This window comes from Anguilla anguilla, chromosome 11 (assembly GCF_013347855.1).
Source record: "Anguilla anguilla isolate fAngAng1 chromosome 11, fAngAng1.pri, whole genome shotgun sequence".
Lineage (NCBI taxonomy): Eukaryota > Metazoa > Chordata > Actinopteri > Anguilliformes > Anguillidae > Anguilla > Anguilla anguilla.
The window spans coordinates 26,302,679-26,445,564 of record NC_049211.1 but is presented as its reverse complement, the minus strand read 5'-3'; the positions used below and the strand labels follow the sequence as shown (position 1 = coordinate 26,445,564).

At 45.8% G+C, this 142,886-nt stretch overlaps 4 protein-coding genes across 16 annotated transcripts in view; 3 read left to right on the top strand and 1 right to left on the bottom strand.

The window, feature by feature from the left end:
* LOC118207489 (disco-interacting protein 2 homolog B-A) overlaps window positions 1–15,970 on the top strand; it is a 66,268-nt gene extending 50,298 nt beyond the window's left edge. For 2 of the 4 annotated variants that reach the window (XM_035381123.1, XM_035381122.1), the window contains 17 exons: window positions 343–544; window positions 1,717–1,829; window positions 2,075–2,098; window positions 3,020–3,100; window positions 3,391–3,514; window positions 3,729–3,850; window positions 4,545–4,656; window positions 5,712–5,821; window positions 6,288–6,418; window positions 6,651–6,819; window positions 7,401–7,571; window positions 7,948–8,009; window positions 8,118–8,175; window positions 8,378–8,452; window positions 8,600–8,774; window positions 8,952–9,075; window positions 9,314–15,970. In XM_035381123.1, coding sequence (XP_035237014.1) covers window positions 343–544; window positions 1,717–1,829; window positions 2,075–2,098; window positions 3,020–3,100; window positions 3,391–3,514; window positions 3,729–3,850; window positions 4,545–4,656; window positions 5,712–5,821; window positions 6,288–6,418; window positions 6,651–6,819; window positions 7,401–7,571; window positions 7,948–8,009; window positions 8,118–8,175; window positions 8,378–8,452; window positions 8,600–8,774; window positions 8,952–9,075; window positions 9,314–9,566 — 2,106 coding nt within the window. In that variant the 3' untranslated portion in view covers window positions 9,567–15,970. The remainder of the gene's footprint in view (window positions 1–342; window positions 545–1,716; window positions 1,830–2,074; window positions 2,099–3,019; window positions 3,101–3,390; window positions 3,515–3,728; window positions 3,851–4,544; window positions 4,657–5,711; window positions 5,822–6,287; window positions 6,419–6,650; window positions 6,820–7,400; window positions 7,572–7,947; window positions 8,010–8,117; window positions 8,176–8,377; window positions 8,453–8,599; window positions 8,775–8,951; window positions 9,076–9,313) is intronic. The other 2 variants (XM_035381125.1, XM_035381124.1) reach the window with 1 other exon arrangement.
* Window positions 15,971–18,459: 2,489 nt separating this feature from the next.
* Window positions 18,460–26,825, top strand: atf1 (activating transcription factor 1). Of its 3 annotated transcripts, none has more exons than XM_035383539.1 (8): window positions 18,460–18,659; window positions 20,971–21,074; window positions 22,378–22,497; window positions 22,580–22,674; window positions 23,706–23,839; window positions 24,063–24,236; window positions 24,753–24,912; window positions 26,158–26,825. In XM_035383539.1, the coding sequence occupies exons 2-8, from the start codon at window positions 20,976–20,978 to the stop codon at window positions 26,300–26,302; spliced, it is 927 nt and encodes a 308-aa protein (XP_035239430.1). In that variant the 5' UTR covers window positions 18,460–18,659; window positions 20,971–20,975; the 3' UTR covers window positions 26,303–26,825. The 3 variants fall into 3 exon arrangements, with proteins under 3 accessions (XP_035239430.1, XP_035239431.1, XP_035239432.1); XM_035383540.1 differs by lacking the exon at window positions 18,460–18,659 and adding an exon at window positions 18,832–18,853; XM_035383541.1 differs by lacking the exon at window positions 18,460–18,659 and adding an exon at window positions 19,706–19,727.
* Window positions 26,826–35,380: 8,555 nt separating this feature from the next.
* scn8aa (sodium channel, voltage gated, type VIII, alpha subunit a) lies at window positions 35,381–107,976 on the top strand. 7 transcript variants are annotated; one of them, XM_035381023.1, is made up of 27 exons: window positions 35,381–35,538; window positions 43,903–44,235; window positions 51,814–51,932; window positions 52,928–53,017; window positions 53,255–53,383; window positions 56,995–57,086; window positions 61,606–61,827; window positions 62,237–62,300; window positions 62,687–62,828; window positions 68,124–68,330; window positions 68,627–68,914; window positions 73,036–73,317; window positions 75,990–76,125; window positions 76,297–76,535; window positions 77,837–78,010; window positions 78,381–78,737; window positions 79,206–79,676; window positions 83,811–83,928; window positions 84,723–84,877; window positions 85,235–85,408; window positions 93,967–94,089; window positions 101,122–101,406; window positions 102,186–102,239; window positions 103,751–103,888; window positions 104,159–104,263; window positions 105,095–105,365; window positions 106,554–107,976. In XM_035381023.1, the coding sequence occupies exons 2-27, from the start codon at window positions 43,960–43,962 to the stop codon at window positions 107,705–107,707; spliced, it is 5,865 nt and encodes a 1,954-aa protein (XP_035236914.1). In that variant the 5' UTR covers window positions 35,381–35,538; window positions 43,903–43,959; the 3' UTR covers window positions 107,708–107,976. The 7 variants fall into 7 exon arrangements, with proteins under 7 accessions (XP_035236914.1, XP_035236912.1, XP_035236915.1 ...); XM_035381021.1 differs by having other exon boundaries at window positions 73,036–73,350; XM_035381024.1 differs by lacking the exon at window positions 56,995–57,086 and adding an exon at window positions 56,678–56,769 and having other exon boundaries at window positions 106,554–107,707.
* Window positions 107,977–137,950: 29,974 nt separating this feature from the next.
* The window catches only part of si:dkey-157g16.6 (uncharacterized protein LOC561837 homolog), a 23,255-nt gene continuing 18,319 nt past the window's right edge, over window positions 137,951–142,886 (bottom strand). For both annotated transcript variants that reach the window (XM_035380892.1, XM_035380893.1), the window contains exon 3: window positions 137,951–140,256. In XM_035380892.1, coding sequence (XP_035236783.1) covers window positions 138,200–140,256 — 2,057 coding nt within the window. In that variant the 3' untranslated portion in view covers window positions 137,951–138,199. The remainder of the gene's footprint in view (window positions 140,257–142,886) is intronic.

Here is a 142,886-nt window from a genome sequence, read left to right as displayed (position 1 = left end):
ATGTTCTGAATCGCATATAATTACATTCTTGCATTTTGATTTTTATTCCTTTTTCAAGTGAATTTCTGCACTTTTATTTATTTATTTATTTATTTATTTATTTATTTTTACATTTTATTTCTTTATTTTTCCCTGTTTTATTTGTCATTGCTATTTTATTCTGTCTTATTCTGCATCCTTGTGAAGCACTTTGAATTGCCTTTGTGTATGAAAGGTGCTATTCAAATAAACTTGCCTTGCCTTGTCTGTCTGTCTGACTCTATACGTTTCTTAGCCTGCTACAGGCCCTGATTGTCTGTTTATCTGTGTCCTTACCTGCCTGTGGTTGCTCTTGTCCTGCAGGCCATTGACAGCATCCACCAGGTGGGTCTGTACTGCCTGGCTCTGGTTCCTGCCAACACCCTCCCCAAAACCCCTCTGGGGGGCATCCACGTCGCCGAAACCAAGCAGCACTTCCTGGAGGGCAACCTGCACCCCTGCAACATCCTCATGTGCCCCCACACCTGCGTCACCAACCTGCCCAAACCCCGCCAGAAACAGCCAGGTAACTGCTCCAGAAACAGCCTGATAACTATTCCAGAAACAGCCTGGTAGCTATTGCAGAAATAACCAGATAACAACGCCAGAAACAGCTAGGTAACCCCAATAAAAACAGCCTGGTAACCATGCTAGAGACAGTCAGGTAACTATTCCAGAAACAGCCAGGTAACTATTCCAGAAACAGACAGGCAACCATGCTCAAAACAGCCAATGAATCACTTTTTTTTAATTGCAATTGTTAAAAGATTTCACAAAACCAAAAAAATGGGTCAGTGTTTCTGCTGTCAATCTGTGTAACGTCATAGTGTGTACTCAGTGTGTACTCAGTTTGTACTCATGTCTTTCCCTCTCCCTCCATCCTTCCCTCCCTGTCCCTCTCTCTCCATCCTTCCCTCCCTGTCCCTCTCCCTCCATCCTTCCCTCCCTGTCCCTCTCCCTCCATCCTTCCCTCCCTGTCCCTCTCCCTCCATCCTTCCCTCCCTGTCCCTCTCTCTCCATCCTTCCCTCCCTGTCCCTCTCTCTCCACCCTTCCCTCCCTGTCCCTCTCTCTCCATCCTTCCCTCCCTGTCCCTCTCCCTCCATCCTTCCCTCCCTGTCCCTCTCCCTCCATCCTTCCCTCCCTGTCCCTCTCCCTCCATCCTTCCCTCCCTGTCCCTCTCTCTCCATCCTTCCCTCCCTGTCCCTCTCCCTCCATCCTTCCCTCCCTGTCCCTCTCTCTCCATCCTTCCCTCCCTGTCCCTCTCCCTCCATCCTTCCCTCCCTGTCCCTCTCTCTCCATCCTTCCCTCCCGCTCCCTGTCTCTCCATCCTTCCCTCCCGCTCCCTGTCTCTCCATCCTTCCCTCCCTGTCCCTCTCCCTCCATCCTTCCCTCCCTGTCCCTCTCCCTCCATCCTTCCCTCCCTGTCCCTCTCCCTCCATCCTTCCCTCCCTGTCCCTCTCTCTCCATCCTTCCCTCCCTGTCCCTCTCCCTCCATCCTTCCCTCCCTGTCCCTCTCTCTCCATCCTTCCCTCCCTGTCCCTCTCCCTCCATCCTTCCCTCCCTGTCCCTCTCTCTCCATCCTTCCCTCCCTGTCCCTCTCCCTCCATCCTTCCCTCCCTGTCCCTCTCTCTCCATCCTTCCCTCCCTGTCCCTCTCCCTCCATCCTTCCCTCCCGCTCCCTGTCTCTCCTGCGGCAGTGGGGGTGGGTCCGGCCTCCATCATGGTGGGCAACCTGGTGGCCGGTAAGCGCGTGGCGCAGGCGGCGGGCAGGGACCTGGGGCTGATCGAGGACCAGGACCTGGTCAGGAAGGTGAGGTCCTTCAGCACTGTCTGTCTCAGCATGATGACATCATCACTTAAACAAAAAAAAAAACACTGAATAACCATCGGTGCCAGCCGTGATTATGGGGCCGGCTCTGCCCTCAGTAAGGCCCAGAATGACATAAATCCAGAACACTGGCTGTAATAGTGTGTAATCTGACTGTGCTGATCCTGCTCTTTAAGGCTGTGTTCTGTTCTGTTCTGTCCTTGCTCGCCCGTTGCGTGGGGACTTAGCTCTGTATGTGGCCCACCATGATGGTAAGAACTTCACTCTGACAGCCCCCATACCCTGCCTCCATCAGACGTGCTGCATAGCAACAAGCCCCTCCCCCCTACACCCCTACACCATAGTGTAATGATAAGAAATCCCCATGGCTACAGTATCTGTGCAGTTGTTAATCAGGGTTCCACATAAGCACTGATTGGGTTATTGCTTATGGAGCGTACTATATGTCTTTATTTGGATTAGTACAGTGGGGGGAATTTGGCCCAGAGGGGTTGCCTCTTCTTCAGAGGTACCTCAGAGGTAGCCTAGAAATGTTATCTGACACCAGAGGTGTGTTCCCTGATTGGTGAATGAGGGAGGGAAAATCTGAATGTAAGTATAATTAAATGGGAGTCAGTTGGAGGGCGGGGCTTCACAGGGAGAATCCAAATGGATCAGAGGGGGAAATGGCTGCCATGTCACTACATCCAATCACACTCTGACAGCAGAGCTCACCTGCTTTACTGCCATTTTATTCACTTCCCCAAACCCCTGACTCTAGATTCCTCCCACTCAGGTGGTTCCATTGTTACCTCATTTCTCCCTGTGTTTTTTTTTTCTTTCTCCATCTTTGCTTCAACAGCTTTTGTTAATTGCTAATAATGACTGTGTGGTTTTGGATTTTTTTTGTTTGGCTTGTTGATTTTATTGAGTTTATTGAATGCTAGTTAGTAGTTGGAGGAGCTGTAAGTGGAGGTTGAGGTGAGGTAAACAGTAAATATGGTTGCGGTCTCATTTGTGTGTAGCCTCCTACTAAGGAGGTTAAGTTAGGAAGGTATAAGTATATAGTGGTACAGTGTGATCATGTCTGATTCTGTGTGGACAGCTCTGGTTCTGTGTGGATCAGTTCTGATTCTGTGTGGTCAGTCTGTGGTACAGTGTGATCAGGTTGTCGTCGTCTCCTCTCCCTGCAGCACCAGTATCTGACAGAGGCCCTGCAGTGGAGGGCTCAGACTGACCCAGATCACGTCCTGTTTGTGCTGCTGAATGCTAAGGTATAGAACTCTGTCACACTCACACACAGTCACACTGCGCACACACAAACATACACACACACACACAAACACACACACACATTGTGCGCAAACACACACACAGAAACAAACACTACACACAAACACTTCCTCTCTCTTTCAAATGTGCACAAACACTATTCGCACACAGTCAGAAGTGTGCAGTCACGTAGCCAGTTTTTATATTTTCCATTGTGCTAGTGCTAAAGCATGCAATTTCTCTTTCTCCTCCCTCTCTCTCGCTCTCTCTCTCTATCCCCCCCCCCCTCCAGGGGGTAGCGGTTAGCACAGCATCCTGTGTGCAGCTGCACAGACGTGCAGAGAAGGTGACTGCAGCCCTGGCAGAGAGGGGCGGCATCAACACCGGAGACAACGTGGTCTTGCTCTACCCTCCTGGTACGTCCCGCACACACACCTGCCGTCATGGCAACCAGCTGTCAGTCTGTCCTTATATTCCACTCAGTCTGGAGCTCCCACAAACCCTCTGTCTTTGAAAATCATTAATAAAAAAGTCCTGAAAAGGCCCTGGAGACCGGTAATGTGTGGTTGTTCAGCCTGTTCTTGCTAGCTCATTGCTGGGTGACTTTTAATGTGAATTCTGTCCCTGCAGGGATCGATCTGATCGCCTCGTTCTACGGCTGCCTGTACGCCGGCTGCATTCCTGTGACCGTCCGGCCTCCCCACCCTCAGAACCTGGCAGCCACACTGCCCACCGTGCGCATGATCATCGACGTAAGGCTGCGGGCGCGTGTGTGTGCGTGTGCGTGTGTGTGTCTGCGTGTGTGTGTGTGTGTGTGCGCATGTGTGTGCGTGTGTGTGCGTGTGTGCATGTCTGGCCCCTCACATCTTCTCTGGCCCCTGACTTCCTCTGGCCCCTCACATCCTCTCTCTCACATCCTCTCTGACCCCTGACTTTCTCTCTGGCCCCTCACATCTTCTCTGTCCCCTCACATCCTCTCTGACCCCTGACTTTGTCTCTGGCCCCTCACATCCTCTCTCTCACATCCTCTCTGGCCCCGCACATCCTCTCTGGCCCCTGACTCCCTCTCTGGCCCCTCACATTCTCTCTCTCACATCCTCTCTGGCCCCTCACATCCACTCTCTCACATCCTCTCTGGCCCCACATATCCTCTCTCACATCCTCTCTGGCCCCACACATCCACTCTCTCACATCCTCTCTGGCCCCACATATCCTCTCTCACATCCTCTCTGGCCCCACACATCCTCTCTCTCACATCCTCTCTGGCCCCTCACATCCACTCTCTCACATCCTCTCTGGCCCCTCACATCCTCTCTCTCACATCCTCTCTGGCCCCTCACATCCTCTCTCTCACATCCTCTCTGGCCCCACACATCCTCTCTCTCACATCCTCTCTGGCCCCACACATCCTCTCTGGCCCCTGACGTTCTCTCTCTGACTCTGCAGGTGAGTAAGGCGGTCTGCATCCTCACCACTCAGGCACTCACCAAGATCCTGCGGTCCAAAGAGGCTGCCGCCACGGTCAACATCAAAACCTGGCCCACCATCATCGACACAGGTACCCCTCCCAGCTTAGAGTGGAGCGCACGCTGGTGTGCACACGTCGCATATCCAATATCAGGACACGTCCAGTAACGGCTGCATTTAACGATTGCTGTCTGAACACAAGGAATCAAATATGGAATAATTTGAAAGGTGTCTGGGGATAGTCTGGGTAGGATTCCGCCAGTATTGGCGGGGTGTAAGTGCTCCAGCGTGCACCTTCCCCCATTACCAGCATTTTCCTGACGTATGATGTCTTGTAAGTGTCTGGGATTTTCCTGACACTCCGCCAGGCTGGTTGTCAGGTTTTTATTCGTAGTCTGAATGGCGGGAAACAGATATGCAGTGTGTTAAAAAGCGAGCACGAACACCCCATTGCATATACTGCATGTGCAGAAACACGATTTGCCACCTGTATCGGATATGTCTTTAAACAGAGCCGCCATTATCCTCTCTACGAATGCAACAGCGCATACTCAGGTACCCTACAGAACACAGCATGACCTGCTCCAGGGTCAGACTCCTGTTCCCTCTCCCAGTATGGGACAGAGTAGAGTAGAATAAAATAAAGTGCAGTAGAACACAATTCTGCAAGACAGAGCATAATGTAACAAAATTGACTGTAATAGGACAGAACAGTATGTGTCTTACTAATCATTGAGGGGGAAATGAATGTTGCCACCATCAGCAGCCAAGCATACAGATCCCACACATCATTATCATGTCTGTATGCTGTATAGAAATATGAACTAGGTATACCCCATACACTGTACAATACATGAGTGAAACAGACAAAAATATACAACATAAGTGACATGTATCACTGAACTGTACTCTCATTAAAATACCAGTTAGCTGCTAGTAGGTCTATCACTCAGTAATAAAACTAAATTAATATTGAATTCATTTCTACAGTGAGTGCCAGTAGAATTGGCAGTAAATTTACACGCTGAATCCGTCGTTCGAGTGATTCATTGTGTAAGCGAGCATCCGGGCGGGTAATTTGTGTGGTTGCGTGTCATAGATACGCTCTCCGGCCTTGTATGAGACCCCTTCCCTCCCCCCTCCCAGACGACCTCCCTCGAAGACGGCCCCCCCTCATCTACAAGCCCCCCACGGCCGAGATGCTGGCATACCTGGACTTCAGCGTGTCCACCACAGGCATGCTGACCGGCGTCAAGGTGAGGGGCGGGGCTCTGCCTCACGTCAGTCAGACCATAGGCCAATCGGGTTGAGCCATGCATTGGTTGTGATGTGTAGTTCTGTTGCTGTGGTCGTGAGTGGTGCGCTAGGCTAATGTGTAGCGCTGTTGCTGTGGTCGTGAGTGTTGCACTAGACTAACGCATAGCTCTGTTGCTCTGATTGTGATTGTTGCACTAGGCTAATGCATAGCTCTGTTGCTCTGATTGTAATTGTTGTGCTAGGCTAATGTATAGCTCTGTTGCTCTGATTGTGATTGTTGCGCTAGGCTAACGTGTAGCTGTGGGTCTGACTGTGAGTGTTACGCTAGGCTAATATGTATCTCTGTTGCTGTGATTGTAATTGTTGCGCTAGGCTAATGTGTAGCTCTGTTGCTCTGATTGTAATTGTTGCACTAGGCTAATGTGTAGCTGTGGGTCTGACTGTGACCTGTTCATTGTGCCTCAGATGTCCCACGCGGCGGTGGGCGCTCTGTGCCGCTCCATTAAGCTGCAGTGTGAGCTCTACTCCTCCCGCCAAATCGCCATCTGCCTGGACCCCTACTGCGGCCTGGGCTTTGTACTGTGGTGCCTCTCCAGGTAAGCCAGCTCACACTGTGTGTGTGCAGTGCTGTGATTGTGTCTTCCACAGTATGTGTGTGTAGCACTGTGTCTGTGTTTTTGTGTATTTTTGCAGTGTGTGTATAAACTGAGGTGTGTGTGTGTTTTTGCTATGTGTGTGTATAATCCTGGGTGTGTGTGTTTCTGCTGTCTGTGTGTGTGTGTGTGGGTGTATGTATATAACCCTGGGTGTGTGTGTATGTTTCTGCAGTGTGTATTCGGGACACCAGTCCATCCTGATCCCCCCTGCGGAGCTGGAGGTGTCGCTACCGCTGTGGCTGAGCGCGCTCAGTCAGTACAGGATCAGAGACACCTTCTGCTCCTACTCTGTGATGGAGCTCTGCACCAAGGGCCTGGGCACGCAGACAGAGAGCTTAAAGGTACAGTACCCACAAACTCACTCACAATCAGTATGCACACACACACACACAAACACAAACACACATACGCACACACACGCAAACACACACACACACACACACTCACACACACACTGTGTCAGACATACAGTCACTCTTGTCTTGCAGGTCCAACAGAGGCATGTTAGTGACTCATCCAGTTAGTTACTCTGCTCGTCTCCTCTTCCTGCTGCTGTGGTTTCCTGTTTTGTAACAGCCTCATATCCATGCAAGAACACACACACACACACACACACACACCAGCTGCTTGGGAAAACGGGTCATACTCTATCCACCTCAACAAGCATCTCTTCTTGTTTATTTATTTAATTATTTCATGGTCTGTTTGTCTGACACAGGCATGTAATTGTGGTTAAGTTTATTATCTTGATGTACTTGCTTTAATAGATAATCATTGTACTGTTTTATTGATGAAAAGGCAGGACGAGTGGGGAAAGTGAAGGGAAATGTGGAGCCCTGTTAGGGAGCAGTGTTTGATAGAGGCCCAGTGATCTGTTGGCATGGCGATGGGGTTCTGAACGGGGGTTCTCTTGTGTGCGCAGGCGCGGGGGGTGAACCTGGCCTGCGTGCGCAGCTGCGTGGTCGTGGCCGAAGAGCGCCCCCGTCTGGCGCTCACGCAGTCCTTCTCCAAACTCTTCAAGGACCTGGGCCTGTCGCCCCGGGCCGTCAGCACCGCCTTCGGCTCCAGAGTCAACCTGGCCATCTGCCTGCAGGTGCGTGAGCGCGCTTCCATACTGCGCTTTCGTACTGCGCTGCACACGGACACACTGCGCTACACACTGTGTGAATGTACTCAGGCTGACGCAATGCACTACGCACTGCATGCACACCTGCCCACTGATGTACTGCGCCACATGCTGCGTGAACGCCTACACACTGGCACGCTGCACTGCACACTGTGTGGACACACCTTGCCACCGACACGCTGTACACTGCGTTTATAGTGATGCATCACACCAGTACACGCCAGCGCACGTGTGTGCAGTATGTATTACTTTGTAACAGAAAGGTCAGAGCCTCTACTTGGTGAGTATGGTGTTACGCTCACTCCACGTGTGTCTGTCTGTCTGTCTGTGTGTGTGGATGCAGGGCACCACTGGACCGGACCCCTCCACGGTCTATGTGGACATGAAGTCTCTCAGACACGACAGGTGAGACGGCAGGGTGCTGTATTTGCTCCTTTTGGGACGCACACCAGGGCTGGCCTAGTTGGGTCTGTGACAGGCGCAGCTGACTGACTCTGCGCCTCTGCTTTTCAGGGTTCGGCTGGTGGAGCGGGGCGCCCCTCAGAGCCTGCCACTCATGGAGTCTGGGACTGTAAGTATCCGCCCTGTGCCCGTCACTCATAACAATCATTAATGATCAGATCATATGAATAAATATATGGGTGTGTCTGGAACAGTCACTGGGGGAGGAGTCTGCTGTCTGACCACTATGTGCCCTTCTCTTCTTGAACCTTTAGTTCATTAAAACATTCATGATTTCTGTCTCTGTATCTTGCTCCCGCCGCCCCTTCCAGATTCTTCCAGGTGTGAGGGTGGTCATAGTGAACCCAGAGACGCGAGGACCACTCGGGGATTCTCATCTGGGGGAGGTGAGACTGCGAGAGAACAGGGCATGCTGGGAGCTGTAGTTTTTGGCTTACCCATGTGAACCTTTGGCAGGGGCCAGTGACACGCTTGGCTGTTTTATTTATTCTGTGTATCTCCTTTCTCCTCTCGTTTCTCTCTCTGGGGCTCAGATCTGGGTGAGCAGCCCTCACAGCGCCAGCGGCTACTACACGCTGTACGGGGAGGAGAGCCTGCAGGCCGACCACTTCAACACCAGGCTGAGCTTCGGGGACCCGCAGACCCTCTGGGCCCGAACCGGCTACCTGGGCTTCGTCAAGCGGACCGAGCTGCTGGACGCCAGTGGAGGTGAGCAACCTGGGGCGGGTTCTGTCGGGGTTAGGGTCGAACTCTGGGCTGGTTCTGGGTGGGTTAGGGCCAGGGGCTGGACTCTGTTGCTCTGAAATGGGACAGGCTGCTGCAGGCTGTTGTTTTGCTTGTGTGAGGATTTGTGAGCGCCTCTCATTGCTAACCCAACCTGTGCAGATCGCCATGACGCCCTCTTCGTGGTGGGCTCTCTGGACGAGACTCTGGAGCTGAGGGGCCTGCGCTATCACCCCATAGACATCGAAACGTCCGTGTCCCGAGCGCACCGCAGCATCGCAGAGAGGTGTGTGTGTGTGTGTGTGTGTGTGTGTGTGTGTGTGTGTGTGTGTGTGTGTGTGTGTGTGTGTGTGTGTGTGTGTGTGTGTGTGTGTGTGGGTGTGTGTGGGTGGGTGGGTGGGTGGGTGGGTGTGTGTGTGTCTAAATCCTGTCTGTGAGACTGTAGTGTCAGTGTTCACTGTCTGTGTGAGACTGTAGCATCAGTGTGAACTCTGTATGTGTTAACCCTGTGTCTCATGTCGCAGTGCTGTCTTCACCTGGACCAACCTGCTGGTGGTGGTGTCGGAGCTGTGCGGGTCCGAGCAGGAGGCGCTGGACCTGGTTCCCCTGGTGACAAACGTGGTCCTGGAGGAGCACCACCTGATCGTGGGCGTGGTGGTGATCGTGGACCCCGGGGTCATCCCCATCAACTCCCGCGGGGAGAAGCAGAGGATGCACCTCAGAGACTCCTTCCTGGCCGACCAGCTGGACCCCATCTACGTGGCCTACAACATGTGACCCGCCTCCGCCACGCCTCCCCCGCCCCGCCGAGGCCCCGGGCCACGCCCAGCCCCCGCGGGATGGGGCCCGGAGGCGCGGGCGTCAGCTTGGGATGGCGGTGCGGCCACCGCTCTCCCAGGGCGCGGAAACAGAGCGAGGGTGGGCAGGTTTATCGGAGACCCGTGACCTTTGACTCCTCTGCCCGTGGCGTGACACCCCTTTCGCTCTTGGTTTGTCCTCGCCTGACCCCCCCACCCCCCACCCACCCACCCCCCGACCCAAGCAACGGCTTTAAGGGGGGCGTAGAGAGAGGCAGGAAGGAGAAACTGGGTCTCCGCCTTTCCATCCCACCCTCTCTCTTTCCTTTGACTGAGAGAGCGCCTATCCTGCGATTTCTCATTGGGTCACACCTGCATTGATTGCGCCGGTGTTACATCACCTGACTGTGGGAGCCGGGGGGGTGGGGGAGGGGATTCTCTCACCCCTTTACCTCTACATACGCCCACTGCTGAGGACGGGGGGGGGGGCAGAGTCAGTCAGAACAGTGATTTGGTTGCGGAGTCTACGCCCCACCCAACCCGCTCTGAGTCCTTTACAGTGACAGAAAGGTCATGTGATGCGGTTTCACCGATAATCCATCAAATGCCGCTGAACGGACTTCTGCTTTTAGAACCTGCTTAAAAATTCCATTAGGGAGCTGCAAGAAGGCCCGGGGCCCGGGGCCCGGGGCCCGGGCAGACCTGGCTGTTCTGGTGTATCGGGAGTGGTGGAGGGGGGAGGGGAAGCATACGCCGGGTTCCCCCCTTTCATTTTAGGCACGTTCCCCAGTCATCTTGAAGCACCGCCGCTGCGACATGTCGTCCCACGCCAGCTTTTAAGGAAACCGGCACACCCACGTGTCTCTGGGGGGCACGTAGCGACTGTGTTCGCGGGGGTGGCCCCCGTCGCCGAGTTCAGGTGTGCGTGTTTTAAACTGCGAAAGGAAGCCTGCTGCTCGCCTTACTAAAACCTGTGCATCGTTTCATTCTTTATTTCTTTTCATTTCGTTTGGTTGTTTTTTTTTACATTTTATTTTGTGTTGGACATTTCATTGCTGTTGTTTTGTATATTCTCATTTTGAAAAAGGGATGTGTTTTTGGAGGTGGGGAGTGGGTTGCTCTACGGGGGGGAGGTTCGATGTAACATATTGTACATAGCTCGGATATTTGCGTCTAGTTCATCTGAAATTATCGTGTTTTAACAAAAAAAAGACTATTGAGTTGTGGGAAATGGAAAACTTGACTGATCTCTCATACTTGACACCTATTTCCTGGATCATGGACTCCCTCAGTCACTGAGAGAGTAAATCGATCCCAAAAACAAAAGATTTCACACTGATATACGCTTTTCATTTTAAAAAAATCTGTGGTCAGTGAGCAGTCGTGGCTTGCACTTAACTACGGGTTCTTATTTCCTGGGTTGTTTCTGTGGTCCCCTGTTGACCAAAGCACAGGGGCGGCCATCACATTCACCATGTTCACCTTTACAACAAAGCCTCTGTGGAATTCCCACTCATGTCCTTTAAAAAAATAACGTTAAATAAGATATGAAGCGCTACAGGAAGTGCACATTCTCCTGCAGTGATCTCGTCACGAAACCGTGATGTAAGGGAACTTTGAGCTCTCCTCGTAAGTATTGGCTTCAGTGTTTTTGTTCATAGTGGATCCTTATTTGTACACTCTTGTTATAGCAGCAGTTTCCTTCTAACGAGTGGGTGTTTATGCAAAGCCGCCGAAGGCAGTGCCCGTACCAGTCCATCTTGAGCCGTTTCTCTGCCCGCAAACTAAGAGTCTGTGAACGCGTTGCCTGTCGGCCATCAGTGTTAGCGGTACAGTGACGTAACCGCTCGATTCAGACCGGAAACTGAGAGCCATGCATGGGGCATGTCACCATAGAAAACTGCAACCCCAGTGCCTCCAGATTCTCTCTAATGATGACGTCATCCAGTTGGAAAGCTCAGCCAGCTTTGAAGCCGATTTGGCATCTCTAAGCCAAAAAAACCCAGTTTCTCAGGACATTGCATTCTGGTGATGTGTTGTTCACTCCCCGCGACCGCCACCCAACCTGAAGTGGAGAGATTTCACACATCGGCATGTTCCCTTGCGGGAAGTTGCTGTTTGTTTACCGACGCAGCAGAACAAACCCATAATCCTTGTAAACGTTTGCACTGCTTGTGCTGGGATCAACTCAGACCCTCCAGCATTCAGACAGCCCAGCCTGGGGAAATCAGGCCAGTGCGGTTTGCTGCTTTAAAAAAAAAAAACCAGCCTGCCATTCACTGGTCCAGTAAATTAATTAGCTGTAGTCATTTATGTTAATGGTATCCCACAATCCAATGTGACAGTTTTATATAAAAACGTATGTGGCTGTCTGAGCTGGTAAGGAAAGGGAGAGCAGAGGTAGGAGACACACACTCACACGTATGTTTACACACCCACACACACACACACAGACACACACTCACACGTATGTTTACACACCCACACACACACACAGACACACACTCACACGTATGTTTACACAAGCACACTCGTGCACAGGGGAGCACACACAAACAAACGCTGACTGGCAGAAGTAAGTGGAAGGGCGGTATTTAAATGCAGTTCTGAGCCATTGAGAGACACGGGGCGTCCGCAGCAGACTCCGGTGGAGACTGTACGCCCCAGACGGCAGCGCTCCGGCTTCCTGCCGCTGTCCCTGTAGTCACGCTCGGCGCTGGAGGCGCAGAGTGGCGGGATCCCGCGGCGTGCCCGCGTCAGGGCGTGGGGGAGAGAGTGTCGCTTGGGAACGTGGCTCCCGCCCATCCTCTTCCTTGCCGAGGAGACCACTGCGAAAACTGGAAGACCCTGCCGCCTACTGGCACCAGGCCCAGGAGACATGGGGACCGTGCGCCGGACCCCCGACAGGCCCGTGTCCTGTCCCTGGGCTTTAGAGCCGTACTGTGCCGTGTATGACCCTGCTGGTGTCCGGCTGCAGGTTCGAATTCCAGGCAGGGCTTTTTTTTCTGCACTCCTTGCCACACCGAACCGGAATTGTTTCGGTAATTATCCAAGTGTGTAAATGGACGTGTAAATATGTAAGTTTGCCGTGAATGAGGGCATCAGCCAAGCACATGGGTCGTAAAAAACAGCCGCTGTTTTAACACACATCTTTCTTCTGCAAGCTAATACTGTGTGATTCCCCGCTGTCTTGTTATTGGTTTATTTTAATTGTGATATAAAAGTAACAAAATCAGTGATTTTAGATTTAAAAATTTTTATGGCATCTCTTTGATTGAACTGTCTTTTAGGACAGTTATCCTGATGATATGTAACTAAGAGCATGGTTTTTTTTCCAAAGTCAGCAAACTTACAGTACAAATGAAAGCAAAGTTGCAAACAAAATCGAGCACTGTGAAAGCAAAGCGATATTGAAGCTAAGTATTCTTTTTCCTTTTTTAACATTTAATTTTATCTTTATGTATGCTTCTATGTTACCTTGAGTTTGGCCTTTGTTTGTGATATCAAGGATAAAAATGAGCATTATCATTATAGATTATTATTAGACATTATTTTTTAAAGAGAAGCAGCATGTGCTTTGGTGCTTTGGCAGGAAAACACTGCTTTCAGATCCATAAAGGATTTCAGCATTATGGTGCAGCTCTGCAGTAAACCCACATAGTTGGCCTACATAGTGCATGTTTGACACACACTAGGAAACCACTAACTAGTCTTTTACCCTGTCGCTCACATGGAGAAAATATCTCCTTGATGACAAAGCGTTTGCTGTTGGGTGAGAAAAGGGATTTGAGCGTTAATGATTCAGAGCTTAATTTCTGAATCGGGAAGGATCAACAGGAAAAAAAACAAGAAAAATCTCAAATGGCAAAGAAGAGTCAGGCTGGAGAATGAACCTGAGGTGTGCACCAGAACCAGGACACAGTTACAGCACTACCTGTGCCTCTGCTGTGAGAATAAGCCTTAGCTGTGAGAGTGAGTTTCAGCTCTGATAGTGAGTCTCAGCTGTGAGAGTGAGCCTCAGCTGTGAGAATGAGCCTCGGCTGTGAGAGAGAGCCTCAGCTGTGAGAGAGAGCCTTGGCTGTGAGAATGAGCCTCAGCTGTGAGAGTGAGTCTCAGCTGTGAGAGAGAGCCTCAGCTGTGAGGGAGAGCCTCAGCTGTGAGAGTGAGCCTCAGCTGTGAGAGTGAGCCTCAGCTGTGAGAATGAGCCTCAGCTGTGAGAGAGAGCCTCGGCTATGAGAGAGAGCCTCGGCTGTGAGAATGAGCCTCAGCTGTGAGAGAGAGCCTCGGCTATGAGAATGAGCCTCGGCTGTGAGAGAGAGCCTCAGCTGTGAGAGAGAGCCTTGGCTGTGAGAATGAGCCTCAGCTGTGAGAGTGAGTCTCAGCTGTGAGAGAGAGCCTCAGCTGTGAGGGAGAGCCTCAGCTGTGAGAGTGAGCCTCAGCTGTGAGAGTGAGCCTCAGCTGTGAGAATGAGCCTCAGCTGTGAGAGAGAGCCTCGGCTATGAGAGAGAGCCTTGGCTGTGAGAATGAGCCTCAGCTGTGAGAGAGAGCCTTGGCTGTGAGAATGAGCCTCAGCTGTGATAGTAAGCCTCAGCTGTGAGAGAGAGCCTCAGTTGTGAGGGAGAGCCTCAGCTGTGAGAGCAAGGCTCAGCTGTGAGAGAAAGCATCTGTGGTGTGGCTCTGTATCTTTGAATCATGCTGCCTGTTGCTTGATTGAATGAATGACCTCCTACAAAGGCATTCATTGCCCCTTAGTTTTTCACTGGTTTCTCAAGCGGTTGAAGGTTACAAAAACAAACCTGCAGTTAATAATACATTCCTGGAATTATGATTATTAAACTGTAGGGCAATGAGAGCAAATGCAACAAAGGTTCCATTCCTGTGTTCTCTAGTGTGGATATGTGCGAAATGGATGGACATTCATTAAAGGGTGTTCATGCAGTTTCAAAAACTATTTTGTGTGTTATGCATTGTACTTTAACATGATCTCTATATTGTATGGCCCAGATGAATGATTGGTGCATGTGTATATGCATATATGTATATATACAGAGAGAGGGGTGCTAAAAGGGATGACTGAATTAGAGTGTAAGGATTATTAACGTTGCTTTTTTGGCCTTGGACAGCCTGTACACCCAGGTTTTAGCCTTTTAACACAACACAAAACCTTTCTGAGTCACTGCTGTTGGGTGCTTGGTCTTCTACTTCTGGACCAGGACTGAATAGTTTGAACAGTTTTTTCCCATTCATTTCAAGTTATTAGTGCATTTGAAAAAATCTATATTTCCTGGATATTTATTATTTACGGGCCTTCATTATTGTCTAACACTGGTATGGAATTTACCTCCACCCTCCCGTCCAAAAACGAAAAACATATTCCACTCGGCTGCAGGGCTAAAATGAGCAAAAGTGACCATGTCCACATGCGAAAGATACTCCACTGTGGTCATTTATTAATGTAATGTTCACTCTCCTGGGATCTGTGCAGTTCAACACAGGAGGCCGAAGACATCCAGGCAAAAGGGACATTTGTTGGACTTCCTGATTTCGCCTGCAGGGGGCACAGTCTCAAACAGAGGATGAGACTCCCAGCATTACTGCTGCTGCTGGGTTTCACATGTGAAGGTCCAAGATGACTGCACAATTGAGCACACACAGAACCAAGCACAAAATGGCCACTGACACCTCTCCAGTTGGTAGGCCAGGAAAGTCCTGGATGACTGAGGCAAATCAAAAGAAAGTTATCATTGCAATCCTTGTGTAAACGCATGTCTGTGTCATCAAAAAAAGGACATGTCCGTTGTTTCCGAGTGCAAACACCCTTAACTGAAGGAAAGGGTTGATATTGCATGCTGCAGTCCATTTGCGAGCTACAATGGCAGGGCCTAAAATTTGTCAATATACACTATGCAAACAACTCCTGCAGCTTATCTCAAAAGGCTTGCGCTAAGCAGGAAGTGTGTGTATCTAAAACGTGTATTAATAAGCGGAAAATATAAATGTTCATCCCCAGCTAGGGTGGAATTCTAAATTGCACATCCCGTGTGAGCAAGGAATCACGACGTCTTTAACATGGCTTACGTCCATCAACTTAAGCGTGTATACTTGCTGTGTATATATTATTTGATGATACATGTTCTTATGAAATAATTATTGTAACAACAAGAATAATACATTTTAAGATGAATGCAGTGATGAGGTGGAGATGGACTGACAGTTTTGAACAGCGATGTTGGTGTAATATTTCTTGTTGAAAAGTTCATAAATAATAATTGGTTTACCTGCATTACTACCCTGTCATTGCTCACCCTTTGATTTTGTAAACATGGTGATAATTACTGTTTTATATTTCAATTGCAAAATGAATAAAATGCTTTTATTTTGCAACAATGTCCATTGTTTTGACATAGAAAAACTTGGCCACTGTGAATTCACCTTTTCAGCGAGATCAGATTATGTTTGTGGAATAGTGTGGTCATAGCTAGGGCCACCAATTTGTCTCCCCTTGTTTTTTTGCATTGTACTTCAGTCCTCTGCCAGCTAGAGGTCACAGTAGCCTCTTTGTCAAGCCCCTTCTCAAACTTTTATCCCATTTGCTCCATCTCAGTAATCTAAGTTGATAAAGTCATTGCCTCTAAACACAGATGATGATTGACAGCAAAGTGACAGTCAGGTATTAAATTCAGTTTGATTACTTACTACCATGGACATGCTGCATGATAAATTTTGTTAGAAGCAGTGGCAAATGCCCACATTAAAAATGAGAGCAGTTATATAACATTTAACTTGAATAATAAATTAATTAATTAATGATTCAGCTAATTCGCGGATCAAGACTGTAAGTATGAATCAAGTGGCTTAGTGCTGGGCTAAAATAAAAACCTGCATCCACCCCATCCCTTTTAGGACAAGACTGGACACCAGTCTTATCCAAAAAGATGCATTTTTCTTTTTGCAGCAGTGATACTCAATCCTGGTCCTGGAGATGCAGAGTATGCTGGTTTTTGTTTTTTTCTTAAGATCAGTGACCAATTCAGACCCAAGAAACCAGGTCACCAGAGTTAACTGCAATCAACTACTTTAATCAAACAATTGCTGTGCTACTCAAGTTCTGAGTCAAAGCAAAAGCAAGCAGACCTTGCAGCTCTCTGTAACCAGGAGTAAGAACCACAGGCTCAAAGACATGCTTTTCATAGCTCTTGAACTTCCATCCATGTTCACTTTCCTTCCTGACTCTCCCCATATTAGATCAACTAACTGTTTTTATAAATGTCTCAATTAAAAAGTCAATTGTAATGTATTGGAGGGGGCATGTGGTAGTCTACACCCTCTCCAGACCAACAGAGGTAGCGCATCGACCAGGACTGTGATACACACAGGGAATTGGTTTAACGACTAAATTGGAGAGAAATGGGAGAAAAATGGCAAAAAAAGAAAAGAAAAAAAAGTAAATTGTACTATGATGTTGGAGTGCCTGTGGGGACCCCTGGAGGATAACCATTGATAAACAAGTTTAAATCCCTGCAGGTCACATGATGGAGACAAACTGATGGCCCTGCTTATAACAGTAAGAGGTCTGGATGTGCCACAATTGGGCGTGGCACAAGTGAAGGCTTGGATTGATGGGGCTGGGGTCACACTAAGACAACCAAGTGCTTATGGAATTTACGGGAGCTAACTGGACCGTGCATATATATATATTCTTTTTTTGTAAAAAAAAGAAACGAAACAAAAAAAAACTAATGTCCATTTAAAATGTTTCCTGTCCTCCTGATACGGTATGTGTGAAAAGTTATAGAAAAGAATAAGGGTGCAAAATATAAATACAAGGGAAAGTTATATGAGCAAATATATATATATTTCATGAAAAATAGTTCTTTAAAACTGGGAGAAACCAGGGCTTCAGTGATTATATAATTTGGGGACATCATTAGTTTGATCTATGTTGTAGTGTAGTTCTGAGGAGAGATAGAGGGATAGACTATGGTTATAAAGTGTTTATCATTGTTGTGGGTAATGGTTCACCATAGTATTGAGCAAAATATAGAAGACGAACATGTCGTTCATTCTACAGTAGTTTGTTATGTATAAGCAGGTTGTTATCTGCAAACATCTGGTGCAAATCCCCCAATACTGCTGACATGTCCACTTGTTTAAGTGTGTGCATGTTTCCTTTTCTGTCTCCTCAATCAGGCTATCACGAAGCTCACAATGCTAATTTATGTTTCTACACCTATCTGATGCAAATGATGTTCGTTCCGTTTCTAACACCTTTCATGCACAGTCCATATAAATACATATGTAGCATTAATACTATGTAAACAATTCCTCTTGAAAATAAAGCGGCATTGGCTAAGTAAATAATAATAGCTGCTACACTGTTTGGGAGCATTTGTTTTACACAACTACAAATTAACTGCGAATATAATGTTAATAGATTAAAATGAAAAGTTGTTAATGTTTTGTATTGGTGCTAGGTAAACTTTTGTTAACGTTCCAAATAATATTTCGGGTACAATTTACTAAAATATGAAATGGATGCAGAACAGACATTGGTCTATGTCGAAACTATTAGCTTAGTATTCAAATAACGTATGTACAGTAAGAGCAAAGTCGTAGGCTGAGAATGCCATTTCTGGTTGAATGGGACCATGGTAATTCTACAGCTTTCTCTAACATTAAATATATCGCTAGATCTGAACACGCGACATGGTAGAATCTTTACGTTTATCTGACCTGTATATTTGTCAAATTGTTTAAGCAGACAATCACAGATTATTAAACTTGTTATCCCTTCGGGGTGAAAGAGGCGTGGTGTCTACGTCATGCCGAGAGAGAATAGATCACGTGTCCTAAGAGAGGCGGAGCACACCATAACGTTAGCTTCTGTCCCTTTAAAAAAATCGCTTTTGGTTTTTTTTAATGGTTGCAAGCTATAGATCATAATAAAAAAATAAAAAAATTTCCCTCCTTTTTCCTGTTTGCTTGGTAAACAGAACAGCTATTTTGGATATTAAACACCGCTTATCATTCGACAAGAGGCTGCATCGAGGAACTGTTGGGACGGGATTTTAAGGTAATCTTTTAAAAAATCGTGTTTCTTCGCTGGCTGTTCGCGCAACATTGTGCTCCTCGTAATGGCGGTTCTCCACTCGGTGGCTGTGGAAGAAGGTGTATTAATGGCTCTCCGTATCGCTGACGTCTGTTGACGCGGTGACTTGCGTGCCAGTGACTCGGATACCGCACCGCCACACTGAACAAATACATTCGGTGATGAGACAGAAAAACTTTGTTAGCTGTGCTTCGTGGAGTTAGAGATATGAGCAGCTAGTTAGCTTTCCAAGTAGCCAGTCAGCTAACATTATCTAGCTGGGTTTAGCTAGCCAACCAGCTTAGCAGAACATGGAGTTTGTTCGCTAGCTAACGTTAGCTATACCTCACTTTACAGCGCGCCAGGTGTTCTTTTTAAACAGTGAAATCACAAAGTGCATTGGAAGGCAGCTAGCTAGTTAGCATGTCCGCTAACCGTTGTATTTCCGAAATCTATTGTTGCGTACAGTTAGCTAACTGGTAGTTACGCCCTGATCCAGGGACATCCTCAGGCCAGCCGTACCTCGAACATTACTAGCTGGGTAGCGGCGGTAACATTAGCTATAATAACTGCCGCTAAGTTAGCGAGTAGCACACGATTTCCAGTGAGCTACTAAACACCCATGACACTGAAAATATAACATGGCTGTTAAATTGTTAGCAAAAATTATTTAGCGCGCTACAAGTTAAATATATCTTTCAGACGGTTACCATTGGTAACGGTTGGTAGTCACTTTTGGCTAACGTATGTTTAGTACATTAATCTAAGCTAGCCTTGATTTCTTAGTTAGCGAATGTAGCCAGATTCGCAGCAACGGAAGGGGATTGTTTATTGTGTAGCCTATACTATAATGTCAGTTACCTGAAATAAACCCGTCCCTTGCACTTGCAGTTAGTTATCTTTGTAATATAAAGCTGATTATGTTATCATTAGTTCGTGACACATGGGTATCCATTTTAGCACGCTATTTAAACGCACTGTATTGTAATGTATCACCACCTGCTGTGAAGTTTCTGCTTTTCGAGAATACATGAGTAGCTATAGCCATAGCAGGTATGGCTAATAACATTTGCTTTCCTATGCCCATATAGCTTGTTCGTTAGCCACCCAGCTTTCCTCTATGTTTCTTATTTTATCCTTCACTGGATTGTATTTTTGAAATGGAAATTGGATCGCCAAGTTATCCACGTTATATGTGAGTGCTATAGGGGGTGTGCCCGCCCACGTGGCTGTAAATAATAACAGTCTAAAGCCATTGCCCCCAGCAGCATAATGTTTTTATGTGCGTGTGTTTATTACATGTCTTTGAGGCATATCAGTGTGTTTCAAGGATTTCGAAATGTCCATTATGTAATTTTTTCCCTGTTGCAACATTGCCTTTTTCAATTATGCCTAGTGCGGTACCGTCGAGCGCCATCAATGTCAGAGATCAGAATATCTGTGGCTTTGTTGGTACTTTGCCTGGTTGCAGGCAAGTGAGGCAACCGTGACTCTGCGGTTGAAGTAGGTACGAAGCAAACGGAGACCAGTGAAATGCGAAGGCTAAGCGCCTTTTGCTCCGTCGTGGTTCAAATCGATTTCAAATCCGCTCTCGCCCCGTGCTGCTTCCGCGAAGTGGTTTGCAATTTCGTGACTGGCTTGTCTGTCTAATGTAAAAAACATTCACACCCACCCGCACAGAGAGAAGTCGAGTGACGTCATCTGTCTGCCAAAGAAGCCCAGACTATGACGTTATATGATCGAAATAAAACGCGCATTTACCTGTGCTTTCAACGGGCTTCTTGAAAAGGTTTCTTACTACGTGAGTCACTGAGGTAACACGAAATGTATATTCTGCCAGGAATTCCTTCCGAAATGGCAAATCTACCAGACATTATTCATAGGCACCGTGGTTGACTGTGCATTCACCTTCCCATTCAGCATTTATGGAGCCCTGTACCTCGATTTAACCAATCAGGCACATTTGTTTACTCCCAATTTAAGCTGTATTAGATCAGCTTGACAGAGTGAGGCAACCGAAGGGGCTTGATGCGCATGGATACTGGTGTGTGTGTGAGGGAGAGATTAAGAGAGAGAAAGAGTCTACATGTGTACCTGTATAGGTGTGATCATTACTGTTAGTAACAGTTTGTTTGGGCTGACTGCGGTTGACTGCCATCTGTTTTGCAATTGTTATGTTGATGTCTGGTCTGGTTTTTGATTGGTGTGCTGGCTTGTGTTTGGTATGGTAATGATTTGTCTGCACTGTGATTGGTGTGTTGATGCTGTGTCTATTCTGCGATTGGTGTGTTGACAGTGAGGATGGAGGAGGTGCAGCAGAACAGCAATGGCACTGAAACACAGACTATCACCATCCCAACCACTATCAGCGCCTCCCAGATCTCACAAATAGCCCAGCAGGTAACCGTGCGCTTGTGTATTTGTGTGTGAGAGAGATAAAGATGAGACTGGGTGGAGAAGAGTGTGTGTGTGTGTATGTATGCATGAATGAGTTTGCGTGTGTATTTATGTGAGGCAGAAAGAGTGTCAGTGCCGTCTGTCTGTGTGGTTACGGTCATTGACTGTAGACAAATATGGACAAATCACTGTGACATCATGCATTGAGTCTCCATGGGCTTGGTGAAAAGCATTGAAGCCTGGGGGGTGCAGTTTGTGGGTGCCACCATGTTGTACAAACTGGAGCCAGAGACTGCGCAGTAGGGACATGAAGTCTGGTCGTGAGACACTGTCCCTGATTCGTCCGCAAAATATTACAGTCTTGTCCAAATAACACAATAGCATAAGTCGGCACATGGGAAGACATTAGATGAAGAATGAAGATGAAGATAAACAATTGTTGCGACTACATTTTCTTGTGGAAAAAAGGATTGACCATATTATTACCATTGACTTGCACTGAAACGGGTGAAACGCCTGTACTGGAGCCAACCGTGCTGGCGCTGGTGAGCAACGTCTCGCAACAAGACGAGGAAGTGAGCTTCAAAAACGCAGCCCGGCTTTGGCTGCTTGGCTGCGATGTGCAGACCGCAGAGAGGGCAGCGGTACTGTGCCTCAGTTTGAGGTGAGACTCCTACTGGTGGAACAGTGGTGGTGCAAACACGCCCAGCAGCTCATTCTGCCCTGCTGAGAACTATAAAGGAGCGTGATTTAACGCAGATCTCAGTGTAAACGCCGTGAGGCTAATGCCGTCGTGTTGTTCATTGACGCGTTCACGGCAACCTCTTTTCCTGGGCCGTAGCTGCATGGAGGCGAGCTGGGGTTCGCTAAGAGGTGGAACTGGAGTTCGGACCCGGATCTCCCACAGCGGCCCCAGTGCTGAGGAATGGGCTGGAGGAGAGGGAGTTTTTGGAGGGGCTCTTTAAAATTGCCGTGCCTGCTCGTTGATGTTGTCAGGAATGTGTTGCCTGAGGCAGTCTACCTGTCCGTCACTGGAGAGGGCAGTTCTGCACCCGTACTGGAAATGCCCTGGCCCCTTCCTGTGTGTGCTGGGGGTGGGGTGTAGTCTAGGTTTATGACTTATAATGATGCCATCTGTTCCATTTCCTTCTCTTTGTGTGTGTGTGTGTGTGTGTGTGTGTGAATGTGTACTGTCTGCGTGTGTATGTATTTGTGCTGGTGTGTGTTTGTGCATATGTATTTGTGTTGGTGCGCATTTCTGTGTGTATTTTGATTGTTTATATTTGTGCTGGTGTGTTTCGTGTAGATGTCCTTGGGGGGCTCTCCGGTGACGTTGGTTCAGCTCCCCGGAGGCCAGTTCCAGGTGCAGGGGGTGATCCAGTCCGCCCAGTCTGTCATTCAGTCTCCACAGGTGCAGCATGTGCAGGTAAGACACGCCCCTCTGCGCACGCGCGCCCTGTCCCCGTTACCTTGGCCTGGCTTCTCACCGGACGCCTCTGTGCACGCAGGGCGGGTCCGACACCGACGACTCCCAGGACTCCTCCGACAGTGGAAGCTCCGCCCACAAGTCCCGCGAGATCCTGGCCAGACGCCCATCCTACAGGTACCTCCCACTGAGACCCGCTGCCATGACAACATGATACCCCTGTGACATCATTGCACTGATGCAGCTCTTCTTTTGTGCTTTTTAAAGACAGAATATGGGCTTTACTGTGGTGCTTACTTTTCAGGCTCATGTTAGGCTAAATAGAATAAGGTTCTTCCTCAGCCTGGGTCGAACTTGGACCCAGCCAGGAGTCCCATGGGCTGATACGTAATTGGCTGCAGTATAGCCCAGGGAGGAAGGGTTTTTAGTCGGCAGGATTTCCCATTTGTTTTTTTTTTTGTGTTTTTTTTCCCATTTGTTAAAAATAATGAAAGAGAAACAGGAAGGTCAATTCCATATTGCGTAATTGAAAAGATATGAATGAATTTTTTCCAGATATGTTTTTAGCCTTAATTTTATTGTAAAGTGAGTCAAGGTAGCAAATGTATATACACTACATGGCCAAAAGTATATGGACACCTGACATCCAGTATTAATATGGAGTTTGTTCACCCTTTACGGCCAAAACAACCTCCACTCTTCTGGGAAGGCTTTATTTTGGATGTTGGAGCATTGCTGCATGGATTTGCTTCTGTTCAGCCAAAAGAGCATTAGTGAGGTCGGTCACTGATTGGGCGATTAGGCCTGGCTGGCAGTTGGCTTTCCAATTGATCCCAAAGGTTTTGGATGGGGTTGAGGTAAGGGCTTTGTGCAGGCCAGTCAAGTTCTTCCACATCATTCTCGACAAAACCATTTCTAAATGGACCTCGCTGTGTGTCCAGCGGTATTGTCATGCTGAAACAGGAACGGGCTTTCCCCAAACTGTTGGGAAAGTACAGAATTGTCTAGAATGTGATTGTATGCTGTAGCATTAAGATTTGCTTTCACTGGAACTAAGGGGCCTAGCCCAAACCATGAAAAACAGCCTAATAGTAACCTTAATTACTATTATCAACTGTATTTTTTGTCATTGATTTTATCGTTAGGTCCATGTTGGCAGGCCTGTGTTTAGCTGGTCATATTAACTCGCTGTTATGTCGCCCCTACAGGAAAATTTTGAACGAATTGTCTGCGGAGGAGCTGACTTCTCGAAACGAGGGAGAGGAGGAGAACCCTTCGTCCACGGTGACCACTGCTATGACCGTCCCTACTCCCATCTACCAGACCAGCAGCGGCCAGTACAGTAAGACCTTAACGCCGAACCAATCCTCACCATAAGTTTAATTAGGGTAATTTAATCTCTTAAGCCTGCCCAGGAACTACAGATGGAAGTGAACTAAAATATCTTCTTTACATGTTTTGGTCACACATATATGTTGATGAATTTGCATTCTTTGTCTGCTAAATGCTGTGAATAAACGCATGATCCCGCATGATCTCTCTCTCTCTCTCTTTATTCTCCTTAGTTGCCATCACGCCCAACGGCACAATTCAGTTGGCCAGCCCGGGCACGGAGGGTGTGCAGACCCTCACCATGACCAACTCGGGCACCACGCAGGCCGGCCCCACCATCCTGCAGTACGCCCAGACGCCCGACGGACAGCAGATCCTGGTGCCTAGCAACCAGGTGGTGGTTCAGAGTGAGTGCAGCTCGTTGAGTTTTCTGTTGGTGTCGATCGGCTGCTGAGCCGGCGAGAGAAGGCTCGGTCGTGCAGCAGGCTGAATGAGAGTCACTAGCGTGTGCTAAGCTGAGGTAAGGTGTGCACAAAGCCCGTGCCCTTAAAAGCAGCGGGTGACCCACAGGCCCAATCAGCCTGAGGTGGGCGTGTCTCGTTATATGAGGGACAGGTTTGACGAGCGAAGCCCCTCCCCGCGGTCTCAGGATACCCGGTTAAGATGGCGGTTGTGGGCCGGAAAGGCACGCAGGCCTGATTAATCGAGGCGTGTTTTCCATAGCGTGCTGCTGAATTTCTCTGTGCTCGTTAAGGATTTGTGTGAATTGAGCTGGGGGGCTCTCGGTAATCTTCTCTGGCCCTGTGGGACTCAAGTTTGGCACCTGCCGCCGGTTTCCATAGCAATGGCCAAATCAGGAAGGCTTGGGAAGCCGGCGGTCTCCATGGAGATGCGCTGAGCTGAGCGGTGTGGCTGTCCCGTAGGTGCGGGCGGAGAGATGCAGACGTTCCAGATCCGCACCACGTCCAACGCCAGCTCCCTGCCCCAGACCGTGGTCATGACCTCCCCCGTCAACATCTCCTCCCAGGCCACCAAGTCGGACGACCCGCAGATGAAGAGGGAGATCCGGCTAGCCAAGAACAGGTGAACCCCCCACCCCACTGCACCCTGCTCTGCTGTCTCCCCTGTAAGCCAGACCCACCCGGCCCCAATCACCTCCTCAGTCCCAACCCCCACACCCCCACCCCATTGAACACATTACGCCCTGCCCCATTCCCTCTCCAAAAACTACAGACACATCACTTGTCTGTGAAATCACATCGCCATGGAATCCTGACGAAAAGAGAACCTTCTCCTTCCAGCATGTGTAGAAGACACAGTAAAGCTTAGAGCACTTTCAGATGTGCCTTCAGCAGGCACCCGTGCATCCCTTGCATGCATGCATCTGTATGAGGTGTTTTTGCAGATCCTGGTGATCTGCTGCACGCACACACACCCGCAGACCCGGGCCTACAGCAGTCGCTGTGTGGATGAGCTGGTAAAACTGAGATAGGGTCTGAGAGTCTGGAACAAACTGGGACACTGTCTGGTGGATGAAAAAATGATACATTTTTTGTCACACAATATGAAAATGAACCACATGCATGCTTTGTAAAACATTTTTCCATCTTTGTTTTAGTGCAAAAATGTCACAGTGCGATTACTTGAACAACCAATAGCAATTACAATGTTTAGTCTTTTTTTCCCCTGGACACTTTGTGGCCTCTGACTGCCTCCAGTTTTAAGATTTTTTGTGCTGTTATAAAATGATTGGTTTTTGGGGGCATACAGATGGCAGTCAGCCAATCCGCAACACTTGCTTTTATCAAGCTTCCACTTCTTATAAAAACACAGTTTCTATTTTTAATCTCGCTTTGTTCTCCTGCAACATTATAATTTGTCTTCCTCTTTTCAAAAGGTTTTTTTTGTTGCAACATCTTTTTCGTCAGCTGACTAACGTCAGATAATTTTGGCTATGATTTTCACAGAAATATATTAGCTAACATTAGGTTACCGCTCGATACCGCTGTAGCAGACAAAGCAGACCGCAGACACTTCCAATCAGAGTAGCCTAACGAACAGAAGGATTTGTGGGAGTTGGAGTCTTGTATTCTAAAGCTTTGCTTGTGATTGCTGAACCACGTGAACTTCCATGCATATTTCAGGGATTGTTTTGGCAGTTTGATTTCTGCAGAATAGTGTGTCCAGTTTATTGGTCCCGTTTACCCAACGCTGACATAATATACCCGCATTGGGTGGGTGGTCAGGTGATGGCACCGGCCAATTGTATGACAGTTCTGACACTCTTCTCTCTCCTCCCTCCCTACCTCCCTCCGTCCCCGTGTGAAGGGAGGCCGCGCGCGAGTGCCGCAGGAAGAAGAAGGAGTACGTCAAATGCCTGGAGAACCGGGTGGCCGTGCTGGAGAACCAGAACAAGACGCTGATCGAGGAGCTGAAGACATTAAAAGACCTTTACTGCGTGAAGACAGGGTAACGAGCCGGGAACCAGAACAGGACCGGGCGGCTCGCTATGGACCACTGGGGACTGGGAACAGCGCTCCGTACTTAACCATATTCCTTTCGTTGGTTCCGTTTGGTTTTTTTATCCTTTTGTTTAAACAAGGTTATCCGCAGCAGAATCAAAAAAAAGAAAAGAAAAGAAAACAACGTTTCGGCAATGTTCGCGTGAAAGCGGGTTATTTTCCTCCGTTGAGAAATAACCGACGAATTCACCAAAAACCATTTTTATCTCGTTTTATTTTAGGGACACACAAGCTGGAATTGAGAGCATTAAAAAAAACAAAAAAAAACAAACAAAAAAACAAAAAGAAGAAAACGAGCAATGCTTTTGTAATTTTCAGTTTTTTTTCTGCAAGCCAAGGTTTTTTTTTCCTCCATTTTTATTAACATAGCAGTAGGAACGTGCAGTTTTAACCTCTGTAAGAGCCGCGTTGTCGTGAGTGTACCTATGACTTGTAATCATGTATGTTTTTGTAAGTAAAACACACTTTTCGGTTGTTCCTCTCCTCGTTTTGGAGGCATGGCGCAGGTCCTCTGTTACATGTCCCGGTTTCCTGGAAACTGTCAGCGGAGAAGCTTCTGGAAGTGGGTGTCCTGTTGGGACACTTTGTCAAGGAGCGCAAGTTGTGGTTCAGGCCTGGGGGGGGGGGGGCGGGGGCAGGGGGGGGGGCGAGGCGGGACAGGCTGGAGGGAGGGGAGGGGGGTGTGTGTTTGGTTTGAGCCAGAAAATCAAATGTCACTCATTTGGTAGGTGAATCTAAATAAATATTTTTTTCCAATCTTTATTCTGCTGTAGACATATGTTGTTCCAGGAGGACCGGGAGAGAGAAGGGTGGGACGGTCGTGCTGTTTATAACCGAGCTGAGTCCGCCCACAGGTTCTCTATAGCAACCAGATGGTCAGCTACTGCATTCCTCACGTCCTCTACTTCTGATTGGTCGCAGGAGGTTCCAGCACTTTATCACTGTTGATGAGTAGTCATGCAGACCCGTGGCCAAGGACATCGTCCGTTGCCTTGGATATTGTCCTTATTCAAACTCAGTTGCGAATATTCAGTTACAGATTTTCAGTTTAGATGCATCAGACTTAAAGTTCATCAGACATAATGTTCCAACAGTAGGGAGGCTGTTCTTTCAGTGTTATGAATAGAGAGCCAACCATCTGGTTAATGGATAGAATCTTGTGCCTGTACCGAGTGTGACTCAGTTGAGCAGTCATGGTTTTCCACCCTCGGCAGCTCTATTCAGGGATGTGTGGGGAAGCGTGAGCGAGAAGCACGTGAGCACCTTGCTCTCGCAGAGGCTGGCATTAGCAGAGGGGGATGCGATGGCAATGGACACGCTGCAGCCCAGGGCTGGAGGGGACTGACCTTCTCCATGGTGCGTGGGCAGCTGCGGCCCATCACCGTTACCTGGCCCTGCCGATCTCCTCCTCCTCTTGCGAATTGACCTCTGTTTGGCAGCTATGTCCTCTGCACACAAAGGCCATGCAGCTAGATGCGTGCGTCCAAGTGTTAGCTTCTCTCAGCGAGCGGTGCCGGAAATCCAAGCTTTGGAAGGCGCACCTGTTTTTATATTCAGTTAGACCTGAGGGTCTCTGACAGGAAAGCAGCCGGTGGGGAACACGCAGAGCACGGTGAGGAAAGACCAAAGCTGAACACCAGTACGCCCTCATGACCAGGGCCACCAGTCTGTCTCCACCATGTGACCTGCAGGGATTTGAACTTGCATTTCCATGGTTATCCTCCAGGGGTCCCCACAGCAGCACTGTTGAGCGACTAATTGTACAATTGAGTTTCTAATTGAGGAATTTCTAAAAACAATGAGTTGATTTAATACGGGGAGAGTCAGGACAGAAAGTGAACATGGATGGAAGTTTAAGTGCTGTGAGAAGCAGGCCTTTGAGCCGGGGGGCCTGCTGGTCATGGGGAGCAGCAGGCTCTCTCTGACTCGGAGCTCCAGTAGCACAGCAGTCGATCCGTTTCAGCAGCTGGTTGCGCAGCTAACTCCGGTGATCTGGATTCTTGGGTCTGCAGTCGGTCACTGCTTTTGAGGAAAAAACAAAAAACCAGCAGACTCTGCCTCTCCAGGACCAGGATTGAGTATCACTGCTGTGAAAAGAAAACTGTATCCATATAAAGCAGGGTACGCTGTCCAATCTAATCTGAAAAGGGCTGATGTGGCTGCAGGTTTTTGTTACAGTCCAGGACGAAGACTCCTAGTGCTGATTGAAGATCATGATTCATTCATTAGTTGAATCATCATTTTAAAAATACTTTTTTGTGCTAGTTAACTGTTGTGTAACTGCTCTCATTTTTAATGTGGGCATTTCCCACTGCTTCTAACAAAATGTATTGTGGCCCTGTATAACATTAAAAAAAACACTGCAGCATTGTCCATTGCAGCTAGTAATCAAACTGAATTTAACATGTGTTGCTCATAAACATCGCAGTCAGTCATCATCTGTGCTTAATTAGAGACACTTTATCAGTTTAGATTGTTGAGGTGGTGCAAATGGGATAATCGTTTGAGAAGGGGCTTAACAAAGAGGCTGTCATGACCTCTAGCTGGCGGAGGACTGAAATGCAATGCGAGAAAACCATAGGAAACCAATTGGTTTCCCTTGTTATGAAAGATGCATACAGGTGGTCTGGAGTCTGATACTGCCTCATGCCTGTCACACCCAGTGCTTTAAGGCTGAACCCCTCCCTCAACACTGCCAGCGTGCAAAACGCCTCCAGCCTGTGAATGCAAAATGCCCAGAGAGGACATGGACATATTCTTAGATGTTATATACTCACTGACCACTAGAGGGAGGTCTCGCCTCATTCTCAAAATTATTTGGCCAAGGCCATATGACGTGGAGCAACACAGGCAACAGCAACACTTTAAAACCGAAAAAAAAAAATCCGATTTCACTTCCATGAAAGAATGTATCTTGAAGAAAATATGCAATTGACATAACTAAGTGTAGGTGTCAGTAGATGGATTCTAATCTAATGTAGGTGTACTATGGTGCATCCGTTAATGGATGCTATAAGTATCTCCTGCAGCCTATTTATAGGTGGAAATGAAAAGGATAATGGAACTCCCTGGAAAGGTTAAAGCAAGAACTTTGAGCTGGAGAAAGTCTGCTTTACTCCTTAAGTGGCTTTTAGATTCTCTCTCAGAGCTTTCATTTAGTATGTTTTGTAATACAATATCAGCCTTTTTTGTTTCCGTGTCTTGAAACCTCACCAGAATAGGGCATTAAACTGAATTTTCCTCATCGCTGTGGTACCACATGTTTTGGGGTTTTTTTTTTCTGAAGGGGTAATACCCAAATGCAGTCTTTCTTTTGCTCCTGACATCACCTCTGGATTGTAAATAAATGACACACACTGACGCATTGATTTAGGTAACCTCTCTGTTACATGCCAGGTTATTGGTATTATTCATTGTAGGAAGCCTCGTGTGAATGATATGAGTACCACGGGCACGCAGGCAACGACATGAACGACTGCGGGGTCCCAAAGTTGTATTAGGACCCCAAGAGCATGAAAGCCTTCTCTTTGCACCCCAGGTGTCACGCCTCTTCTTTTAAACTTCATTTTCTCTCCTTCCCTTCCTGCCCCAACTCTGCAAGTTAGCTGGTTCCTATAGACCCCTGTTTAATAAAGTTTTTATATTCCTTCTGGTGTACAAATGAATGTGTTGGCTTTGGTTTTGTTGTGTTTGCTTTGTATGTTTACTGCTTTTTATGAGCTGGGTCGTTACATAATGGGAGCTCCTCCGGGATCTCTTTTGGTAAGCATTACCTTGCTATGCGATCATTCTGATAAGAAATTCTATGGCCCTGTGTGGACGTTAGCATGTTGCTCTTAAGCAAGGGAAGGCAAGGAGGGCCATATCCAAATTGGATTTCATGCCAACTTCTGCTCTTATTAAATTAGCCACATCATTTAGTAACTGATATGTTGGCTGCATCTTTGATAGGTGAATGAATTGCAGCTGAAGATTTCCTGTGTCCCAACACGAAACATCTTATTGTGGTCTAATCTACGGTTAAACCAACATAAGTGCATTCAGCTGATTAGCTAATTTAGCCTGTCTAATTGGTGACAGCAGACTCAGTGTCGCTGTTTATTCTGGTATTCCTGTTTTTAAAGCAACGGCCTTGTGATTCACTCTGCCACATTGATAAGTAATTAGGAATCTCTTAAAACCTTCCACTCAACAGTTCTACCCAGCAGTGTTAATTAATCACACATGCGTGGGTTCCTATGTTCAGGGACCCAGATGATGGTGCTTTTCTGCATTGCATCCTCTAGTTTGAAATTCTCGGCTGTATTGTTAGGCCTGTGCTATCCCGCTGTGATATCTACCATAAACTTGAGAGAGCGCACGTGCAGCATGTGTGCCAACTGGACCATGTGTAGTCTGCCCCATCTTCATGGCACTGCCATTCACCAGCCGACCTGTGCAGTAAGTGCGCCCGGAGGACGGGTGTGGTCAGTGCAGCTGGAGTGTTGTTAATGTGCATGGGGTGGGGAATGCCTTAACATGGGGGACATTGCAGCCGATTGCCCTCTCTGCCTCCCGTGGACCAAAACCAGGTTAAGATTTCAACTTGAGCATTTAATCAATCATCAAGTTTGAGTGGGGAAAGCAATGCCCTCTGTTAGTTGCAACTGTTACTGGCACCCTATGGCCATACAGACATTAACTCCACAACAGTACTGTCTATGAACCACCAGGGGCAGTGCTGGCAATTTAAGAGGACCACCTGGGAGATGCATTCTCTGGTTTATTCAAAGATGGTTGAGAGCATAAAAACATACACAAATGGAAGTAGTATTCTGCAGTAGTATTCAGGACCCAGGGAGATCAAGAGAAGTGTTTCACTAATAAAGTAAACAAGTAGAATAATAAATCAGATACCTAGGTGGCCACAAAAATTTGTGAAAACTTTAGTCAAAAATTGTTTCGTACGACAGCATGACAGTACTGGTGGCCAATATGCTGCTGTCTTTTGGGACTTTTTTATTGGGTAAGTATCTTTGCCATATTGAATAACTTCACAAATTTGTTCATGATGTCATATTTTCTTACACAACCATATAATAGGCTCGGCAGTCAGCTAGCTCGCTTGCTTGTTCTCAAGACCTTTGTTTTGCTTAAATGCCCGCTTTCTGTTTGAATATTTATTTAATAACTATTCCTTTATTAGGATTGTTTGTCTCTTAGCATAACCATTGAGTTCCGCTGACCAATAACATAATGCTGGTTGTAACTTTATAGAACCAATCAGATTGCAGAGAACTAGAACTTTCCAGGAGCATCTGGAGTCAAGACTTGGGAGGTAATGTCTCAACAGCACCAGAGGCAAACTAATTTAACTGAAACCACACAGTACTGTATATCTGGCCACGTTAAATCTCCCGTGGCCAGATATACAGTAGCAAAATGCAATAGTTTTTTAATGGGTTTCAGTGGAAATAATCATTAAAGCCACAAACCAAATTAAGCTGCTGCTATCGGCAGGAAAATCTGAGAGAATAGGATTGCTTTTCAAACTTCAAAGCAGGTGTCAGTGTAAATGCCACAGTTTATGCATCATGTAGCTAAATTCCTGTTTCACTGCCTGTGCGTACTGAATGAGCGGAAGAGGAGATTGGTACCTCCTGAACTTGCCAAAATGTCAGTCCTCAAAAAAATAGTACCTGAAACTGATCCTGGATCAGTGTTTGCGAGCAGAACTACTTCCTGTCCTGTGTGTCACAGGAACCAGGAGAGGAGGTGTTTTTTCCTTGCACTTGTCTGAGAAACAAGGCAAACTCCTCACCTTACTCTTTAGTGGATTGCAAGGGTTGACCTGAGTATATGAACCATCCACTGAAGTCTGGGACTGCCTGAGTTCAGTTTGCCTGTTTCCCTCCATGTAAAAACCCTGGTAAGCAGCAGCAGAAAGGACCTCCTGGTTTCCATGGTGCGTTCCTGTGTCACTGTGAAGTGCGACTGATGGACTGGAAAGGGTGTGGCTCAGGGAATTAACCTCCAGCTGAGTGTCTGACACGCTCACAGAACTGCATATGCACGCACAAACAGGCACACATATGCACATGTACACACACACAGAACCGCATATGCACGCACAAACAGGCACACATATGCACATGTACACACACACAGAACCGCATATGCACGCACAAACAGGCACACATATGCACATGTACACACACACAGAACCGCATATGCACGCACAAACAGGCACACATATGCACATGTACACACACACAGAACTGCATATGCACGCACAAACAGGCACACATATGCACATGTACACACACACAGAACTGCATATGCACGCACAAACAGGCACACATATGCACATGTACACACACACAGAACTGCATATGCACGCACAAACAGGCACACATATGCACATGTACACACACACAGAACTGCATATGCACGCACAAACAGGCACACGTATGCACATGTACACACACACAGAACTGCATATGCACGCACAAACAGGCACACGTATGCACATGTACACACACACAGAACTGCATATGCACGCACAAACAGGCACACATATGCACATGTACACACACACAGAACTGCATATGCACGCACAAACAGGCACACATATGCACATGTACACACACACAGAACTGCATATGCACGCACAAACAGGCACACGTATGCACATGTACACACACACAGAACTGCATATGCACGCACAAACAGGCACACGTATGCATATGTACACACACACAGAACCGCATATGCACGCACAAACAGGCACACATATGCACATGTACACACACACAGAACTGCATATGCACGCACAAACAGGCACACGTATGCATATGTACACACACACAGAACCACATATGCATGCACAAACAGGCACACATATGCACATGTACACACACACAGAACTGCATATGCACGCACAAACAGGCACACGTATGCATATGTACACACACACACATGCACACACACACACACAACTTGAGCTTTAATTTATGAAAAGAAAATATCCCATGTTGTTCTGCAATTAAGTCGCTGACTTATTTGAAAAATCCTCAAAGATTATTATGGGCACCCATGTACATGCAAACACACAGAATTGCATGTACATGCTCACATACACAGTGTAGTATAATGGGTAAGGAACTGGTCTTGTAACCTAAAGGTCACAGGTTAGATTTCCGGGAAGGACAGTGCCATCGTACCCTTGAGCAAGGTACTTAACCTGCATTGATTCAGTATATATCCACCTGTTTAAAATGGATGCAATGTAAATGCGGTATGTAAATGTTATGTAAGTCTCTCTGGATAAGGGGGTCTGCTAAATTCCATGTACTAATATACTTAAACATGCACACAAGGGTTGGGGAAATACCATTTCAAGCAATGAATTGAGAATATCATAATGAACTGAAAAGTGACAATTTTTTAAATTAACTTCAGTTTACTTCTTGAATTGAATGAAATGAAATAGTATTGACCCAAACTGTTGACTGATGCACAGCTGAACATATGTGCATACACATTCACATGCACAAATAATGATCATGATGTTGTTTCTTCTTTTTATTTGGCAGGATATAAAATCTGCTGGGTTTTCAGAGGAATTCTATGGCTGTAAATAATGTCTGCCAGTGCGAAGATCCAAAATGCTTTTCCTTCTGGTCAGCCTGCTGCTTGTTTTTGGAATCCTCCGTGTGTATCGCTAACAAATATAGAATCTTCTCTGTTGCATTCTACCTCAGCCAAAGGGGGTAGTGACAAATGAAATGATGATAAATTTAAATCCTTGTTTTCTTAGATCAAAATATACTCTAGATTGCCCAATGCAAATTTTCAGTTGATGCTTTGCCAGAACCAAGCTGGCCTTGCAGACGGTTGATGGACACTTTTTTTTCTCACATGCAAATGCTTTCTGTGTTTACCCATCTTCCGCCGTGGACCAGCGTACAGGCCGTCTCGCAGGAAAGCACACTTCCAAATGGAGAGTGTGTATTTGGCAGCATGCTTCTGGTCTCAGAATTGCTGAAACAGAGGAATTATCGTTGTGGGCCCAACTGTGCTGGTATTGATTTAGGGTCCATTGCCAGGTGGTGTCAGGTTAGTGCACTGGGGCGCACAAGGACCCAAACAAAGCGTTCACATTCGCGGGAAGGAGCCTGGTGTTGGCAATTGCACTGAGCGCACCTGTGAGTGGCGGGTTTTACCTGCTTTCAACTCTCCTCTGAGGGACGGCTTTCTCCTGCTTAGACCTCGTCTCTCAGTGATGGACACTCTGAAATGATTCTTGGTAGTTTGGAGATAGAGCTAAGAACCATAAGAGCTTTTATCAGGTATCTTAAAGGGACGAAATGCGTGAGGTTTTAATTTTATTGTGGAGTGGCTCTTTAGTTTTGCTTCTTCTGACAGCAAGATGAAGGTGAACATGTACACATGAAGGCTTTGGCTTGAAAGGTCAAATAAACCCAATTAACAAATTTAGTTATACTATATCTAGACAAATACGACTGAAATACACACAAGCAAACTTCCTAGTTCCTTTTTATGGCTGCATGACAGCATGATGCCATATTGAAACAGCAGGAGGTATGGCAAGAAGTCATGGCAAATTATTCTGAATTAAATGGAGTGTATCCCTAAAGACCTTGTCAAAGAAAGAATATGGTATTGTGACTTATCCCAGGCTGGAATTTTCCACTCAAAACATCTTTGGTGTGTCAGCCAGTACTAATTTATAAACCTCTCTGATGGTCTTTAGTCGTTATTTACTTTTAAAAACTTGTGTAATGTGTGATGGATCCTGTTGATTGCCCCACTATTGACATTAGTCTGTACTTACCTATGATGCTATGCAAAGGCTGAAATTTTCCTGTACTGTTGTAATATTTTCGTCGCATACTGCGCCTTCCTTTGAATGCATCACAATAAGGAATGCAATACAATCTAGAATCTTATTCTTTTTATTAACAGCGTTCTCACATACAAAACGACGGTCCCTTGTCGTTTCTAAACAGGGTATTTGCCGACACTCCCTGATATTTTGCTGGGAGTCATCAATTATGCAGGGTAACCGCACGCACTGAGAAGGAAGATAGCAGCAACAATATGGCGACAACCGCAGTTTCTCCAGAAACCGTTCGACATCTGCAGTCCAGCGACGCCTTTCTGGATTTCTATTAACGGGGAAAAGGTAAGCCGTTCTTCTCTTTTCTGCAGCGGTTGAAGGTTTTTCGCAGATAGATTGCGTTTCTGTGCTGCCAACAACGTATACAAAATGTCGCAGAGCAGGTTTTCTCCCCAGCATTTTTTTCGCCTGTATTTGTGAATAGGCTGATTGCCAGAACGATCACGTATATGCTCAATAAATTTCACAAATCAAAAACTCAACGGTCGTTTCATTTCATGTGGATCAAAATTGAATTTTCTGGACAGAACAACATATAAACATGTAATGGGTGTTGGCCTTACATAGGACGGTATGGGATTGAATTTGTTTTAATGGGATATGTGCGCATATCATGGATTAAGCGTGACAGTCATGTCAAATTGTGGTTGTATTTAACAAGAAAGCAGGATAAAATGGGCAATCTGATGTGGTTTTGTTGTTGCACATAATGGTTACCCGTTGTACTTAAGACTTGATACAGGGAAGTACCATATAGCCAATAACGTGATAATTTTGCCCCCCCTCTCCACCCCCACCCCCCCCCCCCCAAAAAAAAAATCACCCCTCCCCATACTATTTATGGCAGTAATGCATGAAATGAGCATAGTAAAATGAAACTGTTAGTCTTCGCACTTTACACGCAGCTAAAGTATATTGTTACATTTGACATTTTGTATGCAATAATCACTCATGTCTGCTTTCATACATCTTGATGTTGGGGGCAACGTAGTCCTCACGGGTGTGGTACATTTCTTTCACATATTTTAGAAATTCAGAAAAAATATTGGCGCAAAAGAAAAAACTGGCAAATGGCACGGGGCTTGTATGAAAACTATTTTAAAAATAGAAACATATAGTTTATATAGTTGCGGCTACGTATGTTCGATATTGACTTTTGTTCGGACGTAAACCGTTACACACAGAAACCTCCCACTGCAGTGTTTGCAGTATTTCTTGCAGGCTGTGGCCCGCGCTCTGGAGTAGACGTGTGTATGTGAATGCAATGTTATACGCATACTCATCAATGTACATCAAGATGCTTGTTTTTTGTATGTAAATTGAAACCCATATTTTCTGATGATCGGTAGTAAAAAATACATTTATCTCGATAACCTGAAATCCCAATCATTGTCTACGACTGAACGCATGTTCTCTGTAAGAATAGGGTGGAATAAAAATTGTGTGTGTTGTGGGGGGGGGGGGGGGGGGGGGGGGTGAGGAGTGGGGGCCTTGTGTCAAGTGTGCAAAAGTAGTAAACAACCCCCCTCACAATTGAAAGGAAAATGTAAAACATGAAAATATTAGCACAAGTTCCAAGAAGCTGCATTGCCAGCGCTCCTTAGATGGTATTCAGCTTTAGTTTTCCCTTGGTACCATGATGAAATAAAATGCTCACAGTCTTCAGCCCCGCAAAATGTAGCAGTGAGTCAGATAATTTGTGAAAATATAATTGGTTATTGATTCCTTGTCGATTGACTGGTTATAACCGGTTGATGTGGTGGGACTGGGGCTGATGTCTGTGGCGGGGCGTCTTTGCGTGTAGGTGAATGAGAGAGCCAGCCGCGTGTTCCTGTACGTGGCTGTTATATAACAAATTCCCGATGTAGATACTGTAGGCAAGAGGCGATTCGGTTATATGAAAACGTAACGCATCATTATTTTCTGAACGATCGAAACCTATACACAGTCTATACAGCATTTCTGCCCGACGCGACATCAAATTGAATGGACCTGTCGGTAGACGGCCACGCGCCAGAATTTGTGCTATTTACCTGCACAGGAAAAAAAAAAAAAAACAATACCAGGGAACACGACGCCGAATTCGGAAACCAGTGGCTTTGTGGTTCTTTTGTGTTTTTGGGTAATTACTGGATGGCTTGATTACGGAAATGAGCAGGTGCCTATGAAATTATTTGTACATACGGAAAGCAATGCCCACGGCCTATGTTGTGTGGCTGTCTATACACATTGGTCGTCAGTAGGCTATGTGTGCATTCAGTGCATTGCTACTCGTCTCCGTGTCTTATACGCCTGCGCTCTAGCTCCCTAGAACACTGGCTCTAATTTCTCCAGTGCTTTCCAGAAGCCAGAGATTCCCAGTATTTTATACATTTGGCTTTTGATGTACAGGAATAGCAAGATCAGGATATGTTATGTTGGGCAAATGGAATGACGGAATGTGAACCTGCTTTTTTCTTGAACGGTGCCTGTGATGCTCAATATTTCTTCTCTGCGGCTCTGCGCCACGTCGTGGTGCTGAAACGGACAGCGCCTGTGCTGAAGGATTCCATCACGCCGCCGAGCTATAGGAATTTTCCCCCTTGTGCCAAATCCAGTGACGCTTACTCTCGGTGTTTTTGTTTTTACTTAAATCTGAATTTTTCCGAAAATTTTGGGAGAGTATTTAAACATTCACATGGATTATAACAGGTCGGGCTTTGGAAAATATTTGTTTCTTTCTGGGGAATTGCTACTGAGGAATAAGGACTACAATTTACAGCGTTTGATTTGAAACGTGAGTATTTACCGATTTTTTCAATGAATGATATTCTTGGCAAGCTCGATTACGTTTTCTGAGACGGCATCAAATTAAATGTCTGGCTAGAACGTTTAGTAATGTGATCCATTTTGTTTTCCTTATGGTTGCTTTTTCGCGATTGTAGCATATGCCTTGTATTGTCATTGTGTTTTAGTTTTTTAAGATCAGATTAATCAAATGAAATACTCAGTTTTTTAAAATCATTTGTTCGTAATATTGATTTATGTGCTTCCTCCGAACCTTTAACTGATGTTATCTGTGATGCACTATAAGCGATTGTGTTATTTGGCCTGCTATAATAACGATTCACCTTGAACGATCTCGCTATCACCTGCTTTATGATTAACCTTTTCTTAGACAGACTAATCGAATTTAATTCTATTTTCCCCATTTCTTCCTTCACGTATATATATATATTCGTGTTCATGGGCCAATTTGGCTGTTTTTACCAAATTAGCTTTAAAAGTTTGTTTAAAAGTCATTGTAGCCTACGCTGTATATTGGCATTATCTGGGGCTGGAGGCCTGATTTACTGACATTGCCACACACACACATAGGCAGATCAAATTGAGGTAACTAAAAGTAGAATCGTTAGCTCATGCAATCATTCGTTGTCTTCTACTTCGGCAAGGAAAGCTATAACGGTTTATTAATATGTAAGGAGTGAGGTAGCAGGACGACGTTGTGTCCCTCGAGCGCTAAGCTGCGCTGCTGATTAGCTGAGAAGGTCTCAACGCGATGGGGTGCACAAACCTTTCAACCGTCCCATCTTTTGGCTAACGAACTAAGGTTATTGGCAACCAGGTTATGCATTTTTTACACCTTATCATTCTTCTTATGCTGTATTAATTTGGACGTTTTAAGACAGTATATAGGCTGTTTATTATAGATATTCCTGTCTACAGCTGTGCATATTTTCCAAGGAAAAACACTATGAAGTCCTTTGTTAAATCAATAAATCGACTTTAGAGCCATTTAAAAAAAGTATTTGGGTATATTAATATTTGTCCGTAAATCGCATGATATTAGGTTTCACCCACATTGCTTTAGTCATTCAACTTTATAATTAACAAGTGTTTTTTGCCACCAAGTTTGGTTTGTGTCCAACAAAACATAAATTAATGCATTTGCATGAGTGTAATTGTGGACCAAAATCGTAAATTCAGCGAATTGTCTTACAAAAGTCCAGAGTTCTCAGTTAATTGTGTGTTCGCATAAATTCGTATCCTTTTGCGATTATTTATGTCATTATTCCACGAGTCGTTCCAGTGAAACCGAACAGTTCTTATATTCGAATAAAGCATTCAAAAGAACTATAATTCTGGATATGTGGAGTCGTTATTGAATTCCTGCAAGAAGACCTCAGCTCTCATTCAAGTGAACCTTGGGCTGCACGTACCCTACAGTCCTTTTGATGTAAAACGCCACCTCTGTTTTGATTTAATTATCTATGTGCAATGATACAGTAGTACTGAATGCCTTGACATAATTGTTACAGATAAACCCCTTAGAATCATAAAAACTTAATCAAAGTTATGGCCAGTGGATGTTAAAGGCAGAGTTAGTTGTATCTGTAGGATTAACTACACCGTTTGAATGGTGTAATTGCTGGAATGGAAAGTATAATTCAAGCTCACATCTCTTGAGCAGGTTTTTGTGCAATTATACAGAAGTTTTAAAGCATTAACCCCAGGGTTGGATAATGTTTAATAATCTAAAAAGGTAAATATGAAAATAAATGAATGGTGAAATGCATAGATGATGGGTGGGGTTAGGGTGGGCATACGTGGGGGCGGGGCCCTGGTGCAGTAGTATGGGGGCGGGGCCCTGGTGCAGCAGTGTGGGGGCAGTAAGGGTGACTCAGGGCGTGCTGAGCTTGTGTGCGTACGTGTGTATTTGATTGGTAGTGTCTGCAAATCCAGGCCTTTGTGTGTATCACCGTCTTCCACCATGTCATACAATATTGTGACACGTATATGTTACGCGATGCCTCTCGCTTTTTAAAGTGGGCCTCGTCCAGTTCTGAACCGGAGAAGCTCATGTTTTGCTTGAGAGGATTCCACGGAGCACTGCATAATTCATTAACTTTGTCACTCTCATCCATGATCCCGGTCCAGGGACACTGCATTGCTCACAGTTTTGTCCCGTGTTATCCCCCAGTGCAGCTGGGTGCTGGTGAATTTCATGCCTCTGCTTAGGGGTTGCACTGCCGTGCCCAGCACAGCTCTCAGGTGAGGAGTCCAGCAGACTTGGGTCTAATACGTATTTGTTTTGGATTCAAATACTTTTCTCTGCTCTGTTGATCTTGCCTGGTGTAATTGAGCCTGCCAATATGACCAGGAGGTAGGCGTTGCACTTTTTGAGAGTATTTCATTGGTTCCAATGCACCAGACAAGATCAGTAAAGTGTAGAAAAGTATTTGAATCCAAAACAAATACGTATTTGACCCAGGTCTGGAGTCCAGTGGCTTAGCTGCCACGCTTCGCCGCTGCCTGTTGACTCTGCTGCATGCTACAATTAAAATTTTTTTAATACACATTCCTGGGAAAAGAAATAATTTGCAAGGAAAAATTCAGGAAGTTTGAATGGCTTTGTAGAAACAAGTTGTAATGTGCCAGCCGTTGGATTCAGAGATAATTCCTTAATTAAGTAGCTTTATATAGAGACTTCAGGGCATGTGTGATCGGGAGGTTTAAAGAATGTTCTGTATGGCCTTATTCGGTGAGATTATCCAGGGGAGATTTGGAGCTCCTGTGCAGCAATTTCAAATCTCCTGGCCCTCCTGCTCCGCTCCCTGTGTTTGACAGTGTTTAAAACGGATGAGATCTGCTCCTCAGGGTGCTCTCCGCCACCAAGAGCTGTAAGCTCTGCAGTGATACCGCATCCTCTCTGACTCCAACTCCCATCATCCTCCCTACCTCCAACTCCTATCATCCTCCCTGCCTCCAACTCCCATCATCCTCCCTGATTCCAACTCCCATCCTCCTTCCTACCTCCAATTCCCATCATCCTCCCTGCCTCAAATTCCCATCATTGTCTTTGCCTCCAATGCCCATCATCCTCCTTGCATCCAACTCCCATCATCCTCCTTGCCTCCAACTCTCATCATCCTCCCTGCCTTCAATGCCCATCATCCTCCCTGCCTCCAAGTTCTGTCATCCTTCATCTCCCTTGGAACACTTTTCTTGGCCTGTGTGCTGTGTTTTGCTGTGTAATATTAAAACTTTATCCTTCCAAGTAACAGTGAGCACAGTGGTGCTCTGTGATCTGTTCTCCAGGGGAACACTAGTGGCAGTATGTTTATGTCATGACACGGATTGCAACAGTATGAAGTTGTTCTGCATGTCTTGGTCTTACATTTTGATTTTCAAAGGTACACTGATGGAGGCTGGTAGAACTGTGGCATGTATATGCATGTGTGTGTGTGCACACAGTCGGGCGTGGCCCAGTGGCCCAGCAGCAGGATCTCTTGATGGCTGACTTTTTCATCAGTTTCAAAAAGTCAACAGTTTCCCTGAACTTAAACTCTGGAAATGCATTGTCATGTTTTGCATTGGGGATAAAAATGAACAGAAGTAATGGAGATATTGATTGAAGCATTACAACGTTATGGAACCTAGTTGGTTTGGTTTGAGTTTAACCCACCTTACCCCCTGACCCCACCAGTGTGAAATGAGAAAAAAAGAAACATACTGTAGTGCAAATTACTTAAATAAAAAATCTTTAGTATGTTGGCCCTAATATCGACACCAGAATGTTGCTGCTTTTTGCTCTTCAGCTTAAGAACTTAATTCGGTGTGATGGCCATTTGTGATTTGTATTTTTTTTAAAGAACATAAGGGTATTGAAAAACAACAGCACCATTGATTTTCACAGTTTCATTATGGACTATATAAGCAAGCTTTCTATCCTTGCCATTTTCCTCACTGTGGAGTCATATACTACCCATATACTTGGTTTGTGCATCCGCAGGTGTCTGGCCTGACCATCAGTGGGTCTGACCAGGAGTAGCTGTTAGGGCGATGAGGTGGTTGCATCATCATTGTCTCTTGCCTGAGCACCTGTGGGATGCACAGTCCTTCTGTGGAAAGACTGTGCAGCTCAGCTGCTGGAATGTGGGGTGGTCAGAAGCAGTAACCGATGGTGCTTTATTAAGTATGCCATGTTTTTGCAAGTATCTGTAGCATAGTAATGAATAGTGAAGTGATTGATTGCAAGGTTAAAAAAGAGCTTTAAAACTTTCTATTTTCAAAGGCTCCAAATGCTGTGAATGCATATTACAGAAAATCACTTGCATTCATTATCACTTCAAAAATATATGTGAATTTCAGGTGTGTATATTTCATTCATTCATTTATTTGTTGACTCGATAATTTATCTCCCTTTTCATATGCTATTGGGGCTGGAAGTAAAGATATTTTCCCTTTGGTAGGTGAAGGTTACCAGCCTACTGTTTTCAGTGTTCCTCGCGAGACACATTAGCAAGTTAACTAGTAACGTTGACAAAAATTTTGAAGGAGATATAACATTCTGCCAAGTAAAAACTAGGTTCTGTCTAGGTTAAGAAGTAGGTTCTGTCATGCCGCTTGCGCGTCTGTAGTCGCAATGGATTGTGGTCATTGTAGTTATTGTGATGGTTATTTCTGCGCAAACTGTGTTTAGTAGCCTTTAAACAAGACCAGGTTAAAACCTAGTATATGGCTGGACCTAACACATGTGATCCGGCCGACCAATGGTGTGACTTCATAACTTGGCCGACCAATGGTGTAACTTCATCACTCACTCAGTCACTCACTCAGTCGGTCACAGACATTTGCGTTCGTAGGGCTGGCCCCGCTGTTGCCTAACTGGACTGTAAGTAATGAAATTAGAGGCATTTTAAAGCGCTGTGTTGTAGCTCACTTAAGGCTAACTCACTTGTGCGGTTTGGTGCGTGATGTCTTGGATAAATGGACATTTGCTCACTGACAAACAGGCTGTTAGTAAAACAGACCTGAATTTTACTGCAGAGCGTCACAGTAATATTAAACAAACCGCCCTTTTCAAAAGTCACTTATTACTATTGCATGTATTTATCAACAATGATGCATCAAATTGGTTTTTGTGGAGAGGTATTGATCCAAAACTGTGTTAACGGCTTGTGATTGAGGTCCTATTAGATGTTATACTTCTGATAAAATATGTGGATTCAGATTATTATTGTTATTATTATAATTACTGGGTGCAGTGCATATGCTTATAATGAATGTCTTCTGGAAGACTTGATTTTGTAAGTTTGTATCCTCTGGTGAAACATTGTGATTATTCAGTGGTGTAGTAGATCAAGATTATTCGGTATTGTGTTACAGTTTATGATTATGTAGTGGCGCAGTACCGATTGTGAATGCAATTTGATTCGTTTTATTTTCTTTCCCTTACGTAACACCGTTAGCGTGGTGGCAGTAGAGGGCTGTGAAAATGAGGGTTGTGCAAAAACATTTGCTTTAAAATAGAACCTTCTGAAAAGTGAAGGACAAGCCAAGTGATGGAGGGCTCTTCTCCCCCATTCTAATTCACTTCCATGTGGCTGCCATCTTCCATTTGCTTAATGCGCAAAAGTTTCCCGAACTAAGGTCTGGATATAACACTGGTAGTTTTCAAGGTGCCCCCTAGTGGTTATAAGGAGGCTAAGAATAATGTATTCCTTTTTTAGGTGTATGTTTTAATGCGTTATTTGTCCATTGGGACCCTTCTGCTCTTTTGGTGTGCAGAGTAATGGTTGTCCGCTGCAACTGTGTTTTTGCTTGCGGTCCATGGGGGAAAGAGCTTGAGAAGGCCTGCCCTAATGTTTCCTTTCTCCCCCCGTGCAGAGCCGGCTGTCCTGGATGGTATCTAACTAAAGTGGAAGCTGTAAGCAGGATGAAAACATGGCCGCGCCCCTTATGGCACCACCAGGACCTGACAGCTTCAAAAAGTTCTCCCCGGAGTCTCTGGTCAACATCGAGAGGCGCATCGCCGAGGAAAAGGCCAAGAAGCCGCCCAAGCCCGATAGCAGTCACCGCGACGATGACGACGAGAACAAGCCCAAGCCCAACAGCGATCTGGAGGCGGGCCGAAGCCTGCCCTTCATCTACGGGGACACCCCTGCGGGACTGGTAGCAGTGCCCCTGGAGGATTTGGACCCTTACTATTTGAATCAAAAAGTGAGTCTTCCCACAACCCCCATTCCCTGCCATGTTCCATAATCCCGCCTCTCGAGCTAGGAAGGCCACACCCCCACCTGCTGCCAGTAACAGGGGCAAAAGTAACTCCCATGGAGGATGAATGGGTGGGGCATGGCATGGTGTGGTGTGGGGCTATGTGGGTGTCCAGTGGATGTAGCAAGGTTTTGAAATTTTTTTAAATGTATTTGTTTTCATTGTAAACTTGTTTATTTTTTCAGCTTCTGTACTGTTTTGGCATTTTTCAAGTCCAAAGACAGACATGTTACCAGTGGTAGAATGGGAGTGGGTCAGGTAGGAATATTACATGTGCGTGAGATCAGGTGGGCGGAGTTGAATGGGAGTGAGGTAGATGTGTGGGCAGAATCAAGTGGTAAGAAGATTGGATGGGTGAAGTCTATCAAAGGTGAGATGTGGTGGGAGGAGTCAAGTAGGAGTGACATGGAGGGGGCGGAGTCACAGGAGTGGAATCTGGCAGGAGCAAGGGGACGGGGTCGTTGGGGGTTTGATGGGGCAGGACAGGGTCATAGTGCTGGCCATGTTTGTTGGGCTAGCTGATGGAGAGCGTGTGAAACTGGAGAGCGTCTACAGCAAGGACAGATGCCTATGACCCAAAATGGCAGCAGTGTGTCTAGCAGGTATGGAACTATGATGGATTTTTGTTTTGGGTGTGGGAGGGGGGGTGAGGTGCCCTAGGCTGAAGCTCCTGCCCCCCCTGGAGAATGGGACCGCTCACATCCAGCCACTAAATCGGATTACTTCTCTTTCATTTGTCCCTTTTATAAAGAAAGCAGATTGCCACTGGCAAGAAGCCTTCTCTATTGAGAAGGCCCAAACAAGGCCCAGATTTAATGTATGAGAAGTAAGACCATTCATCTGAAAAAGCTCAGTACAAACACAGTGAAAAGGGGAAAAAAATCTGAATAAGATTGTGGCCCTGATCTTAAAGGGGAATCACTCATTAATTGAGCAGTGCCATAAGGCTTTCAGGTAAGTTGGGTCACATGAGCAGGCTTTCAAATCTGGTGCGTCTTTCACAAACATGACTCAGACTGAGGATAATTATGCTTTATTTTTTTATACTTTTTTTTTTTACACAAAACCCAGATACCTGATTGGTGTGAAGTTGAGGTGATATTCAGTGATTGACTAATCAAACAATATTTTGAAGTTTTGAAGTTGTTTTTGTTATTTGCTATGTGTGAGCTGTGTATATGTTTTCAAGTCACACAGTAAGATGGTGATAATGGGGATAATGGGGGAGAAATAAAAGTTTGTTTCCTCACTCCGCCCTCTTTCCCCCACCCAACCATGCTGATATGCGGGGAGTAATGTGGGAAAAGTTCCCATGATGCACTTGGCTCAGCTCCTCTCAGCTGGCTGCCACCTCTGTACTGTAGCGACACACTGCTCTATTCAAAACTTAGGACGTCATTTACAGGGTGACCTCTCTCGAAGTAGATAAAATTGAAGCAGTGAAGCAGCTGAGAACAAAAGAACCCACTTCCTACTTTTTTCCCCTGGAGATAGTGCCTGGCTCGATATTCCATCTCTGCTGCACTGTTCCGGCCGGAAAAAAACTTGAAACGCAGAGCAGGGACGGCGACGTTGAAAGGCCTCCCTTTCGCTGCCTTTCTGTCTTTCATCTGCCAGAAGCGTTGTGGTGTATCTGTGGTAAATTCACCTCCGGTGCAGTTTTATATCAGCCCATAAAATGGCCACAAGCGATGTGCGGTGTTTGCGTGTTCGGTGGCTTTTATCCTGCAGAAAAATTAATAGAAGCTCTCTGAAATAATCTTAATGCCAGTTGTTATAAAACGGTAATTGTGTATGTGTGTGTGCTTATTACAACAATTATTTAGAGCTGGCATAGGCGTTTAGTGCTATCCACGCTCCTTATATACTTTTTAATTGTATTCTAATGGTGGGAAGCAGAGAGGGTTGCAGATGGAGGTGAGATCACAGAACAGGAAGTGCTGTGGCAGGGAGTCAGATGACCCGGTCTCGCAGGCTGATTGGAATGTGGGTTGAGAACAGTGTTGCCAAGTCCGCTTATAAAACGTGACTTTGGGCTTCTTTTTTCCAAAGTCACTTTTAAAAAATCATGGGTAGGCTATTCCCCCATGTTTCACAATGCCCCCCCCCCTCCAGTTCTTAATCAATTTATACCCCGCCCAGACTTCCCCCCGGTTGTCAATTCCCAATACCTACCCCCCCCCCCCCCCCCCCCCCCCCCCCCCCCCCCCTCCAGTTATCTATTTCTACACTCCCACCCTGGGGTCCTCAGTAGCTCTTCCACTTCATCGGGCTTGTTTGATTGTTTGATGACAAAGTCGCTAATCCGTCTTGGTAAATCTGGCGACGCTGGTTGACAGCCGGCTGCCCTGTGGACTTTGCCACACGGCCTCCCCTCCAGGATATCCACTTAAACTCCTGAAGGTGCGTTTGGCCCTGCCTGGTGTGGGCCAGCAGCATGCTGGCTGACTTCAGACCGAGCTGCTGGGGGAGTGATTAGCTCAGGGCAAAGGAAACCGCAGGCCCTTTGTTCCAGAGCCCTCAGCCTGTGGGTTTAGAACGATAGAAGTCCAAGCCCTGAACAGTCCTTGCCAATAGCAACCCTCACTGATACAGCCTATGGGCTAGAAGTCTTCGCCAGAACTAACCGGGGGGGGGGGGGGGGGGCAGGCAATAAAAGGGCTCCACATTAGGGCAGCCAATGGGAGCCCACACCAGGAAAACCAGCAATCACTTTTATCTAACTGCTTGAGAATGTTCTTTTATGGAAATCCATTAAAGATCATTTCCAGCTTTATGTGGGAGATTATTTAATGCTCTTACTGTCAATAGAACCTGAACGAATCAGATTACCCATGAGGTAAGTTAAGAGGGTCACTTCAGAATTTTGTGCGAGTGTGAGACTGTACGTGCGTATGTTTGTGTGTGTGTGTGTGTGTGGGTGTGAGAAGCTCGTCCAGCTAAGGACTGCTGTGTTCTTCTTCCACCATGCTGTTAGGTAACTGTTAGGAGATCGGCTCAGGAGTAAAATGGGCACCCTCGATGAAGCGCGCTGCTTCTAGAAATTCTGTGAAATTTCGGCTGGGGGAGGGGGAGGTGCACGTGCACTCTCTTATCCTCATTATCAGTCCTTTCCAAACCTCCGTCACGCTGGCTACCCCTGTCTCCTGTCTCTCCAGCAATGGGGGTGGGGTTAAAGCAAGCACATTAAGATTCTGCAGTAGGCTGGCCCTGATGAATTGCTAGGTCCCCGATTTTAGTGATCTGGCATGTTTCTCACAAAGGCTAGCAATGTTAGCGCCTGTTACGGAGGCCCTGGCGTTTTCCCTGGCAGTGGTTTTGGATTGAGGCGCAGCGCAGGGCATTGTCCTTACATCCCCACCAGGGATAAGGGAAGCCTCTTTCTGCTCTCCTTTATGGGGCAGCGAGCTGCAGGCTTGTTTTTTAACCCTGTACAAAACTTTGGACTGTGCTGAAGTCAGGGAGGGGAAGAGCAGGGGGGCAGCGGAATAGTGGGGTCTGGGAGTGTCAGGCTGCAGGGAAGGGATTACACAGGGATGGGTGTGGGAGTAGGAGTGGCTTAGCAAGAGCACTATCGCCTAAACCTATACATACGTGCTTACGTAAGTCACTATGGGTAAGAAATTCTTCTAAATAACTAAACAGGACTGTACGAGTGTAGGAGTGGGGTTGGGTGCGGGTGTATGGTTGGGGGGTGTAGTGTATGATTTGGTGGGGGGGGGGAGGTGATGTGAACCAGCGTGGCGTGTGCATAGGGCGCGGTTTCCCCAGAGCCAGTTTGGCTGAGCCGTGCGGTGTGTGTGATAAATGAAGCGGACTCTGATGACACAGCAGCCTTGGTCTCCAGTGGGGGGCTGGGCTCTGCGGAGTCGATACCAGCAGCATCGCCTGACGCACCCGCTCGCGCCCACCGATGTTTCAGACCGCTGCGCTGGCGGACAGGATCCGCTTTCCAGGACTGTAGGGGTTAAAGACAATAAAATGCCTGGAAGTATATGTGTACCTCTCTGTGTGTTAGCCACCGCTGTGTTAGCACCCTGCTGCTTGAGGTTATTCTGTGGGACTGTGTCAGAGAGGATCCACCCAGTTGTGCTAATGCCTTACCATGAACGTGCATGCGTGTGTGTGTGTGTGTGTGTGTGTGTCGGGGGTATGCCCGTGTTCATGTGCGTGCACCATGAGTTTGTGGTGTTGCGGTCCACTGCCTTCAAATGAATACAAACGGCATTGTGTTAGCGAAGCTAACAGCATCTGTTATCGTTTGGAGTGTGAGGGCTTCTGAAGGAGAGAGGCTGAACTGAGGGCTTTGGTCACTGAATGGAAGGAGGCTTCAGGACCATCTGAGGAATCGGCTGTGTTTTTAGATTACAGAGATGACCGTTTGATTCCCAGGAGGCAAATACTGGACCCTGACTTGATCAATACTCTTCACTGATATGCTCTGATCTCTCTCTTTCCCTCTCTCACTCTCCCTCCCTCTATCTCTCGCTCCCTCTGTCTTCTGTCCCTGTCTCTCCTGCTCTTGTTCACTGTCATGCTCCATCTCTCTCTCTCTCTCTCTCTCTCCCTCTCTCCCTCTTGCTTTCTCTCCCTCTCTCTCTCTCTGTCCCTCCTCTCTGGTCTGATAATGCTGCAGTTCCCCCAGTCTGTGTGTCTGCCACTGTGCCACTCTGCTGTGGATTATGAAATTTTCAGTAGCTTTGCATCAGTCATGCTTTTGGAACAAAAGCTGTGTGCGTTTGTGTGTATGTGTATGTGTGTATGTGCAGTGTGTGTTTGTGTGTATGTATGTATGTGTGTGTGCGTGTGTTGTGCGTGTTTGTTTGTATGTATGTGTTTGTGTTGTGTGTGTTTTTGTATATGCGTGTGTGTGTTTGTGTGTGTGTGTGTACTGTGCGTCTTTGTGTGTGTGTGTGCTGTGCATGTTTGTGTGTATGTGTGTGTGCTGTGCGTGTATGTGTGTGTGTTGTGCGTGTTTGTGTGTATGTGTGTGTGTGCGTGCTGTGTGCTTCTGTGTGTATGCGTTTGTGTTTGTGTGTATGTACTGCATGTGTGCGTGTGTATATGTGTGTGTTTGTGTGTGTGTGTGTTGTGTGTGTCTGTGTGTGAATGTGCGTGCTGGCATCCTCCCTCCCCAACTCCCCCCACCAAATACTATTTGGATCTCAGTTGTTGTTTTGGCAGGATTTCAGTATCTAAACAGGATATTGATTGTGATGCATTGATATTGATATTGATATCTGTGGAAGATTGAAATACATCTGATCCTAGTGGCTTGTAGTGTTAGCCATTCCATCTTTCTCACCACATTGCCAGTGGCTTGTTTGTTTCTGTTGGGAGATGTAAGCTTGTCGCTTATGTTAGATTACATTTTATTCCATTCATTTATCGAACACTGTTGTGCAGAGTGGCTTAAAACCAAGTGTCCAAGGGAATTCAGAATGGGGAAAAATTAAGTAACAGCACAGAAATAGGATACTTAACATGTTTGAAGTTAGAAAGAGTATAGTCAATGATTGCCTCAGTCGGTTTATTTGTAATCTTTAATCTGGTCAGCCGGCTAAGGTGATGAGCATATTCTAGGCTATCAGTACATTTTAGAAAGCTGACTGAATATCCACTAACCTGGCAACACAACCCGAGTTGCATGAAGTGGTAGAGATGAAGCCATGAAAGGAGTAGCATCAGCGAGAGGCTTGTTTTTAAAGATCCCTTCAGCCCTGCAGTCTGGTCAGCTCTGTACGCGATGAGCTCCCCGGTCCCCATTTTGCGGGAGCATTTCTAAAGGTTCTTTCTTGTCAAACTTTTGGTCTTATTTTTTGAGAATTATTACTGCCCACCATTGGAATGCAGAAATAAGACCCTGAGAGCTGTTTGAGATGTAGAAACTGTCCCCCTGTACCTTATCCTGCAAGGTCCTCATTGATACCATAGATATAGTGCACGATTTGGGGTAACCCCCCACCCCCCCCGCAGGGCCCCCCCCCCCCCCCCCCCTTGGCTCTAAGTGGTGTGCAGTGCAGCTGTCCCTGCAGGGCTTAATGCAGGGGTAGGCCGAGTAAAAGCAGAAGAACGGCTTGCATGAATGCGCAGGCGAACCTCATCAATCTTTCACGCAAATTGCGATGTTTTATTTAAGCGGTTGCGCGGTCATCCGCTCCTGCTTCAGCGCAGTCGCTCCGTGAGCAGAACTCCGGCTGAGGTGGGCCTGGCGACCAAGCTGAGGGAAGGGAAGATTGTTAAACGAGGGCATGAAGTGGATGCACCCCCCTCTCTCCCTCCCCCCCCCCCTCAGCAGCGCACACCGCCAAGGCCTCAGGCTCCACTGTATGTGAGCCTAATATATGACAGTGCCCCCCCCCCCCCCCCCAACTGTTTAAACAGCCCGCAAACCTGTGGCAGCAGTCTGCTGTAGTGGTCTCTCACCCGGTCATTCAAGGGCGCCTCTCACCACTCGGTTGATCATCGGTGGTTTTTGGCTCTCCAAGGTGCCACCGGCAGCACACCCCCCTCCCCCCACCCCCCCGGACTGTACTTAGCGGCTGTGTGAAATCGCAGTGTCAGATGGTAGCGGTGTGTGGTGGCGGAAACGTTGACGTGGGTGTCTCCAGTTTGAGCGCATTCATTGCAGGGGGAGAAAAAGGAAAGGGTAATGGGTACCCTGTGAACAGGAGTGTCCACTGTGCTGTTTTTCACATGTTTATGGAGAGGAGAAATGGCTCAGAGGTTCCCTTCTAAGTACAAATATCCAAAAAGGAAATGGAAGAAAGAAATCCCCCCCCCCCTCCCCAGTGCTGTCTGGTCACGTCTTGTCTCTAAGAGCCAGTGGCCCATTTGCAGTGGATGTAGTTTGGCTTGTTCAGAGTGCCTCACTGAAAAACTGTAAATGTGTACTTTTTATCCTGGATGTATCATGTTTATGATCGGTCACAGTATACCCACGCATGAATGATGTTGTAGTTCCCAGGGGCTGGGGTCTTCTGTGCATTGTGTGTGCTCAGTGGAGTTCTATTGTACAGGAAGCTAAATTTCAGGTTGTGAATCTGGATCTCCAAAAGGCCTATTTGGCGTTGTGGGGTCACATACTGCATTTTACTATGCAAACTAGCATTGCATACGCATAATAAATCGCTCTGCAATATCACACTTTCAAAATGATTTCTGAAATTATTTATATTGTTCTCATTTTTCTTATCTTTATTTTTCCATAATTGAAAAAAGCTTACATTATGTCAGTTTAATTTGAATGTACTGCGTTGTATGCCTGCATGTTGCTAATTATACCCTGTGTTCTGTAGGTTTCAGTAATGTTATATTGTTATAGTTTTGTGCTAGAAGAGGAAGCTGGGGCTATTATTATTTCATATTGGATGTATTAAACATTTAGTACTACATATTAATTGTTTTATATGACCTCATAAAGTAATGTGTGACACGCAAATTTCTTCTCCTGTTTAACATCTCTCTCCCTCCCCTTCCCCCTCTCTCTTCCTCCCGCCCTCCCTCTCTTTTTTCTCTTCACAGACGTTTATAGTGCTAAATAGAGGGAAAACAATCTTCCGCTTCAGTGCCACACCTGCCTTGTACTTCATAAGTCCTTTTAATCTTGTTAGGCGAATAGCTATTAAAATTTTGATACATTCATATCCTTTTTCAAATGGAAGTGCTGTTCAATGCTTCCTGATGTTAATGATGATGACGATGGTGACATGTCGGTGACAACTATGACAGTGTTGTGATAATGAATGTAATGGTAACGATAATGACTGTTACAGCGACAGTGATGATGACGATGACAATATCACGATTGTGACAGTGTTGACAGCAATGATCGTGCCGTTGATAATAATGACCCTTATCGTGACAGTGTGATGATGGTAATGCGATGATGACTGCAATGACAATGGTGACGATGTTGACGGCCATTATAATGGGAATGACAATGAAGGTTACAGTGACAATGATGACGATGATGATAATGGCTACGAGGATGAAGGTGACCTTGTAAAAGAGGTCTTGAGGTGTCTGAGTTGCTCTTCCTGGGACTTGATTTGTCCTTCCTCCTCTTTTTTATACTTTTACCTCAATGATATGGAAAAAACATACATACATAGCTTCCTGTGGTGTGCTTTTTCCTGTTGATTAAGTCTATGGCTGCATAATTACACCTGCATGACGATCAACTGCCTTGCCTGGGAGCAACAGCAGTGTATACGTTTTTCTGATCTCAGTTCAGCAGGTTTTGGGTCAGTGGCCTTTGTTGATAAGCATGTGATAAAGGTTGAGTAATGTAGCCCCAGGCAGCATAAGGAAATTCTGATGAGGGGGAATTATCTAAAACATTTGTTTCAGCTGATTTTTAAAGGATTCATAGCATAGCATAGCTATCTTCTCATATTATCAGAGCTTAAATGACTTTTAGATCTTAAATGTAGGTTGTAAATCTGGAGTGAGGGTAGTGTTGATTTCTCGCCTCAGTAGCACAGAACTGGGCACGGGTGACTTTGGGTGTCCCAGAAGAGCAACTCAATTTCAGGGGTATTTCTTTTGTTTGTTGTGCAGTTAGTTTGAGGTGTAGTTGATATGTGATTGTACTGGATGTTTCCATTTCTTTCTGTTTTCCTTGACTCTCTCCCACTTTGTTCAGCATGATCATTATGTGTACAATTTTGACCAACTGTGTGTTCATGACTTTTAGCAATCCCCCAGAATGGTCCAAACAAGTAGAGTGAGTACCTCTTACACTACGTAACATTTTCACACGCTTATTTTTTAATGCTGCTCAATTCTCATACACAATTGTGTTTAAATGCGTACCTAACCTTCTCTAGATTTATGGAATATTAGTTTGTGTAGTAAGTGTGTATAATGTATTAATATAAGTGCAGGCTGTGGCTGTTTGCTGTATGTACCACTTCAAGAAGAGTAAGGACTTGGATCAAATGCATTCTTTATTTTCCTCTAGGTACACCTTTACTGGAATTTATACCTTCGAATCAACTGTAAAAATCATTGCTCGTGGTTTCTGTATAGACAATTTCACATTCCTGAGAGACCCATGGAATTGGCTAGATTTCATGGTGATCTCCATGGCGTAAGTACACTCCCGCGCACCTGCACACTTGCCCCATTACCTGAAGTTTACCTGTGCCAGGGAATAGCATACGACGAGCTTAACTTGTGTTTTGGCCTGCACAATTTTTCCTGCCTAGTTTTAAATTAGTCTGGTCAGAAAGGATTTGTATAGTGCACTTACTTGATTTCCTTAGATTTTTCATCAAGTAATTATTTTTGAGTTGTGATGAAACCCAGCCCCTAGCTGTTTAGTTCCTTTGTACAAAATAGTGGCAAAGGAATGTGTTCTGAGAATGACAGAACATGAGAATTCCAGAATCTTTCTAAGCAGCTAGTGAAGCTTAGAATTCCAGAACCTTTACAAATGAATCTGAAACATGAGAATTCCAGAACATTCTCAAGGAGGAAGTGAATATGAAAGCAGAGAAATTTTCTTCCAAAGTGGCAGTTGGGTTCTTTCAGGTCATAGCTCTATATTTTATTTGCTGTTATTAATCAAATAGGTGTTATTCCTCTTTGGTTTAGGATGTGTAAAGGACCCCTTTTTTTCCTTTCTTCTTTCTATCACCTTTTCTTTTCCTCCTTTGTGTCATGCCCTCTACGTACAGTGGGGACCAAAAGTCTGAGGACATTATCAAGAACTGATTGTTTTCACTATTTATCAAGGGCTAATACAATTATTATTCTCTGTTTATACGTCTTATTCAGGAATACATTATGTAAGTCAGTGAGTCAAGAAAGCATTTTGGTATTTATTGTTAGTAATTGGCACTTTCTCAACCCTTCCCATCGTTTATATATTTATGGTTTTTGATGATCAGCCTTTTCCCTCTTCCCCTCTTCTGAAGCAAAACACTAGAGAAGGTAGTTTGTTATTATCAATAAAATTATGTTTAAAATAATTAGTCTATATTGGAGAAGTTTCAGTCAGGCCTTTGTGCTAACCACAGCACAGAAACAGCTTTGGTCAAAGTAGTGAATGACCTACGTCCGAGTGTAGATGCTGCGGACATTCTTATTTTACTGGCAGCTGCATTTGATATGATAGACCACACAATACTAATTCATCAGCTGGAAAAATGGGTTGGTCTTTCAGGCAGCTGTCATTAGTTAGTTTAATGACTAGTTTTGGTTAGCTACTTGTCTAGCGTTACGGTCTGGATGACCAACAACTTCCTTAAATTAAATGAGGAAAAAACAAAAGTCCTACTAATTAGCCCAAAAACACAGAGTGACAAATTATCCAGCATACTTGGTCATCTCACTCTATAGAGTTGGCCTAGAGTAAGGAATCTAGGGGTCATTTTAGACCCTGACCTGAGTTTTACACACCGTATTGATAATGTTGTTAAGACTGCCTTTTTCAATGCAGGAACATTGCACGAGTGAAACCTTTCCTATTGTTGCATAATACAAAAAATAGATTAATGGGTTTGTTTTCAGCCGCTTAGATTACTGTAATGCACTCCTCACTGGACTGCCAAAAAAAACCAACTGACTGACTTCAACTGGTACAAAATTATGCTGCCAGGATTTCGACCAAAACAAGCAAGAGAGAGCACATTACCCCTTTTTTGGCCACACTTACTCTCCGCTTCCTTTAGAATTGATTTTAAGATTCTCTTACTGGTTTTTAAAGCTCTCAATGGTTTAGCACCTGCATACATCAGAGATTGCTTGTCTGAATTTGTTGCTAGCCTTGTTCTCAGATCTGCTAAGGCCTGCTCACTCAGTATACCCGAAGTAAAATGCTAAGAAAGTGGAGAAGTGGCTTTTTATATTTATTTTTTAAATTATTTTAATTTTGATTCTTTCTAGCCTTTTACTGTTAGCATAACAAGTTATTTTGCACATGTCTTGTCCATGCACTGCAATCCATGTATGAAAAGGTGCTATACAAATGTAAATGTATTATCATTATAATAATTATTATTATTGATAAGATCCCCTTGTTCTTGAATAGGAAGTGTAATTGCAGTATCGTAATTGCATTATTCCTTGATAAATGATGAAAACAACAAGCACTTGCTAGTGTCCTCAGACCTTTGGTTCTGACAGAGCATTGTGCCTGATCTGAGAGAGGCCACTCCCCTTTCTCACTCTCCCCTCCCCCCACGCCATGTGGGCGTGGCCCCTGGATGAAAGCAGGCCGGCCTCCAGCTCTTCTGCTTAGCCACTACGAAACTGCTATTACAGAATTTTAAAAGCTTCACATAGTAACCCAGCACTGCTTTTGTCATATGGAACAATATTCACCCCAAAGGGGAGGTATAGAGTTACCTACCATGATGACCTGAGTGTGTTTCAGGCACCCATTTGGGTTATTATGCAATGATGCCCCTGTCATTGAGGGTAAGAAGCAGACCCCCCGTCCCCCCCACTTCCTCTCTTTTTGAAAACCAACAACCCTCTTCCATCGTTTGAGTCAGAACCAGGCAGAACTGGGGAGTTATGGTTTCCAAGCTTACTTTTTGAACATTTAAAAAATGATTATTGTTTATGGTGTGGAAGGAGAACTGCATGATCTGGAACCTTGCTGATAGTTAGGCTGGCGCTCCCTAACCATAACCGGAACCAACGTTCCTGGTGCCTCTACTCACAGGATTACTGAAAATAATAGTTAAAATAAATAAATAAATATTGCTTTGCCTTTCATGTATTCAGCTTGGTTGACTCTCCACCCATGTACAGATCTCCCATGTGCAATCTGGGTTGCAGTTTATTACCCTGGTACTTTCTGTACTCTGGCCAGACAGAGTGGTCTGGAATAGTAAACCTAAACCTGGAACCTGGAGTCCTCTCTGTTTTTTTGGTTTTTGGTTCCTGGTTCTTTTTTCTGGTTCTGATTCTGACAATGGAAACGGGACTGCTGACAGCTCAATGCACCCTCTCACCCCACGCTTCTACCCCCTCGCTCCCTGACCCCATTAATCAAGTCCCACTAAATTTAATGGTAAGGGACGGGGGTTGTGGTGGGAGGATACATGGAGCTGGGATCATTTCAATGAGTGAAGTTCCATTCTACAATGTGTGTATGTGTGTGTGTGTGTGCGCACACGTGTGTGTGTGTGTGTGTGTGTGTGTGTTAACAGATTACTGGTTAGAATGTCTCCCACAATACATCTACTATTACTACTCCTGCCAGTAATGAAAATAATATTTTTAAACTATGTATCATTGTTTGAGAGGAAATGTTATTATTCAGCTTCAGGGTAGATATTTCACTCTCCAGAGGAGACAGAGAAGTGAGCAGTCTGTCATGTGCGGTGTGCCCTAACGAAGCGCTACATGTAACTCTGGTTTGATTCTGCAGGTATGTAACAGAGTTTGTAAACCTAGGCAATGTCTCAGCTCTGCGCACGTTCAGGGTTTTGAGGGCTTTGAAAACTATTTCTGTAATTCCAGGTAAGGAAGCACACAGGGGGGGCGGGGGGAGAGGGGTTGGTGTTCCTGTACGTAGGTGTCGTATTTCTTTTCCCTTTTTTCTTTCTTTCCGTTCCTTTCCTTTCCATAGACGGGCTCTGTGAGTGACGTTTCCCCCTCCCGGTGGTGGGTGTCGTGGTGCCGTTGTGCGTTGTGTGTGGTTTTTTTGTCATTGGGTGTTTGTGTGTGATCCTTCCCTTATTTCAGATATGTCACAGAGTTTGTGGACCTGGGAAATGTGTCTGCGCTGAGAACGTTCAGAGTTCTCCGGGCGCTGAAAACTATCTCTGTCATTCCAGGTGAGACCAAGTTTAAACACTAAGGCTGAGCTCATCTTATTATTATTATTACTATTATTCTTATTCTTATTATTACTATTATTTTATTTATTTCAACTATTATTATTTCTACAAATTTTTATAACTGAGATGACCATGTATATTATTTTCTCTCCAAATTATCAAAAATGGTACCAATACATTTTTGATAGGCTTTGCAGTCTACTGTCAGTCTCTAGGCCACTCCCCATTGCCCCAAATTAGGCATTTCTTACTAAGCAAGGTTTCCAGTCAAATTGAACTGCTTTAGGTAGAATGTGGTCATACGCTTATGGGCCTCTTTAATATGGCACGTTCTAGAAAGGCAGGGAAGAATCAATGTGGTGATTTCTGATCTCCATTAGTCATGTCTTAACTTAGTGAAGACAAAACACCCGGGAATTTACGGAAATGAAAGTGCAGCCTGCAGAAGATAGTTTAGGTGGCAGAACTTAAAAAGTGAGACGTTCCCTTGGCTTAATTTAAGTCTAACATTAAGGTCAGATCTTAATTCTGTTCTTAGATTGTTTCCAGATAACTTGTCGGTTTGCACCTGTGTTTTTAGAAAGAGAGAGTCGTGGCATCAAATGAAAAATGCGCATTACAGTTTTTACTCTTAATTGTAAATAAAGTAAGAGAGAGAAGGTCTTAACATATGGCTCTTCATTTTGGCAAAGCAAGATTCCAAAAGCAAACCCCATTCACCACCAGGCAGGTGAAAAAATAGGAAAAGATGTTATCCCTCTTCAGCTTATAAACAGAAACAAAAAATTATGACAATAAAGGAACTTTCAGATTGGGAAAATTGAACTTTGGAAAGGTTTGTCTTGCGTAGGAGGTAATGTATAAGTACGTGTTGGTCTCCGGATGCAAAATGGCGCACCATTCAGTGTGATCCCTAGGAACATACCTGTTGTATATTTATGAAGACTGCCAAGCCTAGTGTGTGACCTTATGCTGCATGTTGCCTCGATCAAGTCACTTGCTATTAGCTTACTGAGAGCTTGGCTGACAGATTTCTTGAAAATTTGATTTCACCTTTTGTTCACTTTTTATATTTTTTTTGGGAATTGAACTTTTTGGTTTGGTTTGTCATTTATTTATTTGTATTTATTTTTGTTGGTTATTTTTTCTCTAGAAGTACATAAAAACATCTAACATGGAAAACATACAAATGAGGAAAATAAAAATAATAAAATTGAATTTGGCATATTTTTAATGAAAGATTCGATGATAGTTGTGCCCTGCGATAAATTGCAGACCTGTCCACGGTGTATTCCTGCCTGTCGCCCAGTGCATGCTGGGATAGGCTCCAGAACCCCACCGTGACCCTGACCAGGATAAGCGGGTATAGATGATAGATTGATGGATGGGTTCCATGATGTTTTCATGCAAATCTTGGGAGGGAGGGGGAAGAGCGTGAAACCCAGCCAATGAGATTTGTCTAGTTTAGCAGGCCGTAAAAGAACACTCTCCAATGTGACTTTTGGATTTCCCGTCTACTGTGTGGTACGACATTCTGTTGCAATGGAATGGTACTTGATTTCTTTGCAACTTATTTTTATACGTAATCTTAAAATGTATAAGGAGGCCTGTTAGAAGTTTTGCTAGAGGTCCTGTTACAGACTTGATCAGAAGCCCCATTACAGACTCTATTACAGCCCCTGTTACAGACTTGATCAGAAGCCCCATTACAGACTCTATTACAGCCCCTGTTACAGACTTGATCAGAAGCCCCATTACAGACTCTATTACAGCCCCTGTTACAGACTTGATCAGAAGCCCCATTACAGACTCTATTACAGCCCCTGTTACAGACTTGATCAGAAGCCCCATTACAGACTCTATTACAGCCCCTGTTACAGACTATCAGAAGCCCCATTACAGACTATATTACAGCCCCTGTTACAGACTTGATCAGAAGCCCCATTACAGACTCTGTTACAGCCCCTGTTACAGACTTGATCAGAAGCCCCATTACAGACTCTATTACAGACCCTGTTACAGACTATCAGCTGTGTTACAGACTCTACTGGAGGCCCTATTACAGACTCTATTGCAGACTCCATTACTATGACTTTTACATTTAGAGCCCCTGTTACAGACTGTATAAAACCCCTCTCATAGATTCTATCAGAAGCCCTGTCACAGACTGTTACAACCCCTGTTGCTCTGTTAGAGCCCCAATTAGACAATAAGAAGGCGTGTTACAGATTACTAGAGGCCCTAAAACAGATTCCATTACAGCCCGTGTTACAGACTCTATTAGAGCCCCTGTAAAAGCCTAGTTGGAGGAAATTTCAGACTGAATATGGGGCTATTTGTTGCACAACCAATCGGTTGGGCCAGGCAGGAGTTGGCGGGGGGCTTTTGAAAGTGAATCCGGCCTGTGTGAGGGGCCTGTGTGAGGATTATGCCCCAGCTCTGGTTCCCCAGGCAGGGGCTGTGGAGGAGCCCAGCATACTGCTGCAGTGGAAAGTACCACTGGGCCTCGCTCGGAGGGGGGGGGGGTGCTCTGCCCTCCATTCAGCCATGGATGTGCGCTGATCGGCAGAACCCTTCAGAATCAAGTGGACCGGTCTAGTTCTCAGGCAATTCTTTTGTGCGCTAAAATCAAAGTTGTTAGTAAGAAAGGGGTATGGGGAGTTTGTAATTACAGTAAAATACACAAAAAATCTGTAAAAAAAAAAAAGAATTATACATGAAAAAAGTTTCCAGATGGCAGAGATGTGAACTATTTTTCTCTTCAGCCTTGGAGTTTAAATGACCTGCATGTCACTTCCATCCCCTGCCTGCAACCCACCCCCGCCCTCTGTCCTTCAGTTCTGCTTGGTGTTTGTGCTGCAGAATTCATTTAACTGAGGGAGTGCGTGCTCCCTCTCGGTCTTTAGGAGTCCTCCCCACTTCCTCACCTCAGGTTCGATGCAGACCGCCGTCCATCGATCTGAGATCTCAGAGAGTGGCCAAAGCGCCGGCCTTGGCTGGCCGCTAAAGACCCCGGGCTTCAGAAACCTCAGAGCCGCCCGGCTTTGCTGAGCTAAACAGTTTAAACCTCGACTCTACGCTCTCCATCCTGCCAAAAGACGCTGGCATCTTTTCTCCGACAACTTCAGAATATGTCAGTGTCAGTGGTCTGATGTCTGGCTGGGGACCTTCCAAGGCGGGCAGACGTGTGCTCCATATCTGAAAGTCAGTGAGGTCAAATTCCTCATGGCTGATATTAATTAGTTGTGCAACTCATAAGGGCCCTGTGGACTTTAATGAACAACTGATTAAGTTAATTAGTTAGAACAGCTGACCCAACTGTAAGGGCACTTGCACGCATTAAAATGTGAAAAAAAAAAAAAAAAAATGTGCAAAATAAAAAAATGATGTGTAATTTTTTGCAACGTGAACACTTGTCCACTAGCATACTGCTTCATCAGCGAGTTAAGCTATGAGATGATTGTTAAATCTGTAAAAGTGACCCGTTAATGCACTGGATCGATTAAAAGCAGCCCGGGTTATACCATGGGTCCTCGGGGCAAGAATTGGAACATGGTGAAATTGATGGGTCAAACAGTGCCTTTGTAATGTGGGCACACGAGTCCAGCCATGTCTTTAATGCAGTGTAGTAATGATGTGGTCAGTGTCCAATCAAGAGGAGAAGTGGGGTGACTCTTAAATTCTTCTTGTTCTCTCTGTGTTGGAGGTACAAATGTCTTAAAAAATGTCTTACCAACGCCGATTTACCTTGTGGTACATTGATTGGTATGATGTAAAGGGACGTTAATTTCAAAAACCTGTCTGATTGGCTCACTGTAGCTCTCAGCCTAATTGTTTCACTGCAGCTTGAATCTTGATTGGTTCTCTGCAGCTCAAAACCTGATTGGTTCACGACACCTTGACTCGGGGTTTGGCTCATAGCAAAAAGCTTCCTTCTCAAATGTGAATTTTGTCACCGAAGCGTAATATTGCTGAACACGTGCTGTAAATGTAAAGATGTTTGTGTGAACGAGCACAAACATTTGCTACAGCAGGTGGGAAGGATTGCGCCGTCAACTTGGCCCCCGCTCTTTGGGCCGGTCACGCCGTAGTACAGATTGAGCCTGGCCCAGTAACAGGCCCCTGGTGTGGACCTAACACGATCCCTCTATAGACTGGTCCCTCTAGATTAGTGGTAACCAACCCTGTTCCTGGAGATCTACTATCCTGTTTTCATTAAAATAGCTAGCCATATTAGGCACAGTCTACTAATTAGCAGCCCAACAAGATCTCTGGCTGTTGAATGAGGTGTGCTTTGTTAGGGTTGGAGTGACAACCTACAAGACGGTAGATCTCCAGGAGCAGGGTTGGGTACCACTGCTCCAGGAGCAGGGTTGGGTACCACTGCTCCAGGAGCAGGGTTGGGTACCACTGCTCCAGGCGCAGATTCCAGTAGAGAAGCGGTTAGGGCCTCTTTGCTTTGGCACATTGGCGACTGTCTGCGGTCCCCCTGTGTGGGCGTGTCTCTGCCCTGCAGGTCTGAAGACCATTGTGGGCGCCCTGATCCAGTCTGTGAAGAAGCTGTCGGACGTGATGATCCTCACCGTCTTCTGCCTCAGCGTCTTCGCCCTGATTGGCCTGCAGCTCTTCATGGGCAACCTGCGGCAGAAGTGCGTCATCTGGCCCATCAACTCCACCGAGAACTACCTGAGCAACGGCAGCAAAGGGTTCGAGTGGAACGAGTACATCATGAACGAAAGTGAGCGTCCTCCGCGCACGTGCTCACACACGCGCACATGAACACGCACATCGTCTTTGCCGCACTGTCGATATTCCAAATTCTACGCTTTTTTTGTTCTGTTCTGCTTCGTGAGCCATTCCCAACCACCTTTACCTGGGGTTCAGGAACAATCATGGACTCTGGGTTTTCTGGAGATTTCTGAATTTTTCTGTGGAAAATGTATTTTGACCGGCATCCTGCTTTGCGGCTGCGCAGATGAAAAAAAAGCGACGTGACAAATGCATTCAGTTTAACCGCAAAAACGCAAAAACTGTGAGAAATACTGAGACTCACTCAGGCTTTGATCATGAAGGGACAAAGATGATGGTGATGGCAGCAGAGAGGGTTTTGTCAGTTGCTTCATAGCTTTTCTTTATTTTGTTTCCAGCCAATTTCTACATCCTCCCGGGACAACTGGACGCCCTCCTGTGCGGGAACAGTTCTGATTCGGGGTGAGTGTTCTGCGCTAGTACATAGCTACTGCACCACCAAAATTCTGCTACCATGCCACGTATACACAAACACATCTGCTGCTCTACAACTACACTACTACTACACAATTGCTACATGAACACCACTCTGTCACAAATGTCTTCCTCTAACCTTCTGAAATGTTCTATTTCTGCTGCTCATCTTCAAAGGAACAACATTATGTGTATAAGGTTCGGAGGGTATTTTATAACAGATAGTTTAACAGTTTAACACACTAAAACACAGTCGCTTTAAGACACTTAAGTCGTTTTAGAAATGGTACCTTTTAGTTTCGCTGGAGTAGGACTTCTTGGTTGAGAGGATTAAAGATGTGTCATTTTGGAATGTGTGCGTCTGTGCCCCCCAGTCGCTGCCCTGAGGGGTACACGTGCATGAAGGCTGGGAGGAACCCCAACTACGGCTACACCAGCTTCGACAGCTTCGGCTGGGCCTTCCTGGCTCTCTTCCGCCTCATGACCCAGGACTTCTGGGAGAACCTTTACCAGCTGGTGAGGGTCGCCTACGACTGTGCCTCTGCACACCGCACACAGTGTACCTACACCCCACCTTCCATGCACTTTGCCCAGAGAAGCCAGAGACCCAGTCTGTTAGATCACACAGACCTCATAACGTGACATTTCTAGACTCCACCTACTCTATAGCAGAGGAAATGGTGACTGATATGGTAAAAATGTCAGTACAGTGTTACATTACAATAATTTAGCAGCCAGCTTTAGCTACACAGATGAAATTTGCATACCTGAAGCTGGGGAAAAAGAGTATCAGAACTGCAGAAGAAGATTATAAACTCATTGTAACACTGCAACAATACATTGTGAACTGTCCCAATGAACATATTCAACTAACCTGAGGTTGTATACAAAATGGAATGCAGCCATTACCATTAGGCTACCATTGACCTTGACCTTGGCTTCTAAAGTTACGAGTGCACCATCACTATAGCAGAAAATGTGCACCGCACCATTACAAGACCACCAGAATCCATCACTTTGGGAACAGTTTTTTTTCTCCTTCAAGTAAAAAGGACCACTCTTTTTTTTTTTACTCAGGCAAGAAATAAATGGTCTTTGTTTTTTCACCCAAAGTACAGACAGTCCGTTTCTTACTCAGAGGAGAAATAGACTGTCCTTTTGAGACATTTGAGTAGCTGTATAGCCCCCCAGTTCATGGAGCTTTTCTCCATCGCTGTGCGATGCAGAAAACACTTATGTGTTGGTGGGCAGCAGCGGACGGAAGAGGGCATCAAATATTAATGGAAAGTTTACAGTATGGGAAACACATGGAACATTACGTACAGTCAAAGATGGCTTTTACTTGCCCACTCGCCCTGTTACTGCACTGAAATTTCATTCTGCCTCCTCTAACTGAAGTTTTTTTATTTGTTTTATGGAGTAAAGACTATGTGTGTCTGATTTCTGAAGGAGGTTCTGAAGGTGCCATCTTGTCAAACTAACACACCCAGAATAAGAAACTAAATGCCAGATCTCTTAGGCTTAAAACTATTGTAACAATTACATCTATTATTAGTTGTGTGAGGTATAGTGAGTAAAGTGGATTGCGGGGTGTAATATAAGGTGTAGGGTGTGTCAGATAGGGGTGTAGTGTCTGAAATGGGGAATAGATGGTGTAGTATGTGACATAGGGGATAAGGGGATGTGGGGTGTGAAATAAGGGATAGGGTGTGTAGAGTTTAGCCCCTTCCACATATGCATCTTTACTTGTAAAATGTTCCGGAAATTTTCTGTGTCAGCGTCATGTGTGAACAGAGCCGGAGTCGATTTTCCTGTAAGATGTTCCTCCAGATTTCCATATCGGGACCCAGTAAGACTTACGGAAATCTTTCGCCTCTGGTCTTGTGTGAACAACACAGTTTCTTTAAAAACTTTACTGCTCTCTCAACAATTCTTGCACAAATATGAGACATTTCACATAGAATATATTGTAGCTGCATTGTGTGATTTTATGAGAGAAATTTGAACCTTTTTTAAGGAATTGAATAAACAGGTTCACTGTCCTTGCTTGACATGGCTTTGTCAGTTGTAAGTAGACCGTTCCAAAATCACTTGTGTGCTATGCAATATGTCTCCCTGGTGTGTGTGTGTTTGTCAGGCCAGTTTTAAGTTGCTTTTTTTTAACCCAATTTAGCAAACTGGCTAGTGGCAGATATAGCTATTTTATTTTATTTTTAGAATTACTTTGGTTGCATTTTACAAAACAACTCATATAAGTATTTTAAACTGATAAACCATGCTTCCATTGTAGTGTATGAGATAGGAGCTTGAGGGAGTAGTTTGTGAGATGGGGGTAGAGGGAGTATTGTGTGAGATAGGGGATAGAGGGAGTAGTGTGTGAGGTAGGGGATGGAGGGAGCAGTGTGTGAGGTAGGGGATGGAGGGAGCAGTGTGTGAGGTAGGGGATAGAGGGAGCAGTGTGTGAGGTAGGGGATGGAGGGAGCAGTGTGTGAGGTAGGGGATGGAGGGAGCAGTGTGTGAGGTAGGGGATAGAGGGAGTAGTGTGGGCAAGGGGATAGAGGGTGTAGTGTGTGAGATAGGGGATAGAGGGAGTAGTGTGGGAGGTAGGGGATAGAGGGAGTAGTGTGGGAGGTAGGGGATAGGGGGTGTAGTGTGGGAGATAGAGGATAGGGGGTGTAGTGTGGGAGAGGGGATAGGGGGTGTAGTGTGTGAGAGGATAGAGGGAGTAGTGTATGAGAGGGGATAGAGGGAGTAGTGTGTGAGATAGGGGGATAGAGGGAGTAGTGTGTGAGGTAGGGGATAGAGGGAGTAGTGTGTGAGGTAGGGGGATAGAGGGAGTAGTGTGTGAGATAGGGGGATAGAGGGAGTAGTGTGTGAGGTAGGGGATAGAGGGAGTAGTGTGTGAGAGGGGATAGAGGGAGCAGTGTGTGAGGTAGGGGGATAGAGGGAGTAGTGTGTGAGATAGGGGGTTAGAGAGAGTAGTGTGTGAGGTAGGGGATAGAGGGAGTAGTGTGTGAGATAGGGGATAGAGGGAGTAGTGTGTGAGAGGGGATAGAGGGAGCAGTGTGTGAGGTAGGGGGATAGAGGGAGTAGTGTGTGAGATAGGGGGTTAGAGAGAGTAGTGTGTGAGGTAGGGGATAGAGGGAGTAGTGTGTGAGATAGGGGATAGAGGGAGTAGTGTGTGAGAGGGGATAGAGGGAGCAGTGTGTGAGGTAGGGGGATAGAGGGAGTAGTGTGTGAGATAGGGGGTTAGAGAGAGTAGTGTGTGAGGTAGGGGATAGAGGGAGTAGTGTGTGAGATAGGGGATAGAGGGAGTAGTGTGTGAGGTAGGGGATAGAGGGAGTAGTGTGGGAGATAGGGGGTAGAGGGAATAGTGTGTGAGGTAGGGGATAGAGGGAGTAGTGTGTGAGATAGGGGATAGAGGGAGTAGTGTGTGAGATAGGGGGTTAGAGAGAGTAGTGTGTGAGGTAGGGGATAGAGGGAGTAGTGTGTGAGATAGGGGATAGAGGGAGTAGTGTGTGAGAGGGGCTAGAGGGAGCAGTGTGTGAGGTTGGGGGTTAGAGGGAGCAGTGTGTGAGATAGAGGTAATATGGTAATGGATAGAGGGGGTATTGTATGGGGTAAGGGGTAGGGAGTGAAGTTCCTGGTTGCTTGTCACCCCTGCCAGTTCTCAGTGTGTTGTGTTCAGAATTCCTTTCCGAGCACTCCGTGTAAACCGCATCCATAATTTATGCACGTGTCTGAGAAAATTACCCAGAAGCCCCGGTGACGTAAGCCAACACTTTTCTGTGCGCACTACCCATCCCCCCTGCCCCTTTAATGGGACACCAGCACAGCTCCTGTGTGGAGAGAATGCGGGGTGGGGGGGGGGGGTGGTATCCTGGAGAAACCTGCAGGATTGCAGCGGGCAGTGCGGGTTTGTACGGTGCTCTGAGCGTCGGGTGCAGCGGGCAGTGCGGGTTTGTACGGTGCTCTGAGCGTCGGGTGCAGCTGGCAGTGCTTTTCCCCAAAAGCGTTGGGCAGACAGAATGCTCCCCTTATAGTGCCCTGACAAAACAAGTTATTTAAGGGTTGAATTCTGTGCAAGAGTCTGGCACTGAGACACAGCAAAGAGGATAAGCCAGAACTGACGAGTGGGGGCAGTCCCCTCTTAATATAATTATATATAATTAAACATAATATCATTAATTGGTTTTACTAATAATTATAAGTCTGAATGGTACATGGTTAATACATATGCATTAGTATTAAGTGTAATGTAAATGATTGGTCATATCTAATCATATTTTATGAATACTGAATAAGCACATACCAACCTCTGACCTTCCACATTACAAAAACAGGCTCTAAATCTGAAATCATCCATTATTCTTTGTCTAACATATGTTTTGAGAGTCCAAGCGAACATGGCGTCAGACACAGTTCCTTCCTGGTATGGCAAGGGAGGGCCAAGCTCGCCCATCTGGACTCCTGGAAATGAATGGCTGAGAGGGAGGGAGAGAGAGAGAAAGAGAGTGAGAGTGAGAGAGAGAAAGAGAGAGAGAGAGAGAAAAAGAGAGAGGGGGAGAGAAAGAGATGTATATAGAGAGAGAAAGAGTGGGGGGGGGGAAGAGAGAGAGACTGAGAGAGGGAGAGAGAAGGAGGGGAGGGAGTGAGAAGAAGAGAGAAATGGAGAGAGAGTGGTGCAGGGACAGAGAGGACGTGGAGCTAAAAATTCCTGTGGCTGTAACTCCTCTTTGGTGCCTGGAGCATGGAAGGCCTGAGAATTTAGTGCTGTACGGTACATACTCTCAGTGAAAATGAAGATATTCTCCATCCTTCAATAGAACAGAGGAACGGCGGTCCTGTTCTGTGGATGTGCCTAGTGTGGGAGCTATTTGTAATTCAAGAGTCTAAAAATAATCACAGCCTGTCCATTCCCTCAGATTGGGTGCGCAGAGCCAAAAGGCATTTTGAAACATTAAACAGGTTTTTTGAAAGAAAAAAATCTAGCTAATCAGTGAAAAATGTGGTTTCTGGACATGTTTTGAGCAGAGGATTTAGAGAGTATTCTTCATGTTCTCTGACATAGCACGTAGCCATAGCAAGTAGAGTGTATCATGTTAGACCACGGGTGCGTTCCAACCGCTTATTGTTTTTACCTCCTTGCTTCCTTTCCTTGCCTCCTTTCCTAGTATGGAAGGCCAAACGTGTCAGAAAATATGAGAAATTTACATCTTGACTCACGCGGTGTCAACGTGGGTGTATTCGAATCACTTATTTTATTTGTCCTTTATCTCCAAGGTCCTTGGCTGACCTGGAAATTGAACAGGGTGCGCCCTGAGGACATGCCAACCCGTTAAATACTCCTTCAAGGAGCTAGGAGCTTGGAGGCTCCCAGAGAATTATTGAGCAATGAAGCACGAGTGCAACCTCTGTGGAATTATTTTTTGGAATGTGTAACGTATAATTATCGTCCTGTGTATTCACTTCTCCATATGTGTCATGTCAGGGATATTTCCTTGATTCCTCCATCCCAGCTCCACTCATGGGAGGATGTCAATTTCATGTATTTTTTAAAATATATTTGGCCTTCCATACTAGGAAAGGAGTCAAGGAAATGAGAAAAATAAGCGTACTGAGAGCAAGACCCCTTCTTAAAAGCTGCTGATTATATTTAGGAATATGCTAACACTTTTCTGTTCTTACGGAAAACATGAGAACTGTATTCAGGATTATTTTGGATAAATGTTAGTGGATGGGAGGTTTGGGGTTGCGGTGAGGTCAGCGCCAGGCATGCTGGGTAAGCAGTATCTCTGCCCTGTGCTTCAGACGCTGCGGGCGGCCGGGAAGACCTACATGATCTTCTTTGTGCTGGTGATCTTTGTGGGCTCCTTCTACCTGGTCAACCTGATCCTGGCTGTGGTCGCCATGGCCTACGAGGAGCAGAACCAGGCCACCATGGAAGAGGCGGAGCAGAAGGAGGCAGAGTTCAAGGCCATGCTGGAGCAGCTGAAGAAACAGCAGGAGGATGCCCAGGTCTGCCCCCTCTCCCTGCCCCAGTCTGTTTGTACATCTGTCTCTGTATTTGTCTCTATGGCTCCTGTCTTTGTCTGTTTGTCTGTCTCTCAGTCTTTGTTGGTCTTGCGCTCTCTGTTTATGTGTCTCTTTCCATTTTGATGTGTTTTCCTTAATGCTGATATCAGAATGTGGCTTGCAGTACACACATTCTTTTGTATTTATGCTCATCAAAGTACTCTCTGACTCTCTTCCTCTCCCTCTCTCTCTTTTCCTCTTTCTCTCTATGTTCTCCCTCTCCCTTATTGTGACCTCAGGCGGCAGCCATGGCGACCTCAGCGGGAACTGTGTCAGAGGATGTTGTAGAGGATGACGGTGGGGGTCACATGTCCTGCAGCTCGTCCGATATGTCCAAGGTTAGCTCCAAGAGCGCCAAGGAACGACGCAACCGTAAGAAGAAGTGGCGGCAGAAGGAGCAGTCCCACGGCGAGGAGAAGGGCGACAGCGAGAAGTTTGTCAAGTCAGAGTCCGACGACGGCAGCAAGAGGAGCAGGTTCCGTTTCCCTGACAACCGGTTAGGCAGGAAGACTTCCATCATGAACCAGGTGAGAAAATGGTTAGCCAAGGAAGGCCATTATCATGAACCAGGTGTGCGAGCAATATTTTATTAACCATTTTAGCTAACGGTTAGGCGGGTAGACCTGTATTATAATCCAGATGAGGTAACGAGTAGGGAGGTATAGCTCCTCATGAACTAGGTTATCAATCTTTATTTATATAGCACGTGTCATACACCTAGTGCAATGGCTAAAGTTTAAAAGGCATTAAAAAGCATTAAAAGGAAATACAACATAGTAAGTGCAAAAAGAGATGTAATGAAACAAATTATAAACAAATTTCGAACCCCAGGAAGATTAGCTGCACACTGTGTATTGCTAATGGGGATCCTAAATAAATAAATAAATAAATATATTCAATTAAATAAATAAAAGTAGACCAATAGGAACTCAGGTAAAAGGTTGAGTTCCTTCTAAAGACCATCCAAGGACTGAGCAGCCCTCAGACCCCCTGGCAGCCTATTCTAAAGGCTGGGACCATAGACACTAAATGGTGTCCTGCCAAAGTTGGAGTCTTGTATCTTGGTGTGAACAGTAGGTTACTGTCAGAGGAACATAGGGCCCTGTTGGGCGCATACCTGAAAAGCAAGTCATATTGGCATGGGGTGTTAACCAGGTAAGATAACCCTTATGCAGATCGATCTCTCATGAACCAGGTTAGGAAACCATTACGTAACCTTTTTTATGAACCAGATTACAGAATGATTTGGCAGGTAGCCTTCTATCGTGAACAAGGTGACAAAATTTTTAGCCAACAATGGTCTCTACCATGAACCAGATGAGAGAATCAATAAAGCAAATAGAGCTCTATGAACCAGGTTAGCTGGTTAGGCAGGTCGACCTCTTCATGAACCAGGTAAGAGAACCGTCATGCAGGTTGACCTTGAACCAGGTGAGGAGAGTAGGAGTACTGCAGGGGCGAGTTTGGTTAGGGCCCCAGATGTTGGGCAGAGGACTCGAGCCATGAATCCACGGTCGTGGCACGCCTTGTCATGTGCTGGACTGAGCAGGGCGTCAGCCCCGCGCCTCCTGCTTCCTGTGCAGAGCGGGCGTCGGCCCCGCACCTCCTGCTTCCTGTGCAGAGCGGGCGTCGGCCCCGCACCTCCTGCTTCCTGTGCAGAGCGGGCGTTGGCCCCGCGCCTCCTGCTTCCTGTGCAGAGCGGGCGCGCTCTCTCTGCTGGATGTGAATAATTAACGCGGCTTCCATTAAACGGCCGCGGCGTTCCCGGCCCTCTGCGACGGCTTTCACTCTCCTGCTCCCTTAGTGCTCTTAGCGCTGCCCCAGTCTCTCTGAAACAGGAGCCAAAGCATCGCCCTCTGCTTCTGGAAAATATTTTTATTTTAATTTGTGGCGGGAAGCCAGAAAATTCTGAAGACTGTTATATTTCTTTCAGTATCTGATTTTGTCTGCTTGCAAAAAAGGTCTTATCATGATTGCAAAACAGTTAGATACACATTCAATATTAGGATAACACCCAGGAGCAAGACAACAGTGGCTGCTTGTATGTTTCATACATTTATACATTTGCAAAATTTCTTATCTAGAGCAACTTACACAGATTACATTTTTGTGTATGGTCCATATAAACTGCCTGGATATTTTACTGAAGCAATTCAGGTTAAGTGCCTTGCTCAGCTGGGAATCAAATCCAAAACTTTTTAGTTACTCAAGTAAACAGACAATGCTAATGCAATCACTGGGAGGCCTGACAATAGTCTATGGCCTAAATGGCAGGTGTCAAAGATTCATCGCCATATTTTGTGTATTTGTCTGGTATATTGGCTGGGATCAACACTTATGAATGGTATCAAAGGCTTCTGGCTCAGAGTGCATGTGGTATTGCTCTCATGTACCACTGCACTTATTTTCTTTTTCTTCAGGTTCAAGGGGCTTCTCCCTTTTTACTCACTGACCAAAAGTGTATCCTGTTTCATTCACTGACTAAAAGTGCATTCTGCATCACTGACCAAAAATGCATTCTGCATTACTGACCAAAAACGCGTCCTGTATCAGTCATTGACTAAATCAGCGGAGGAAAATGTATCTCTCTTTCCCTCTCCCTCTTTCTGGCTTATTCTCCTTCCCTCTCTGTTTCCTTATCGGCTTTTCACTTGGCTTCTAATTTCCTTCCTTTCTCATGCACTCGGTCCCTCTATGACTCCGCCCCCCCTCTGTCTCTCCCTATCTCCTTCTCCTACTCTGTCTCTTTCTCTCTCTTTCAGTTCAGTTCAATTTAATAATGCTTTATTGACATGACTGTGCACCATATTGTCAAAGCAATTAACAGTGTAAAAGACATAAGCTAAATAGAATTAATACAGCAGCACATGGAATGAAGAGGAAACACATTGGCAAGTTAAGTTATAAACACTGGTAATAAGAAACAACAACAACAATAATAATAATAAATATAGCTGCAAGCAGCAATGCACGGGGTCCAAGAACTCCCAGTCAATATTGCACAATTTAACAAACAGCGTATCAGTGCCAAGATAACTCATAGTGTTCATAGGGGAGGTACCCTATGTAACGAATGAGACATTTTATGTGAGTCTGAGGTCGGTTTTTTTAAACCCAGACCTCTCGCTCACCCAAAGATTCCGTAGGCAGCTAAAGGTAAAAATGACTCTAGCCAAGGACAATGTTCTTACTTCTGAATTTGAGGGTTGTGCCGTCAGAGTGTGCTGTCACAGCAACTTGCTACAAGGACTCTGCTTCACCACACCTCACTTTGCTTCAGAATTGAACTAACTGAACTACACCTCCGATACTCACACCCCTTTGACTCCTCCTTGATCTGAAACTCCAGAGCAACCGCTTTTTCTTCATGATTCTGATCTGATTTGTGCCAAAAAAACATACCTACAAGATTTCATAAATTTCAATGTACAGAATTTTGCTGGAGCTTGGTCAATGGAGCCTTGCATCAAGTCTAATGCAAAATGGTCAATTATTGGCCAAAATTGTACCTGCTTTCTTGGTCTCAGATGCCAAAGGGATTCATGATAATGTGACGTTCAAAGGTTATTAGCATTTTTGTGATAAGCCTCGCCCACGGCAATTCTGATGTATTTTGATGGAACTTGATCAAATGGGGGTGTATACTAGATTTTGTACAAATTGGTCCATTTTTGTGGGTCAAGTTGCATTTTAAGTATTTTTAAAAAATGCAAAATTGCTGGAATACAGTATGGAGGAAATTATTATGGGTTATTGAGGCAAAGTTGTTATGAAGGCAGAGATATGGGGATATAATGCTCTTCGCATTATTACAAAAATGCTGAGAAATATTCTTGGAAAGATAGTCAAATGTTTGATTAATTAGTGTGCTGCTCCCTATTGGCCAAGTCACACCAAATTTTTCTAACTAGTAGAGGCCTACCTGTAGTACAAATTTCAAGATGATTGGACCATGGAAAGTCAATCTAATGCATGCTACAATTTAATAAGCAGTTGTCGTTTCTGTTTTTTGAAGTTGTGTACGGTCTGTCTGGACGGTCTATCTTTAACCAAGACACTGCCAACAAATTTTCAAGTGATTTGGTTATTTGGTTTATGAGTTATGGGAATTTTCACATTTTCCCCTGCAAGAGTTCCACCTATTGACTAAAGGGAATTCAATTTTGAATTCAAGTTTAATAATCAAAATTACATTCAATGTAATGTAAAAATTACGTTCAATGCAAAAAATCCAATATGGCAGACTTGATGGATCCTTGAGCCAAATTAGTTTGGTATGAGCCAGGGCATCTGAAGAAGAATTTTGGCCAACGGATTGAAAAGTTATGTTATGGCCCAAAATAGATTTAAAAAGTCTCTTTCTTCATATAGCGCCACCATCAGGCCAATCTGGGTAACTTTTCTTACCTGAGTAGTGGGTGGGAATGGAACCTACCCGCCAAATTGGTTGTTCTACAATGTACAGTTTTTGCTGTGCTAACACTTTTAGGGGGGAAAAAATATGTATATAAATTAATAACAATCCAAACAAAAATAATAGGGTTCCAGCAGCTTTGCTGCTTGGACCCAAAGTAATAATAATATGTGTAGTTCCTATGTACTGGTATTTTGGGTGTTTAAAGTACTCTCTGTCTCGCTCTCTCCTCAGTCCCTCCTCAGTATCCCAGGGTCTCCTTTCCTCTCTCGACACAACAGCAAGAACAGCATCTTCAGCTTCAAGGGCCGCTCCAAGGACATGGGCTCGGAGAACGAGTTCGCCGACGACGAGCACAGCACGGTGGAGGAGAGCGACGACCGGCGCGGCTCGCTCTTCAGCCCGTACCGCCGCAGCAGCTACAGCGGCTACCACGGCAAGCGCAACAGCACGGTGGACTGCAACGGCGTGGTGTCGCTCATAGGACCCGGGCCCGGCGGACGCCTACTGCCTGAGGTGATAATAGATAAGGCAGCTACTGACGACAGCGTAAGGAAGTCTATGAGTAGACCAGTCTAGGCATGGCATTCTACTTCCTCTACTTCTTTTACTCTTTTTTTTTTCTTTCTTGCTGTTTGTATTCCTGTTCTCCTCTTCCTCCTTTTTTTTGCAAGTCCCGCACAACTTCATCTTCCCTTTCTCTCGCTGTCCCTCCCTCCTTCATGAAACAGGCATGCTGCCTCTGTCCCCAAACTAAACAAAGAAAGAATGAAAAGAAACAATGCTCTTTTGATATTAATATTTAAGGTATTATTTTGTAATGGAAACCATTTTGGAAGTGAAGTTGTTCTACTCAAATTTATTGAGTGACCATATCAGATATCCATGAAGCACTCTCAGGCTCTTTCTCATCAGTGTTTGTCCAATGACTCCTACTCACTTTAAATTCGATTGAGTATTTCCCGCTTACCTTTTCCCGTGTTCCTTATTTCTGCATTACACATCCTTGAGAGAAATATCTGTGTGGAATTCCCCTCTCTTCCCACTATTTCTTGTCAGATAAGTGGTACTTTGAACACTGAATGCCCGTAGTCGGCCTCAGTATAGTTCCTTACTAAGACTGACCAACTCAGATTGAGACTGGATGTCACTCAAATGACTGTGGCAGTAATGCTCATATAAAGCTCTCTAGTTCACAACCTAATACTCAATGTCTATTACTCACCAATTTCATTAATCCATTAATTAACTCATGAGTGTGTTTAATTTTTTATTTCCTCTGATAAATTCCTTTAGCTGTCAGTATGTCTATTTGTTTGTCTTCACTCTGAGACTTGCAACATAAAAAGGAGTTTCTTTTCTTTTCCTTTCTATCTCTTTTTCTGTAACTCTCTCTCTTTCTGCGTCTTTCCCAAGCAACCTCAAAGCAAGATGAACTTTTCCAGTAACTCTTCTGTCCATCCTAGTTAGCATGGTAGTTTGACATCCTTAAACTTCTCTCAATCTGAGTTTCCTGTATATATTCTACTCAGAATGAGAAAAAAGCGTCTGATATGACTTGTGCATGCCACTGCATGCAGATTTCAGCGATGCCCCCCCTCTTTCCCAGTTACCCCTGTTATGAGGCCCGTGGGGTGCATGCAGTTGGGGTTCAGGGTGCAGAAAACAGGGAGCTTGGGGTGTGACGAGGCTGGGGGGGAGGGGGGGGCGTAGAGGAGAGGGAGGAGAGTATTAATCTAGCGAGCAGGGCTGAGATTTGGTACATTTAAACTTTTTAGCATGTAGCTGGGGTGCAGGGACCAAAGGGCTCTGAGTGCAGCTGTGTGTTTGGGACCCCATCCTCCTGCAGCTGGAGAAGACCTGAGCTGGGCTTTAATAATAGCGGGTAGCGGGTTTTTGTCAGAGAGAATAGTGGCATAAACAAAATGGAGAAATAAGGGACTCTTAGGCTCCCAGGTCAGGGGTGCAGTGGAAGCACCAGTGATATCCCCCAAAAATTTGAAAGCAGTCCCAGCTGTGCCAGTGCCAACTGTGGTCCCACAGGAGTGCATACCCAGCCCCAAACCTTTTAATCATGAGAATGGAGAAGAAAAAAAATTGCAAAAAGTTATTTGAGTTTAGAAAAACAAGTGCTCTTAAGTCCTTTCAAACCCACAGCGTTGCCCAAATTTTTATGTACAGTGCAGACCTGTCACAAGTTGGAAAGAGTTGAATCACAGTATATGTATTCACTGTTGGTATCCAATTCCAAATGGTGAAAGTGGGCATTACCATTTCCAACATGTTCAGCTTATGAAATGTTGGCAGGCCTGTAAAAAAACAAACATGAATTAAATTTAATTGTTAATATAGCTGGTACATGGTAATGTTAGAGGTAATTATTGAAGGCAAAATATAACCAGTAAAAATATAGGCTAGCCATTTTGACAGTTGCAGTATGTGTGTCCAGCGATGTAGAACATCAACAGCTGTTTTATTTCAGTGTTAAACCAGCATTTGTAAAAGAAAAATCCTACGCATTCTAGACAAATATAAAAGTGACAAACGGACAGCGGCAAACGATTTTAATATTTTTTAAAAGCCATTTCTGTGTTGTTGCCTCCCTAAGTTCTGGAATTATCAGGAAAAAGTTCCATAAACGGCAACAGATCATTGTACTGTAACGTTTTGAGTTTGGTTTGATGGTTATTCCTGAAAGGTGATGAAAAGCATCTCTTTTATTAAAAGCCTTTATGTGAAGTATAAACCGATGGTATTGTGAATTGAGTGTGAATTGGCTGACCGGAGTTTATACTGGGTGTTTTTTTTTGGCATCACATTTGGCCAAAAGAAACAAATCTTCACCTGCCTCCTGTTTCTCCTCTGTCTGAACCCAGTCTGCATATTACATGAGGAGTCGCTTAAAAATTTTTTTTTTATCTTAACAAAATGCCCCTCCCCCTCTTGGCTCTGGCTCCACCCCGCCCTGCCACACCCCACTGCGAGGGTACTAGTAGTGGCGGGTAGGAGTGAATAAAGGCCGCAACCTTTTGGGCAGGCGCAATTGGCCCAGAGCCACTCTCCTCCGTCCCAAGGGCCCTTCTCCCTGGGACACATCCAATGGCAAGGGGCAGGTTTAAGGATTTGGGGTTTTTGAGTTTTCAGGGGGTCTTGGAAAGGACTCACTGTCCTGACTCTCCTCCTGACAGCCCACCACAGAGGTGGAGGTGAAGAAGAGGAACTCGGGGTCCCTGATGGTGGCTGTGGACCAGCTCAACACTTCTTTTGGCCGCAAAGAGAGGGCCAACAGCGTGCTGAGTGTCAACACCAACACTCTGGTGGAGGGTAACACCTCTTTTCTCTTCCTTAACTTTGTTTCGAACTAATCCCCCTCTTTCCCACCCTCCTTCTTTTTTTCTCACCCTTATTGCTTATTGTTGTTGTTATTATTATTAGTGATCCTTGTTTGATGGGCACATGCCATCCTCTGTCTGGCTCCGCCCTCTGTCCCCACAGAGCTGGAGGAGTCCCAGCGGAACTGCCCTCCATGCTGGTACAAGTTCGCCAACACCTTCCTGATCTGGGAGTGCTGCCCGACGTGGCTGAAGATCAAGGAGATCGTCAACCTGGTGGTGATGGATCCCTTCGTCGACCTGGCTATCACCATCTGCATTGTGCTCAACACACTCTTCATGGCCATGGAGCATTACCCCATGACCCCGCACTTTGAGCACGTGCTCACCGTAGGGAACCTGGTGAGGACCATGCTCCCTTGCATCTGTCACCTATGGCTCCGCCCATTTCTGGGTTCACGATGGTCCGCATTCTCCCATAATTAGTGATTTGTAAGGCTTTTGAGGGCAGGCCTGCACCAGTTCTTCATGGTGCCGGACAGGGCTGTGGATATGGGAGTTGTGGAAAAATGTGAGCTTGTAAGACAAAATGAACATTTCCTGGTTTTACCTGAGCCTAGGTATTTCCTGGTGGTAGATGAGAGGCACACACATACACACATACTTATATGCTCTCACATTCACACACTATCTCTCTCTCAAACACACTCATGCACATACGCACACATTCACATGCACTCACTCCCATTCTGTCTTATGTATGCACACCACAAATATACAGTTGGGATACAATTTAATGCAAGGTCTAACCTGTTTCTGAAAACTCACACAGCCAATGGCAGTACAGCAAAGTGCCACCATCTCACAAGTCTCTTCCCTTTTCATAATTAATACCTGAAAGAGAGCAAGATCTCTCTCTGTGGGTTTTTGAGTGCTGGCTGGTTACTGGTCTGGCTAAGCTCATTATCTACAATATGGCAGTGAGCATGTGAATGGGTTTTGCTTTTCAAATATATAGAGACTTATTTAGTTTGTTGTACTCCAACAGTGAAGCCCTGTGTGACGGTCTGTCTGGATTTGTTAGGGAGATGTATGACCACATACCTATATAATATACCCTGTCTGAATACTATTTTATGTCCTTTTAATATTTAATATGGCCATTGAATTATGAACATGATGTTCCGCTTACAGTATGCTGTTGACATTTTTAATTTTTAATATTTAAATAAAATTGTGCAATCAATTCATTGGATGGGACCTAGAACCTTTTTACGGGATAAGAAAGGATAGGTCATTTGTAAAGCAAAATTATTTGTGGCATAAGTAATGGGAAGAGGAAGTATTATTATTATTATTATTATTATTTATAGGCTAGGATAAGACCTCCTATTACATTACATTACATTACATTATATTATAGGCATTTTGCAGACGCTCTTATCCAGAGCGACGTACAACAAGTGCATAGGTTTCATGATGTAGAGGCGCAAGAGAAACACTAGAGTGAAGTAAGTGGTGTGGTGGCATATACAGGGTATCAAGCTATAGAAATGGGTGAGGTTGGAGTTTTTTGTTTTTTGTTTATTATTGTTTATTATTGTATATTTTTTTTGTCATCGGTTTAGGTGTGGTGTTGCAGCCTAGCTGTGTGGGTGTTTTAGATGGGAAGCCTTCATGCTTAATTTGTCTGTGTCAAACAGGTGTTTACCGGAATCTTCACTGCCGAGATGTTTGCCAAACTGGTTGCCATGGACCCATACTACTACTTCCAGGAGGGCTGGAACATTTTTGACGGGTTCATTGTGAGCTTGAGCTTGATGGAGCTGGGCCTGGCTGACGTGGAGGGTCTGTCCGTGCTGCGATCATTCCGATTGGTAAAGACCCTAAATTTCCTCACTGTGGGAACCGTTACAAACCCCCGTCACTGTGTACATGGTTCCCCTGCCCAGTCCCCTCAGTTATTTGACTGTCTCTCAATGATGACTTCTTTCTTTCTTGTCCTCCCTATCCTCTGATTCTTTCATCGAACCCCTCCCTCCTCTTTCTAATACTTATTCCTTCCCACTTCCCCTGCATGCTCCCTAACCCCTCCCCCTCACACTCCCTAACTCCTCCCCTCTCACTCCGTATTCCCTCCCTCCACGCTCCATAACCCCAATCCCACTGCTACCAAACCCTTGCCCCGCTGCCCCTCGCACTCCTTGAACTCCCTTTCCTCCTCTCCCCCTGCATCTCCACTCATAGCTCAGGGTGTTCAAACTGGCCAAGTCGTGGCCGACCCTCAACATGCTGATCAAGATCATCGGGAACTCGGTGGGGGCCCTGGGAAACCTGACCCTGGTGCTGGCCATCATCGTCTTCATCTTCGCCGTGGTGGGCATGCAGCTCTTCGGCAAGAGCTACAAGGACTGCGTGTGCAAGATCGCCACGGACTGCGAGCTGCCGCGCTGGCACATGAACGACTTCTTCCACTCCTTCCTGATCGTGTTCCGGGTGCTGTGTGGGGAGTGGATCGAGACCATGTGGGACTGCATGGAGGTGGCCGGCCAGACCATGTGCCTCATCGTCTTCATGATGGTCATGGTCATCGGAAACCTGGTGGTGAGGAAGGACAGGACCGCGTTTGCATACCCGCCTGTTTCATTGACTGTTTTAGAAAAAAAGTTGATGTAAGCTAGCTGCAGGCCTAAACATTTAGAGAACACGTTTCTGTCATATCTACTATTTTTGTAAAAAAATAAGTTATTAACTTTGGATTTATTTTATGTTGTACCTTTCACTATATAACAGATTAGACATCTGAAATGACAAAAAATATTTCAGCACTAACACCGTGTGCCTGTTTGTTGTTACAGACAAGCATTTATGAAGGTCTGTGTAGTACTAATGCAGGTGTCATGTAGTGCTTATGAAGGATTATTCATATAAAGTGTTACCATTTAAGGGGGCCTGCAGAGAGAGTAGTGGGATTAAATGAATGACACCATGAAGGGATGGGTACAGGTATGAAGTTCAGGTTTGACGAGTGAATCCGTCCAGATGCTGATGTCACCTGGCTCGCTCCCCCAGGTGTTGAACCTGTTCCTGGCCTTGCTGCTCAGCTCCTTCAGCGCGGACAACCTGGCGGCCACGGACGACGACGGCGAGATGAACAACCTGCAGATCTCAGTCATCCGCATCAAGAAGGGCATCGCCTGGATGAAGGTCAAGCTGCGGCTGCTGGCCTCCACCCTGCTGAAGAGGAAGGTGACGGACGAGGTGAAGCCGCTCGACGACATGTACGACAAGAAGCTGAACTGTATTGCCAACCACACGGGCGTGGACATCAACCGGGAGCTGGACTACCAGAAGAACGGCAACGGCACCACCAGCGGCATCGGCAGCAGCGTGGGGAAGTACATGATCGACGAGGACCGCATGTCCTTCATACACAACCCCAACCTAACTGTGCGGGTGCCCATCGCCGTGGGCGAGTCAGACTTTGAGAACCTCAACACTGAGGACTTCAGCAGCGAATCAGATGTAGAGGGCACTAAAGAGGTGAGTTCCAGAAACCTGGAGGCCCGTGGAGGTCTACTGACTGCCAGAATGACTGACGGGTTTTACCAGCATATGTTGAGAAATGGGTATAATAAGCCAGTTTGGTTCCAGCTTTACAGTGGGAAAGGGGTATTATGAGCCAGCCTGGTTCCAGCTCTACAGTGGGAAAGGGGTATAATGAGCCAGCCTGGTTCCAGCTCTACAGTGGAGAAAAGGTATAATAAGCCAGTTTGGTTCCAGCTTTACAGTGGGAAAGGGGTATTATGAGCCAGCCTGGTTCCAGCTCTACAGTGGGAAAGGGGTATAATGAGCCAGCCTGGTTCAGCTCTACAGTGGGAAAGGGGTGTAATGAGGCAGCCTAGTTCCATCTCTACAGTGGGAAAGGGGTATAATGAGCCAGCCTGGTTCAAGCTCTACAGTGGGAAAGGGGTATAATGAGGCAGCCTAGTTCCAGCTCCACAGTGGGAAAGGGGTATAATGAGCCAGCCTGGTTCCATCTCTACAGTGGGAAAGGGGTATAATGAGCCAGCCTGGTTCCATCTCTACAGTGGGAAAGGGGTATAATGAGCCAGCCTGGTTCCAGCTTTACAGTGGGAAAGTTGTATTAATTCAGTGTGATGGGGGCAGAAAGACTAGTAGAAAGACTGTAGCTGCATCAATAGGATCCAGGTTTTGGGCAGAAAACTTATATAAGGTTTAGACTGCAAGACGAACCTCAAAACACCAACTAATAGCAGTTCTTTTGCATTTTTGAAAAATGAAAACCTACTGTGCCAATGTAGGAGGAACTGAGGCTGGTACATTTTAAAGGGATGCTCAGCCAACAGCATAAGAGTTGGCTTTAGATGTGCAGTGGGACAGTAAGGGTAATTTCCTATAGATGGCAATGTTAATAATGTATGAGGTATGATTACACATGATTGAAATTGACCAGTTGTACTGCAGTGGGTTGATTGATTTGTACACTGTGGTGCATTAGTCACGATGGCCTTCCCTTATTTCCCTGCTGTCTCAGCATTGCAGTGTTGTTGACTTGTGGGCAGTTGGTGCACTCGTTTGACCTTGGTAGAGGCGGGACTGGGGTGCTTGACTATACACCGTACTGTACACATTTGTCCAAAGAAAGGGCAGTTTCATGCTCGAGAGCTCTGCCTGCCGCGTCGCGTGCACGCGCGCGTTGCGTCTCGATTCCCTGAGTGTTGCGGTATTTGCATTCAGGGTCCCTCCCCGCTCAGGGCCCCGAGAGCTCTCCAGAGTCCGACGAGCCCTTTCGGAAGATGCGGAATGATTCGGAGTGGTAACAACCATAGATTTCTTTGATCTGGCGTGAACTGGAATGCCATAAAAAATTCAGGGAGATGCACGGGCTCCTGCGGTTATGCGTGCAGTGCATTGTGGGGCATGCCTCTGGATGAGCGAGGGCTGCTTTCCCACTCATTTCGGGCAAGCGGCCATACTGAGCTTCTGGGAGAGCCAGAAGGGCGGAGTCACAAACCACCATCTTATAAAAAAAACCCTGGAGGATCAGAGCAGAGGAACATGAGTGCAGAGAGATCTCTGACCTCTGACCTTTGACCTAGTCCCTTTATCATACCGTCATACTGAGAAATGTTTTCAGCAATGAGATGTGGTATGAGCCATAAATAATTAAATTGTTTTTATATATATGCAGAATTCCTGTCCATAATGGGTCAGTCCAGTGCCGCAGTGCATGCAGGCCAAATTGGCTATAGATGGTGGCCAACACTGTACTGGGAGATTTAACATCCATTGTTCGGTGCACTATACAAACTCCTGTAAGCAATTTTGATGAACATGCTTCAGAATTACAAAAAATGATAACCCCTGTTTATTTGGACGGATAAGTTCATGCATCGATCCAAACCTGGATCCTGTTCACACTTTTTTAAATCCTCTCCAGCATTCACTGGGACGAGAGAAGAACTGGGTATATCTGAGAGGCTAGATTGCCCTGTTCTGCTGCATAGGCAGCCATAGACAGATGGATAAAAGGAAAATACAGTTTGTTCTTTTAGGGCTGTCAAAGTTAATGTGTTCATTTATAATGCTTACTACGTTCATCTTTTTAAACAGTATTACCGCACTTTTCCCTTGATTCCTATTTCCACCAAGAGCGCATGTTCTGCATGTTACTACTGTTCTCCGTAGTACAGGGAGATATCAAACCATGTGAAGATGGACTGCTGCAACTTCGAGATGACTTTCTATAGTCCTGCTAAAGTATTCAGAAAATAAATGAGTAAAATGAATTCATTTCAATAATTTGGTTACATGAATGCTTCCAATTACTCTAGTGCCATCATTTTTTAAACTGTTTTTAATCTGTATGTAGATACACGTAGGTTTAAATTTTGTTCCTACCATAGGAACTGGAGCATACGAAAAATGCCTCAAAAATAATGCAACTCTTAATGAGCCTTTGTTCTCTTCTGTACGTTAGCTATACAAATATATCATTGTAAACTCTTCAGTGTTTTCCTCTTTATCAAAACAAGAACTTCAGTCTGAGAAAGGAAAATTTGTCATGTTGGGAATTCTTGTTTAATTTGTACTAGCCTATGGAACAGACATAATGTTTTTTTGTTTATATATGGTCTAGGTTATGAGCAAACCACAATCCCATCTTTTTTTAAAGGAATTTAGGAATCCCATTCAGATGGATATTTTCAGTCTCAAAAAGAGGACATGTCCAGGAAAAAGAGGACATCTGGTCAACCCATTCCTTATTGTGGCACACAAAAAAACCCCCATAACATCGAGGGTGTTCTATCGTCGTAGTGCGATATAGAAGCAGATGGTTAATCGTCAGCATTCTGGTATTTGCCAGTCCAAGGTCACCTATGGCTTGTTGCTTGCTTTGCTTGACTTACGGCTTGCTTTGCTTTAACGCTGTATAAAAATGAGGCAAACAACATGCATTATTATGCAGCAGAGCCACAAGACATGACAGAATGCTTGTGCCAGAACAACCGGTTTCATTTGGCAAGCCACTTCTGGAAGCAGTTTCTGTAACGCTAACTGCTTCAATCAGGTGCAAAGCTAAAACCCTGAACGCCTAGCTCGTCATTACACACAAGAGAATACAGAATACTGCATTTCTTATGTATTATGTGGAATGTTCTTATACTCGCAAGTGTTTGTTTCCCTCCTCTTCACTGTTACATAAGAATAATTTATTTTCTATATACCGTATGCTCAAAATATTAAAGACAAAAGTGGTACATTATTACATTATTTGATTTCTTTATTCCTAAAATGAATGATAATATTCCTCAATTCACTTGCATTATATTCAAAATGACTTTAAAACTTTTTTTTGTTGGTTCTGTTGTATTTATTTTATTCCTTGCTCATTTAGAAAAGCACCCACCTCCAAACCTTTTTTCTCTTAATCATCAAAACTTAAGAGTGAATGCAATATGCCTTTAAACCAGTGAAGGGTTTTTGATTGAACCTATAGTGATATTATGCAATTTGAATTAAATTTGTTTCTGAGTTTTCTTTGCCTTTTAAATATTATGAATGTTCTGTATTGAAAGCTCTTTTAATTAGGTTGAACAAATTAAGAAATTTTGGTTAATCGTGATGCGATTAGCTACTTTATTTTCTCATTTGGCGACCCTAGTTTTTGTTTTTTTTAACCTCATTCATCTGGATGTCACTGAAAAGATCCTGCTACATTCCTGTGTAAAGCTAGCCTGTAGTTCTACACTGGAGCCAGTGGATCGTGTCTAGAGGCCCACACTGCTCATAATGCTGGTTGTATAGCAGGCTGCTGATCTGGGAGCAGATTGGCTTGGGTAATTAGTCATTTGGCAAGGTCAGCTAGAAGCAGGTTAATGACGCTCTGTTGGCTGTGTCATTAACTGAACTGCGATCCCGTTCGATTTGGGGGGAGGTGCGTGTGTGCGTGTGTGTGTGCGTGCGCGTGCGTGTGTGTGCATGCGTGTGTGTTTTTGGGGGCTGATATTTTTTTTTGAATGAAGATTGCATGGAAAGTTGTGGGGAACCGTTAAAACCACCAGTTAACGAGGAACATCTCTATGTCCTTTTCTTCCTCTCTCTCTCTCGCTCTCTCTCGCTCTCTCTCTCTCTGTTTCCCTCTCTCTGTAGCTGGATGACACCAGCTCCTCAGAAGGCAGCACCATTGACATTAAGCCAGAAGTGGAGGACGTGGTGGTGGTGGAGCAGGTGGAGGAGTACATGGACCCAGAAGCCTGCTGGACCGAAGGTAGGATCCCCCTCCCCCCCACCATCCAAGAGAACTCACAATGGATCAGCCTAAAATTTACCTTTCAATCATGCTACCTCCCTCCATGACAACACAATGGATCCGCTCAAAACTTGCCACACAACCGCCCTTCCCCCAGCAGTACTATGCAGTGCACTAAACTGGCCCTTTAAGTAGCCAAGGAGAGATTACGTCTCGCACAGATGTACCTCCTTTAAATGAAAGCGTCATGCTTGGGCATCAGACCGTTCCCCCAGGGGAAGCTGAAAGTGCTGTGGTGGCCATTTGGCTTCTGCAGTGGAGTATCTGCGTGTCCGACGCTGCTGAGGTGGACCCTTCTGAGGGCCGTATTGATTTTGACGGGGTGCCTTCACCACGGCTGCCCCCGTGCCCCCGCCGTCGCCGTGGTGCCTGCGTGCCGACAGCCGCACCTCGCCCTCACGTTGCCGACCGCTGTTACTCAGGAGTACAGGGCTGCATTTGGGCTCTCAGCCAGCGCCTGTCCTGATCAGCGCTTCTGCAAAGGAGACCCAAATAACGTTACCCCGGCTACAGTGTGACCTGACCCCGCCATGGATTTTTAGCCCTCGCCCTTAAAATAATAAATATAGTGTTTTGGGGGTGGGGGTTGGGGGGTTGACAGTTATTGATGCGGTTTGGGCCCTGCAGTGGGGATGGAGAGGTGACACGGTGGGGGTTCTTGCAGTGGGATGGAGGGGGGGGGAAGTTTACACTGGGGGTCCTGCAGAGGGAGCGTGGTGCGTCTCTGTGACAGGGCGTGTCCTCTCTTGCAGCCTGTATTGCACGGTATAAGTGCTGCGACGTGCCCATCACGGAGGGCTGGGGGAAGCACTGGTGGTACCTGAGGAAGACCTGCTATCTGATCGTGGAGCACAACTGGTTTGAGACCCTGATCATCTTCATGATCCTGCTCAGTAGTGGAGCACTGGTGAGAGCACACATACACACTCATTTAAGCATGTGCATATTCTAACTTGCACACATTCACACACATGCATACTGGAACTTACCCACTCTCACACACAAACACGCACACACACATGCTCACACACGCACACACACACACATGCATGCTCAAACTTAAACACTCATACTCAGACACACTCACACTCATACACATGCACTCTCACACACAATTACAATCTCACAAACACATTCAAACATAGACTCTCACTTGCGGTAACATTGGGGAAGGGAATAGTGGTGTGTCCTGGGGTGGGATTGGGGCGGGGTTACTGAGTTATTGGTAACGGGTCTTCAGTGGCGTTGGCCGTTCCTCTCCCAGGCGTTCGAGGACGTGTACATCGAGCAGAGGAAGACCATCCGCGTCATCCTGGAGTACGCCGACCGCGTTTTCACCTACATCTTCATCCTGGAGATGCTGCTCAAGTGGGTGGCCTACGGCTTCGTCAAGTACTTCACCAACGCCTGGTGCTGGCTCGACTTCTTCATCGTGGACGTAAGTATCCATCCTCCTCCTCTCTCTCCGAATGCGCGCGCGTTTCGGGATCTGCCAATCGTCACAACACCCCGCCCTCCTCCCAGCCCCAAACACGCGTAGACCCCGGACGAGGGTCTCTCTCTATGTCGTCATGGTGACCGTGGCTTTCTCCTCTAGCCAAATCAGCTGCTGCGGCCGAAGCCTGACTGTTCAGAGCAGATCACACCTCTCCTGGGTTTGACTGCTTTATTGGCACTCTTACAGTACAAGGTCCTTAATGATTCAGGTAGATTCTCTCCGCTCAGAGGTTTGGCTCTCAATAAATATCACTTGTCAAATTCAGTTACTTTTTTACCATTGAAGTGTGTGACTGCTTCATACCATACAAAATAGGCAAATCTGCCTGAACATAGAGGTGAACACAGCGTTGAACACTGACGTTAATTAAGTTGTAAGCTTAGCTTGGTTGGTAGAGGTGAATAGCAAAATGAGTATGGGTTAAAAGTTGAGGTGAGCTGTTCATACAGTTGTAGGGTGAGCTGGGTTAATAGAGATGAACAAAATATTTCATAATATTCTATATTGAATAGAATAATGTGTAATGATCTTAATAATTATGAGGTGAGTTGTTGATGGCCTTATAGCATTATAAGGTGAGCTAGGTTAATAGAGGCAAACAGAAAAGTGAATGAGGATGTTAAGAGTAATGAGGTGTGTAGGATCAAAAGAGATGAATTATGTAAAATCTATGTGAGCTGGTTCAATACTTGTGAATGAAATATTGAATAATGATGTTAAATTTGTAGTTGAGTTCGGTTGATAGAGAGAAATAGAATATTAAATGATGGTAAAGTTATGAATTCAGCTGGGTTGGTAGAGGTGAGTAGAACAGGGAATAGAGAATAGAGAGGTGAATGGAATAATGGTGGACATATGTATGGATTTAGGCAGGGTGGTTTGTTTGAAGGGTTAAAGGTCAGAGCAGAGGCTTCTGGTTCCAGCACTGTTGGTATGAGGAGACCAGAGTGACACTGCTGTTACCGTGGCGCCCAGCTGCTGATTGGCAGGCAGAGCTCCCGACGCAGACGTTCATAAAGTTCACATCGCTGTCTCCCCTCAGCGTCCTGCGCTAGCCTGCTAGCTGCAGAGAGGCGTGCCTCATGTCCCCTACGAGCTCCCGTATCCAGGCGAGGCGTTTGTTCTCACTACAGTGACACGCCCCAGACCTGAACCCGACCTCGCTAGAACCACTTGTGGCCAAGATCCCGCACCGCGGGGTGGTGCATAGTTGGCTATATCATAGCCCAGGGTGGGAGGGTTAGGGTTTCAGTTAGCAGGATGTTCGATACCTCTTTGCTCTGTAGCGCCAACCCCTGGTAATCAGCCAAACCTTACACAATCCTCAGTGGCTGAAACCATGGCAACCCGGCCAGTGGACTAGAGTGAAAAAAGCATCAGTTGGCTGTTCATGTATTCCAGAGCAGGGCATAAAGGAAAAATCAGAAAAGAACAATTGCTTTAAAAAGTTCATATTAAAGTGTTGTGAAGTAATAGTTCCACTAAACAGGTACAATGCAGTCTCAGTCCCATCTAGCTGAGATCTGGACCAAACAGATTCATCCTGCATTGCAGTTTTAGTTTACATTTAAGGACAAAGTTGATTTATGTTTCCATTTGCCACACAGAGGGGCTGGTAATGGTGCAGCCAAATTAATGCCCTTTGACAGCCATAGTTATGTAAAGTACTGCACCTCATTTACTTTGTTCAGTGTTTCTTGAACAATTAATCTGACAGAAATCTTTAGTTGCATAGTTTATGACATAGAGAAAATGTAATGAAAGTCTGAGTGTTAACACACACACACACACACACAGAAAAATGTCCAGTGTTAATTCTGCTCTAAGAATGTAAATTTGATACACTGGACATTTTACTGCACGCACACACACACACACACACACACACACAGGGTGCTCTTGCAGTTTGCTGTAATCAGTCAGCAGTAATGAAATGGCCACTGCAGTGTCACAGGTCTCCATGATGATTACTTCCTCTGGATGGCTCGGTCATATGACAGGATATTGGAGGGTGGGAGGGGTGGTGGAGAAGAGTCGCTAAAGGAGGGCAGTGGGGATGGGGGGTGTTGGGTGTAGGTGGGGGTAATCTGGAATGAGCAACAGCGCGATGGAATGCAAGGGGGAAGTTTCTTTGTTTCAATGAAGCCAGATATTCAACCATCCAGTTCGGTCACACTCAGTATCTGGCATAGCCTAGCTTGTTAGTGACAAGGCATGACCTTGTGTTCCCCAGAAGAGCTGTTGCAAAAAAAACCCCCCAATGACCTTTGTCCCCCCCCCGGTGAGTGACCCAAAGACACACCTAAAGTCTGCATTTCCGTGAAGTGGACGGGCGTGGCACCGGGTGTGTCCATACCTCCCTGGCATGTTCATGGATCCGCGTTTCTCTCCAAATTACCCCCCGTGGTTCTGTGTAAGGCGGAGGAGCTCCAGTGCTGAGCGGCAGGCCTCTCCTGATGGTAGGGAGGTGGGGGTGGGGTGGGGGGTGTCAGTCTGCGTCAGTAATTATTGAGCTACAGACGCTGGGGCTTCAAGATACAGTGTTTCTCGGGTTTCTCTAACGTGTACGCAAACACCAGGAGCCTAGCCAGTGCTGAATGTCCTGTTCTCGTCGTTAATATTTCTTATGTTTCCTGTCAGTTCGAATAAGACTGGAAAATAAATCTGACAACTCTGCGTCAAATCAAATTCACAGCCAAAAAAACAAGCTGAGAAGCTGGATGATGGAGGTTGGTTGAAGGACAGCGTCCGCCCACCCGCGGTGGCAGGCTGTCGCAGAGCACTGGGGTTTCCCTCGAGCCCCGAGGAGCCGGTCGCTCGGCGATGTGACGTGTGTGTTAACTGTGTTAGTCAGCGCTACGCTGCGCGTTCAGCTCTCTGTCAATAACCTGCGTGACGAGCCGTGCGGGTCAGTGGTAGACATTTTGCTGTGTAGGTCCAAGACATCTGGCCTCCGTTATCCCTGAATGTGTTTCTGCGTTGTGTCCTTCCTGTGAGACAACTTCTGCGATTCTGAGCTTCAGAGGTGTGAGGGGGGAGGGGGGGTTTGGAACACAGTCTCTCTCACTCTGTGTTGTTCCTGTGACATGTCTGAGCACCTCTTGAACTCACAGCATGAGTGATTATTATTATTGTCATATGTTTTTAAGGGCGTCCCCCCCCCCCCCGAGCTCCACATACTCAGATCCGTAGGGCTGCGCTGCACAAACAGCTCAAAAATCTGGAAGTTGATGTCACAGGAAGTGACGTCAGAGCCATGCCCTTGGCTTGTTATAGTGCTGTGTGGAAGTCTTTTATAAGTCCATATAGTCTTTTACTGGAAGGCTAAATAACTGCATTTTAACCATTGCTCCTTTTGACTACCCCCCACTCCCCCACCCCACCCCTACAGAACCCAACGTGCAGGTCCAGGCTAAACCTTTTGGGGGCGTGGTGGGAAGGGGCATATGTGTGGCAATATTGTGAAATGTGGCAACCGGTATTCCACTGAGATGGAGTAGAAATCTGAAACTGGAAATATACCTCTCCCACTGGGTCCATCTAAAAATAATAATAAAAAAACTCTGACCCTGTTTAGCACTTTACATGGCTCTAGTTCGTTAGGCGCAATTAGTTTGTTAGCCTGTGGCTCTTCGCTCTTGTTCTGCTAATGTTGTTTTCCTGCTCATTATGGTGGTGTCTGCAGCCATCGTCAAATTGCTGTTTATCATTCAATGTTACCTCAGTGATGCCATGTAGAATCATCATCCATGTTCTAATGTTCTAAACCTTGAACTAGCCCAAAGTCAGTTGCCACAATTTCACAACAGCAATCATACTTCTTCATTTGCCCACCTATACCCCAACACCACCTCTGCCCCCATGATTATTGACTCGCAGTCAGGACTGACAATAATCTTCCCATAATCTTCCTCTGCTGTGTTTCCCTTGCAATGTGGGCTAAGGGGAATTGTAGTTTCTTTGCATTTTTATTTAAGCTTGGGTTAATGTGGGGGAACTACATTTCCTAGGCTGCATTAATGTGGTGATATTTAGACTTGTGAATTGTGTAACCACTCTCACTGTCCCTGACAAAGTTTTATACTGCCCCTGACATCCCAAATATTGTTCCCAATTATTCAAAGATGTTGGGGACGTGCAACTTCTGGTAAGTCAGATCCCACCAAATGAATCAGTCCTTTGACACTGGCTCTCATTTGACCTGTTGTGTGTGTTCTTGTGGTGGAAGTGATGTGGTTCAACAGCTCTGTCTGCCTAACACATGTAGGGAGGAGTTTCATTCAGCTGATATGGTGGTTTTGCCTGCATGTGTCGCTGTGTACTCATCAAAGTGAGCGAGTGTGTCTGTGTGTGTGTATCTGTGTGTGTGAGAATGTGTGATTACTTTTTTGTGTGGTCTGTTGTCTTTCTTCTCCCCCCCAACCCTCAATTATGCAGTAGTTTTTGTGTGGCTAACCTTAAACTCTAACACTGTTGCCATGGAAACATTGGGAAGGTGTAGCCAGGTTAACATCACGGTTGTAGCACCGCAAAGTTAATAAGGATTTGATGGCAGCGTGGATGGCTATGGTGACCAGATATAAATCTGTGCTCTTTTGCGCAGGTGTGAACTTGCACCTGTCTGCTATCGTAGCCTGCTGATCGACTATGTCAATAGAATGTTCTGGGTAGGGTGGTCCTATCGCTACTGACAGCACAGTCATAATCCCTCTGAGGCATTGTGATAATCACAGTGATGTCCTTATTGTGAACATGAACAATTTCATGCGATTTTTTGTGTCTCCAAAAACAAACAAATATGAATATGAATACAAGCCATTCTGGAAAAGCACAGCTGATTGATTGAGCACATTTTTTTGTCCTGTTGGATATTGGATAGCCAGAGAGAAAGTGGAGAAAATATCCAGCTGATCTGTTGACACGGTCAAAAGGGAAACCATTTTCTACATTCAGAGACATAAGAGAGTGGATATTTAATGTTTGTTTTGTGGCAGGGACATTTAGTGTATCCAATTGGGTTTTTTCATTTTTAAGATGGATGTGCTGATTGTCTCTGCAGCACGAGAAAGCTTTCCCGTTAATTTTCTCCCGCTGTTAGTGATGTACGCTGAAGAGCCTGGCCGGCGGGAGAGAGCTTGTGTCTGTGCCGTCTCTCTGACGCAAGTCCCAGGAAAGCGCCAAGAAAAAATCACCTTGAACACCGAGCCAAATCCCCTGCGCCTTTCTGCCAAAAACCCTGCCCTGCCAGGCCGGAAAAACTCCCTGCGTGTCACCGTTGGCCAGATTTCAAACCAAAAGTTATATTAAGAACAGAAACCTGTGTGGTGCATATTTTTGTGTTGTTTTCACGAGGGTAGAAACTTGGGTAGGAACTGTTGCTGTGTGCGTTCGTTGCGGAGGGGAGCTGTTTCTGTGTGCATCTCATGCTGGTTTGCTGTTAGCGGGTGTGTGCTGCTAAATAAAAGAAGGTATGGAACATGGCGGGCCATGTTTGGCAAATCTGTGTGTCTGGGAGGTGCCCACGAGTCACGGAATCCAGATCCAGGGGGATGACTGATCATAATCTCTATGCAAATATGAGTCCGTCAAAACAAGCCACAGCAGTTTCGTTAAGTTTACGAAGGATGATTTCAGATGTGGTTGACATTTTGGCTGATATCAAAGATTGAAACTGGCTGATATCAAAGACTAAACAAAATGCAGCCACTTTGTAGCACACGTTAGCCTAGCTAAATCCTCTGCAAACAACATGAGGCCCAATCAGACACCTGGAACCTAGAAAGGAGAGGAGAATATAGTGGATTCAAGAGGAGGGTACTGGAGGATTTGAGAGGAGTTTGGGATGTGTGTGGGGGGTATTAGATGTGAGAGGGGGTATTGGATGTGTGGGGAGGGTATTGGATGTGAGAGGGGATATTAGATGTCAGAAGGGCTATTGTATGTGAAAGGGGGTAAGGGATGTGAGATGAGGTATTGGATGTGAGAGGGGGTATTGGATGTGATAAGAAGGTATTTGGTGTAAGAGGGGTAGTTGGATGTGAGAGGAGAGTATTGGATGTGAGAGGGGGTATTACATGTAAGAGGGCTATGGGTGTGAGAGGGCTGTGGATGTGAGCAGTTTGTGTGTGGCAGGGTCATAAATGAGGTGACACAGCATATGACGCAAGGCCAGCAGGTGTCCTGATTGTGGAAGCAGGGTCATTGTTTTTTGTTTGTTTTTGTTTGTTTTTGTTATGTCTGCCAAATCATAGCCACAGATGTCACTGACCTTCCCTTGCAGAGAGCTGAGAGGTGAAGGAGACCCTGAGGCCACCCCACACAGCTGGCTCAGGGGGGGTCAGCCCCCCCATCCCCCAAAAAAGGGGGCGGTCCACTAGGCTGAGGCAGAAGGTGACAACTACCCCCCCCCCCCCTCCACAGACTGTACAGTAGATGAAGGCGGAATCTTTATTCTCTCTGATCAGTTCAAAAGCTGCTGATCATTATCTGTGATCAACATAAAAATAGTCCCCCCAAACCCTTCATAATCACAGACATGAGAATGTTCCAGAACCTCCGCGTGAATCCTGCTGAATCACAGCATTCTGGCTCTGTATATCTCCACACAAACTACTTATGAGTCACATATCTGTCATAAATTTTTTTTCTTTTAAATTGCAGATTGATTTTTTTTTCTATTGTCATTTTTATATCATCGTAGAGTTCTTGATCAAGGTTAAGCTCGAGAACAGTTTTGGTTTTGGTGCCTGTCGGGAGGAGAGAGGCGGCCATTTCATTTCCGCGTGACTCTGCGATGATGCAGCTCACGTGCGTCCCGCTTGCAGAAAAGCCTCCTCCAGCCTCTCTCCTGTGCCGCTGTGTTGCCGGCGCGTTCCTGACGCAGGCAGGCCTGGTTTAGCAGCCTCCTGCATTCACCAGCTGCAGCCCGAGTAAACCAGAAATGCCTTCTCCCCGAAACAAAATAGAATGAAACCCAATAAAGCTTTCGCCTTCGCTAGAGTTCTCCTCCCTCCTGTGACTCCTGGTTCAGCTTTGGTTGTTGTGTTCTCTTGCGATGTTCTTAGCGAGTCATGATGTTGGTGGCTGGTTTTTTGGAGGTGTCCTCAGATCTTGTTTGGTATTCTCCCCCCGCCCCACCCTCGCCCCCCAGTGCAGGAACAGCAGCCCCACTCTCCCTAGTCTCATGCATCCGCTCAGCTCCTGTGTCTTCCTGCTGGCTCCACTGACCATGCCTAAATGTGGAAACCCCCCCAATATTAGAACCACACAGGCTAGGCGGAATTTTTCGGGTACTGGTACGTTTAGCCTTCCCAGACTCCATTGGGTCTATGCTGTATATCCCATAATTCCCCCAAGGTTTTCTGCCTGCTCCATCTCCCAAACGCCTGTCTTTGGCCGTGTCCCTGACATCCCAGGCCAAACGTAGCCTTCGTGCTGACCCGCAGCCTTGACTTGCTGACAGGGCCCTCTTTAAAGCCTCATCCCTGGACCCTGGTTGGATTGTTCCAGGCTAAGATCTGCTGGGTTATAGTGTGAGCATAGGTACTGGGGTACACCCCCAGGGCTGGGGGTGATGCGCTGAGACTGGGGAGGAGGGGGGGGCTCATGTTTCAATGGCGTATTCTGTCATTTAAGTGCGGTCCAGTACTGTACCTGGCTAAACCCCCTCACCCCTCCCTGTTCTCTCTCTCTCTCTCTCTCTCTCTCTCTCTCTCTCTCTCTCTCATGTGGTCGTGTGACTGTGGCTCTCCCCTCTCAGTGCTCAGAGCAGTCTTAAATGAATGTGTGCTGTTGTTAAAATGCTGAGAGTGAATTTTTTGATGCACATGTATGTATTCACCTGTATTTTTTCCCTCAGGTTCCTTTAATTTGTCTGTCTTAAATTATGTGGGAATTTATGCTACAGCCGAGAGGGACTTGGCCACAGTGTTAGAAGGGCAAGGGTAAGGTTCCTGTAGTCTGTTGGGATTTTTTTTCTCCTTCTGCAGGGACCCCCTCTCTCTCCCCCTCCCCCCCACCCCCAAACCTTGGTCGCCCCGTTCCCCTTTTCGTACTAAAAGTCTTGTGTGCGCTTCTCTGCCTTTTTTCCCCTTCTGTTTGAGTCTTACACCTCTCGTTCTCTCTTTTTCTTTCTTTCTCTCTCTCTCAACAACCACTTTCTTTCCAGGTACTACCCGAAGTTTTTCCCAAGCGTCGACGCCAAAAAAAAAAAAAAAAAACATCCAGAAAAAAAAAACACCAAACTTGGGGGCCCACCACTTGAAATTCTGACCGCTTATAACCTAACCTATACTAAACATGACTCTTTCTCTCTCTCCCTTCTCTATTTATATATACATATATAAATGCAATATTATATATGTATATATTTATATATATATATTTGTGTGTAACCCAACTTTCCGACAATGCTAGGGCCGTTTTATTAACAAAAGAAAAAAAAAAGGAAATCGCCTCTAACAGTGTGGATCCTCTTTTGCTTCTCTGTTTCTGTGTAGGTGTCTATAGTCAGCCTTATAGCTAATGCCCTGGGCTACTCCGATCTAGGGCCTATTAAATCACTCAGGACACTAAGGGCCTTGAGACCGCTCAGAGCCTTGTCACGATTTGAAGGGATGAGGGTAAGATACTAAGCTAAGCGGCTCGATCCTTCTGCATGCCTATTGAGCAGTTTAAGCATGCCAGAACTGATCAAAAAAAAAAAAAACACAAATGATAAGACGTAATGGGGGATACTGTTAAAAGGACAACGAAAACCTTCAAGTACCTTCCATGCACACATATTCGGTATCATATGTGCAAATCGAAAAAAAGACAAAAGTCATGATGCAGCTGGGATATTTTATAGAAATGTCAAAAAAAGGCAAAACAAACAGATTATTTGATTATTTTAGCAGTAATTCTTCCCTGATTGCATTTGTATCACATTGTGTAGATCCATTAGCGCTTACCAGTTGTCTTAAAATTATTAGAATTTTAGCAAGAATTTCGTAGACAATTTTTAAGAGGGATTTTTATCGCAAAGCTGCCTCATCACAACGAAAACTAATTTGCAATCAAATTGGCCCCTGAAATATCAATGAAAGGAAAAAAAAGGCAATGGCAAAAAAAGGTTGATGTCACTCAAATCCCATGCCATTTCACACTGTAGGGCATTTATATGCAATTGGCTGTCCATTTGGCCTGTGGCCTGATTTTCAACCTCGACTGCTTTTAACTGAAACGCCAACACCCCCACCATGCCCCCCCACCCCCCACCCCCACCCTTGCTCCTGCCATTCTCCCGATGCATCGTGTAACAACAACCACCAGGAGTGAGGGTACACCATCACAAAAAATAAACATGTCTTCTCCCCCCTACCACCCCAAAACAGTGGCAGAGTTACAGCAGTGAAGCTGTCTCCAGCACCCTTGGTGGTGTAAGAAAAAAAAAAAACTGTGAAACGAGACAAAGACTGGTAGTCAGAAACAGATTTAAGAAATATTACTGTTGGGCATTTTTGGGGGTTACTTAGTTGAAGTCTTTGTGCAACTGAAGGAAAACATCTTCATGAAGAAGCAGGCTGGAATTGAATGGGTTTTGGTGGGGCCACCCTCAACGCAAGCCAAACCTTAACCAGGCTATGGCAACCTCAACGTTAGGCAAATTCTGCCATCTGCCCGGTCCTTTATTCTGATGGCTGTAACTGGCTGCCCCTGGTTGTTGTCGCTTCAGTCTCCCCCCCCCCCCCCCCCAGAACTGGAGACCTCGTCTCTTAGTAGGAGCTTCACTTCTCCACTTCTTCAGCCTCAATCCCCCCCTCCCCCCCACCACATTTCCAGCACTGTACAGCCTCTATCCTCACCCCCCCCCCCCCTTCCCCATTCTCTCACTGTCCACCACAGCCCATTGGGCCCCACGCTGCCCCCTACAGCGCTGGAGGGTCATGCTCACTGGTGGCTCACCCCACTCCCTCTTTTGCTTGTCCAGGACCTGGAAATGGGACTCTTTTTTGTTTTCTAAGTCCCACACACAGAATTGTGGGTGTGGGAGGGAGAAATTTGCTAAGCTTCTGCTGTTGTCATCACTCCATTGCCCACCGTGTCTCCCGCCTAATTTACCTGTTTCATTTGATTTGATTTCGTTTTTATTTTCTAAGAGGCTGCTAAAATACTGTCATCCAAAAATTATATATATATATATATATATATATCAGTATGTGTATATATAAAATAAGTGCCCTTATATGAATTTTTGTTCTCAGCAAAGCAGAAGCTTAGGAAATGTGCAAGACTGCCTGTTCCACTGAAGACATTGTTGTTTATACTTAATGGAAAAACACAGCTGATGTGTGGGAGATGGATGTAGCCTTTTTCTCCCAATGGAGTCAGTTAAACTTGGGATTTAGGGGAGGGAAGGGGTTGTGGGTGGGGGGAGGGGGAGGGCAGTGTGTTTTTAGTTCTACGTGACTTCTTTACGTCTTGACTGACGCAGTCACCTGAGACACACTCAACCATTTGTGCGGTCTTACGGGTCAGATGCTCCGACTCCACCAAAAATGACAAACTAGATTCAACAGCTTGCAGCGGGGTGGGGAACGTGGGGGGTTTGTGCTTTCAGACAGTTTCATGAGCTGTCTCAGGTGCTGACATCTACAGCGCGGTCCGTAAATATTTGAACAGTGACACAATTATTGTCGTCTTGGCTCTGTACTCCAGCACATTGGATTTCAAGTGAAACAAATGAACATGAGGGCACTTACATCCATTTTGGGTGATCCATGTAGGAATTACAGCCTTTTTTATATGTAGTCCCCCAATTTCAGCTGTGTGTTGTTGCATTGTTAGGTCATGCAAGCTAACTAAAGGTCTAGGGTAGATTCTAGGTGTGGCACTTCCATTTGGAGTCTGTTGCTGTTGTCTGTCAACACAAAGACCAAAGAAGTGTCATTGCTAGTAAAGCAGGCTGAAAAATCAGAGTTAATCAACTGTTTGAATAATTAAGAAGCAAGAATGCACTGGTGAGCTCTGCAATAGCAAACAGTCTGGTAGACCATAGAAGGGCACTGTAGTGGATGACAGAAGAATACTTTCAGTTGTGAAGAAACCCCCTTTTCAACTGCAAACAGATAAAAAACAATCTCCAGAATATAGACATAGAGGTGTGACTACCATAATGAACACACTTCACCAGAATAATCTCAGAGGGTTCAATGCAAGCTGCAAACCACTGGTAAGCCTCAAGAATAGAACGGCCAGATTAGAGTTTTGGGGAAAAAAAGTCTTATGGACAGATGAGACAAGTATTAACTTGTGCCAAGTGATGGAAAGAGGAAAGTGTGGAAAAAGAAAGGAACAGCTCATGATTCAAGGCCCAGGAAAAGTGCAATGTTCTTGGCTAGCTAAGTCAGTCGCCCAACCTGAATCCAGTTGAACGTGTATTTCACTTTCTGAAGACAAGGCTGAAGGAAAAAATCCCCCAAAAACAAACAGGAACTGCAGTTGGCTGCAGACCTGGCAGAGCATCACCAGAGGAGATTCCCAACGTCTGGTGATGTTTATGGGTCGCAGACTTCAGGCAGTCATCGATTGCAAAGGATTTGCAACCAAGCACTGAATATGATGACTTTGTTTAAGATTGTTAAATTTTCCAATTACTTATGGTCCCATAAAATGGGGCAGGGGGTCTACACATTTATAATTGTTTCATTTTTAAAAATCCAATGTGCTGGAGTACAGAACCAAAACAACTAAAATTGCATCACTGTCCAAATACTTGCAGTACAGACTGCACTGTGTATGACTATATGAAATACTAGGCATACTCCTGCTGGTAAGACCTGCTGTCTCTAGCAATGCACTTACCCAATTAGTTAAACTCCAGGGGACTTTCCCATATTATTCTGTGGGAAAGGCAATAAGCTGTCTTTGCATGGAGCCCATTTTACCTCATGGGATACAAGACCCAGGTCATGGGATACAGGATCACGTTACCCCCAGTGGCCTTGCTAACATCTTCTGCCGCTTTCCATTTGGTGGTAGTTTATTCATGAAAAACAACCTAAATACTACCAGTCAAATTTATGATGGGCAATGTGTATTCAAATTATCTATTGTTAAATGTTAATATCGTTTAGTCAAGGGGACTGTCTGGTTGAAATAGTGTTGTCATTTTTGGGTTATAGTGTTATGGGTAGTCAAAGGAAGTGTCATTTACGTATAGAATTTCCCCTGACAAATAGGAAATGTAGGAAATGAAAGAAAATGTCTTTGCTAGCAGGAAGACATTGAAGAGGAATTTGCACTCAAATTCTGACCCTGCCTCACCAGTACAGCAGAGTGTGTTTATTCATCAGATAATTTGCCACTTTATTTGAATTAAAAGAAGAAAATGCAAAAATTTCAGAACAATAAAATGAATTAAGTAGTACATTTATGACTGGTGGGATCTGGAATTGTACACACGATTGGCTGGTCCCCCCTTTGGGACTGAACACACCTGTGCGTTGCTTGTGTGGCACTGGAGATAATGGAGACCTTGAACACAACACATCACTGCCCCGCCCAGCGGTGACAGACACTCCCCCACAGCCCCGCCCAGTAATGATAGCCACACCCCCACACAATTTCAGCTCAATTTCAGTTCACTAACTTCTATATGTTTTCTCTGTGAATGATTTACATTTTTTGTCATCAAGTAAATTTGTGTATTTCATTTTCTATTCCTGCAACAAAATGTCTGACTTTTTTTGCCTGGCCTGCCATTGGAGTTACTCTATAGGCCTTTTTTTTACGGCCTGCGTTTTACTTTCTCCTAGTCTGAAATGACCAGGCCGTCCCATCGCTCAAACATTCTCAGTCAGTTCTCGAGTCAGGGCATACATGCACACGTGTCATCCTGAGTGCTGCCCCTTCCTTTGGCTCCTCAGTCTGGGCAGTCCTGCTGGAGGATTACAGTCTATACGCATGGCAGACTGCAGGTGGCCAATGCCCAATGGGCTAATGGAGCCACTGTTACACAGGGAGGTGGAGCCCCCCCCCCCCCCCCCACGCAAACCCCGTGCGGAAGGCTGCTGGCCACAGGTAGCGATGGCGAGGTCAGGAGTCCATACCTGACTGTAGTGCCACTGAGTGTCGGTACTTGAGCAGGATCTTCCAAGCTTTTTCATTATGAAAACTCATCATTTACTATTTCAGAATGAGAAATAATATTTGCTAGCCCAGCCCACTGCTGCCAGACAGCTGCAGTCAGTCTCAGAAGTGGCTATAGCCAGTTGATAATTACCTTGCCCAGAATCAATGACCACTCTGCCCCACCCTGTCCAGGTGTGAGCCCGTTACCGTTACCCGCCGCTAGGGCCCCCACAGCCCACTCAGGTCTCTGTACATTTCCAGTGTCTCGCATACAGCACAGTGACAGGAAATTCTGTGACAGGAGGACCGGCTGTCCCCAGCACACAATCACTATTCTGCTACAGTCCACTCAAGCAACCCACATTGCCATTTTAATACCAATGAACAACAAAAAAAACTGTGAAAAGTTTACAGGGCTGTTGTATTTGCAATTATCTACCTATCCATCTATCTATCTGTTTATTTATCTATTTATTTAACTGTCCTTGAGATTGCACAACAATGCCATGTAACATGCATGTTCTATTCAACTGCCAATGCCACTTTCTCCACTTCAAGAGCCATCTTCCCTCCTCACGGCCACGCCCCACGTTCGGCCACGCCCTGCCAGGTCGTGCAGATGCTGTGTCTTGCATGGCAGTTGGACATTAATAACTGGCTAAAATGTCTTAATCAGGTGTCTGTTCAGTTGTACTCGACAACAGTAACAGTGTCTCTCTGGGCACTGGCAGATATTTCCTGATAGAGAAAATGTTACGTTCTCTTATCTTTGATTTACCTTCGGAATGAAAACCTCTTCCCACGCCACTGTTTCTGCAGCTGGTAATATGATATTGTGGAACTCAGTAGACACAATTATATTTTTTAGCCTTGTATGTTCAAGGGGTGAGAATTCACGGGGTTAACATGCACTGGAAAGTCACTGACTTAAATGAACCAATCAGAAGACTACACCCACCCAGGGCAAAACACTGTGATTGGTTCAAGGCAAGCTGAGTCATGATGGTGCATTTTAGCCCTGCCCATTTTGGGGATTTTGAGGCCTCACCAGGAGATGCTGTAATATTCCCCCAACGTAGCTGCATGTGCCTCTGCCAGTGCAGAGGGAAGGGCGCCCCCTGTCTGTGGGAGGGAAAATGGCTACTGAAGTGAGGCTGTGAAACGCATGCATGCTCTGTGCTCTGCCTGAGAGGAGAGGTCAGTGTGCATCATACTAACACTGATCTGCCTACTGTGAGCTCAGCGCTCTGCTCATCTCTGTGGGCCTGAGGGGGAGGGGGAGGGGGAGGGGGGAGGGATAAAGGAAGTGAAAGGGGGTGGGGCAGGCATTAAAAACAAATTCTGATTTCCAATGCAGAGTTTGAAGGGGGATTTTTGGGTAGGGGGTAGGAGTGGGTGGAGGCATTGCTTTTTTTGAAGGGGGTGCTTGATGAACGCTGCATACAGGTGTTATACATTTTTTACAATTAACCTTTTGTGTAAATCAAAAAAGTAAGAATGCCTCTCTCTTTGCTTCTAATTAAGATGGGAGATAGTGCACCAGTCCTGTAGGGGGCAGTAATGTTCTCACTAGGACAGGGGTCTTGACACCCTTGCGTTTGGTTTCCACTGACCCACCAAAGTTGCACTGTCACTGTGATGTCTACTGTGACCCAGTACTGTGGCACCATTTCACTGCCTCTTCCCGGCCACTTGTGTGAGATTGGCTGATACATTTGGTATGTTTGGTTGTCAGTTTACAACCAAACTTTAGAGAGATCACAACAAAGAAGGCACAGTTATTATATTTATTATTGTGTATGTATCAGGCACATAGCTTTGGACGTTAAATTGTCTTGTCTATTTTCTGGTGATCCATCAGCAAATTTATTAAGGGGGGATGTTTACCTAATTAAGAGCACACTTAAAAATACTTTCTGGCTGTATTTTATGCAAGATTAGCAAAAATAATATCAATATAATGATATTAAAATAATTTTACACAGATGCTTCCATTCGAACACATTAGGCTACAGGTCAAATCGCTTTTACACCTGGGGTCAGCCAACATTCTCTCAGCTTGGGTTGGGTTGCTGTGGATACGCTTGTGGTCTAATTTTAGCTTGCAGCTAAGGTGGGTCTGTGGAAACAGAAAGGGTTATCAGTCAGTAGGCCTCTCTGATTGGTGCTTCAAATCACTTCAGATTATGAGAACGAACCCCAGGGACGTTTGGTTTGGTCAGGCATACTGATCACACCTCAGGTAAGAGGCTTACAGGGACAATTTATAAACACTGGGACAGACAAATAAAATGCTCCTACAAGATGTAGATTCTCCTTGTAGATTCCTACAAGTACGGTGCCGAATATGATCAGATTTACGCTCCCATTGGCAGTTTATCATGACCTCTCACAAAGTTTGTCTTTTTGTGAGCCTGGTTTAGCAGAAGTAGCATACCGGTATGCAGCTGTTCTGTATGTGTGGGTGTGTGTGCGTGTGTACGCTAACACGCTCAGTTTCTCTCACACTGTGTTGCTTTGTCTCTTCCACTCTGGTCTAGGTGGTAGTCAACGCCCTGGTTGGAGCCATCCCCTCCATTATGAATGTGTTGCTGGTTTGCCTCATCTTTTGGCTAATTTTCAGTATCATGGGGGTCAACTTGTTTGCGGGAAAGTACTACTACTGCTTCAACGCGACGTCCGAGGAGCGCTTTGAAATCACAGACGTCAACAACAAAACCGAATGCTTTTTGCTCATCAACGCCAACCACACTGACGTCAGGTGGAAGAATGTCAAGATCAACTTTGACAATGTTGGCGCCGGCTACCTGGCCCTTCTCCAAGTGGTGAGGGGCCCCGCGACTCTTCCTCTTTCACCCTTATTCCTGTCCTCTCCTTTTTCTCACCTTTCCAATCCATGTCAATGAAGCAGTCTGCATTCTACATTTTTTAGACCCAGGTCCCCTGAGCTACTCACCATGAATTATGTGATAAATAGGAGGAAATGTTGGGCTCAAGCCCTCTTACCTGGCTCACTCACTGTTAGCTGTTAGCTTTGTTAGCCAAAGAACAATTGAATTAATGGGGGCTGAGAATCACCCCCTTACAGCTATTTAACAAATACACTATAATATACCAAATTTAACTTCGTCACACACTACATTTCCAAAAGTATGTGGACACCCTTCTAATTAGTTGTTTTGGCTATTTCAGCCACACCCATTGCTAACAGGTGCATAAAATCAAGCATACAGCCATGCAATCTCCATTGACAGACATTGGCGGTAGAATGGGTTTTACTGAAGAGCTCAGTGACTTTTAACATGGCACTGTTGGCTTGATGGATATTTTGTTTATTTTTGTTAATATCTATCCCTCGGATTAATTTGGTGCAGCTGTTTCAATTTAGCTTAATCGGTTGTTTAATTAATTATTCTAGGCCCTGGATAAAAACGAATTGCTCACCATCAATAAAACTACAATGTGTGTTCTGGTATTCAACTTTAGGGAGTCAAGTGAATGTTTAAAAAAAATTGATACCATTATTTTACTCCAATTTGGGAGGGGGGAATCCATTTTCTCTTTGATTATTTGATTTTCTGCTCTCCCTCCTCCTCTCTCAAAGGCCACATTCAAAGGCTGGATGGATATCATGTATGCAGCAGTGGACTCCAGAAAGGTGAGCATGTCTTTGTGTCAATGTGGGTTTCCTCAGAAATAAAAGTAAATGAAAACCCTGAATGGTGACTTACAAAACTGGATGCTTACAGTACAGTACAGTAAAATTCCTACCTGCCGTCTTTGTCTGTAATAGACTAAGATTGTTCTTCTTACACTCTCCAGGTGAGTATTCTATATGTACTATGGTTTTTATTAAACTGTGAGCCAGAAAATTTAGACTGAGGACTAAGCGTTATCTTAGGCTGCTGGACACAAATTTAAATTTTACACATTAATACTCAAATTAAGGTGGGGAAGTGAAATTTGACATCTATGGGAGATTTGGTTATGAAGCATGTAATGGTAAGTCATGATACTAGTGACATTACAGTATAAGCCACATTATATTTTAAGTAGTTGCTGTATGCTGGTTATATTTACATGCATATGGCAATGCTTCTGATGCATTCTGTAGCAGTTATTAAGGTGTTAAAGGAGTACCATGGTGATTTTCACACTTTCTCGGTTTTATGTGCTATTTGCACAAGAGGCATTGAAGAAACACAATGGGTAGAGTATTAAATATGTCCGTTCTGTATTTTTGGAGAAATATGCGTTTTAAATTTATCGTCCTATTTTCAACCGGCTGAGAAAGTTGTCAACTTGGTGCGTCACGAACACAGTAACCACTCCCCTTTCCACGCCCCGTAAACCCATGGATAACTCGAGACCCATAGTTTGCGCCGCTGGCTTACGGGCAAGACAATGCAAATATTTGACTAACGTTAGGTTCACTTAAATTAAAGTGCCTTTTAAGGACTATTAGATTATTTCTGGTTATATTCATTTAGCTAGCTAGCTAGCTAACGTTAGCTAGCTAGGTAGTTTGCTTTCATAAGGCAATGTTATCGATAACGTTAGCTAGCTAGTTTGCTTTTATGAGGACGTTATAGTTGTGCTTTTATCTTAACTTGGCTAGCTAGATAGCAAAAATTATAATTGGATATAAGTCAACGTCCTTACCTTAGCTATCTATCGATACTTGATATACTACTAAGCTAGCTAGCTTGTGAAAAGTCTCCCAAAAAGAGCGCTTATCATGGGGGTAGCTATGGTAACGGGGCACGGTCTGTCAATCATAGCTAACTGACAGTTCTCATTACCACACCCAGACGATTCGGGTGAACTTTTATAGTGGGAAATTTAGGCTTAGAAAAAAACGTTTTAAAGTACATTGAAATGACTGAATAATAAAAAAATTATGCACATTTGTTTTGTTGTTGCCTAAAGACAACTGGGAAGTGTCACGTTCAACCACCATGTTACTCCTTTAAGACCAACTGAAGTCTCACAGTATTGCAAGTTCACTTGGGTTATTACAATATTTTTAGAGAGAATGTTTTTTAAAGATGGTTATTTACTGTATGAAACATGTTAGATGTTATTTTTGGTGAAGTTTACCCATGGAAAAGGTTGTGTGACATTGGGTAATTGATTGGGCATGTCTTTCTTTCCCATGATTCTTTGCAGGTGGAAGATCAGCCTATTTATGAGGACAACATCTACATGTACATCTACTTTGTCATCTTCATCATCTTTGGCTCCTTCTTCACCCTCAACCTCTTCATCGGTGTCATCATTGACAACTTCAACCAGCAGAAGAAAAAGATAAGTCTCCTGTCTTTCTCAGTCTTCTCCGCTTTTCCCTCAGATACAAGGGCTGTACAGCTGTCTTAACTCTAGAAGGTTCTGTGGCCTTAGGTTTACTGCATATTCAGGGTAAATGGAGAAATAAAGATATATGATAGTTAATGGAAATATTACGGTGGACTAGTTGGCGGTTGGAATGTGGGGGGGGGGGGGGCAATCTGTACCTCATTCATCTGTGGGATTTTTGGATTTCAAGGTTATAACCCCAATTCTTGTTTGTCCCTATACTTTGGGGGTCAGGACATCTTTATGACAGAGGAGCAGAAGAAATACTACAACGCCATGAAGAAGCTCGGCTCCAAGAAACCTCAAAAACCCATACCCCGGCCAGTGGTATGTTTTCTTAGTTATCGTCAGGGGGGAAAGGGTATCACAGCAAAGTGGCTGCTGCTGGATTGATTGATTGATTCAATTTATGCTTCATGTTTTTCTCTGAACGTATCAACACCCTGGTGATAACAGTTTTGTGTCCGGTAGATATATAATAATTGAATATAAATTTGTACATAGGTAGTTTTTTTTTCTTTAGGTAATGTTATCTGGTCAGGTTTTCCATCAGACTGTTCAGTCAATTAGGTCATTTGAATTGACCTATTGCACTTCATAGACTTTAGATTATAAACAATCCAGGCACTGGTGTTTACATTATGTATGTATTAGTTGCTCATCACCAGAGAAACTTGCAATAGTAAAGTCCGTAAGTACAAAAAAGTACAAAAAGTTCAAAGCAGGTTAATAGCCTGCTACTGACAAGGGTAATGAACTCAATGACCCTTGTCTGTGGCATGCCCAATGCCTACGTCTTTGCGTGCTTGGCCTTGTGGTCCCAGGGAAGGCACTTTTCAGGCCGCTGCCTGTCCCCCCTGCCTCACTGCTCATTAGCGACTCCTCTGGCTGATCGAACACCTACGGCAGCCACATCTGTGTTTCACTGGCGCACTGCATGCATTTCTCACTAGCGTGCATCCGCTCCTGAACTGCTAGGGGATGTTGCAATGCTTGGATGAACGTGTCAGGACAAAAATTGTGATTGGCCATTCCTGAATGAGGAAGTTAAAAAAGAGGCGGTGTCATTGGTTTATTGACAATGTAAATTTAATTAAAACTAAAATTTTGAAATGTCATTAAGGCCACGGAGATGTTTTTGATCTGTCTCTCTTCTAGAACAAGATCCAGGGGATGGTGTTTGACTTTGTGACGCAGCAGGTCTTCGACATCTCCATCATGATCCTCATCTGCCTCAACATGGTGACCATGATGGTGGAGACAGATGACCAGACGCCGGAGATGGAGAACATCCTGTACTGGGTCAACTTCATCTTCATCATTGCCTTCACCACCGAGTTTGTGCTCAAGCTCTTCGCCCTGAGACATTACTACTTCACCATCGGCTGGAACATTTTTGACGTGGTTGTGGTCATCCTCTCCATCGTCGGTGAGCGGTGGCCGTGGTTTAGCCAGGCCCTGTGAGGAGGAGCACTGGGGGCTGGGGGGGGGGGGGGGGGGGGGGGGGTGGGGGGTCTGAATTGCAATAGTGTTGTGTGGTGTTCGTGTTTTCTTTCATTAGTTTTTTTTTTATTATTCGGTATTGGTCCAAAGGGTCTTATTTGGAGTTGTAATTAGCCACAGAATAGATTATAAAATCCTATTGTTTTACCTTTGCCAATGTACATAAGGACTAAATAACAACCCCAATAGTCCATGTACAGGTTCTCTCTTCACTACAAGTCATTTTCTGACCAGGGTCCATTGTCAGCATGACCTCCAAATAATGATTATATGTAAATAATAAAATACACAAAAAAAAGTGTTAAATTAACTCTAAATGAGTTTGAGTCCAATAGACAACACCAGTACTCCATCACAGTGAAAGTGCTATATCAGAGTTCTGAGGATGTGTGGGTTCTGAGACATTTGAGTATTTTGTTTTTTGAGCATAATGAGTTACTCCTCCGTGAGATGGATTCCTAAATAGAAATCATAGAGTCTTTGGTGACGGCCCCACCCTTCCACCGGGGAGAACAAAGTGTTTCTATCCCCTCCAACTGTCTATCCATCGCTTTGGGAAAGGCTTACCTGGGCTGCTGGGTGGCTCATTCTGTGAAGGCACTGTTCTCCTGCATGGATGGGCCCCATAGTCTGGAATCTAATCTCAACCATGCCAGTGCTGGCTGGGGCTGGTGGCCCTGCAGGACAGTGCATGATCGGGGGTAGCATCGCTCAGGGGTAGGAAGGGTTCAAGGACGTGCTTTCCCACTCTAGCGGTCCACACTGGTCGATTGAGCACTTGTAGTTTACATAGTAAAGCTGCATATGAAGTGTCTTCCTCCGACTCCGATGTCTGTACAGGCTTGGCTTGTGAACTGCGATGCGAGAACAAGCAGCTGGTAGCATTAGGAGAGCACATGCTTGTCTGCACTCTCCTACTGCAGAGATTACAGCATGACTGCAGCTGCACGCGATTAGGCAGTCCAGGTTAGGGAGAAAATGGGGTACGCATTTAAAATAAAAAATAGGCTTAAAAGAATGGCTCATCTGAAATTAATGACAATAAATGTTTGGTTGCAGTTTTTTCCCTTTAAGCCCCCTTTGATGTCTCTCTTGGCTCCTCTCCAAACTGCAGGTATGTTCCTGGCAGACCTGATCGAGAAGTACTTTGTGTCCCCAACGCTGTTCAGGGTGATTCGTCTGGCTCGAATTGGCCGCATCCTGCGTCTGATCAAGGGAGCCAAGGGAATCCGGACTTTGCTGTTCGCCCTGATGATGTCACTGCCAGCCCTGTTCAACATCGGCCTCCTCCTCTTCCTGGTCATGTTCATCTTCTCCATCTTCGGCATGTCCAACTTTGCCTACGTCAAGAGGGAGGCGGGCATCGACGACATGTACAACTTCGAGACTTTCGGGAACAGCATGATCTGCCTGTTCATGATCACCACCTCGGCTGGCTGGGACGGCCTGCTGTCGCCTATCCTCAACTACCCCCCCGACTGTAGCCCCGACAAGGAGAACCCCGGCACCACGGTGAAGGGCGACTGCGGCAACCCCTCGGTGGGCATCTTCTTCTTCGTCATGTACATCATCATCTCCTTCCTCATCGTGGTCAACATGTACATCGCCATCATCCTGGAGAACTTCAGCGTGGCCACGGAGGAGAGTGCCGACCCGCTGAGCGAGGACGACTTCGAGACCTTCTACGAGATCTGGGAGAAGTTCGACCCGGACGCCTCGCAGTTCATCACCTTCGCCAAGCTCTCGGACTTCGCCGACACCCTGGAGCACCCGCTGCGGGTGCCCAAGCCCAACACCATCGAGCTGATCGCCATGGACATGCCGATGGTGAGCGGCGACCGCATACACTGCCTGGACATCCTGTTCGCCTTCACCAAGCGCGTGCTGGGCGACAGCGGGGAGCTGGACATGCTGCGGCAGCAGATGGAGGAGCGCTTCGTGGCGGCCAACCCCTCCAAGGTGTCCTACGAGCCCATCACCACCACGCTGCGGCGCAAGCAGGAGCACGTGTCCGCCATCATCATCCAGCGCGCTTACCGGGCCCACCTGATCCGCCGGGGCTTCATCTGCAAGCGCAGGCTCGGGACTAACAAGCTGGAGAACGGGGGGACCAATCAGGACAAGAAGGAGGGCACACCCTCCACAGCCTCCCTCCCCTCCTACGACAGCGTGACCAAACCCGACAAGGAGAAGCAGGAGGACAGCGAGGACAGGAGCAGGAAAGACAAGGGTCGAAACCAAAAAGACGTCAGGGAATCTAAATGTTAGAAATACAGTGACAATAATGAAAAAACTACAACTTCAACAACACACAGCAGCAAACTGAGATCAAACTCTTCTGACTAAAAAAAAAAGAAAAAACAACCCTCACACCCACCTGTGTACAAATGATTTCATTTACCAGTGAAGAAAACAGATACGGAGACAAAACAAAAAAAAAACAAAAAAAAAAAAAAACATTGTTTACAGACTTCATAAACGTATCAGTGCAGATGAGGCTTGATTTCTAACGGCTTTGAAGACGTTTAAAAACCAAACGTAATCGGCTTTCTGTGTGACATTGCAAAACGACCAACATTTTAAAAATAAAACAAAAATGAATAAAAACAACAAAAAGAACAAAAACAAACTGACCGTCCTGTGCGGGCTACGGGTGGACTTCTCAGCCATGAGAAAGAGTGATAGAGAGAGAAAAAGAGATAGCTGGAGAGGAGGAACTTTATGGGATGGAACCTCCAAAACTGCCATTCGGAATTCCGTCGGAAAAACCAACGCCATTATGGATTTTCCCCAAGGAAACAACTGCCGTGGAGCCTATGGCTGTCAGGCGATGTCTGACGGACGTTCTGTACCACTGTTTATAATAATCGAGGAAAAAACAATAACCAACTAGACTGAACAAAAGCAAACTCAAACGGAAATTAAGGAAGTGTGAAAGAGAGAGAAAAAACCCTGGAACAATTTAAAATAAGGGTTTTTTTTGTTTGTTTGTTTGTGCTGAATATACCTGCATCTTTACATTATTTGAGCGGCGAAAAAAAGAAAAAAGTTAACATTTAGCCCATGTCACTCGTCTTTTCATCTTATCTTTGTTATACCCGCATTAAAAAAAGACGTTTTCTACATGGGCTTTCACACTGATCGGGAAGGGGGGATTAATAAGGGGTTTGACTTGGGCTTAATGGGGACTCGCTCAAACCGATTTCCAAATAAATAAATAATTGTGCTCGTTCAATGCATAGAAATGACTTGCATGATGGCATGTTTTGATCAGGAATCATGCATGAATTATCATAGTCCACAAGACACAAATACTCGGACCACGACAGTGGATTCACCATGCGTTTTAAGGCTGCCCACTGGGAAAAATTATCAAAAGGAATATTGCTTTAGAAATAAGTGATAATAATAACCGTAATGCTAATAACAACAGTAATGATTGTTATTATTATTACGATCCACAAATTGGGGGAAATAATCAAATATAAATTCTGCCCTTCTCAAATAGTGATCATCCAACTGAGAGATCTTTCAATTAGGCCTCATTAGAAATTAGCAAGTGTAAGAAGGTTGTTACCAGTAGCTCATGTTTCTGATGTTTTGAGTATACCAACATTGTGGCACATTAAAAAAAAAAGAAAAGAAAAAAAAGCATACTTGCTGCTCTGGATTTTGTGAATGGAGGGGTGCGTGTTGGGGGGGGGGGCAGGGTTGTGCTTAGTGTGTGGAATATATATATGCAGAATGGCTCATAAGGTCGGGACAAATGCACATTTCAATCACTGTCGAAACCAAATCTGGGGGTTAGTAACTGTGTGTACTTTTGTAAACTGTAACCTTATTTTATCCACCATTAGCTTCCCGCATTTAACCTTTGACCTTGTCTCATGGTGAGAGAGGAGACTGCTAGGGGCGGGGCTGTGGGCGGAGCTGATGACAGGATGGAGCAAGCTGGTTGATATTGTGTCATTTCTTTCAGGGCTTTGAGGGAAGGCTGGTGAAGGAGATCATGAGAGATGTGCTTGTAAAACTATGCTAATTACTAACTGTTTATTAAGGATAACTGTTTGTTATCGGTTTGTTGGTTCGGTTTAGTTTTTTTCTCTTCATTTTTGTGTTTTCATCATTTTTTCAGTACCTACCCCCATTACATTCCTATCTTCTGTTGCAAGGGCTTTTTTTCTCCAATGCATTTTAATCTCTGGTTCTTATTTTTAAAACAACCAGCTATTTTTTTTCTACATGACATCGGTTCATAAATTCTTTACATCGTTCACACAGACTGGACAGAGAATGCTGAGGAGATAGACAGAAAATAAACATTGTTTAGTTTTGGGTGTTGGAAGAGGAGCTGTGGAGTTCTTGTCACTCAAAGGCAAAGCAGGTTGGACCTTGTTTAGGTGGGGCGTGGCTGCAAAGAGGGACCTCATTCAGGGGGTGTGGCTACAGAGCAACCTCATTTAGGGAGGTGTGGCCAAAAAGATGGCCGTCCGTTTACTCAGGCAGTGAAAGAAACCTGTGCATATGAAGAGGCACGCCCTTCAGCGGGAAGAACAATGGTCAGATTCCCTCGGCTAGGAGCTAAAGTCACCCTGCTCTTGAGGGTATTTAGTGGGTCACGATTGAGATGCTGACTCATAGACGAGGTGGAGGCGCCCCATTGGGCTTGAGAAGGGCCAATGTGTGCAACGTGCAGATCGGCGGTGATTTTAAAAGGCTGAGGCCGTGTACCGTGGACCTCAGCGGGCCGTCACAGCACCATTAATCCTGGCAGGGCCCGCAGTGATATGACACTATGATAACGGAGGCTTTTAAAATCAGGTTCTGTGCATGCTAACGGAGCGAGGCGCTAACAGGGCCGCCTCTGTGCGCGCAGAGCTTCTCTCTGCAGAGGAAACGCAGAGCGGACGTCGCCACAGAGAGTCAGCGGGAGCACGGCGTCCTCTGCGCAAGGCGCGGGCGTGGCTCAGGGGCTATCCCCTGAAAATAAAAAAATTTCAAACCCCTTATTTCTCTATGAACGGCAGACAGAAATCCCAAGAGTTAAGCGCTACTGGACACCTACTAAACCCAATAGAGAGCTATGTTGGCATTTGCACTTTCCTGCCTCCCCCCTCCACAGTCTGCCTTCATCCAGAAATCTTCTGGTCCCATTGCTGCATGACGTCGCCTAATCAGTGTGGTGCTGTGGACTTGAACCAAATAAACTCCCAGCGGAAATCATACATGCAAATAATGCCATCCAGTTCCTGCCCCCATGCCCACCTTGGATGTAATGTATAAACGACAATAAAGGACATTCATACATTAATTTTAAAAAAATATATTTAAAAAATAACATGTACAGTACAGGCTGCGATGTAAATGGCACAACAAGCTGATGAGATGGACAAACCTTTTTGAGAGAAATCTATAAATAATGTAATATATTATTTTATTTTATCGGCATGCATTTTTGTTGTTTTTTTGTAAATAGACTATTTTAAAAGATTACTACTATTAATCTAATGATGATAATTATAAATAATATTCATATTATTAATATAATAATAATATAGAATGGCTTACAGCCCATGACGCCCTTTGTCGCATTTGTTACTTTTCAACACTTTTCACATTGTTGAGGGGAACTTGAATGAAATATTATATAATATGAAAGATTATATGCATATATATACGTAGATATGTATGTATATATGCACACACAATGAATTTATATATGAACACTGTCTGTCACTCACCTTGCTCTTCTAATCCCCATTTTAAGGAACAGACCGTTCTACCAAACGTGAATGCTCACATTTCCTTTTCGTGCAACACGTAACGGTGTCGTTCGGCGAATGACCAAACCTGTAGTTGGCCCAGGACCACAGAGTTTTTTTTCCGGGACCACCACACCTGCGTGTGCCACTCACTGAGGATTTTGTAACCTGTAATGACGAGAGGCTCGCGCTACCAGCACACTTTTGTGTACATTTTGTGAAGTCGTCGTACGAACCTCCACTAGTTACCGTCCCACCCTTATACTCCACCACAGGAACACATGAACACAGACAGGCACACACGTGCTTGCTACTAACCTGCCAATCAGAACGCAAGCGTGTCCCGAAACCGTAGGTTCCAGTTGCTCCGAAATTCCTCCCAATTAATTCATGCTCCGAAAGCATCAATGCGGTTAGCGCCCATCAATGCGGTTATTTGTTTATTTATTAATTAATTAATTAATTTATGTGTAAATGTGTTTTGGTCTATTTATTTCTTGATTTTTCACGCATTGTTCTTTTTTATGGCACGTGATTTTTTAAACCATTTTTAATAATTGGAGAAAATGACGAGCGCTGTCATCTTACAAATTTAGGAGCTATTCAAAGTGGAGCACACAAATAAAAATCAGGGACCGTAACATACCGGAGGACTCAAAAATACTGCCTGAGAAATTAAGCAAAAATGTATTCCACATAATTTAAAAAAGTCACAATAGGTAATTTAAGTGTTCCATATGTTTTGCAGTGTATGTACTGTGGAATATGCAGCCTTCTGTTTTATAGCTCTCTGTTCATTTTTGACGTTTATTTTTCTATCAATACTTAGCTATGAAACGGTTTCATTTATTTTTGTAGCATGACTGAAATGTTATTTTCTTTTTTTGCTGGAAAAAAAGTTTGAAAAGTGCTTTTTAAATTGTCATCATGTGCCACTATGATACAGGAGGAAATACGATTGTGTGTTGCACAACCACTTGGACTCTTAGTAAGAATTTATGAAAGATTGTCTTCATTTGAGCACGAACCTTTTTATTAACAATAAAGCAGCCTTCCAGTTATACGCTGTGTTTGGGGGTTCATTCATGGTTGGAGGGATTAAGAAAATTGGGGGTTCTGAATGCGGGAACAAACGAGCCATCCCGCCTTTTCTTTGCCTGGATACTGCCATGGCGGACGCTCTTGGACTGAAACGCCTATCTTCATCGAGCGGACGTCTGTCACCTACTGCCACACATGGGACTGCCTCTGTACGTGTATTTTGCTATGTTTTTTCCCCAGCAGGTACTCGGTCCGTCAGATTGTTTATCTCATGCGTCTTTATGAAACGCCACTTCACTGGAATAGCCCTCTCCCCAGCAATCAATCATTTGACTTCTAGTGATTTAAAAAGGAGCTTTGACAGCCCTTCAGAGAGGGCGCGTGCCTGAACCAGTGGACGAGGCAGGAAATGATTATGCATATGAAAATCTTAATCTTCGATCCTTCAGAATATTCATGTTCTTTTTGGATTCTTTTATAATCTGTTGTTCATTGGGTGACGGCTCATTAAATAGGAGGGGGAGTCTGTGTAGCGAGTGTGCGTGTTTTTGTGTGTACGTGTGTTTTGTGTTTTCTTGTGTGCATGCCTTGTACGTTTGACGTGTGCGGCTCCCAAACCAAAGTTTGCGCGTGACTTCCACCTTTGGAGAGCCGCGACAGTTGCGCTGTGTTTCCGCACCAGTCTTGGACATCAAGTGTACCTGACTGTGGGCGGAGCCCATGTCTGTGTTTATCAAGTCCCCTTTACCTGGCCCACTGACCTCACATAGATATTTACTCTAGAAAAAAGTCAATCAATAAATAATAAAGTAAATGTGTATACCACAAGCGTGTGTTTTTTAGCTTTATCAGAAAGGATTTTTTTTTTTTGATAGAACTTTTTAATTAATTTTTTTAACAGAACACCACACCACATCCTATTTGCACTCCAGCTCGCAAGCTAATGATAACACACACACAGGATCTGTCGTTTTCTACAATATACTACCCTGCTGAAAATTCCTGCTAAAACCAGCTGGGATTCTAATCCGGTCACAGCTGGTCTGTGGCTGGTCAAAGCTGGTTAAACCTGGTTAAGCTGGTAGAGTAAGATGGTGTCCAAACTGGTGGACTAGCTGACTATAGGCTGGTCAGATGGTGAACGCACATTTTAAACCATCTTAAACTTAGGCTGGTTTAAGCTGGAATTTTCTGCAGGGTTTCTGTTTAGCCTGCAGGCTTCATGGTGGGCTTTGGATGGTGCACCATTCACGCTGCCTGTAGAGCTGACCGGGCCTTGCTGACATGCTGTTCCTCTTAATTGCATTATATCATTGTGGAATTATGTAAAATACACAGTAACAATATTTTTTGTATTAAAAGTTAAATGACAGCCTCATATGTATCAAACCAGTCCTGTTTAAAAATGTGCAGTAGATACTACCTCACCCGTTCTCTTGAAAACCTATATTAAATTATTTTAGGTCTTCTTTTAGATCTTAAAACATCCATTTGGCTACTGACTGTAGCATTTTGTGCACATTTTCGATATTCACTATTTTACTGTTGCTTAGCTTGCCGGCCAAATGTTGGACAGAAAGGAGGCTTTTCAAAATCAACTGCCGGGAGGTAATGTTAATGATACCTTCTCAAAATTCTATTAATGCTAATAAATGCTGAGAAAGAAATTTTGAATGTTTTTCCAAAGTCGCCTTTCCCAGCAAACCAAAACTGGTTGGCTCAGGTCAGAACAGAATTAAGCTGACCATTCACAGCCAGCTCAGAAGCTTTTTTGAGATGATGAGATTTCATTTATTTTTATTGAAACAACGAGAATAGCTGTAAGTAACCTCAATAACAAATTTGGCACATTTGTTCTAGCATAATTCCCTTAAACATACATGGTAAAATGGTAGTCTGTTGGCGCTGAATAATCAATTAGAGCTTTTTAGACTATATAAACATGGTATTGAAGATCGATCAGTGGTAGATTGACATGACACAATTCCAGGACATCACTGGATGCTGGCCATTTCTCGACTTCAGTCTGAAGAGAGGCAGGCTTTGATTGGGTGACTTTAATGCCCCGGTCAGTGTGTGACGTATGGATTGGTCCTCCTCCTAGTCACAGCCCTTTGACCCTGGGAACAGGTCTATACTGCCGGGTCATAAAAAATTGATCTGCATGTTATTTTCTATATTGCTTGCAACCAGAAGGCAGGGTTGCCTCTCTTTTTTCTGGCTCTCCTCTATTTGCTTTCTTTCTCTTTGTGTCTTACTCTCCCCCCCCCCCTCTCTCTCACTCTCTCTCTCTCTCTCTATACCTTTTGATTCGAGTCAGTGGCGTCCTCACTGGATTGATCCACAGCTGAAAAAGGGTTATTGAAACAAAAATGAGGTGTCTTCCTCTCCCTGTTTTTTGTCTTCCTCTCTCCTCTACTTGCTTTCTCACTTTCTCCTCACCATTTTGCTTTCTCCCTCTCCCTTTTTTTCTCCCTCGCTCCTGGTACCACTCTCTATACCTCACTCCCTCTTCCACTCTCCATCACTCTCTGTCCTCCATCTCAGATTCACCCCCCCTCCCCCACCCTGAGAGTTGACACAGAGAGCCGTTTCACGGATGATTTTTCTCCCCTCCGACTCATCTCTCTCTTCGCCTCCTTGATGCCGTTTCCCCCCTTTTCTTCTTCCCTCGTCTTCCTCTCTCTTCCTGTGAAAATGTGCGTTAAATACTATCTGTTTTTAACGCTGCGCCTTCCTCTGGCGCTGGTCCCGATGTCTCGGCAAGCGCGAGATTCTGCATTCCCCCCCCCCCCATCGCCCCCCCAACCCCGTGCTCCGCTTCAGTCCTCCTAACCGGCTCAGAATAGCAGAACGGAGAGCAGCGAGAGAGAGAGAGAGACAGAGAGAGAAGGGGAGGGGAGGGGGAGAGAGGGAGGGAGGGAGGGAGGGAGCGACAGAGCACTGCAGTGCAGATAAATGAATGCAGCAGGAGAGGCTGAGTCAGCAGGTACTCCCAGGCTGTCCCGCTGCCCACACGCACCAGCGGGGGCCACATCCTGCCGCCGCCTCCATCTTAAACAACCTTTTAAACACGCGCCCGACCACGCCCCAAACCCCCACCTCCACGAGCACCTCACTCAACCTGCCCCCCCCCCCTTCCCCCGTCCCATCATCGCTGCATGCAGGAAAACATTTTTGTTCCGCCACATCCTGGAGGTTTTTTTTTTGGTGTTTTTTTTTCTTGTGCATTGTGGGTATTTTTCGCAGAGACGTCGTGGTGGTCGTCGGGAGGGGACGAGGGAGGAGAGTTTTTATCTGGGCTGCTGCTGGCGCGTCGGTGTGGGGGCTGGACGGCTCTGGCGGGGCTCGGAGAAAGGGGGGGTGGGGCTTCTGAAGGGGCTCATGGGGGGGCTTATGGCGGAGGGAGGGGGTGGTGGGTGGAGGTGTCGGGAGCACTAAGCGTAGACGCTGGGGCCAGCGCCTGCCTCCCGGATCCGCCTCTCCTTATTAGGCAGCACCTGCCCCCAGTTCTCTGGTTTCTTTTTTGGTCCGTCCTTTTTAAGGTATCAGCGTAAACATTTTAGTGTACTTTCTAAAAATCCAAAAAATGATCATTTCTGCCTTATCAGTCGCATCACATGGAACTCAGTCTGTGGTTCTGTTCAAGAATCTGGTCCTCTCCTCTCTGTTTGCCTGATCCCGGTGATCTTTTAACCAATAACCAATTGCATCATGACCACTTTGATGTTTCTGTGGATAAACACAATGCCCTGAGCCCTGCCTGTAGACTTTTACTGAGGGGGAGGCAGCATAGCGATGCAGGATGAAACGCCTGTAAAACGCTTTCTGTGTTTCAAACGTATACCCACTCAGGCAGACTGTATCGGACATGGTACCGCACGGGCATCCCTTAAGACTCCAGTTTAGTGAGACCAGATTATGTAAGCCACTTTCGTGATGGCTCTTCAAAAGATTTTTTTTTTCATATGGTACACGTATTGTTTTAGAGTGATAGAGTGCAAACCAGGGGTCTAGAAGCAGAACATGGAATGGAACAGATCAGAATGGAGCACAATGTAACACAGTGGAATTAAATGGAATGGAACGGAAATTAATAGAACAGAATACGTTCAACTAGTGCTGCACAGTGCTGAGCACCAGATACATCATAGCTTGCAAGCTTGAGGTTCTCTCTGGTGTGTCTGGAAGATGATTGGCAGAGATTTAGCACTGTTGCTTCTATTGCTGAGAATCAGATGAAACAGAAGATTCTGGAATTCTGGGAGGTAGGTTCTGTTCCCTGACATGCATAATATTGGCTGTGGACAGGCTGCCCTGCTCCCCTCCTGGAAGATTTACTCACACTGATGACTGGTAAATTGGGTGACGTCACACAGGGAACAATGCCTGAATTACTGAAGGGAAAGACCTCAATACTGATGATACTGTACCTTGAAGTGATCTGACCTTTAAATTAATCTAGTGTGCCTCACCCAATACAGCCTTTCAGATAAGACCCAAGATAAATTCTGTGGGGTATTTCTAAAAACCTGGCCACCTGAGCCCCCTGCTATGGAAAGGCACAGGAGCACTAGCATCCATTTCAATTCTTTCTTCTCCTTGTACAGCAAGGTCAGTTTGAAATACACCTTACCTCCCTGCTGAAGTGACAGATTCAGATAAAGTAAGAACTGTGAGACTGTTAAAGGGAAACTCCACTGGAAATGAAAGATACGGGAATTCTTTGGGGTCAGATGAGTGTTAAAGCCATACCCCTGGACTCTGAGAACAGTTACCTGCCCCTTCAAAAAATGGAGATAGCCAGAGAGCCATCATTCCCATAGTGCACAGCTTCATTGTGTTAATGCCTCAGCCTTTTTAATCACATGACAAAAAAGTAAGCAATTTTGAAAAAGTAATTAAATGAGCGATAATCTTATTTTCTCATTGCCTGCATTTTTTGTTCATGGTCTGGGTGTCAAACTCAAGTCCTGGAGGGCCGCAGCGTCTGCTGGTGCTGCGTGCCTTATATGCTTAAGGACCATACCAACTGTAAACAAATTATAACTGCATTAATATCACCAGTTTGCCAATTGCTTAGACAGTAAACAACAACAACAACTACATTTAAATATACTCATAAACCAGTGTACTTCCATATTTGACCAAACTGGACATTACATTTTACAACCCTGGCACTGCTCTGTTTCAATTGGTGCAAAATAACACCACAAAAACATGTGTATTTATTTATTTATTTATTTTTTTGGCGCATAATGCCAGGCCTATCCGATAACCACCCCAATTTGGACTGCTGTCCAGACAGATGGGATAGTGCAGGCCCACGGATTTCCCCCGAAACACCTGGCTCAGCCGTATGTTATTATACCGCCGCCGCCGAACTCGCGCAGACTGGAATCGAAAGATAACCGCTCATATGCAGCAGGCATGCAGGCTCGGGGTGGTCGCCAAACGAACTCGGGTTGAGTACAGTAAAGTACAGTAACGGACTGTGTGTGCTCAGTCACAGCTGGCATTTATTGTTCGCTTTCAATTAGCAGCGAGTTATGACCTTGAGAAAAAGGTGTGTGGATTCTTTAGCAATCAGCCACTTAAGAGGATCCCTGGTGCTGGAACGCACTGAAAACCAGCAGACACTGCGTCTTCCCAGGACTGAATTCTGGCTTTGGACAGGAGGTCACCGGTAAAGGATGTTTTCTTGCTCTACGTTACCACTTGACCTCTGGGTTGGAGGTACTGTTTTTAAACTCCACCCCTGTTCCTTTTTTATCTGTGTTCTCTCCATCACTCCCCTTCCTAAGTTAATTTATGATTATGCATAAGAACTGTAAGCACAGGATGAAAGATAACAGATGACATCCACGCCCAATCCTGGAAAAAACCACTCTATTTCACAAATTCAAGAGAACTTGTGTATTTGCTAAATACACAAGCATCATGACATTAAAAAACAAAAAAATGCACACTAAGCAAATGTTCCTGCTCACACACACACACATGCTACACACGCCCCACATATATATCTATATCCTTCTATATATCTCCCAATTTCACTCCTGTCTTTTCCTCCAGCCCTCTGTCTTCTCTTTCTCTCTCCGCCCCATATATCTCTGTCTTTCTCTCCCTCTCACTATACCTCCATACCTCCCCCCAGATCCCCCTCTTTCTCCTGCATTAATAAAGAGAAGGCCACAGCCCGGCTCTATAAATCATGTCAGTGGAGGCGGATCTGGTCAGGGAGGACCAGGGACCTGAGGAGGCGTGGGGGGGTAACTCACATTCCCTCCTCCTCCTCCTCCTCCTCCCCCTCGATTGACATTCACAACATGGTTTATGCCACCAATTCTAGCAGCTTGTCAGGCAGTGTGTGTGTGTGTGTGTGTGTTGGGGGGGCAAGGGGTGCATTTCATTTTATGGGCCGTTTGGTGCGGAAGCCCCTCCCACACCCCTAGCACAGTGTCAGTGCAGCCCTGCGATTTAAGACCGCCATTTTTACTGAATGAATGGTCACCATGGTGTTGGAGCCCCGCCCTCAACAAGGGCAGCCCTACCTGAAGAACACACTTGGTGGCGCTGTCCAAGGGCAGCCCTACCTGAAGAACACACATGGTGGCGCTGTCCAAGGACAGCCCTACCTGAAAAACACACTTGGTGGCGCTGTCCAAGGGCAGCCAGGCTTTCTGAGCAGGAGGTCGCTGGAGCATTGAAACAGCTGAAAAAGCAATGATCAGCAGTTATTCAAACGAACTCTCGTGGGGATTGGGGGTGGGGAGGAGTTAATGGCATTTTTCTGTGGATTGGTGTTACATGCAGAAATGGCGAAGGGGCACAGATGTGGAGGAGGAGGAGGAGGAGGGGCACATAGGCCTGTTTTGAGACGGGCATGCTTTCAATGACGCCGGTTGCAATAAAACTCCTATTTCCTGCCAGCTGGGTGTGGTGGAATCGCATTACTTATGGAAAGAGCTGCATTGTGGGAGGGGTTTCAGACTAGAGCCTGGGAGGGGCTTCTTGGCTGTGTTTGTGTATGTGAGTGAAAGTGTGAGCGAGTGCGAGTGTGTGAGAGAGTGTGAGTGTGTGCGAGGGTGAGAGTGAGAGTGTGAGTGTGTGAGTGTGAGTGTGTGTGGGAGAGAGAGAGTGTGAGTGTGTGAGGGAGAGAGAGAGCATGTGAGTGTGTGAGTATGAGTGTGTGAGGGAGAGAGAGAGTGTGTGAATGAGCAGACTGTCCAAACAGGCTGTCCACACCTCCTATCTGCTCTTCCTGATGTGTATCTGCTTGGACCAAACAAGGGGCAGAGTTGTCGCTGGAAGGAAATGTAACCTGGGGTCAAGCTGATTGAATTTGAAGTGTTGACATCATTTCCTGACAACAGGGGAACGTCAGCACTGCCACTCCCCTCCCCCTTGTCTTCCACACAAGGTTACCTCTATGACATTTAAAATCATTACAAAAAGAAAAAGGTATATAATGACTGCAGACCCCTTGGGACAGAGATAGAGCAGAATATGCCCTGTATATGTGGAACTGAAATTAATCTCAGCCACAGCTACAACCAAAATAACTCCTTTTCTGATGTTTCTTTTTAAAATTTTGACAGTCTACCCACTTCACATATGGGCTGTGGTCAGCGTTAGCGTGGATCTTAATTTTGTCTATCTGGCAGGTTCTTCAGGGTAGAAATTGTAAGCTTTAAACACTAAGCAGGACTGATTACTGAGGGCTTGTCTCTGGGTACTTCCTGTCTGAGTCTGTGTGTGTGTGTGTGTGTGTGTGCGTGTGTGTGTGTGTGTGTGCGTGTGAGAGAAAGAGAGAGATGGAGAGAGAGAGAATGTGTTGTGCTGTGCTGGTAAAATGACTGTTGTATGTGTTGGATGCTCTTTTAGTTTGTTTTCCCAGAAAGGTAATGATCATCCCTCATTCCCCTGTCCTGCAGGAGGACAGGCCTGTGAAGGAGCTCATGTGACTCTGGTGCAGACACGGTTTGTGGAAACGGTCATCTTGTTTGCATTTTGTTTGCCAAAAAGCTGAATATCCGTGAGCTCCAGACTGATTCCTTTATCTCAGGCTACCGCCCCATCTCTGAGAAGCTCCAGGTCGGTGTCTGATTTGGGAGATGCATGGTGATCTCCTTTCTAAAACCTGTGAATGTGTGCATATGTGTGTGTGTGTGTGTGTGTGTGCGGTGGTATATGTGATACAGCTCTTGAGTTGGGAAATCAGGTTTTTGAGCAGGCGACAGGGACTGGATTTCAAGCTGCTTCTTAGTCGTAGTGAAAAGGGAAGTAGGGTGGGGCAGATGAAGGAGGTATTATATATATTCCCGGAAGACAAAGCTCTCTCTCTCCCTGTCTCTCTCACCCTCTCCATTTTGCTGATGCAGCAGCGCCCCCGTCTCAGAGGCTGCTAAAACACAGACATCGTTTGTGGCCCTTCAGTGGCCATGAGATGAATTGCAGCTTTCTTTCCTCCAGCCTGTCTGGGAGATGATTACACCTGTTTGCCAGGCCTCTGAACCTGACTCAAAAAAAGTGATCAGTAAGGAGTTATATGGGGGCTGCAATGCATGGTGGGAATCATCATAGCTTAAGCGAAGTATCTGTGTGCATCAGCTGGTGGATCTCAAAGTGAAAGGACGCCATGATTGGCTGCATGGGTCTTGATGGACATTTGACCGTATGTGTTGCCCCACAGAGGGACAGGTTCACAGTTAGAACTGGCCACACCAACCGTCGCAAAATATAATAACTCTGTAACACATGACAACTGCCATAGCCTTTTCTGTCTTTGGACTTTGCTCTTTAATCAGGAGCGGGATGCTAAGCAGAGCTAGAATAAGCAGGTAAATCTTTTATTCAGGTAAGATTATTACTGGTAATCTCTCCTGTTGACAGAATGGAGAAACTCTGGAAGGATTGCTGAGTTCATTGAGAGTGACACTGGAAGTAGAGATCGTTTAATAATGGAGAAAACACCCACTGTGCGGATTCCTTCCTGTGTCTTTTATTTAATGTGACCATGTACACTGTTGGAATAATACGTTGTAGTAATGGGAGCTTGGTGAACTTTGAATGTAAAATTCAGTGGCTCATATAGGTATCTTTGAAATCATGGATGGTCAAATGTATCTGTAAGCATCTGTAAATCCATTCATACTGGGACTTCAATCTGTTTTTGGGGTGGCAGTGTATTATAATGGATAAAGAACTGGTCTGGGTTCCTTCAAAATTGTTGGTTTGATTCCCAGGTAGTGCAGTTTCTACCCTTGACTGAGGTACATAATATGAATTTCTTCAGCTTTGTAGATGGATTGTTTGTAAAAAAAAAAATGGTGTTGTAGATTCCATTAATGTGTGACCACTCCCCCAGCCTGTTTTGTACCCACTCCCAATCAGTACGAGCACTATTTGCTGTGGCATGCATTACAAGCAGAATGTAATATTAATGGAAACATGGAAAAGCAGATTAATTAAGTTTAGGGGAAATATTAACCTTGACTATTAGATACTTCATCATTCATGTCCTTCACAGAAAACTTTACAGCTGGCACTTAGCATATAACAGTTTTCCCCAGTCTCTGAAGATGTCACCATTCCATTAGAGATTAGTCAAGTCCTTTCTTTATATGGCAACAGTACCATCTGCTGGCCAGATTGGAGAATGCAGAATGCAGTGGCCTGAACGTACAGAATAAGCGTCGAGTCCGCATCAGTATTCAGCGGCGTGCAGTGAATGGCTCGTTTGGTTAAGTGCTCGCAGTGAGTACACGCTGGGGCCCTGAAGTCATTTTCCTGTCTCGGCCTGATGTCTGCGGCCGTGCGTGGCCGGAAGTCCAAAGCTGCGGGACCCAACTGGCCTCGTTTTCCTGGTAAGAGTTTCTTAAGGGTCCGGATTGGTTGCATCACGGCAGTATTTCTTGCCTCCAATGTTGGAGCAAACACCCACTCACCTGTCACCAGTGCTCAATGCGTGTCTGCTGTGATCGATGCTCCCCTGTCCTGTTGCGCGGTATTGGTGAGCATGAGGGCCTGTAGTGTGCGTATTTTTGGCAGCAGCGCTCCTAGCGTGGGTCAGAGTGACGCAGCTGGGATTTCAGCGCCACACCTGCTGATTCTAAAGTAGTGGGTGATGTTTGTCCACCTTGAGGCACAGGATGAAAAGAAAAATGGTTTTGATTCTTCATACTTTCTTAACAGTGTACATCAGTAATAGCCATCATTGAGCTTCCATTTAATGTATTTGGCACATTATATATTTGAAATGAACTTAAAGGTGTATGTAATTTTGTTTCACTTTTGTTATATTTGGTAAAAATTCCTTCCATGACAGATGACAGATATCATGACAGATAACAATAAGTCAAAAGCTCTAAAAAACAAAATTTGGTTTCTGATCACCCCAGGCTTGAATCTTAACAACCAATCAGGACAGTTATCTGCAAGGAGGCTTCCCTATTTGCCTGTCTATCCTGTTGTGTGTACTACACAGATAAGAGCAAACACTCTTATATACATATGAGAAATATTGTTCAAACATTGTTTTCAGGAAAATAAATTACTGAATGACACCCTGTCTGATAGCTGTATTCAAGTATATGTTATCACGTTATTTTATAGATTGGTGCATCAAATTCAATTTTATGCAATACTGGAGGAAAATACTACATATCCCAGAACGCATTAGCTTAACCCTAAAGGTGACCCTAAGACTTTCAAAAGCCAACCGACCAAATGAGATGTTTGATGGTGGAGCTGTGAGAGGTGTTTGGTCATGTGGTGAAAAGTATGAGTTTGTGTCTTTTAGATTTTTTTTTTTTTAGATTTTTAGATTTAGATTTTCATTTTTTGGCTTGCTTTATGTGTATGACCCTGGACTTGGACTGGTTTTAGAGAATTGTTTGTTGTCTTGGCCCTACTGTGGAAGACTACCTGCCATTGTGTATGAACACTGGAGTGATTTGGATTGGTCCTGAACACGGAGAGAAACTCAGATGAAAGGTCAGAGAGGACATCAGGCTTTGTTCATTTTGGTGAACCGTGGTAGAGTTGGAAACGATCAATCTACATGCAAATACTGCATTACTCCTGTCTGTGGTTAAATCAAAGCAACTGCACATTTCACAAGGCATCTACAAGTAAGTCAACAAAATGATGTCATTTACTGTGATTTACCTCTGATTTCTGAATGATGAAATATTATGACATTTCTATATAATGGGGATATGTTAGCGATAAAAATACGTGAATTTACAGAACATCCACTGCTTGGGGCCATACCTCCCTGAATATACCCGATCGTGCCATGTGTCCAAAGCTAAGCTGGGTCAGGCCTGGATGGTACTGGGTGGGGTCACTGCCTGAGAATACCAGGTTCTGTCTGCCTTTTTTCCTGTATGTTTTTGTATAGGGGTGCTGTTTCACAATGTCGGACAATTCCAATACAGTACGAGTATTTATTTATTACAGTTTTGTGGTTATTACATGCTTTTTTTTAGCAGGGTCAGCATTCCATTCCATCATGGTTTGTTTACCAATTTCCAGTTAAATCAGCTTCTTTCTTATGTTTGGTCAATGTAATATAAAGGACAATCATTTATTCTGAATTCCAACACATGGAAGCATGTGTTTGCATGAAGTTGTCTGTTTCACATTTAAACTAATCCAAGGCCTAGTATAATATTTGGATTTTTGGTGCTACTTGTGCATGCATGCATGCTTGTGCGCAAAAATGTTCTTCCACTGTGCCTTTATTTCATAGTGTGTGTGTGTGTGTGTGTGTATGTAACTTTCATGTGACTTGTGTGTTTGATCAAGTCCCTTAGTGCTAACAGAGCTGTTATGACGTTTTCTGTTATAATGTACACAGTATAGTTGGCTAAAGTATTAAAAAAAATTGTATATTGTATAATATGTTTTAAAGTATATTGTATAATATTTTTTTACAGAAATAATAGTGGATTGCGGGAGAACTTAATGCCTGATATGACTAAAGTCCTGTTAACATAGAAATTGATGTTCATAATGGTTTATGTTAATGCTTGCACTCATCCACAGAAGTCTGCAGTTTGCTTCAAGATTCTTTTCTGAGGGTCTAGCGTAAAAAGAGGGCAAAATGCCCTTGGATTCAGCACACAGCTACATATTTAAACCCTAAAACACACGTCAAATCGAGACTTCAATGGTACACAGTGTTCTTGCTTATATTTTGCTATTGATGCTCTATTTGATAGGGGGGAATATACTGGAACTATTGTCCACTGAGCTGATTTGAGAGCAGATTTATGTGCGTGTGTGCGTGCATGCATGCGCATGCGTGTGTGTGTGCATGTGTATTCATTTATACAGTATGTGTGTTTCCATGAAGTCATTCTCCTTTTCTGGGCTGCTACTGCACAAAGTCCTTGGGTTTGACCTTGTCCAGGTATGGGGAGATGCACTTGCTCTGTTGGGGAGGGAGGAAGAGAGAGACTGAGGGACTGTGCAGTCCATAAGTATTTGGACAATGACACATTTTTTGTTGTTTTGGCTCTGTAGCACAGTTGATTTGACATGAAACAATGAATATGAGGGTGGACTACCCAGCTTTAATTTGAGGGTATTTGTATCCATATCGGGCGATCCGTGTAGTAATTGCTGTCCTTTTATACATAGTCCCCCCATTTTGGGGGACGAAAAGTATTTAGACAAATTGAAATATATATTTTTTTAAATTAATTTTTAGGTTTTCTTCCAAAGTTCATTGAGCGCAGCCTCATTCCCTCACACTGATGGTGTGAAACTTGAGGGTCTGCGGTCTACAGATGATTGACTCGCTTACGTATAGCTCTGCACTATTGGGGCTATTTGGACAGATATAAACAGAGCTTCCCCCCCCCTCCCCAGCGCGCTCCCTGTGTGGTGCAGAAGATTCCCATCTTTCCTGTGGAAGGGAGGCCGGTGAAGCCCATGTTCAGGCAATTTACCATTTATTAATTCCCTGCCCATCGCCACAAGCATCAATTTTGCATATGCATGCACATACAATGCCTTTCAACTATTTTATGTTTGATATGAATGCATTTGACCTTGATATTAACATTTCCTCTTTTGATATCAACATCTTCAAGTTTGATAGCAGCCTTTCACCTCCTTCATATGAGCCTGTCATATGTAGTCATGCCTGATGTCCTTCAAATCCACATTTTCCCTCCTCAGCATGTTGGTTACTTGATACCCAGGAACGAGGTTCATGAAATCAAAACTTTGGATCAGTATGGACCTGATTGCAACCAGCTGGCAGCCCTAACCCCCCATGTCAGCATTCTCCTCTGATGTCAACCTTGTCAGTATCAAGGCTGGGCGGGACAATTGGGGTGCAGGATGAGGGGGAGGGGGGGCTGGGGCTTCACCTTGCTGCCATGTGCAATGCGATATGGCGAATGCACCTTTTATCCTGGAGTCTCTGTTTTATTGTGTGTGTTTCTCATTCACGTCCAGTGAGGCCTTGGGTCTAGTGGTACTCGGTAATTGGGGATTCAGTTTCTCTGTAGGGCTGTGGGAATCTGTTTTGATTCAGGGGATGTAAGCCTGTGTTCTGAACCTGCTGGTGAATCATGCATGCACCCCATTTAACCTGCCTGACAGATGTGTGTAAAACATCTGAACACACCTTTAAACACCATTTTGAGGATTTGTCAAGGAACAAAAATGTAACTGCAGGTATATTTTTGTCCATACATCACACAAAACAAGTACTCAGTGCTTTGCCAGTGGGGTTTGGGAGTAGTTTGATATCAGTAAAGGTATTCTTAGCAGCTCTTCTGAAAACGGGACAGACCGTGAGGGAACGTTGGCTTGGCGCCTCTGCCCCTGCATGACGGCGGTATAGCGCTCGTCAGAACTCCCGCGCCCCACCCCTCCGTGGGCGCGCGGTGCCCTCGGGGCCAGGCTCCGCCCTCCTCTGCGTCACCACCGGGCGCGGAAACGAAACCAGCGCTGGGTCGCCCGCGCACGAGCGGAGAAGCTGAGCATGGCGCTCACCACTGCCCGAGCGTTTCCCCCCGGCCTCCTCCTACCGCTGCCCCACACACCGCAACCTTGGGTTTTCCGAAATGCCCTCGCCCGTACCCGAGTCTGATCCCAGAATGTCGCTGCAGGTGGTTCGGATTATGAAGAAATGACCAAAACTGCTTTGAAGTTTTCCTGTGGTTGGTTTGTAGTTATACGATAGCTGCTCTGAAGAAAATTTACTCAAACAGATTTCCTGCCATTACTAACATGCAAAACAACCATTTCATGCCAGGTGACTCATATTATAAATGACTCAACCTAGAATTCTTCAAATGATTAATCACTCTTCGGTGTAGAGGACGTTGCTGGAAACATCATTTCATTGCTATTACTGTGCACTTTAAAAAGCATGGCAGTTGGTAAGATGACTTCTGTTCCCCTGACAGAAAGTTTCCTCTTCCTTTCTTCCATTTATTGGCTGAGGGCATTTGGTGTTCAACCTTGAATTACTCCTGTAAATTGACTTAATGCTATTTCCTACCACACCTCCTGGACGTTCATTCTATACCGTTCTTTGGAGGAGATCTTAAACTGAGTTCCTGACTCACTGCGGTCATTAAAGATCCCGTTGCACTTTCTGAAAGAGTAGCGGTGCTAACACCCATGTCCTGTATAAATTCCCATAAAAACTGTCTCTATACGTCTGGCCACATCCCCTACAACTGATTGGCTATGCAGTTCTTGCATTCCTACCTGCATTGATTTCCCATGTCATCACTGTTACAGAAAACTCATTTCTCAGTCGGTGTAACTGGTTAAATGAAGGGTAAATGGTAATGTAATCTGTGTAGTCGAATGTGTACCTCAGTGAGACTGTAAAAGCATCTAAGATGAAACCTCAGAGATGAAATGGATGCAGGTATTTAGGCAGGAAGCATAAATCATTGGTTCATCTCTAACTAATACATAGTAGATGGTCAGCTTCATGGTCCATGCCCAGGGTGGCATGAACCCTTCTCTCCTTCACTCCTTCTCATTGACGAGACAGTTACAGCTACTGACCACTAGATGTCCCTGCTGCCCACCTCTCCATGTTCAGCCTCCGCTCTCCGTGACCTTGCCTCCCATTCCAGAGATCATGTGAGATCAATCAAAGGCATCTTTTTCCTTTAGGAAAAAAAGATGAAAGCTTTTAAAAATGTGCAATTTTGTGCACATATTTAAGTTTACTTAGTGGCTGTTTGTGTGGGTTTTTATTTCACCTGTTGAGAAGTCAAATAACGCTGGCGTTATGCTAGATGATATTTTAAGCAATTTCACAGTCTTAGAAGTCGTAATAAAATCTTGCCGGTCTTACGTCAGTTGGTGCACGCCTCACAACTCACGAATAGTGTGAGATTGTAGTAAAACGGCTCTGATTATCATATGTCTTTAGTCTTGGCTCAAAAATGTTTGTAATGGTCAACAATGCAATTTATAATCCTACATTGCTAAGAGCCAATGGGTGTGCTCTCTTTGTCTGACATCAGCACACTGGTGTGTGAGTTTACAACAGGAAGAGAAGGGCAAAGATGAAAAATCTCCAAAAGAATTCAGTTGGGGCCTTATAATGAAAGAAATGAAGGAGCGGAAGCATTTCCTGTCTGTGGTTATTACATTGTCCACGATACAATGGTGAATCTTTTTCAGTCCCTCAGCCTGGCTGAAAAGGGCTTTGCTCTGGATGGCAGCAATGGCTTCTGGATGGAGCTGTCGCATTGCCTGCCACGGTAACCTGTGGACACGCACACACACACAGACACTCATGTACACATGCACGCACAGGCACTCGCACACACGTACACACGCGTACACACACACACACACACACATACAGGCATCATCTTAGATGTGTGTCCTTCAAATTCCCGGGCTTGGAATCCTTCTGTGGAAAAGAAAAATCCCCAAGTAGAGTAGCCCCAGCTCAAAAATACACAGGCAGTGTGTATTTGTAAAGAACCCCATCCTAATTACTGCTGTCCAAATTTGTGTTTAAAAGATTTTCCTGGAAAATTATTTAAATTGCAATACATCCAATACATTTCAATGGTAGTCGATGATTAATACAAGTAGTAACAAACTCCAGATTCAAATAAAACATAAGGGTGTGTGACAGTTTGAAGTGACAGTGTAAACTGAAATGCGCTGGGTGGTATTGAGGGTCTTGAACTGTATTGTGCATTGTGAGGACCCAAATATGCATTTGAGCCTGTATTGGCAGAATGACCCCCTGAGTGAGCTTTGAGATCAGTGGTTAAATACAGTCGTCATGGCAGGTGAAGAGGAAAGCACGTTTTTGCTGCCAAGACTCAATTTCCCTACATTTTATACTGGCAACGCTGTAATTCTTGTCAGGTCTCGCTTTGGCAATAGCCACGCTGCTTGGATGGCACATCTGGAATGAATCCAGTTGTGCGGGGTGAGGCAGCGGGCGGGAGGGGAGGGGGGGTGTGAGCTGAGGTTGTGTTTGATTGAGGGAGGGGGGGGGGTTGGTGACTGGGGGTGGGGCAGGGCATTGTGGGGAAATTCCAAAGACCCCTGGCAACCAAGGTAATAGTCAGATTTAATGCGTGCCGATCAGGGAGTCAGAGCCACTACTGAAAAAGTCCACAGTTCCATGACCCCCTTGTCCTACCCGTGAATGTCCCGGGCACACGTTCAGGCCGGCCTGACATGGCCTCTCACCGCGAGAGACGGGTGTTCACCGTCTGGGACGTCCGTGTTGCGGCAGGCCAACCTGACCCCCGTGCCAGAACAGCGTGTTGGCCTCAGGAGGCCTAACGTTTCCCAGAACATACCGGTGAGGGAGAAGAAAGAGTACCCAAGAATGCTAACGAGTGATAATGTGATAATGGCAGCTACACAGAAAGACCTGCGTTTCATTTATCAGTAACATATGATGCCCTCCTGAGGGGCTTGAACCACGGCCGCAGACCTGCAAACCACAAGTCTCTGCAGCTCCACTGAGTACTCCATTTAGAGTGACCCATGCAGTGTGTGCGTGTGTGTGTGTGTACTTGCGCTTGTGTGTATTTGTGTGTGCGCGTGTGTGTGCACACGTGTGTATGTGTGTGTACATGTGTGTGCATGTGTGCATGTTTGCTTGTGTACATGTGTGCTTATGTGTACATGTGTATGTGTGTGTGTGTGTGTGTGTGTGTACTTGTGTTTGTGTGTGTGTGCGTGTGTGTGCACACGTGTGTATGTGTGTGTACGTGTGTGTATGTGTGCATGTTTGCTTGTGTGTACATGTGTATGTGTGTGTGTGTGTGTACTTGTGTTTGTGTGTGTGTGCGTGTGTGTGCACACGTGTGTATGTGTGTGTACATGTGTGTGTATGTGTGCATGTTTGCTTATGTGTGTGTGTGTGTACTTGTGTTTGTGTGCGTGTGTGTGTATGTGTGCTTGTGTGTACATGTGTGTGTGTGTGTGCGTGTATGTGTATGCTTGTGTGTGTGCGTTGTGGACTTGCGCTTGTGTGTATTTATGTGTGTGCGTGTGTGTGTGTGTGTGTGTGTGTGTGTACATGTGTGTGTCCGTGTACGTGTGTGTGTGTGTGCTTGTGTGTACGTGGCCTTGTGTGTAAGGCAGGCACTGGTCACAGTTACACAAAGGCAAGTACAGGGACGCGGGCAATCATTCGCATCACTGTCCTACTTATTCTAAGATGCATCCGATTCTCATTCACACATTAACCTAGAAATAAATTTTTCCAAACTACACAGCGGGTAAGATGGGGGGAGGGGCAGGGGGTTGGGGGTTGGGGGGCAGGGGGGACTGGGAGCGGGGGTTGTGGTTGGGGAAGGGAGCTGGCAACGCCAGTTGATGCTTGGGCCCTGGGGGTCCAGGCGTCCCTGACTTCAAAATAGACCTGATTGCAAACAGCTGGCAGCTCTAACTCACCCCATGTCAGCGTTCTCCTCTGATGTCAACCTTGTCAGTATCAAGGCTGGGCGGGACAATTGGGGTGCAGGATGAGGGGGAGGGGGGCTGGGGCTTCACCTTGCTGCCATGTGCAATGTGATATGGCGAATGCACCTTTTACGTCCAGCGAGGCCTTGGGTCTCGCGGTACCAGGTTGGCCTGTGTATGCTATTTCTGTTTAAGACCATCTAAAGCTCTCTTGATGCAGGGTGTGCAAACAGTGGGGTCCGAACCTGCACATGAGCTGTAAGCACAGGCTAGCTGACTGTTCCTCCATGTGAGCTTGCTACACCTAAAACCCGTTTTTTTTAAATATAATGATTATAGAAATCACTCCAACTCCAATAATACTGAGGGGCAGAAGAAAGAATGGGTGTTTTACACACTGACACCAGCACACAGGACTGGACTCATTACACATAAAATGGTGGTGCAGTGGAAATTTACATTTAGGACACATTTATCGGGAAATACGCACGTTTACCTAGGCTGTTCATGCTGTCAAAATTCAGAAAAAGATAAATGTTACACGTACACCGCAAACAAGATTTTCTTGAAAAGAAAGATTGTGGCATCGAGGTTGAAGGTCTTCTAGCTGTGCTGCTAGATGTATGAAACCCATTGCAGACTTTTATACAGGATTTATTGATTGTGAAAATCTGCTGTAGAATGTTTACATTGGAACTATATATTTATATAATTTCAATTGTATTTAGGAGGCCAGTGCATTGTGGGTGGTTGTTGTGCAGATGATCTTCATGCACAGATGATGGCCAATAGGACAGAGGAAATGAGTCACAGTGCCTCTGGACCACTGACTGTGGGAAGAAATATGGAAAAACTGACTGTGGCATCAACGCTTGACTGTCCGCGGGCGTGTGAAAACAATTTTGAAGCCGCGGAAGTGCAGTTTTTGTGCCTCCATGTGCAGTAGGGAAAAGTGTGTGTGTGTGTGTGTGCCCTCATGTGCTTGTATGTGAGGGTATCCAATTGTTTGTGTGTGTATGTGAAGTGCCTGATTATGTTCACATGAATATGTATGTGAGGGTGCCTTCTTGTGTGTGAGTGAGCATGTACGTGAGGGTAACACATTTTGTGTGTGTGTGTGTGTGTGTGTCTGTGTGTGTTGGTGCGTATGTGTGTGTGTGAAGTGCGTGATTAAGTGTGCTTGTGCATTGATGTATGTGCGATTGCGCAGCGTCATGTGCTTCCTGAAGGTGGCGCTGTTAGTGAGCTGTGGACAGGGACAGCAGAAGGTGCTCTCTCTGAGTGGGAAACTTCTCGCTCTGTTTGTAAGTAAATAAGGCGGCTGGCAGGCTCATTAGTGGCTTTTATTTCCCCGCTCCACAACCTCCTCGCCTAATTACCCCCCATTAGGAAGCAGGAGAGAATCATTGACCAGCTTTCCGTGTGAAGCCGCGGTCCCTGGGCACTGCAGCACACAGGTACGCGGAGCTGAAGGGGAGTGTGAAGGGTAGCCATTCGCACTTTTAAAAAAGCTTAAACACTCGTTCGTTCACTGCAAAAAATATCAGCCTTCACTGAATCATCATCAGTTTATCTGAGCTCACACACTGACAGAACAAGGGCTATTTATGAGATGTATACAATCATTTTCCAGCTTTAACTACTAATCTCTTATCAGTAATTAATAATCTCTTATCGCTAATTGATACTAAACAATAGCTTGTGTAAACAGCACCCACAATGTTTTCCACAATGCTCATCTGATTCATTGTTTTAAAGTGAAGCCAGTAGACCCAAATGAACTATGCTCTCTTATGTGTTTTGTCTGCTCTATCTTAGGTGTTAGGGATCAAAATATCCCATGGTTATAGTTTTATGGGTTAATAGTATTAGCATCATGCTAATACTGTTATGAGGTGGGCTTACTGGCACCACATGAATCATGCAGTAAATCAATTTAAGTTTTTTTTTCTGTGACATTTATTCTCCATTAATTGCTTGTTAATGGTTATTAATTACATGTCATACATGTAGCACGCTGTGCTCCTGTTTTTGCACTAATTTTGCGTGTGGGCTGAAATTAACTGAGGGTGATCCCGTGAGGACAGATATTTTTGCTGGGCCCAGTGTGTTTAAAAAAAAAATTCATTTAAGGCTCTGTGCACCTGCTGTATATTTAGAATAGTTTTTTTTGGACTATTTGCAACAATGTTTCTACATTTTTAAGATCTGTACATTTAAGACTTCTTTGTAGTTGCTTAATTTCTTTGAGACTTCGTTTGGACCCCAGCTATCACTGCCATATCCTCCATCACTTTCAATACCGTACCATTCCTACAGGAAGGGCACAGGGACACATTATCACTCTAACTGCTCTGCTGCGGGCATAATCATCCCTCTCTCTCTTACTCTCTCCCCACCCCTCTCTCTTTCCCCTCGTGCAAATTCTCTCTCTCTCTCTCATTCTCATTTTCCACATGCACGCTAATTAAAAGCTCAGATATATTTCAGGCAAGGCATGTTACAAGTGCAAACTAATTAATGGCTCAGTCAAACCTGATTAGCTGAGCCTGGCTCAGTGTAAAACCAGCATGCACAAGTGGCCTAGCAGGGCTGGGATTCTAAAAGAGCTTGCTCTAGAGGGTGCTGTTCAACCAGGCTATTTGTATTTGGAAAGAACTAGTGTTAGAACTAGAGTTTTATAAAATGTGTGTGTGTCTGTGTGTTATGCTTTTTGTGAGTAATTGTGTGTTATCATGAATGTGTGCCTATGCATGTGTACAAGTAATTGTGTGTTTTGTGCATACTTGTTAGCACGAGTTTGTGTATGTATGTTTGTGTTCAATTCTCAAGGTGGGCTTTTTGACAGGTCCTCTGCTTTTGGTGTTATTGTGAGGACACCAGTTCCATGTCATAACAATAGCATCGCAGTAACCCATGGTAATGCCACAGGAACCTATCCCAGCCTGCTAATGCCATGGCAACCCTTAGGCAACACCACGGCGTGTCTGTCAGGACTTGCAAATGGCCCCGCCCCGATCCTCCCCAACGCGTTAATCCTTCACCACTCCGGCCAAGGTGAAGCTTTTGATTATTGAATTAAGAGCGTTTATGACACAGGAAATCATTTCAGGACGTCTGACAGCTGCGGAGCGGGTCGCCCTTCGCCGGGGGGCTGGAGGACGAGCGGCGCGCCGGGGCGGGCGCTGCCGCAGAGCCGGGCGTCTTCATTAGCGGGTTAATCAGCGGGGTTTCGCCCACGTGCCGTGCGCTACCGTGACGAATCCAGCGGGCTGAACCTCGGCCGGATCTGCCGCTCGACCGCGAGGCTGCTGGGGGACGGATCCAGTATCTCATCTGCTCATTCAGGCCTTCGCTGGCTTTCAGACCAAATCCTTTTAACAATGAAAAAGGTACTTTTTTTCATCCCTGAGCCCCCCCCCCATCCTTCGTAAATCCCCACCTGTGTACCTGGATATTATGAACTACAATGGCAACTCTGAGGACCTGGTTGTGGAAGCTTCATATCTTGCGTAGGGCCTGGTTGTGATGTTATGCTCTTGAGGAGATTATTTGACCTGAACCACTTCCCTCCATATGTGTGTGTCTAAATACCATATTCTGCATAACATCAATTGTAGTCCACCAACCTTAGACTCCAAACTGGAATAGCTGTCCAACTATTTTAAACATTAAAGTTTTAGCCTCATTTACCATAAGGCTCATCTGGAGGTCTAAATTCAAAGTTCAATACCCCCACACCCTTGATAATGTTGTCAGTTGGTCCAGGGAACTGCGACCGGGGGTGCATTTTAAAGCTCCCTGGTGGTACAGCTCCTGCCCCTCCATATTTTTTTTTTGCCCCCGCAGTACTTAAATCACACCAGCACTTCAATTAGTTAATTGACCCCAAGTGAGTTCACTGACCCCAACAGTGAGGGCTACTCACATAATGAGAGAGAGATCAACTGAGGACTTGGGAGATGGATATGGAGCAAAGTACCCCCAGGTGATCACTGCCTTCCACCTCTCCGTATGATTGTATCTCTCTCCCCCCTCTGTCTCTTTCTCTCTTTCTTTCCTCCCCTGCTCCCCCCTCTTTTATGTCTCTCTCTCATGTGACATTAGCATACAATAATACCCCAAAACATCAAGAGCCCAAGAGTCCAAGAGTGACATAATCTCTTTTAATAGCGTGTAATACTTTTCTCTTAAAATAGTCTCTTCTGAGGTAGACCATTACAGTTCAAGAACATTATCATTATCGTCATAATTTCAAAACAGACATCGAAAAAAAGACATGAAATAAATACTTTCATGTAACATATGTCGCAAAATGAGGTAGAAATGGTTACAGAGAATGTACTAGATACAAGAACATACAAGAACTGCTCTAACAGGATAACAACGGCAATTCAACATACCACTTCTGCTGGACAAACCGTTTTTTTTGTATTTTTTTACAGTTTTTTACGTACCTAAATCTGCTGAAAGTTTTTGGAGAACCTTTTTGGAGAAAAAAAGGGAGAAATAATCAAAACGATTCACAAAGAACCACCCGTTTTCTTTCAGTTAAGTTTGGTGTACTCAGCAAATGATTTCTGAAAAGTGCTGAATTTTGTTTTGCTCATTGCTTGGTGAACATCCTTCCCAGGTAACCAAAATCACACTGAAATCTCTCCCCCTCCCGCACACCATTCCTGGGTGATCCGGTCTTATGGCTTCCTGTAATGAGGGGTGGCCCAGTTCACTGGCTGTTGGCAAAACACGATGAACTGAAAAGCAATATTTCCCGCTCCAGCTAGCGCTACAGTAAACACTGGGCTGAAGCCTGGAGAGCAGGACAATCCTAGTAAATGGAGACTGCTGAGAATCAGAATCCTCTCAGAAATCGAGCAGCACATGGCCTATCTGAGACTTCTCTGTCCGTACCTTTCTCTTGTGTTTATTTTAGAGATCATTACACACGTTTGGCGTAGTCTGACATTGCCCTTTACTTATTCAGGCGTGAATGTCACTGATTATTCTCACTTACCGACTGCCCGCATTTTTGGCTCGTTTGACATGCAAACCTCATTTCTTATAAATGAGCCCCCACCCCCGCCCCCCCATCCTGTTAATTCCCATCAGAATGCCTTCCACCCCACCCCCCCACCCCACCCCCGCAGCCCGTCCCGAGGAGAGTCCTTTTTTGGCGTATGTGGCGGTTTCCTGAGCGCGGATCAATATGTGTGGCAGGGGTCATGTGAATCGACTGGGCCGCGCGGTGTGACGGAGGCCGGCAGCTGCAGCCAGCGGACGGGTCGAATAGTAATATTGGGTTACGGGACATCCATCAGAGCGCCGCCGCCCCAAAAGGCTTCAGTTCGGGAGGGGGGCTCGCGGCGCACCACATGGCCACCGGTGCTTACAATCAGGCGCCATCCGTCACCGGGGACGGCTCGGGGGGGCGGGGCTTAGGGGAGAGGGGGAGGGGGAGGGGGAGGGGGAGGGGGGGAGAAACAACATCGGCGTTTCGCCCTCATACCCACGAGGCACACAGCGCGCTGCTCTCCCAGGGGGGACCACAGGATTATGGGTATTTTTGTTATTAAAATACAGGACTTTTTAAACATCAGCACATATTGTTTGTTCAGGATTGTCTGCATGTAGGGAGAGAAAGGGAGGGAGAGGAGGGGCAAAGAGTGTAAATATTTGCGATTGGTTATTGATTATATCCAGTGATTTGATTGGCCTGCCAGTCACATGCAGATTAAATGCTGATTAAAATCCTGGTGTACAACAGCCTCCGTACTCGTTAAGATTGAGCGCTCCTGTGTGTCTGTAAACAATGGCTTTTTTAAACGTGTTTTATATGTACCTGCTCACACACACATGTGGCCACGTGTGTGTGCTATACATTCTATATAAGACACGCGCACATATGCAGGGAAGATGGCTGAAATGAAACGCAGGTACATTCTGTCATTCGGAACACTGTTTTTCAAAACGGTTTGTCCAACAAAAAAGGGCATCTTTTCTGTTATCTACACTTCATGAAGACAATCATAATTCCACCAAAAATCTACAATAGAAAGAAAGATGGGTAAGGGGAAAAAACAAATATATGTATATATAATAAAAAACATTGGATTTGTGGCTTCAAATATCCTTTGAAAAATACCTGAATTACATTCAATGTACAGTAAGTCTTGGTAGCAACTTCAAGTTTTTATCTTTTTTTTCTTCTTCTGGTGAGGTGAGAGCACAGCTGTAGTATGTGTACAGGTGTGTGTCGTGTCTGTCTCTTCTCAAAGCTCACTACTAAGACCCTATGGTTACATACATTCATTTTTAAAAATCTGAGGTAAAGAAATTCTTCCTGAGTATTTGAAAAAAAACAAAAAAACAAGACTACACATACTATGCAAAAATAAAAAGATTACATTTATAAAACAACAAAAAAAGTTGACATCCAAGGACCTGAATGGCCTGTCTGTTTTTTTATTTTTAAAAAAACATTTAGGGCGGTTGGGGGGCTGTTGAGAAACTCCTTCAGAAAAACTGCAGTGGATTGCGGAATGTGGACACATACGAACTGATTGCTTTGTTGATTGTGTGCGAATCCAACGTACCCTTCAATGTGACGTGTGCATGGATTTTTAACCATTAACCAATTTTAGCAGCTTTGACGGTGGTTCTTAAATGATGCTTGTGCCAAACAACTATCAGGGGTCTCTGTCTCCCTTCAAGTTCTATAAAACGTGTGGCGCGGGGTTATGCGAAGATCTTGGTGTGCTTGCCTATGCGTCCCGTTTCAAGGAACACGTTATGTCACGTCACATTTGCGCGAGGAATGATGGCGCTTTGGAAACTGCAAACGTGATGAGGTCACCACCTGGCATGCGTTAGAGGAGAAAATGTCACGGTGAAAAACGATGCTTTGAAATGCGTTACGATACGCATCCCGTACTTGCTAGCGCTGACTGCGCTAACCGAATGTACCAAAGCCGTGTCCTATGTGTACATCGGGACCCGCAAGTGAAACCCGAGGCTACATTTGGAAATAATTTGTGAGTATTTGTGTCCTGGGCTTTAACGAAACCTCTTTCAGACATCGCTGTGATGCTCATTTGGATATATATGTTTTTTGCGCCCCTTATTGGTTGCAGAAAACATTTTTATCGAGCTGTCCTGCCTTACATGCCATGGATAGAACACTCAGTCACATGGCGAAGTACTGGGTGCACTTTTAATATTTGTAAAGCAGTTCTCCCTTGAAAATGATTAATAGTATCGTTATGGGTGTATTTGACAGTTATGAGGGAAAAACTAACAAGGGCATCGCTGTTATAACTATTATTATTATTTTGTGTTTGTGTGTGTGCAGAACAGTCTTGATTCTGGATAAGATCCAAAGCCCTTTACAAGCCAAGCAGCCAGAATAAACAACTAAATCAACTTCATTAAAAACCAAAATTAAAATATAAAAAACCTAAACCTGCCATGCTTTTGGAGCAACTTGAAATAAATAGTATCCTGAGAGTAGCGGTAATTTGGGATTTTTCAGTGACCCCCCAATTGGCCGTGATCTGGGATTAAATCATGCATGCACACACTGACTGATCAACCATCCTGTCAAAACTCAGATTTAATCCCGGGTCAAGGGTAATCTGGGATAGTGAAACACCCTTACAAGTCATTCAGACGTCCCGTCAAATCAACCCAAAAACAACCCCCCCCCCCCCAACCCTCCGCCAGCCCTCACCCCCACCCACCCAAAAAAGGTCCTCTATTTCAACTCTTTGGGAAAAATAAAAATTGTATGTACATTTATGAGGTGGTGTGTTATATCGATTAAATCCAGCGTGGACCCCCTCCCACCCTTACCCGAAACACACCTTTAAACCATTCTTCAACCCCCCTTTTTGGCTGCAAAATAAGTACTAGGTTAAGAGAACTCCCCGCGCGATCCGACTTGCTCGTGCTTGATACAGAGAGAGACGACGGACTTGACTCTTCGGCTCTGACTCCGCCCACCTTTATCCCTGCCCTCTCCTCATTGGCCGTGCAGCTTGCTCCACTCCGCGCAGGTGTCCAGTTCTTTGGCTGTGGCGTGCGGGCGCACCTTGCAGAAGGCGTTCTCGAAATCCTTGAAGGCGGGGGGCGCGAGTGGGGCGGGGAGGCCGTGCAGGGGGGCGGGGGAGGGGGCGGAGGCGCAGGCGGAGGCCTGCTGGCAGAGCTGCTGCAGTTCGGGGACGGAGAAGCCCTCGGTGCGCTGCAGGACGGCGGCCACCTCGCGCTCGCTGAGGCGGCACCCGAGCGGGGCCAGGGCCTGCAGGAGCACCTGCCTGCGCCCGCCCGCATCCGGCAGCGCCACGCAGTAGCGCTTGGCGAAGCAGCGGTGCGTGGCGTCCTCCAGCAGGTCGGGGCGGCGCGTGGCACACATGGCGATCAGCAGGCCGCCCGGCCCCGCCCCCGGCCCCGCCCGCGCCGCCTCCAGGCAGGACCGCAGCTGCCGCCGCGCCCCCTCGTCCACCAGCGCCTCCGCCTGGCTCACCAGCACCACGGCCGGCTGGCGGGCGGCCGCCGCGGAGAAGAGCGCCCGCAGGAGCTTGTCCGCCTCGCCCTTCCACTCCGACGCCAGGGCGGCGCCGCTCACCCGGAAGAAGGCCGCGCCCAGCTGGGAGGCCACGCCCCGGGCCAGCGCCGCCTTGCCGCTGCCCCGCGGCCCGAACAGCAGGACGGTTCTGGGCGGGCGTCGGCCCGGGCCGGGCCGCAGAACGGGCCACAGCAGGTCCTCCTCCAGCGCCGCCTTCGCCTGGGCGTGCCCGGCGCCCAGCTCCGCCCAGGGAGGGGCGGGGCTCCGATCCAGCAGCTCCCCCGTCACCACCTCCAGGAGGTGGGGCTCGGCGCCCTTCAGCAGCTCGCCCGATTGGCTGCAGGGGGCCGGGAGCTTGGGGCCCAGGTGGTGCTGTGGGTATCCGTGGTCTCCGCCCCCGTTCTCCCCCGTCAGCCCCGCCGGGGGGCTGTACTCGCCCACCCCGCCATAGGGGGGCGACACCAGGGGCTTCAGCCCAGCGAACTTGCCCAGCTCCTCTCCAGCTGCCTGGGACGGGGGCTTGCTGGGTTTGAAGGTCTGGGGGCCGGCGCTGGCTGGTCCGAACCCGTTGCTATGGCACTCGGCCTTGACCTCGCTCACGCCGTAGGGAGAGCCGCCGCCGGGCTTGGCGTGCTCATAGCCGTACTTCCTGTAGCGGGACCCCTCACCTTCTTCTTCCTCCGCCGACATTTCGAAGGCCTTCCTCTTCAGCGCGCCGCTCGGCTCCACCCCCCCTAAACCCTGGCCCTGGTAGCCGTAGCTGCCCCCCACCGCCGTGGGGCGGGGCGGCAGGGGGGTGGGGGCGGCCAGGCTGGAGGGCAGGTAGGGGGCGGGGGCGTGGGTGTAGCTGGGGGCCAGGCTGGGCTGGTGGGGGTAACTGCTGCTGGGGTAGTTGTAGACAGGACCCGGGGGCGTGTAGCTGGGTACCAGGGTGGGGGCAGGCTGCAGGGGGTGAAGGGGGGCGGGCGGAAGTGCTGTCCCGGGCTGGGGGCAATAGCCTGAGGAGAGGTAGGTGCCGTTGTAGGCGGGGGCGTAGTCGTGGGTGGAGGGGGCGCCGCACGAGCCATAACTCGGGTCCGAGAGGGCGTTGCTCGCCACCCCCGCGCTGCCCGCCCCCGCCACCTTGCCCCCCCCGAGGCTCTCGTGGCCGGGGGGCGGGGCCAGAGTGTACGGCCCCTCAGCGGCGTGCGAAAGGGGCCAGGGGTCCAACTCGACCTTCTGTCCGTTCAGGGGCCCGAATGGCCCCGCCTCGGGGTACCCGCCCATGGGGGCGCGGTCGTAGGGGCTGTCCAGGGCGCCGGAGTACTTCTCCGCGTAGCGCTTCAGCAGGCTGGAGGCGGTCAGGGCCGAGATGTCGTCATTGGCCCAGGCGTAGCTGTAGCTCCGCCCCCGCCCGCCGTGCAGCTCGGGCTTGTGGGCGGGGGACGAGGTGGTGGAGGAAACGTCCAGGTGCTGCTCAGGCCAGTGTCTGACAGACTGAGCGTGCTCCGGGGTCCAGTGCATCTTCAACAGGCCTGGCGGACAGAGAGGGAGAAGTGGTTAGGAGAAACAGGGTCGAACCGACCTCACAACATCAGAGCTCACCAAATCGACTTATCACAACCTCACAGTACAGTGGCCAGTACTGATGAAGACCTCCTGTGTGGTCTAAACCATTCACATGATAAAAATTTTGGAGAATTAAATTAAAAGCGAGGCCTTTTCCTAAGTAGCACCGCAGGGAGACACATCACAGACAATAGCTCGGCCCAGGAATCAGTCGGCCTAGGATCTGTGTCTCTGCGCTCTCTAGCAACCCCTGCTGGTCGATTCTGTTCCCGCGGTCTTGCTGGCTAAAGCAGTACAGCAAGCTTGTCTTGTGGGCCGCAGTGCAAAAAAGCTGGCAACATTGTGCGCTTCAGAGTGCGTCCGTTTCTACTGCTCTCCTGTTGTGGCTGCGCAGTGTGCGGAGTTGTATCTGATTAGGGATTCCAAATAGGGCAGAAAACGGGCGGAAATGCATTAAAAAAGAGAACATTTTTACATTTTCCGACAAGAACCAAACATTTGGTCAGACAAATGTTTAAATGGTGTTAAACTGCTCCTCCAAGCCCAACACAGTGCAGTGAAGTGCTCCTGGTATGCTTGGTGTTGAGTGTCAGTGTGGTGAACACTGTTTCATTGCTGGGCTGTGGGAGAGATCTGCTGCTGAGGTTTCATCGGGGATTGAGCCAAGTTTCACTGCTGCAGCTGGTAGCCCAGGGCCCTCACATTGGCCATTATTTGTGCTGCACTCTCCTTTCTCCCAACTACCTCCCTCTCTCTTTCTGTCTCTCTCTCTCTGCCTTTCTGTCTCTCTCTCCTTCTCTCTCTCCCCCTTTCTCTCTGTCTTTCTCAGATGGCGGTAAAATCAGGGCTCTTGCATCTGCACCTCTCCCTCAGGAGCTATTATTGTCACCCAGCGCATGTACCGCTGAGCCCCCTCCCCCCTCTCCCCACACACTCATTCTCCAAAAACCTCAGGGGCCTGCTGGATAGAGGGAGGGGAGGGAAGGGGAGGAGCAGGAGGGAGGGAGGGAGGGAGGGAGGGAAGAAGAGGGGGTGGGGGGTTAGAATGGTGTTCTATTCACTGTGAATTTCCCATGGAACATTGAGAAGCTGGAATGCCTTTTCTACTGGCCATCTCCGATTCATTATTCCAGAATCTTCCTGCCAAAGGGGAGACTCAGCCAGGAAATGAACTACGGGCAAAAAAAGTCTTTTTCTCTATCATTCTGTTTTTCACACTGTCTTTCCTTGCACTCTCTCTTTCTCTCCCTTTTTCCATTTCTCTCTCTCCCTCTCCCTCTCCTTAGAGAATGCGCCCTGGGAGTTGGTTTGTTACTGTTTGTTTGGGGAGAGCTGTGGCTGAGGGGAAAGGACTCATTAAGGAACGACTATTTCATTGGGGCCTGTTTCCCCGTGTTTGTGAACTGTGTAAATAAACACATTGTAAAACTGCTGCCAGAAACTACCCTCTGATGGACGGTGTGTGTGTGTGTGTGTGTGTGTGTGTGTGTGTGTGTGTGTGTGTGTGTGTGTGTGTGTGTGTGTGTGTGTGTGTGTGTGTGTGTGTGTGTGTGTGTGTTCCTGTGCGTTTCCCCAGCTTGTGAATGTGCACAAATGCTTGTGCCTGTGTATTTAGATCTGTACGCGTATGTGTTGGTGCACGTTTGCATGTGTTTACATGTGTGTTCTTGTGCCTGTGCATGTGTTTGAGTGTGTGTCTGTGTGCATGCATTTGTGTTTTTGTGCATTACCGTCCTTGTGTACATGAGAAAGTGTATGTGTACATGTGTTCATGTGATTGTGTGTGCAAAAGACCATGTATGAGTGTGTCTATGCTTGTGTGAGAGAGACTGGGAGAGAATAAGAGTGTGTGTGCACAAGTCTGTGTATGTGTGTGTTTGAGTGAGAGAGAGATGGGGAGAAAGAATAATCGAGTGCGTGTGCGTGCGTGCGTGTAAGCGACCCAGGCATTGGTAATTTCAGAGCTCTCTCTCTGGCTGTGCTCTGCACGCGTCCGAGTGTGTGTGTGTGCGTGTGTGCGTGTATGCGTGTATGCGTGTGTGCGTGTGTGCGTGTGTGCGTGTGTGCGTGTAAGTGACCCAGGCATTGGTCATTTCAGAGCTCTCTCTCTCTCTGGCTGTGCGTGTGTGCGTGTGTGCGTGTGTGCGTGTGTGCGTGTGTGTGTGTGTGTGCGTGTGTGCGTGTGTGTAAGTGACCCAGGCATTGGTCATTTCAGAGCTCTCTCTCTCTGGCTGTGCTCTGCTGAGGCATTAGTGTGACATTCCAGGCATAGCAGGGCATTATTGGGCTGTCAGGACTGGGCCTGGGGTGTGGAGGAGAATGCCGGAATAAAAAAACCATAGAAGAATAAACGACAAGGACTCGCATCTCCTCCGGCTCCCCCCCTCCGCAGGCCAGAGAGGCTGTAATATTTATACGCCCGTCAGCGTGCGAGGTGCAGCGCTCCGGCGTTTTCCTCCCGTTTCCTTTCGTTTGCTGCTTTTATTGTCCCGCGTGACTTTTCCTCTCTTTTCTCCTCGCTCCTCCCTTTCTTCGACCCTCCCCCGCCCACGTGTGTGTGTTCAGATTATGCCGGTTAATTCTCCAATAAGCCTCC

What these genes read in the sequence shown, in the direction of transcription:
- atf1 (XM_035383539.1), top strand. Translation starts at nt 20,976, where the DNA reads ATGGAGGAGGTGCAGCAGAACAGCAATGGCACTGAAACACAGACTATC. An exon ending in GCCAGACGCCCATCCTACAG is followed by an intron (nt 22,675 to 23,705) that starts GTACCTCCCACT and finishes TCGCCCCTACAG; the next exon opens with GAAAATTTTGAACGAATTGT. An exon ending in GACCAGCAGCGGCCAGTACA is followed by an intron (nt 23,840 to 24,062) that starts GTAAGACCTTAA and finishes TATTCTCCTTAG; the next exon opens with TTGCCATCACGCCCAACGGC.
- scn8aa (XM_035381021.1), top strand. Translation starts at nt 43,960, where the DNA reads ATGGCCGCGCCCCTTATGGCACCACCAGGACCTGACAGCTTCAAAAAG. An exon ending in AGACTTCCATCATGAACCAG is followed by an intron (nt 68,915 to 73,035) that starts GTGAGAAAATGG and finishes CTCTCTCCTCAG; the next exon opens with TCCCTCCTCAGTATCCCAGG. An exon ending in CACGATTTGAAGGGATGAGG is followed by an intron (nt 94,090 to 101,121) that starts GTAAGATACTAA and finishes ACTCTGGTCTAG; the next exon opens with GTGGTAGTCAACGCCCTGGT.